This window comes from Ambystoma mexicanum, chromosome 6q (assembly GCF_040938575.1).
Source record: "Ambystoma mexicanum isolate Mex_15411 chromosome 6q, UKY_AmexF1_1, whole genome shotgun sequence".
NCBI classification, from domain to species: domain Eukaryota; kingdom Metazoa; phylum Chordata; class Amphibia; order Caudata; family Ambystomatidae; genus Ambystoma; species Ambystoma mexicanum.
Genome location: NC_090937.1, coordinates 318419122 through 318563300, shown reverse-complemented (window position 1 = coordinate 318563300; position 144179 = coordinate 318419122).

The window sequence follows — 144179 nt, the reverse complement described above, 5'->3', positions numbered from 1 at the left end:
GTTTCGCCTAAGCTCGCCCCTTTTGACAGGTGATTGGGTCAGAGTCTCCTCTCTGCCCTGATAGGAGGAGAAAAACAGTGTGTCACTTTTATGGTGTGATTTTATGAGTCTGAGAATCCATCCCTAGCCCTTAAACACAAAATCTACTTTTGGCACCATACATATTTACACATTGTGCAACCTCTATAATAATCACATATACAGATTACAGATTTTATATGGCAACAAAATGTTGCCCTTTTCATCAGGAACACAATGTCCAATTTATATATTTTGACTCCATTGCTTAGGCCCAGTGTCCCACGCTGCACTCTGCATTCCTTTTAAAACCTTGGAGATGCAGGTGAGTGGAGCCCCCCCAGAACGCTCCTGGCACCTTGTTAGCAGCATTATCCTGTAAAAATTGTGCCCCCCTGCCCTGCGTGCCTCCTCGCTTCCCCGTTCCCTTCCAGGCTTCCTGCTCTTGCTCCCGCCTCCCGAGCCCGGTAATTGGCTAGAATTGACTCCATTGCTTAGGCCCACTGGCCCACGCTGCACCGTGCATTCCTTTTAAAACCTTGGAGATGCAGGTGAGTGGAGCCCCCCAGTACCCTCCTGGGACCTGGTTAGCAGGATTTTCTTGTAAAAATTGGGGCCCCCTGCCCCACGTGCCTCCTCTCTTCCCAAGCCCTTCCAGGATTTCTGTTTCTTGCTCCCGCCTCCCAAGCCCCGTGATTGGCTAGAATTGACTCCATTGCTTAGGCCCAGTGTCCCTAGGCTGCAATGAGCATTCCTTTTAAAACCTTGGAGGTGCAGGTGAGTGGAGCCCCCCCAAGACCCTCCTGGGACCTGGTTAGCAGCATTTTCTTGTAAAAATTGTGCCCCCCTGCCCTGCGTGCCTTCTCGCTTCCTCTGCCCTTCCAGGCTTCCTACTTCTTTCTCCTGTCTCCCGAGCCGCGTGATTGGCTAGAATTGACTCCATTGCTTAGGTACAGTGGCCCACGCTGCACCGTGCATTTCTTTTAAAAACTTGGAGAGGCAGGTGAGTGGAGCCCCCCCCCAGGAGCCTCCTGGAACCTAGTTAGCAGCATTTTCTTGTAAAAATGGTGCCCTCTACCCCGCGTGCCTCCTCGCTTCCCTGGCCCTTCCAGGCTTCCTGCTCCTTACTCCCACCTCCCGAGCCCTGTGATTGGGTAGAATTGACTCCATTGCTTAGGCCCAGTGGCCCACGCTGCACCGTGCATTCCTTTTAAAACCTTGGAGATGCAGGTGAGTGGAGCCCCTCCAGGACCCTCCTGGGACCTGGTTAACAGCATGTTCTTGTAAAATTTATGCCCCCCTGCCCTGCGTGCCTCCTCGCTTCCCCGTCACTTCCAGGTTTCCTGCTCCTTGCTCCCACCTCCAGAGACCTGTGATTGGCTAGAATTGACTCCATTGCTTCGGCCCAGTGGCCCACGCTGCACCGTGCATTCCTTTTAAAACCTTGGAGATGCAGGTGAGTGGAGCCCCTCCAGGACCCTCCTGGGACCTGGTTAACAGCATGTTCTTGTAAAAATTATGCCCCCCTGCCTTGCGTGCCTCCTCGCTTCCCCGGCCCGTCCAGGCTTCCTGCTTCTTGCTCCCGCCTCCCGAGCCCCGTGATTGGCTAGAATTGAATCCATTGCTTAGGCCCAGTGGCCCACGCTGCACCGTGCATTCCTTCTAAAACCTTAGAGATGCAGGTGAGTGGAGCCTCCTGGGACCTGGTTAGCAGCATTTACTTGTAAAAATTGTGCCCCCCTGCCCTGCGTGCCTCCTCGCTTCCCCAGCCCTTCCAGGCTTCTTGCTTCTTGCTCCCGCCTCCCGAGCCCCGTGATTGGATATAATTTGACTCCATTGCTTAGGTCCAGTGGCCAACGCTGCACTGTGCATTCCTTTTAAAAGCTTGGAGATGCAGGTGAGTGGAGCCCCCAAGTACCCTCCTGGGACATAGTTAGCAGCATTTTCTTGTAAAAATTATGCCCCCCTGCCCTGCGTGCCTCCTCGCTTACCCGGCCCTTCCAGGCTTCCTGCTTCTTGCTCCCGCCTCCCGAGCCCCGTGATTGGCTAGAATTGACTCCATTGCTTAGGCCCAGTGGCCCACGCTGCACTGTGCATTCCTTTTAAAACCTTGGAGATGCAGGTGAGTGGAGCCCCCCAGAACCCACCTGGGACCTAGTTAGCAGTATATTCTTGTAAAAATTGTGCCCCGCTGCCCTGCGTGCCTCCTCGCTTCCCCGGTCCGTCCAGGCTTCCTGCTTCTTGCTCCCGCCTTCCGAGCCCCGTGATTGGCTAGAATTGACTCCATTGCTTAGGCCCAGTTGCCCACGCTGCACTGCGCATTCCTTTTAAAACCTTGGAGATGCAGGTTAGTGGAGCCCCCCCAGGACCCTCCTGGGACCTGGTTAGCAGCATTTTCTTGTAAAAATTGTGCCCCCCTGCCCTGCGTGCCTCCTCGCTTCCCCGGCCCTTCCAAGCTTCCTGTTTCTTGCTCCCGCCTCCTGAGCCCTGTAATTGGCTAGAATTTACTCCATTGCTTAGGCCCAGTGGCCCACGCTGGATTGTGCATTCCTTTTAAAACCTTGGAGATACAGGGGAGTGGAGCACCCCCAGCACCCTCCTGGGGCCTGGTTAGCAGCATTTTCTTGTAAAATTTGTGCCCCGCTGCCCTGCGTTCGTCCCCGCTTCCTCTCCCCTTCCAGGTATCCTGCTTCTTGCTCCCGAGCCCCGTGATTGGCTAGAATTGACTCCATTGCTTAGGCCCAGTGGCCCACGCTGGATCGTGCATTCCTTTTAAAACCTTTGAGATACAGAGGAGTGGAGCCCCCCCAGGACCCTCCTGGGACCTGGTTAGCAGCGTTTTCTTGTAAAAATTGTGCCCCGCTGCCCTGCGTTCCTCCTCGCTTCCTCTGCCCTTCCAGGCATCCTGCTTCTTGCTCCCGCCTCCGTAGCCTCATGATTGGCTAGAATTGACTCCATTGCTTAGGTACAGTGGCCCACGCTGCACCAGGCATTCCTTTTAAAACCTTGGAGAAGCAGGTGAGTGGAGCCCCTCCAGGAACCTCCTGGGAGCTGGTTAGCAGCATTTTCTTGTAAAAATTGTGCCCCCCTGCCGTGCATGCCTCCTCGCTTCCCTGGCCCTTCCAGGCGTCCTGCTTCTTGCTCACGCCTCCTGAGCCCCGTGATTGGCTAGAATTGACTCCATTGCTTAGGCCCAGTGGCCCACGCTGCATCGTGCATTCCTTTTAAAACCTTGGAGATGCAGGTGAGTGGAGCCCCCCAAGACCCTCCTGGGACCTGCTTAGCAGCAGGTTCTTGTAAAAATTGTGCCCTCCTGCCCTGCGTGCCTCCTTGCTTCCTGGGCCCTTCCAGGCTTCCTGCTTCTTGGTCCCACCTCCCGAACCCTGTGATTGGCTAGAATTGACTCCATTGCTTAGTCCCAGTGGCCCACGCTGCACTGTGCATTCCTTTTAAAACCTTGGAGATGCAGGTGAGTGGAGCCCCCCAGGACCCTCCTGGGACCTGGTTAGCAGCAGGTTCTTGTAAAAATGGTGCCCTCCTGCCCTGCGTGCCTCCTTGCTTCCCGGGCCCTTCCAGGCTTCCTGCTTCTCGGTCCCACCTCCTGAGCCCCGTGATTGGCTAGAATTGACTCCATTGCTTAGTCCCAGTGGCCCACGCTGCACTGTGCATTCCTTTTAAAACCTTGGAGATGCAGGTGAATGGAGCCCCCCAGGACCGTCCTGGGACCTGCTTAGCAGCATTGTCTCATCGCTTCCCTAGCCCTTCCAGGCTTCCTGCTTCTTGCTCCCGCCTCCCAAGCCCCGTGATTGGCTAGAATTGAATCCATTGCTTAGGCCCAGTTGCCCACGCTGCACCGTGTATTCCTTTAAAACTTTGGAGATGCAGGTTGCGGCTTTCCATCCCCATTTCCAACATCTTATGCTGGCCCCCAGGCCCTTTGTAGTCCCTGTTTACTGCCCGCTCCCACCCCGCACCCTCTTCTTGATTCCCTTCCCTCCCGCCTCCCACCTCCCGGCCCGCCCTCCCTGCTCTGATTGGTCCTCTGGTCCATGTTACCCAAGCCTTTACTGACCTTCCCAGGGCAGCCTCTCAAGGGCCCCGATGCAAAGGGCGGCTCCTTCAATGACGGCGCCAACATGTGTCTGCAGTTGTCAGCAGGGGAAGCCAGTAGTCAGCAGACACCAACAAAAACTGTGAGTGTGGCATGGGTGTGGTGTCGAGCAATTACTTTATTCCAGAAAGCCCCTGCCACTCTACCTTTCCTTTCCATAGACTTACATAATGCATGCTTATAGAGACTTGTGACCACTCAAATGGACTGTAAATGTTGCCCCGCAATACATACCAACTTACTTACCAATGTCAGCTAGCACAACACCTGGAGGGAACTGTGAAAATTAGCCTGCATCGCATCTAGATGGGATCAAGATTGTTTAGCTTGCACCACACTTTGATAGAATTCTTAACCTTGGCCTGTGTCGCATCTAGACATAAATGTGAATGTTATGCGTGGCGGTCCCCCGTGCCCGACTCTAGCCATTCCCCCTAATGGAGGGCTACCGCAAACAGGTACTATTAAAAACAGACCATACATTGGACATGGAACCTCTAAAGACTGGGCAACCGACATGAAACACATGAACAATGCAGAAAATAATTTGTGTGCCACAGTTAGAATTGATAACATTAGACTGTGCCGTATCTAGATGGCATTGTGAATGTTAGCATGTGCCACACCTAGATGGAACTTTGATGTTAGCATGTGCCACACTTAGAATTGAAAACATTAGCCAGCGCCATATCTAGATGGGATTGTGAATATTAGCATGTGCCACACTTAGAATTGAGAATATTAACCTGTGCCGTATCTAGATAGGATTGAGAATTTTAGCATGTGCCACACTTAGAATTGAGAACATCAGCCTGCGCTGTATATAGATATGATTGTGAATGTTATCATGTGCCACACCTAGATAGAACTCGGATGTTAGCATGTGCCACACTTAGAATTGAGAACATTAACCTATGTCGTATCTAGGTAGGATTGTGAATGTTAACATGTGCCACACCTAGATAGAACTTGGATGTTAGCATCTGCCACACTTAGAATTGAGAATATTAACCTATGTCGTATCTAGATAGGATTGTGAATGTTAGCATGTGCCGCACTTAGAATTGAGAACATCAGCCTGCGCCGTATCTAGATAGGATTGTGAATGTTAGCATGTGCCACACCTAGATGGAACTTGGATGTTAGCATGTGCCACACTTAGAATGAAGAACTTTAGCCTGTGCCATATGTAGATAGGATTGTGAATGTTAGCATGTGCCACACCTAGATCGAACTTGGACGTTAGCATGTGCCACACTTAGAATTGAGAACATTAGCCTGCGCCGTATCTAGATAGGATTGTGAATATTAGCATGTGCTACACTTAGAATTGAGAACATTAACCCTTGTCGTATGTAGATAGGATTGTGAATGTTAGCATGTGCCACACGTAGAATTGAGAACATTAACCTGCGCCATATCTAGATAGGATTGTGAATGTTAGCATGTGCCACACTTAGAATTGAGAACATTAGCCAGTGCCATATCTAGATGGGATTGTGAATGTTAGCATGTGCCACACTTAGCATTGAGAACATTAACCTGTGCCGTATCTAGATAGGATTGTGAATGTTAGCATGTGCCGCACTTAGAATTGAGAACATCAACCTGCGCCGTATCTAGATAGGATTGTGAATGTTAGCATGTGCCACACCTAGATGGAACTTGGATGTTAGCATGTGCCACACTTAGAATGAAGAACTTTAGCCTGTGCCATATGTAGATAGGATTGTGAATGTTAGCATGTGCCACACCTAGATCGAACTTGGACGTTAGCATGTGCCACACTTAGAATTGAGAACATTAGCATGCGCCGTATCTAGATAGGATTGTGAATATTAGCATGTGCTACACTTAGAATTGAGAACATTAACCCTTGTCGTATGTAGATAGGATTGTGAATGTTAGCATGTGCCACACGTAGAATTGAGAACATTAGCCAGCGCCATATCTAGATGGGATTGTGAATATTAGCATGTGCCACACTTAGCATTGAGAACATTAACCTGTGCCGTATCTAGATAGGATTGTGAATGTTAGCATGTTCCGCACTTAGAATTGAGAACATCAACCTGCGCCGTATCTAGATAGGATTGTGAATGTTAGCATGTGCCACACCTAGATGGAACTTGGATGTTAGCATGTGCCACACTTAGAATGAAGAACTTTAGCCTGTGCCATATGTAGATAGGATTGTGAATGTTAGCATGTGCCACACCTAGATCGAACTTGGACGTTAGCATGTGCCACACGTAGAATTGAGAACATTAACCTGCGCCATATCTAGATAGGATTGTGAATGTTAGCATGTGCCACACTTAGAATTGAGAACATTAGCCAGCGCCATATCTAGATGGGATTGTGAATATTAGCATGTGCCACACTTAGAATTGAGAATATTAACCTGTGCCGTATCTAGATAGGATTGAGAATTTTAGCATGTGCCACACTTAGAATTGAGAACATCAGCCTGCGCTGTATCTAGATATGATTGTGAATGTTATCATGTGCCACACCTAGATAGAACTTGGATGTTAGCATGTGCCACACTTAGAATTGAGAACATTAACCTATGTCGTATCTAGGTAGGATTGTGAATGTTAACATGTGCCACATTTAGAACTGAGAGCATTAGCCTGTGCCGTATCTAGATATGATTGTGAATTTTATCATGTGCTACACCTAGATAGAACTTGGATGTTAGCATGTGCTCACTTAGAATTCAGAACATTAACCTATGTCGTATCTAGATAGGATTGTGAATGTTAACATGTGCCATACTTAGAACTGAGAACATTAGCCAGCGCCATATCTAGATGGGATAGTGAATGTTAGCATGTGCCACACTTAGCATTGAGAACATTAACCTGTGCCGTATCTAGATAGGATTGTGAATGTTAGCATGTGCCGCACTTAGAATTGAGAACATCAGCCTGCGCCGTATCTAGATAGGATTGTGAATGTTAGCATGTGCCACACCTAGATGGAACTTGGATGTTAGCATGTGCCACACTTAGAATGAAGAACTTTAGCCTGTGCCATATGCAGATAGGATTGTGAATGTTAGCATGTGCCACACCTAGATCGAACTTGGACGTTAGCATGTGCCACACTTAGAATTGAGAACATTAGCCTGCGCCGTATCTAGATAGGATTGTGAATATTAGCATGTGCTACACTTAGAATTGAGAACATTAACCCTTGTCGTATGTAGATAGGATTGTGAATGTTAGCATGTGCCACACGTAGAATTGAGAACATTAGCCAGCGCCATATCTAGATGGGATTGTGAATATTAGCATGTGCCACACTTAGAATTGGGAATATTAAGCTGCGCCATATCTAGATAGGATTGTGAATGTTAGCATGTGCCACACTTAGAATTGAGAACATTAACCTGCGCCATATCTAGATAGGATTGTGAATGTTAGCATGTGCCACACTTAGAATTGAGAACATTAGCCAGCGCCATATCTAGATGGGATTGTGAATATTAGCATGTGCCACACTTAGAATTGAGAACATCAGCCTGCGCTGTATCTAGAAAGGATTGTGAATGTTAGCATGTGCCACACCTAGATGGAACTTGGATGTTAGCATGTGCCACACTTAGAATTGAGAACATTAGCCTGCGCTGTATCTAGATATGATTGTGAATGTTAGCATGTGCCACACCTAGATAGAACTTGGATGTTAGCATGTGTCACACTTAGAATTGAGAACAATAGCATGCACCGTATCTAGATAGGATTGTGAATATTAGCATGTGCTACACTTAGAATTGAGAACATTAACATGTGTCGTATCTAGATAGGATTGTGAATGTTAGCATGTGCCACACTTAGAATTGAGAACATTAACCTGCGCCGTATCTAGATAGGATTATCAATGTTAGCATGTGCCACACTTAGAATTGAGAACATTAACCTGCGCCGTATCTGGATAATTATTGTGAAAACTAGTGAGTGCCACACTCAGACGGAATTATGTAGATCAGCAAGTACTACACTTAGACAGAGCTGTGAATGTTAGCATGTTAAATGTAATATAACCCACTAATCGATATAAGCTGAAACTCTCTGCATACTTATTTCACAAAAAAACTCACACATCCATCTCTCGCACAACAAGCTGCACACACTTTACCACACCGCAACAACACATAAGCCGCACCAACAGCACACTCGGACTAACACCGAGCCAATATTCGCACCAAAGCTCAGCACCCAGTGACTACCGAGTTGAACCTGCCAACAGTACACCACTCCTCTCTCTATCCTACTCCTTCTTAACCTTACAAACCCATCCCACCTTCCCGTTTACAGATCCACCAGAGTGCCTGGGGACCAATTCCGTTGGTGACTGTGCACTATATAAGTACCTTTAACATAACATAACATAACATAACATAAGCAAATTTCTATAAGTGTGTGCGTTTAACATGGGCATAAGTGTATAAAGTTTCATACTTCTAGCAGAAATAGATTTTGTGTAAAATCACATTTCTTGCCATTTCTTTCCAGAACATGTCACACGATTTTGCCGCCTCTTGAAACGTGCAGCCAAAATTTAGATTCACAAATCTGTTGTTTTCATATTTTTCACAATTTTAAACAGTAAGTTATCCATCTTTTTAAAATGTGTTCTTCGTCCTTGTTAAGCAACAAATGGTTGTTTTAGCTCCACACCTTGGTCTCTCCCCGGAAGCCCAGGAGCCATCCCCCATGTTTGCTCCTTGCAGAGGCCATTTACGACTGTCCTCACACCTCGCATTTCCTTAGCAGCAGCTGTTCATTGTTCCCTTTTGCCTCTGTAGACCAGGTTCTTTCCAAACTCTATAATTATCTCATTGGTGTGATTTATTGCTGGAAGGAAAGGCCTTCCTTCTGTGGAGAAACCTGATATTCCAGTTTGGTAGCTTTTAGCCAGGCTTGATTTAATTGTTAATTATGTTGCATTTTCCCTTAGCTTAAAACAAACTTGTGATTTAAAAATAGCAGCTAGAATTTTGATTCAAGATTTTAAACCATGGGATCAAAACAATTACAATATAGGTTACTCTCAGTAACAGGCCTCTTACTTTGCAAACATTTGGTTTCAGTCTATGTACATATTTAAGTTTAATCAGGCAGGTTCTTGACAGCTGTCATCACAGCAGTCCTCTGCTGCACAGTGATTTTTTGACATCCACAGAAAGGCCACTTTTGCTGTGGAAATCCCTTATGCTTTCAGCTTTTCAGGACCCCTGCAAGTTCACAATGATTTCTTAGACTAAGTGAATTGTAGCACCCAGCAATCATTTTGGATGTTTGAGGGTGTTTTGTACTGGCATTCTGCAGTTTCAGCAACAAAGCAAAGGGATTTAAAGCAAGATTTTGGGGTTTCATTTAGCAACACACTGCCTTTTCCTTCTGCACTCCATTTTCACTTGTTGTGGAGCCTGTGACATATACAAACAATATGAGTAGATCAATCGACACACCTGATTTTTGTGTGTATATAATAAATGGATTTTATATAAGGGAATAATGCATTTTAAGGAGAAAGATGACAGCCCTGTCATATGGGCTGCAAAGACATAAAACAAAAGTCAAGTTCCCAAATCTGGGAACTCACGTCCTCTGCACTCTATGGGTGGCTCAATGATGAGTCCTATTATTAATTTTTTCTATTAAATAAAAGATTGGGTAATATATTCGATTGAGATTAACAGTAGAATGATCAATAATAATTGTTCAATTGCATATGTACAAATATACACAATGACAAAAAGTATATTAGTTTAAATCCAATGATTTATTTGGGAGCCCAACGCGTTTCGTGAATTGTTCACTTCTTCAGGGGCAATTTTCAAAATGTTCAAACTTTTCAAACAATCCCTGAAAAACATAACATTCAAATAAATCCACATTAGGACAAATCATCTCAATGCAGAATATCTTATATACTATTACAAAGGTAATCAAGTCAGTCATATCATAACGCCTAATTTTGTGGATAAACATCCAAAAAGAAACCCATATCATGCTCATTCATTTGTTCCTTACTAATAGTCATAGACACACTGTGTCCTGTCTGTACAAAAAAAGTCCATCACAAGGTGAATCACATATAATGTCTATTTGGTATGTTGTGTTAAACCAAATAGTCAATAAAGCAATTGCTGTCACAAATAGGGCATGTCAATATTCCAAGAGAACATTTACCTATGGTTTAGATTATATCAGTCATCAAAAAGATAGTTTTGCATCATAAAGAAGGTGGGAAGTAGCTCCTCTGTCAATTCGCGTCAGAATATGCTGAGGTCCTATTTGAAGAATATGCAAAAAAAAACTATTGTAAAAAATTATTGGAATTGATATATAGGTAAGAAAAAGTAAGGATAGTAAAGGCCTTGGCATAGCTGTATTTTACCAGCAAGGGTCTCAACACAGTTAACAAGTAAATACTGAGGAGGGATCCAGTTTGGTAGTGTGGTCAGCAATGAATGGGACAGGGAAAACCCCTGATCTAAAAAAGAATAAAAAAAAGGAGGGTTAAATTACCCTAGTGGGCTTAAAGTCAGACAAGTATCAAAGGTCGAAGTATACTCACGTTGGACGAAATAATGTAGAAGAAAAGAAGGGGGAGCTGTCTCCTGGCAGGATCTTCTACAAAGGAGGTGACTAAAAGCGGTCCTTAAATACTCAGAAGTATAGCGATGCAAATCAACGTACTGCATCGAGAGAACGTGTGACATCACGGTGTAAACACTGTGATGTCATCACGCGCATGCGCAGTTGCGGTTAATAGCGAAGTAGATACGAAGAAACAAGGGTTGTAAGAGTATGTCCTTTGAAAAGATCTGCTAAGTAGCGAATGAAAAAAAGGAGGGGGGGTTTGATACTGTATGTTAAAGCAGGAACATGTATATTCCGATGTAGAGTGTCTCGGTAAACACAAAAAGATAAGTAAAAGAATATTTAATGGATGCTGAAAGCAAACTCGACTGGCATAAAACATCTGAGTGATGTTTAACAAGTAAAAGCATCTAAAACAAAGTAAGAGCCAATAAAACCGGATGATGCGCATAAAAAAGTATTATGGGATCACAGTAACAGATAATAAATGTGGTCAACATTGTAAGAGTAATAAAAAAAGGAAGGAGATGGTAAAAATAGAATAATTAAGAAAGTAGTGTAAAAAAGTCATGTTGTGTGGGATACATCTCAAAATATCAGTCGTCGTCATGGTTTGAATTCACATGTCCCTAGTACTAAGTCTATCTAATTTGTGATAAACGGTAAAAATGACAATAATATAGAAATCACCACATAATCAGAACCATTCAGTTTTGTAAGGTATATACAATTGTATATAGAGAGATAGAAAGGAAGAAAAAAAAAACATTAGTAACAGTGAGACTGTCTTTACGCAAGCTCACAATCTCAGAAACATATCATGAGGAAAACATCATGAGAAAAACATCAACAGGAACAGTAAGGTTGTTTAAACTGGAGTTAAAGACTCTGAATAACGGGAACAAGAATCATAGACCTGGGGGGTTGAAAAAAAGGTCTGCTAAAAGTAATATAATTGTAAATAATATTTTGGGAGGGTAATTATCATCTAGATTTGTCTTATCTCTAGTAAGATTTATAAGAAAGGACCCATATAGAAGTCTTTGTTTAGACCCAATGGGGCTAATGCATCAAGTTTGTGGATCCAATATAATTCTCTTTGTGCAAGTCTTTTTGCATTATCTCCTCCCCTGGGTAAGTGTTTCATGATTTCCAGGACCAGCCATCGGATCTGTGAGATGTTATGTCGGTTCTCATTGAAATGCCTAAATACTGGTGACTTCTAATTGCCTGTTCTTATATTAGATTTGTCCTCGGTAAGTCTCGCCTTTATTTTTCTTGTGGTTTTGCCTACATAGTATTTGCCACAAGGGCATTTCAAGGCGTAAATTAGATTTTTGTTGTCAGAAGTTGCAAAATCTTTTAGAGGAATTTTCTTGCCACTATTGGGATGTCGGATGTGGTCTCCTTTCAAAATATTAGAACACTGTTGGCAATTAAGACAGGCAAATGTGCCATGTTTTGGTTTAGCCAGGAACATTTGCTGTTGACTTTTTTGTTTTTCAGCTCTGATCAATGAGTCTCTGAAGTTCTTGCCCCTTTTAAAGGCCAAAATTGGAGGTTCCGGAAATAGTTTGTTGAGATTGCTATCAGACTTTATGATGTCCCAATTCTTTAGAATAATCTTTTTGATCCGAAAGCTTTGACTTGAAAATTTAAGTGTGTGCATCAATCTCATGTTTTTATTTCTTGGCTTCTCTTTCAACAGTTTTTTTTTTTCTCCAAGGTTGCAGTACGTTCAATAGCCTTATTGATAGTATGTTCCGGGAATCCTCTTGTCTTGAATCTTGTTCGCATTTTTTCAAATTCGTGTGTCAATTGGGTTGCATCTGAAGTGATTCTTTTAGCCCTTAGGCATTGGATGTGAGGTAGATTCTGTTTCAAATGTGATGGGTGAAAACTTGTGTAATGTAGGGTACTATTGGCATCCGTAGGTTTTCTATAAATTTTTGTGATAAATGTGTTGTCTAGTCTGCCGATATCAACATCCAGAAAATGTATTTGTGGATTGCCTACTTCCAATGTGAACTGAATCTTTCTGTGACACCCATTAAGGTAGACAAAACATTGTTGCAATTCATCCTGTGTCCCATTCCAGATACCAAAAATGTCATCAATAAATCGTTTCCAGAAAATCAAGTTCTTGTTACAAGGTTCTTTGTTTAGAATAAATCTTTTCTTAAAATGGTACATAAAAATATTTGCATATTCAGGGGCCACTGAGGAGCCCTTTGATGTGCCCGAAATCTGGAGGTAGAATTTGTTGTTGAAGCGGAAGTAATTATTATTTTTATTGTAAAGAATAATATTGATGATTTCAATAGCATGTGTCACACTTAGAATTGAGAACAATAGCATGCACCGTATCTAGATAGGATTGTGAATATTAGCATGTGCTACACTTAGAATTGAGAACATTAACATGTGTCGTATCTAGATAGGATTGTGAATGTTAGCATGTGCCACACTTAGAATTGAGAACATTAACCTGCGCCGTATCTAGATAGGATTATCAATGTTAGCATGTGCCACACTTAGAATTGAGAACATTAACCTGCGCCGTATCTGGATAATTATTGTGAAAACTAGTGAGTGCCACACTCAGACGGAATTATGTAGATCAGCAAGTACTACACTTAGACAGAGCTGTGAATGTTAGCATGTTAAATGTAATATAACCCACTAATCGATATAAGCTGAAACTCTCTGCATACTTATTTCACAAAAAAACTCACACATCCATCTCTCGCACAACAAGCTGCACACACTTTACCACACCGCAACAACACATAAGCCGCACCAACAGCACACTCGGACTGACACCGAGCCAATATTCGCACCAAAGCTCAGCACCCAGTGACTACCGAGTTGAACCTGCCAACATTACACCACTCCTCTCTCTATCCTACTCCTTCTTAACCTTACAAACCCATCCCACCTTCCCGTTTACAGATCCACCAGAGTGCCTGGGGACCAATTCCGTTGGTGACTGTGCACTATATAAGTACCTTTAACATAACATAACATAACATAAGCAAATTTCTATAAGTGTGTGCGTTTAACATGGGCATAAGTGTATAAAGTTTCATACTTCTAGCAGAAATAGATTTTGTGTAAAATCACATTTCTTGCCATTTCTTTCCAGAACATGTCACACGATTTTGCCGCCTCTTGAAACGTGCAGCCAAAATTTAGATTCACAAATCTGTTGTTTTCATATTTTTCACAATTTTAAACAGTAAGTTATCCATCTTTTTAAAATGTGTTCTTCGTCCTTGTTAAGCAACAAATGGTTGTTTTAGCTCCACACCTTGGTCTCTCCCCGGAAGCCCAGGAGCCATCCCCCATGTTTGCTCCTTGCAGAGGCCATTTACGACTGTCCTCACACCTCGCATTTCCTTAGCAGCAGCTGTTCATTGTTCCCTTTTGCCTCTGTAGACCAGGTTCTTTCCAAACTCTATAATTATCTCATTGGTGTGATTTATTGCTGGAAGGAAAGGCCTTCCTTCTGTGGAGAAACCTGATATTCCAGTTTGGTAGCTTTTAGCCAGGCTTGATTTAATTGTTAATTATGTTGCATTTTCCCTTAGCTTAAAACAAACTTGTGATTTAAAAATAGCAGCTAGAATTTTGATTCAAGATTTTAAACCATGGGATCAAAACAATTACAATATAGGTTACTCTCAGTAACAGGCCTCTTACTTTGCAAACATTTGGTTTCAGTCTATGTACATATTTAAGTTTAATCAGGCAGGTTCTTGACAGCTGTCATCACAGCAGTCCTCTGCTGCACAGTGATTTTTTGACATCCACAGAAAGGCCACTTTTGCTGTGGAAATCCCTTATGCTTTCAGCTTTTCAGGACCCCTGCAAGTTCACAATGATTTCTTAGACTAAGTGAATTGTAGCACCCAGCAATCATTTTGGATGTTTGAGGGTGTTTTGTACTGGCATTCTGCAGTTTCAGCAACAAAGCAAAGGGATTTAAAGCAAGATTTTGGGGTTTCATTTAGCAACACACTGCCTTTTCCTTCTGCACTCCATTTTCACTTGTTGTGGAGCCTGTGACATATACAAACAATATGAGTAGATCAATCGACACACCTGATTTTTGTGTGTATATAATAAATGGATTTTATATAAGGGAATAATGCATTTTAAGGAGAAAGATGACAGCCCTGTCATATGGGCTGCAAAGACATAAAACAAAAGTCAAGTTCCCAAATCTGGGAACTCACGTCCTCTGCACTCTATGGGTGGCTCAATGATGAGTCCTATTATTAATTTTTTCTATTAAATAAAAGATTGGGTAATATATTCGATTGAGATTAACAGTAGAATGATCAATAATAATTGTTCAATTGCATATGTACAAATATACACAATGACAAAAAGTATATTAGTTTAAATCCAATGATTTATTTGGGAGCCCAACGCGTTTCGTGAATTGTTCACTTCTTCAGGGGCAATTTTCAAAATTTTCAAACTTTTCAAACAATCCCTGAAAAACATAACATTCAAATAAATCCACATTAGGACAAATCATCTCAATGCAGAATATCTTATATACTATTACAAAGGTAATCAAGTCAGTCATATCATAACGCCTAATTTTGTGGATAAACATCCAAAAAGAAACCCATATCATGCTCATTCATTTGTTCCTTACTAATAGTCATAGACACACTGTGTCCTGTCTGTACAAAAAAAGTCCATCACAAGGTGAATCACATATAATGTCTATTTGGTATGTTGTGTTAAACCAAATAGTCAATAAAGCAATTGCTGTCACAAATAGGGCATGTCAATATTCCAAGAGAACATTTACCTATGGTTTAGATTATATCAGTCATCAAAAAGATAGTTTTGCATCATAAAGAAGGTGGGAAGTAGCTCCTCTGTCAATTCGCGTCAGAATATGCTGAGGTCCTATTTGAAGAATATGCAAAAAAAACTATTGTAAAAAATTATTGGAATTGATATATAGGTAAGAAAAAGTAAGGATAGTAAAGGCCTTGGCATAGCTGTATTTTACCAGCAAGGGTCTCAACACAGTTAACAAGTAAATACTGAGGAGGGATCCAGTTTGGTAGTGTGGTCAGCAATGAATGGGACAGGGAAAACCCCTGATCTAAAAAAGAATAAAAAAAAGGAGGGTTAAATTACCCTAGTGGGCTTAAAGTCAGACAAGTATCAAAGGTCGAAGTATACTCACGTTGGACGAAATAATGTAGAAGAAAAGAAGGGGGAGCTGTCTCCTGGCAGGATCTTCTACAAAGGAGGTGACTAAAAGCGGTCCTTAAATACTCAGAAGTATAGCGATGCAAATCAACGTACTGCATCGAGAGAACGTGTGACATCACGGTGTAAACACTGTGATGTCATCACGCGCATGCGCAGTTGCGGTTAATAGCGAAGTAGATACGAAGAAACAAGGGTTGTAAGAGTATGTCCTTTGAAAAGATCTGCTAAGTAGCGAATGAAAAAAAGGAGGGGGGGTTTGATACTGTATGTTAAAGCAGGAACATGTATATTCCGATGTAGAGTGTCTCGGTAAACACAAAAAGATAAGTAAAAGAATATTTAATGGATGCTGAAAGCAAACTCGACTGGCATAAAACATCTGAGTGATGTTTAACAAGTAAAAGCATCTAAAACAAAGTAAGAGCCAATAAAACCGGATGATGCGCATAAAAAAGTATTATGGGATCACAGTAACAGATAATAAATGTGGTCAACATTGTAAGAGTAATAAAAAAAGGAAGGAGATGGTAAAAATAGAATAATTAAGAAAGTAGTGTAAAAAAGTCATGTTGTGTGGGATACATCTCAAAATATCAGTCGTCGTCATGGTTTGAATTCACATGTCCCTAGTACTAAGTCTATCTAATTTGTGATAAACGGTAAAAATGACAATAATATAGAAATCACCACATAATCAGAACCATTCAGTTTTGTAAGGTATATACAATTGTATATAGAGAGATAGAAAGGAAGAAAAAAAAAACATTAGTAACAGTGAGACTGTCTTTACGCAAGCTCACAATCTCAGAAACATATCATGAGGAAAACATCATGAGAAAAACATCAACAGGAACAGTAAGGTTGTTTAAACTGGAGTTAAAGACTCTGAATAACGGGAACAAGAATCATAGACCTGGGGGGTTGAAAAAAAGGTCTGCTAAAAGTAATATAATTGTAAATAATATTTTGGGAGGGTAATTATCATCTAGATTTGTCTTATCTCTAGTAAGATTTATAAGAAAGGACCCATATAGAAGTCTTTGTTTAGACCCAATGGGGCTAATGCATCAAGTTTGTGGATCCAATATAATTCTCTTTGTGCAAGTCTTTTTGCATTATCTCCTCCCCTGGGTAAGTGTTTCATGATTTCCAGGACCAGCCATCGGATCTGTGAGATGTTATGTCGGTTCTCATTGAAATGCCTAAATACTGGTGACTTCTAATTGCCTGTTCTTATATTAGATTTGTCCTCGGTAAGTCTCGCCTTTATTTTTCTTGTGGTTTTGCCTACATAGTATTTGCCACAAGGGCATTTCAAGGCGTAAATTAGATTTTTGTTGTCAGAAGTTGCAAAATCTTTTAGAGGAATTTTCTTGCCACTATTGGGATGTCGGATGTGGTCTCCTTTCAAAATATTAGAACACTGTTGGCAATTAAGACAGGCAAATGTGCCATGTTTTGGTTTAGCCAGGAACATTTGCTGTTGACTTTTTTGTTTTTCAGCTCTGATCAATGAGTCTCTGAAGTTCTTGCCCCTTTTAAAGGCCAAAATTGGAGGTTCCGGAAATAGTTTGTTGAGATTGCTATCAGACTTTATGATGTCCCAATTCTTTAGAATAATCTTTTTGATCCGAAAGCTTTGACTTGAAAATTTAAGTGTGTGCATCAATCTCATGTTTTTATTTCTTGGCTTCTCTTTCAACAGTTTTTTTTTTTCTCCAAGGTTGCAGTACGTTCAATAGCCTTATTGATAGTATGTTCCGGGAATCCTCTTGTCTTGAATCTTGTTCGCATTTTTTCAAATTCGTGTGTCAATTGGGTTGCATCTGAAGTGATTCTTTTAGCCCTTAGGCATTGGATGTGAGGTAGATTCTGTTTCAAATGTGATGGGTGAAAACTTGTGTAATGTAGGGTACTATTGGCATCCGTAGGTTTTCTATAAATTTTTGTGATAAATGTGTTGTCTAGTCTGCCGATATCAACATCCAGAAAATGTATTTGTGGATTGCCTACTTCCAATGTGAACTGAATCTTTCTGTGACACCCATTAAGGTAGACAAAACATTGTTGCAATTCATCCTGTGTCCCATTCCAGATACCAAAAATGTCATCAATAAATCGTTTCCAGAAAATCAAGTTCTTGTTACAAGGTTCTTTGTTTAGAATAAATCTTTTCTTAAAATGGTACATAAAAATATTTGCATATTCAGGGGCCACTGAGGAGCCCTTTGATGTGCCCGAAATCTGGAGGTAGAATTTGTTGTTGAAGCGGAAGTAATTATTATTTTTATTGTAAAGAATAATATTGATGATTTCAATCGCAAATTCTTTATGTATCAGAACGTCATCATGTTGTAACAAGAACCATTCCAATGAGGCTATACCTTCTGCGTGTGGAATTGACGTATAAAGGCTGGTAACGTCTAGTGTAAACAAAAGGACTTGGGATTCATTTAAATGTAATTCATCCAAAAAGTTCAAGAAATGCGAAGTGTCTTTTAAGTAAGTTTCTGTCTTCTGTACCAAGGGCTGGAGTGCCTTGTCCAAATATATATATTTGTACATATGCAATTGAACAAGTTGAAGTCTGCATATCGTGATGATGCTATACCTCTTTCCCTTTTAAAGGAGGCATCTGTCGATCTGATTGAGCATATTACCACTGCTGTCAATGGGGGTCATTGCGAGTTTGGAGGTAGCCTTAGCGCCATGGCTGCCTCCAAACTCGTGTCCGGGTTCCTTGAATGGGGACTTACCGGGTCATTCCAACCTTTGGGGACCCAGTAAATCCCCATTCAAAATAACCATCCCCATTCCCATTTGAGCCCCCATAGGGCTCAATGGCAATGAGGAGGGAGTTATTAACGGGCCCATTATTAGCTCCCTGTTCCCTTAGCGGCTCTCGCAAAGGGCGGCTGGTAAAACTAAGGGACCTCGTAATGCGGCGGTAAGGAGTTAACGGCATCCTTACCAGCGCCGTTAACCCCTTACTGCCGCACTCGTAATGAGACCCAATATCTCTTTCTCTAGTGGAGTAATTCCCCCTTCTCTTAAGCATGCCTTGGTGGGTCCACTTCTTAAGAAAACCTCTCTTGACCCCAATCTACTATCCAACTACCGTCCTAGTTCACTTCTTCCCTTCCTTATGAAGCTGATGGAAGCACTGGTGTCCCCCCTTCTGTCCAATTTTCTTGAATCCTCTCACTTCTTTGACTCATTTCAGTCTGGGATTCAGCCAGGTAGGGGCATTGAGTCCGTCTTGAACTCAATACTGGATGATCTGGCACATCTGGTAGACAAGGGTGGTGTCAGAGCAGTCGTTCTTTTAGATCTGTCAGCTGCTTTTGACACAGTTGATCACTCCATCTTGCTCTCTCGACTCTCAGGTGCTGGCTTCTCTGGCCGGGTTCTCGATTGGTTCACTTCTTTCCTGTTCGACCATTCTCAGTCTATTTCTCTTCGGCTCAGGAGCTGACTGGAGGATCTGGGGCGATGGATGATGAGAAACTGGCTCAAGCTCAACTGCAGTAAGACCAAGGTCCTGGTTGGGGGTACTTCATCTCCCCAACTATTCTGGACCTCGCAATTCTGGCAGTCAAGTTTGGGACCTCCCCCCCCTCTCAGTTCCATCCGTCCATAACTTGAGCGTACACATATCTTCATCTCTTGCCCTTAATGACCAGGTGGCTAGTGTAGGGAGGGCCGGGCACTTTAAACTCTGCTTTTTACAGAAAGTCCTGCCCTTCATTCCCGCCAAATGTCAGGCACCGCTGGTGGCAGCTCTGGTTTTTAGCTCCCTTGATTATTGTAACTCCCTTTATTTGGCTCTACCATGTTATCTGATTAACAGGCTTCAATTATTGCAGAATGCTGCTGCCCGTTCTATACTTGGCCCGCCGTTTGGATCCCATCTTTCTCCTCTGTAAGGGAAACTGCACTGGCTTCCTGTTGCCAGCCACATCCTGTTTAAATCCTGGTGTTTGGTGCACCGTGCCATTTACAGCATAGGCCCCAAGTACCTTCAGGCCAAATTTGTCCACTACGGCCCAACCCGCCTGCTGAGATCTCAGCATGCTCTTCTTATAGCAGTCCCCCACTACCGTCTGAAGCATAAGGGTGGTCGAGCCTTTTCCATGATGGCTGTAAGATCTTGGAATGATCTCCCCATTGCACTTCGTGCGACTGCGGATCACTTCACCTGCCGCAGACATTTGAAAACGACTCTCTTTTAGTATGGGGTCCTTGCTGCAGTTATGTTACTTGTCCTCCTACCATTCGTTAGCACCAAGATGCCTTTGGGTGTACGTGCACTTTATTAAGTTCCTTTAACATAACATAACATTACATAACATAACATAACTGTACTTTTCACAAAGAAGGACTATCCATTTGCATATCAGTCTTTGGCCCGCACACAAGGGCAGTCCATGCCTGGCAAACCTCCTTTGAACAAGAGTGCCAACAGCAACCCCAGACAAGTGTTTTGTTCTAGTCGGGCCTCATCAATGAGGTGGAGCTGTGCCTCTCTGAGCGCAGTGAGCAAGGGGTCCACGTCTGGATTCCCCCAGGTAACTTAGGGTGACCAATCCTGAGTTCCTTGCAAAAACACAAAAAAAACAGCAGACGCCCCTCTTTTGAAAGAACTTGGCATGTTAACCTGTTCTGTGGTTTTACCCACTTTAAGAGTCATGGTCAATGTTGGGTTCTGGTGCCGGTGCACAGTCTGCATGAATTGTTGTATTCCGGTTTTCTAGTTGTTAAGCTGTGGTCCGGGTTTTCATGGCTGCTCACTGTTGCATTGTGGACGATGGAGTCCTGAAATACAAAAGATAGAACTGTGTATAACTTCACTTTTGTGAGGCATTAGGAGATAAATAGTGGCACAATTGATAACATTTGTGGATCCAGAGGTTATTATTCGGGGACGGGGGACCCCCTAAATTCCCACTTTTAATGTCTTGGGCAGGGCTGGTCATGTCCTTTGTTTTAGTGAGCATTCTGCCCAAATGTAAGCAGGTCCCTGTCCTCCCCCTTGGCAGGATCATGACCTTGATCCTGTCACATTTGCCAAATTCGAAGTGGTTTTGAACGTTATCATGTTGTGGCACTGACTTCACACGTGGAAAACTATGTAAGATTCTGAAATTATTAACATTATGATCTGAAAATACAATTGAGAAAAAGTGACTCGTTGTTGCGTGAAACAAAAGAAATAGAGATACATAATATTGCGGCAAGGGTAAGGTTGATGCACACTTCTGTACTCTGTGTGTAATATTGCAACATCGCATGCGACCTTCTGAACCTGCTCACAATGACAAAGTATTTAATCTTAATGTGTTTAGACAGCGCATGAACAAATTGCAAACTGCAACGCAGCCACCTATAAATGTGACCTGCTAAGGGAATATTTTGTTCACAAGTGGCATGAGTCGAACATCATCATAGACATACTTTAATATTATGCTCAATTAGTCATGCTATGTATGACACACATTAAATTGGAAAGACCTTTGGGGACTCTGTTTAACAAACTGGAAAATGTAGGACCTAATATCGAATGTCGGTTTATCCATGATCTATGGTTTCCAAAAGTGTTTGATGACAGATCCAGAAACAGAAATAGCCAAGCCTCTATTCCATGGGGGGTCCAACCTTCTATGAAAAGAGAATGTTCTACAACTTCACGTCCAACATAAAAAAAGATGCAGAGTGAACTTATATTACTTGTATTGAAGAGCTGGTACCAGTATGAAAACAGGCTTTCCTTTTTGACACTAATTCCGAACGGTTAGCCTTGTTTTAATAAATGATGACTGGGTAGGATGCTTTTCATGTTAGAAAAACACCAAACAAAACTATTTCCCAAATATTTCGAAATGTCAATCGTTTTTGAGACAATATATTGTCTGCAGAAAATAAGTGGAGCTTGCATAAATGCAAACTGCACACTTACACCATAATGCATGTTGTAAAATAAGGTCGTTTTCTGATTTCGCTGTATTCCCTCAGTATTATAACTAAGTCAAATATTGTTTGGGGTCTGAGTATGTCAAGTTGGCATGGCCATGTGGATTGCTACCTGATGTATGTTGGTGTAATGTAGATTGTGCATGTATAAAGCACCTCTGCCAATGTGCTTGCCTTGTTGCATGTGGCTCGACAAGAAAAGAGGTGGAGGTGAGTTACTAACGGGACAGAGGTAAAGGCAAGTGTAAATCATGAGCTGCTGATATGTGCCGGTCAGATGTACCCGAGTGTCAGTATGTATGTATCTATTTAATTATTGTGCATTTGGAAGGTGCTCATTCATAAACAAATTGTGCTTCAAAACGCCCACATGACAAGGGGAGGGAACAAGGGAACACAACAAGGAAATTGGAGTAAAAAAACAATGATGAGGAAAAGGCAGAGGCGGTCCTACTAGGCCCTGTGAACATTCGGAACGTGCAAGTGGAGAAAGAGAGAAGGGACATGGAAGGAGGGTAAGTGCTAGAGTTTCCACAGAGGGGGAAGTGCAGGAGAACCAGTTGCAGGGCAACTTGTAAGTGCCAGGCAGTGGCCGCTTGGTAGGAGAGTGGTCCCCTGCAAGTACAACAAGTGCGGGCCTGTGAGACACCACAGACCAGTGGGTGCCCAAAGGTAAGTGCGGGGGAGGGTGGAGGCCGCAGGCGATTGGACAGAAGACCAGGGCCCAGGAGGAAACATAAGGGCCCAGTCTGCCAATCTCAGCGACTGGGGGTTAGCACGGGCGGGAGAGGGGGTAAGGAGGATAAGAAGAGGAGGGTCTTCAGGAGCTTGCTGAATTTGAAGATCTCCTGCTCAGAGAGGAAGGGGGAGGCTGCTCCAGCGGAGGGAGCCAGTTGAGGAAAGAGATCAACCACACTTTTGCTGCTTAGAGAAGCGCATGAGAAGCAGAGAGTTGGAGCCAGAAGATTGGAGAGATCTGGAGAGAGTATTTGGTGAAAGGAAGTTGTAGATAGCGTGGTCCTAGGCCCCAGACAGCCTTATAAATTTGATCCTTGCAGCAACTAGGAGCCAGTGGAATGATTTTAGGGCTGGAGCTATGCAGTCCCTGGGATTGAGGTCAAGGATAAACCTTGCAGCCCTATTCTGGATTAGTTGGAGAGTGCGGATAGAGGAAGAGGGTAGATTAAGGAAGAGGATGTTGCAATAGTCCAGCCTACTGGAGATGCAGTCCGTGGCAGTCTGTTCACCAATCTCACTGTATTGCGGTCTGTTTACTGTGATCTTTATTTGGTAGGAGGAGCTGTTCTACAAAAACTTGAGTTTCCGCGTAGCAGCGTGGAGTGGTGTGCCAGTGGCAGTCCATGCACCAATCTTGTTGAATTGCAGTCTGTTTCTGTGGTCTTTACTTGGAGAAGGAGCTGTTCTACAAAAACTTCAGTTTCCCCGGAGCGGCATGTGCTGTGTGGACTTGGGGAGCCTGAGCCTGGGCCTGGGCTTCCCCGCTCGTCACTGTGACAGTGACTAGCTGCTGCCTGATCGGATGGAGCAGGTGAGTGCTGTAGAAGTTCCTTCACTGTTTATATGCAATATTGACTACTAATAACTGCACCTATAACCAGTGTGCGCCTGAAAGAGAAGGAGTTTGCCCGCCCCCATGTATGGTCTGAGGAGCGTCAAACTGTTTATGCCCCTGCCTGAGAAATGTGCTCTCTTGTCAGATGAGGAGATTGTGGCCAGGGCTAACATGCTGTTACCACCCTCCCCTCAGTAGAGTGTTTTTATAATGCCTATTGATTTTCCCTGGACTGATGGGGATAGTGCTGCACCAATTTAAGGCTATCATCGGAGACGCTTGATGAGCAAGGATTGAGGGATATAAAACCTAATTCCAAAGGTTTGATTACTGCTTTTTTTCAAACACAAGCCCATAAAATCACTTTGTTACATCCTAAGCCAAGCCCTATTGTACTAACAGCTAAACCCTTACCCGTGCCTAGAGTTACATTTTCTGTGCCCTCCATTTCTATTGGAAGCAATGGGAATCCCAGTTATCTGGACTCGCCGCCTGGTTTGGGTAAGAGGTATATACCAGATTATGAGTCTACTCTTTCATCACTTGGATCTCCCCCTCCTCTGCCTCCCATTGTAACCCTGACGGCCCTTCATAAGGCAAAATGACAAATGACCCCTATGGGCTGACTCTTTGGTGGAGATTAATCAGGTTTTATGAGTTTTGGTCTCTCCTTACAAGAGTCTAAAATTACAAACTAAATATAACGCAGTACTTCTGGAATCACTCCTGTTAAAATTCGACATTATAAAATTGCATGCCACAGCGAAGGAGTTTTTGTTTACTCGTGGTCTGACTAACATCATCAAACATTCCAGAGTGCCAGAGGAAGCTGTAAAGGAACATGAAATTATTGTGACAAACAGGCCTCACTCCAGGGGGCCTGAACTGGTCTCCTCTGGTGATGAGGCGACAAACCAGAACTTGGCTCAGTTGCAAACCGGGGACAAACCAATGGACAGTGTCACTCTGTGCGATCCCGACAGTGCCTCCACTAATATGGCATGCCAAATATGTGAAACTAAGAAGCCACAGTCGGCGTCTCAGATGCCTGTTGACTTTCAGAGGGACTCGGATCACATCACTGGAATAGGTGATTCTTAAGTCCTCATTGTGACCTCGGACTCCCCCCTGAGCCTGCGGGCTTCAAACAAGGACCACTGTAAGCCCTATGGAAGGAAAATCTGGAAAAGAAGGGGGGCTTCAAAGAAGAAATCAGAAAATCGAAACAGCAGTAAATTTGAACTCTCAAGCCCTCCGGATTCTTTCTGCATCTCTGTTCCCTCAGTTGAACACGGATAAAGATTCGGAGCCCGCTAAATCTGGGGCTCCATCTGCACCTTTGCCCCTACCTATTGGCGTAGGCTCAACTGTTTTGGATGCACTTGATCCCAGTGAACCCTGAACTAGAGTGGGTGTAACGGCCCAGGAATGTATTCAGCAGCGAGCGCTCCCGACTAACCATTCGGCTCCACAGGGCCTGTGGTTCTACAAACCCTTACATTTGGCAGTGGTGAAGGAAGCGCCAGTGGGATGCCGTTGGGCTAGAAGTATTCAGCAGCATTGGAAATTGGCTGAAAGTCGGGTGAATATTGGTCGGAGGCATGGGCCGATGGGTTTGGCATACATCAGAGACACCGGATTAAAAGCCATGAGTCCATTGACAGACATGAAGAAGGGCATTGGCATTCTATTTGGAAGTGTTATCCCTGAGAACATTGTTTTCAGCTTGAATGGCATAAATGTCTTACACCTGTTATAAGAGGACTCCAACTTGAACGGCATCTCAACATCTTACATTAAGAGGGTTCACTTTTCTGTGAGACAATGAGTCAGCGTATTCATCGATCCGTGTTCTACTTCAATTCGAAGTTGGTTGCAGATTTAGTATTGCATGAAAGAGAATCTATTAGAATGTTTGGCTTTGATGTGATTGATTTTGTGGATGCCTGTAAAGCAGAGTACCACCAAGTCTGTAGGCATAGATGAAAAATTGAAAATGAATATTAAATGAAGGCTTCTGAAGCCTCAAATGACTGGTCCTGGTGAATGAGAAATATTCAGCACTAACTATCAGTCAGTGTTCCACCTATAACTGGGACGCCCAATTCATTCTCAATCCTGCCATGGAATACAAAGAGCCATTCTGGTTTATTTAACAATTAAGTGGTGGGGTCGGAATTTAAGGCACAATGGGTAGTCTGTCTACAAGAAACCTGGCTACTGTCCCCTCCTGTTCTGGACGGCTGAGTAATCACTGCCCAGCCAGCCAGGAGGGGGGGGGAGCGTGGCACACCCTATGGTGGCCTGCTATTCTTGATTCGATCAGATGATGGGCTCAACGTGATCCAGGCTGTTAATGATTTCAATGGCATCTTACCGACTCACGTGGAGTTGTTTGGGGAGGTATCTGTTCACTTGTTGGTACTCAATGTTTACTGGCATGAGAAAGTGGTGGTTTACCTGGATCACCTCACTGATTTTATTAGCGATTGATGTGCTTTGCACATTGGTGGCCAAGTAATCTTCATCAGGGACCTGAATTCTGATTGTTGATCCCAGGGGCCCTATGGGTCGATATAGAGCCCATCCAAAAACACTTAATGGGGTGCGATGGCTGAAAGGTTTGAGTGGGCTAGGTCTGCAGCATCTCAATGGTGAGCTGCAGGGAGATACCTCACACATTTTTACCTAGTCCAACCGCTCACCGCCCTGCACCATTGATTATTTTTCATCACTGATTGGCTCATTTTGGGAATGTTGTGAGTGGGGGCTAGCTAGCCTTTTTGGTTGTAACGCCTGAGCTTCTATCCGGGGCTACAACCAAAAGACCCGGGGCTATAGCCCCCTCAGCCCCCCTTATCTATGCCTCTGCAGAGAGCAAGGTGTTTGCATCCATCTTGCTGTCCCATCTGGAGGAGTGGCTTTGGCTGTTGGTAGATTGACAAAGTGGCAGACTGGCTTCCGTAGAAGCCTTAGTACCTCCTTGAATGGTTCCATCATCAATGTAATCCAGTATTGTGCCTGGGTCGGTAAATATAAGACAATGTATATGGCATCCATAGACCTAACTGCAGCATTCGATGCTGTGGATCACCAATTACAGTGGAATAAGCTTAAATGGTGGGGGATTCCATAGGGTTTGCTAAGCCTTTTGGTTGGCCTCCATGCCAACTCAGAGATCCAGGCGCTGCATTACGACAAGGGGTTAGCCAGGGTTGCGTTTTGGCACCCTGCTTTTTTAACCTCTATTTGTCAGATGTGGGCAATTATTTAGGGCCTGCGGTGTTGGTTAGTCTTGCAATTGATCAGTTTAGGCCACACTGGTTAGCCTATGCTTATTACTTTTTCTCTTTGATTTTACAACAGTGGTAATGCAGCGTTTACTAATAGCATTTAAGGCCTATATGGGGAAACATTCCCTAAAGATTAATACTTCTTAAATGAAGATGGTGTGCTGCTGCAAGAAGATAAAGAATGTCAATCCCAAATGGCTTATTGGGAAGGAGCCTACAATGAATGTCAATTTGCTGGTCTATTTGGGGTTCTACATTCAAGCCACACCTAGTCGAACAAGGCTGATGTGAGAGAGTGTACAATGTTACTCATAAATCGACTTGTGAGAGTGGTTGGCAGTTATGGCAAATACACCTTGAAATCTGCCTTCAAATGTTACGAAGGGAAGCTTGTCCCTAAAATGTTGTACGAAATGGACATTTATTTGCTATCGCTTATGGATCTCCTACCCCACCTTGAAGACTTGGTGTGGCATTGGGTGTTGAGGGTCCCCAATGTGTTCCCTAAAGAAGTGATCAGGTATGATTTGGGTATAACATCCCTACAGGCCTGTGCAAAATGGAAATACTTGTCATTGGTGAGGAAAATCCTCTGTTCTGTAGGGGGCTCCCTGTTACTATATATTTGTTTTTGATTGATAAGGGTACATTTTCCAAATAAAGAGTCTAAAAACAAATACCGGGAATACAGTGGGGAAGGCATTTGATTGTTCTACCTTATCGTATGTACATATCGTGTAAGTTATGACAAATATGCCCTTTGACAATAGAGGACAAGAGCGGTTTTAGAAGTTCCCTCTTGTTTTCCATTTTGTTAAAGGGAACTTTACAGACTATGGGCCTTATTCAGAGATTTGAGGTAGCCATGGCGCTTTTTGCGCCATGGCTGCCTCCAATACCGGGTCTGGCAACGGTCTGGTTGAATGAGGACTTACGGACCCTGGAGGACCCGGTAAGTCCCCATTCACCAAACCATTCCCCATTCCCATTGAGCCCCCAGAGGGCTCAATTGGAATGGGGAAGGCACTAATAACGGGCCCGCGAATAGCAGGCCCGTTATTAGTGCCCTGGTCCCTTAGCGGGACCCTTAAAGGACGTAAAGGACGTGTGGTTACACCACACATCCTTTACGGTTCCCGTTAAGGGACCTCGGAATTGGGCGGTAAGGGATTACCGGCACTGGTCTCCTTACCAGTGCCCGGTATCCCTTACCGCCCACCTCGGAATGAGGCCCTAAGTGTACTGAATAAAGATGGAGGTCAGGAAGATGCAGTAGAAAGGCTGCAGGTTGTAAGGTTGCTGGATTAATTGAAAGTACTTCCAGGTAAGTCAGGGACACGAGTTCTGATACAAATCTTCAGTTTTAGGCAAGAGCTTCAAGTACGTGTGGGGTTGCATCCACTGCCACATGAACTCCTCAGGAATCCCTTGTCTAACTAACTTTGGGAGAAGGCTCAACCTGGTTCCATCCAATACATTTCACATGCCATCACTCATTCAAGCATTCACATCACTCAGGCATTCTCACATACAATAGGGTGGGAAAATGGGACTCAATGGTAGGTGATGCCTTGAGTGTGATTTCCCAGAACCCCACCCTACATCAGACTTTCCAATGAGAGCCCACAAATTGTTAGAGTCAAGGCTTTTATCAGCATTGGATATGAAGGGGCACGGTTCTGCAACAGTGGGTGGAGTGTTCTACTGGGGGCCCCCTTTCCACTCCTTTAAATACAATCCACAATGGACTAAACCCCAATCTGAAGCATTTAACTAATTGCAGGTGCTACACACGCCATATTTATGATCAGCTTTCATAAGTCAACCTGTTGAAATCCTTGCCTCCCGGCCTGGGTCATGCAATATGCTTTTTTGGAGACGGGGCCCAGAGGTAGGACCTACTGCTCAAAGCCCTCAGCAGGTATATGCAAAACCCAATTATTTATTCATCTGACACCTCCTGTGTTATTATTCTCTGGCTTCATCCACAAGTTCTTTCTGATAGGACCAGTCCTCAAAAAAGAGGAGACAACGACAAACATGAGTAAAATAATATTCCTATTAGTCCAAGTTCAGTGCTCATCTGTCACGTCAGGTCAGAAGCTTGTTGGCTAATTGTGCACTAATGCACCACTATTGGTTTACTTACAGACCTGTCTATAATATCATCACATAACCTTTATCCAATGCTTGTTATCAGATTATACATACATACATACATAGCAAGAAGAATACCTACACGTTCAATAATTACTTCTTTATTAAAACCTCAGTTACCCATAAGATAATTAAGAATAGTCACAACGGAGACGGTTAGTAAAATCCACAAAGGACGATCAATCATGTAAAAACTATTCAGAGCATACAAACGTCATTCAAGGTTAAAACATAATCAAACAGCAATTCACTTGTATAAAACTAGAATTTAGTATTCTTAATGGGCCTGTTACGAGTTTGGAGGTAGCCATGCCACTTTTAGCGGCATGGCGACCCCCAAACCAGATACCGGGTCCGCGTTCCAGGAATAGGGAATTACCAGCCATTCCGACTTTGACGGGCCTGGTAATTGCCATTATCGGGACCCAGACCCGGTACATCCCCATTCCCATTGAGCCCCCATAGGGCTCAATGGGAATGGGGAGGATTCTAACAATGGGCCCGTTATTGATGGGCCCATTGTTAGCATCCTGGTCTGCTAGCGGGTCCCACTAAGGACGTCTGGTCTGGTCAGGCCAGGCGTCCTGAGTGGGATCCACTGAAGACCTCGTAATAGAGCAGCCCGGAATGAACGGTGCCGGTCCCTTACAGGCATCATTCATTCCGTGGCTGCCTTCCTCGTAATGAGGCCTAATGTCTATTATTTTGACCGTTCTGGGATACTGGCAGCCTGGCATTATGTTCTCATTACTACACAATTGCTTCGCAGGCACCCTACAACCCAACTATTTAAAACATAGATCTCTCCCCGCTAAAGCACTCCCTTGTGCACCCTCTTCTCAAGAAACCCTCCGCCGGCCCGTCTTGCCCGGCCAACTACCATCCAACCTCCATCCCTCCTTTCTTGGGCAACCTCCTGGAAAAGCTGACCATCTCCCAGCTTAATCTTCACACTGAATCTGTTGGTTGTTTCCATGACCACCAGTCTGGCTTCTGAGCTGCCAGAAGCACAGAAACTCCTCTCCTGAACATCCGTGAAGACCTGCTCTCCAACCTGGACTTCAACACCCCCTGTGTCCTTATCTTACTTGATCTCTCTTCTGCCTTTGATACAGTCAACCATGCCATCCTGCTCAATCGTCTCCATGATAACCTGGACATCACCGGTCAGTCCCTGGCGTGGCTGACTTCTTTCCTCTCTGACCGACCCTTCCCAGGTTCAACTTTGGTCCTTCCTCTCCTCTATTTATATGTCTACCTGTGGTGTGCCCCAGGGGATCTAACCTCTCACTCTGGCTGTTTAACCAATACCTGGCACTTCTTGCCCACCACATTGCAGCACCCTGCCCCAACGTCCAGTGCTATGTGGATGACATTCAGCTCATTTTCAGGCTACCCTCAGCCACCTCTTCTTCCTCTCTCATCTCTGACTGTCTCTCCGCCATCCAGGATCGGTGCGCTGCCAATGATCTCTGCCTTAATGCCAGTAAGACTGAGATTCTCCTCATCAGCACACCCGCCCCCTTCTTTGCTGTCTCTCTCTGGCCGGCCTCTCTTGGCCCTCTTCCTGCACCCACCTGTGAGGCCAAACATCTTGGTGTTATCTTTGACTCCGCGCTCTCCTCTCCTCACATCTCTGACATCTCTAAGAAGTCACACTACCAGCTACACTTCCTCAGAGGTATTCTTCCTTTCCTCACCTTCCCCCAGAAGCTCAAAGCAGAGCTCTGTTTCTCTCTAGGCTGGACTACTGCAACAGCCTCTTTCTAAATCTGCCTGCCCTCTGCAACCTATTCAGAACAGGACTGCAAGGCTTGTTCTTGGCCTCAAGCCCAGGGACCGTATCTCTCCAGGACTGAAATCCCTGCACTGGCCCCCAGTAGCTGCAAGGATTAAGTTCAAAACCCTCTGCATTGTCCACAAGGCTGTCTGGGGTCTGGGGCCTCAATACCTTCAACTCTATATTCCTAAATATCTTCCTTCTTGAGCTCTTCGCTCATCCGCCTCCAACTCCATCAGTGTCAGTCGCAGAGGCGTTGCTAGGGGGGGGCTAAGGGGGCTATAGCCCCTGGTCTTTTGTTGTAGCCCCTGATAGAATCTCAGGAGCTACAACCAAAAGGCTAGCTAGCCCCCAGTCCCAACAGTTCCGACATTAGCATAGCCCCGGTTCTTTTCCAGACCTAGCAACACCCCTGGTCATTGGGAGTAGATATCTCTTCGGGAGGGGCCTCCCTGCCTCACTGAAACTTGAGGAGAACCATCTCCTGTTCGAGAAACACCTCAAAAACGTTCTCATTGCTTCCGCTTTTTCTCCCACTCTCACCCGCTGAACCCCTGGCTGAAATTGCAGTGGCCACCTGGCCACCCACTGTTCTCGGGCCCAGGTCCAGTCTACCGCCAGTCGCACTCTTTGTACTGCCTTCCTGGCAACCCCGCTGTTACCCTTCAGTCCCGCTAACAGCACTTGACACTGGATGTCTACACTTACCCTTGCACTTGCCACGAGCTTGCTATACTTATTATGTTATTAGTCTATTATACCATGTACTGCACTCGCCCTTGCACTTCCCCCTACCACTTCCCATGCACTTGCGCGATCTGAATGACACCTGGCCTGGTAGGATCGTTGTTTGTCTTTCCTCTGTCCCCCTCCCTTGTCTCGTCGCGCCTTGAAACACTTGAGTTTAGGCGCGTTATAAATGCCATATCATATCATATCATATCATAGTGGCACTGAAACGTACACTGACATAGGGCCTCATTACGACCCAGGCGGTAAGTTACCGCCTGGGTCGTACCTTTACCACCATGGCGTAAACGTAGTATTATTCCGAGTACCATTCCGAGGTAGGCGGAGCGGTAAGTCCCCAATCCCCATTTACCCTTCCCCATTCCCATTTTTGCCCCATAGGGCATAATGGGAGTGGGGAAGGCGTTAATTACGCCACCGTAAATTACGGTGGCGTAATTAACAACAAGGTCCCTGGACCTCGGAATCAGGCGGTAAGGGTCGGCGCTGTTTACGCTGCCGTAAACCCCTTACCGCCTGGGTCGTAATGAGGCCCATAGTCTGCTGATTTGTAAGTTTCAACATTCTCAAACATATTATATGTATAAAATATGCAACAATGCATATGATGTTGATTTCATCAGAGTTCCTACATAGGGTCAAAGCATTATGTGGGTTGCTGATATGTTTTGATTTAATCATTGGTTTCACGTATCTGGCCTTAAGGCGTGAAGATCGATAAATGATCTGTAAACAATAAAAAGTGATCAATAGTTTCCTCACTCCTATTGCAGAGAGGGCAAAGGCCACTCCTCAAATGGCCCCTTGACTTTGTAAAGTGGGTTGAAGATATTGTGCCCATTCTGAGCCCCATGTATAAGGACCCGCCTAATGAAGGAGAAACATAATCCAGATAATCGTTATACCTACAATCGATTTTACACAACAAATAGTTTCTCATTCCATTGTTGGGCACACATTATCAACATTCGTGAATGTGATCGCGATGAAGAGGAATTTTGAATTAATGCCTTTGTTTTTGCATTGATGTCATTAGGGATATGCCAAAACTGTATACATTTTGCGTGTTTCGGCTAGGAACCACCTTCCTGCGACAGAATGCCGGACAGTGCTTTTCTGGATTTGTGAAGATCGAAAGTTGACCACAAGGGCAAACAGTAGAGCACAGGTTTCAGTAGAATGCCCTCTCCAATAAAATGTACAGATGTTTCTCAAGTAATTGCTATGAAGGCGTTACTCATAGGGAGGTGCAGTAGCTTATTTAGAAACCCGTTCGCAGAGGTAAATCGGCCTGCTGTCTTTGTGTGCCACCTGATCTGTGCCGCATAAACTGCTGCCGCTTTTACCAGCGTATTATAAATATCTATGCCAGGTTTTAAGGCTCCATCTCCCTGCCAATGCGAGAATCTAAAGATGGCACTACTCATTCTTTCTAGTGTGATCTTTGATTTCTGCAAATCGTGCCTCCAATAAAGACATCCTTCTTAGGTACATTTTTATGTTTCGGATGGAAATCCATGGCTTTGGTCTTGCTGGCATTTTATTCCATCCTCATCTTATTACATTGCTCACTGAAGACGTCCAGAAGCATTTCTGGACACAAAGCATTGTTGCCAGCAAAATAGCATAATAGCTAATATTAGCAGCAGGATCCTCCCTTGATCAAATATGGGGGTGTCTGCATTTAAAGGACTGAGGGCATTGATCAAACGATTGGTAGAAATACAGAAGAGGGTAGGGGCCAGCACACAGTCTATCCTGACTCCCTTCTGTACCTTAAAAGGCTGGTGTGTTTCACCCGTTGTACTCTAGCATATAACTGCCTGATTGTCAGCATATTGGCATTGCAAGATTCTAAGCAATTGGCTTTGGATGACTTTGTCTTTAAGTATCTCTCAGAAAAGCTTCCTGGGAACTCCATTGACAGCTGTATTCAAATCAATGAAGGCAGTGTATAGATAGGATTTCCTCAGCATGATATATTTTGGTATGATGACTGACAGCCTTAACTTTGGTTGATGCTGCTAAAGGCTTTTTGGAAGCCTGCCTACAGGTATCTGATCATGCTAGTGTCCTCTGCTCAAGCCTGCAGATGCCTCAGCACTACATTAGCAAATGTCTTCCTAGAGGCATCTAACAGAGAAAAAGGGCAATAGTTTGCCGCCGGGTCACCCCACAGTCTCTGCCTTAGTACTAGCAGCTGGCACGTGTTCCTTGGTCACTACAGTATTGAAGAAGCAAAATAATAGTGGGGGCAAGATATCTGGTTCTGACTTGAAGATGTCAATTGGCATTTGTCTGGGCCTGTAGCTTTCCCTCCCTTCTGTGAACGTATTGCTTCTCTTATTTCAAGTACTGTAAACTCTAGTGCCCCATCATATTTATTATATACCAGTTGGTCTCAGAAAACAGTAGGTATGTGTGATGGCTTGTAATGAAATGCCCTATGTGTATGCTGTGGTAGGTCAGAAGGACACAGACTCTAGTGTTGGGTGTCCTGACCCACGTTTAAGCTACCCTGCTACAACATTTGGTGCTGTGGGCTTAGAAAATTCAAGATGGCGGAAAACCCACATGTGCGCTGAAATCCAGGAAAGCTGCGCAGTTTGTGCGCCCACCAAAATGGTTGCCTCACTTGCCACCCACCAGTGCGAGAATGAAAGGCCGGGTTGCCATGAGGGAAATGGGTTGCCAAAGGAAAAACAGTAGCGCCGGTTAGCTTCAAAGCGCTTTAAAACCACCATTGGACTACCCGCACAGTAGTCTGAAACCATTGGGAATGGCAATGCTGATTGCCAAATGCAACCTAGAAGTGTGGGGAATTCATTTCTTAAATCCCAAAAATGAGTGCAGTACCAGTACTCACCACTATCCAAAAGCCGGCGTTTTAAAACCACTCTGTGTGTTTTTCTGAAGGCAAGCAAAATGCCTATTTCAAACCTTGCAACATGTGCAAAATATTCACTGAACACCAGCAGACATTTGGCAGAATGGAGTTTTGTGTGCCTACAAAATCTGGGAAATGAAGAGCCCAAAAACAATGCTTATAACAAAAATGCTATGGAGTCAGCAGCTTAAGCCTAACTGCAACTGGATTTAAAACCACCAAAATCGAAAATGTTAAATTAAATGAGTGACCTATGTTTGGTGTCACATGCCTTTGTAACTGTTGAAATGTCATAGTTTTGCACTTAGAATCAGCATTCTAGCTGCATGTGTAAAATTACAAGTTATTTTAAAAGCAACAAAAAGTTAGCTGAAGGTCTGGCTTAAGGAACTTGATTTTGCCTAGCAACGGATCCCATCAGCAGTGAAACTTGAGTCACCACTGTGTTCCCAGGCCAACCTTCCTTTTGCTGCCCAGGCTAAGGATATGCCATCTATCTGATAATTGAATTATCTGTGCTCTGCAAGAGAGTGAACAAAGCCCTCTTCACTCAGGCAAAGGTTTTTATTACCGCAGTCGTAAATTGTAGCTTCCTCTTGGCAGGAGCTGGGAGGAGCACTGCCTGTGAGAGCAAGCTGGCTTGGCAGAACTGGAAAGAACCAGAAATTCAACCTTGTGCTGAGGGTAAACCACACCCCTTTGGAGCCAGAACATAACTTTAAAAAGATGAATAACTCATAGAGCGGACATGTGAAAATTTTATAAATGATACCATAATTCTTGTGATTTTTCTGCCCACAGTTTAAGACGTGGTAGGAACCGGTGGTATGTTCAGGGGGGTTTTAGCGGAAAAGTGGATATTACTCTAAATGTGTGCATGTTAAAAATCTGAAACTTCATCAGTTAATGTCCCTACCCCCTGCACACATGTATGTAAAGTTGGGTCCATGTCGGAAATTGAAAAAGCAGTTAAAAAGTGAAATATGTGCCAGTTCTGAATGCAAGCTCCCAGGAAGAGCAGAGTTTGAACAGGGGATACCTCCTGTAATGCATGATGGGTGCATATGATTTTAAAACAATATGTACCTCTGCAAATATGTATTTGTTTCAAATCTAGATTTGTGTGTAAGTTGACAGGAGGAGTGGACTTTCTGCAGGCTGTAAAATGACATCAATCTGACTCACAGTTCAGTTTGCCAATCAAGCGGAGGAATGGAAGTTTGACCAATTAGAAGCTGAGAGAGAGGTAGGGTCAGTGATGCTAGAACACACCCACATTCTAAACACATAAAAGCAGACAGACAGGACAGATAGGGACCTTCAAAATCCATCTGCCGCTGGAAGCCCTGCCGGAAAAATCCATACTTACCTCCATCAACCTCCAGAGAGCCAAACTAGAGACTTCAATCTATCCAGAGCAGAGAGACCCAAAGAACCGGTGCCTAGCAGAGACCAGACCCCTGTGAGCAGTTCCAGAGGCCAGGCGCTGTGAGCAGAACCCGGAAAGACCTGACCAGACTGAAGTCCGTGACCAAGTCGCTTTCCTGTTCAAAATCTCTTGTGAGTACTTAGCAAAACTCAGAACACATCTCTTAGTTTAAATTCATCTAATTCAATCTATTTAACCTAAGTAGAACTGCCTCCTAGCTGTCACCTGTCATTCTAGCTGCAAAAATTTGTCACTTGTCATTTTGAAAAAGTGTGCGTTTAAAATTTACAAAACCAAAAACGACCTTTACTAAATTACTCATATCTCCGCAACCGTTTGGGCTAGAGACTTGCAATAACTTTCATTTGGAAGCTGAGATCCCAGGCTTTTCTAGGACCCCAAAACGGTAGAGATAGTCCTTGCGGTTCCTTTGTAATAGCGCTCGGCGCATCCGCGAATTTTACCGCGATTTGCAATTTCTTCACATGTAAAAACGGCTGCTGCTGATTTCCATTTGCCAGAAATTCGTTTAACCTGCTAACTATCCCTGCATCATTGCTAGTGTGAGCCTGGACTAATATTAACTAGATACCACTCACCCTGAACCTCTAATAGGGAATTAAAAGCGTTTCCAGCATATTTCTCATCCATTGCTAGCACAGATCAAAGAATTTGGGCCTGTGATTTCAAAAACTCCTATCTGTTTTCTGTCGTCTAAAGCTTGCTGGATTGAACTGAATTACAGTTGATTGCAGTTCTGAGAACTGTGTGTTTTCCTTCCATTTCCTTGCCTTGCATCAAGGGGGGGGAGGGGATTGCCAGAGGAAAGTGATTACATTGTTGGGTTGAAATCACATTGAGTATTTTCTGTATTGCATTCAGTGAATAGTGCATCCACCTGAGCTACATAAAGCATCCTCTACCACAGTATACTTTTGTTCCTATTTCCCAGTGTGCTACCTTATCCATTTCATGTTAACTCATTAGTCATTATAAAGAAGTGTGCTAGTGCCAGATTCTCCGTTGTTAATATTTCCCATATCAGATTAAGTGTGATATTCAATTATTAATTTATTATAAAGTGTGATATCTATATTTTAATTTATCAAATAAACCTTTTAAACTTGCAAAACAGAACTACTTCTTGGCTCAGTGGGGTCAGGGGGATTCCAAGAGAGGGGTGTCATACAAGGGTAGTCATCCAGAACGCATGAACTGGACCTAAAGATATATCAATAAGGGTTTTCATTCAGTATTATAGACTAGGTGTTAATTTGGCTGTAGTGCTGAATTGAATCCTCTTACAAAGTGGGGGCTCGTATCCGGGATTCTGGGTTAGAATACCACTTGTGCAGCTTAATACAGTGTGCTAACTGACGGGATACATACATCCGGTCGGATCACCACGCTGCATTACGCTGTGAAGCATTCCTCAAAAGGGACACTCCAAGAAAAGTTCTGTTCTGCAAAAATAAATTACTAACTTCTGTAAGTCAGGACAGAGACCAATCTCTAGAATGACGGCCTTAGTAGACATGAAAATAGCCAGAGAGCACTTCTTACATAAGTTATTTGTGAGAGGTGAGTGGACTCACCAGGACCAAACAGTCTGGTTGCAGGCCATCATGCAACAGGTCACGGAAACAGGGTCAGATATATATAGAGATCAGGGTCCATTACACGTGGCCCTGAGTGAACTATATATGGCTCCTAAGGCCAAAGATGAGCACGACAAGATTGTTAGGATAGCGGCATATTTATATTTATACATGGGAGCCATACAGAATAAATGTGCTGAAGGCCATGATCTGGCAAAAAGGCAACAGATGGCGTTAGAGAAGGCCCAATCTGATCTGGACTCTTCTGAGCAAAGGCTGCACAGAAGCCAGGAGTCAGAAAATGAGACCAGACAGTACATCACTAAAATAAAGGAGGATATGGATGTGCTGCAAAAGGAAAAGTCAGAACAGGATACCAGATTTCTGGCCTTGCAGAAGGAACACCAAGAAGGTTTGGACTCCCTACTGCAAAGCCAGAAAAAGCTGGAGCAACAGCTAGACTTCAATAGGGCATGTGCTGAGCAGGTAGTCACCCTGCAAGGCCATCTAGATAGAGTGAAGGAGGAGAGAAATAAACTGATTCTGAAAGACCTGGATACCCAGGCAGAGTTTGATCAGGAGCGCCAGAAAGCTGGTGCCTTCCAAAGGCAAAGGGACGACCTGGCGGCACAAATGCAGGCTCTTAGTCAGGAAAGAGACGCCTTAGGCCAGGAAGTCTGCCATTTAAAAAGAAAAATGGAAGAAAATCACCTGGCCCACCAGGGGCTGGGTGATCTCCAAAAAGAAAACCAGAACTTGGTAGAGCACACCAGAAGGGTGGAAGATGCTCTAGCAAGAAAGGAGCAGGCCAATAGGGACATTGCCCAGGAGATAAACCTCCTGCAGCAAAGACTGGCCCAGTTCTCCAGGACCAACCAGGAAGCACAGAGGGAGAATGAGGCCCTCTGTCAACACAATGATAGGCTCCAGCAACAGGTAGCGATGCAGGAGAAACTGATAGAGTCGAGTAAGGCCTTAACAGAGGAACTGAAAGCACAAATGCAGGCTCTTGCATTGCAACAGGGAGCAGGGGCGGATAGAGATGAGGTCCGCTGGGAAAGAGAGACTCCTGACCATAACCGCAGGAGCCCTAACACCAGGGGCCTTCATCTTCCCCAGTCCCTGGACTCTACCACCCCCATGTCCCCTGGCGCACATGAGCACAGGGCCGCAGGGATGGCAGATCACTATCCAGCTAAGAGTATGGGGCTCATAGGCCAGTACCACTCAGGAATGGAGGGGTGGGCATCCGGGTATGGGCACCCAAGTACAGTACAGTTCAATGGGGAACCCCAGGAGAGTAGGCCCATTAAGGGCATCCTGAAAACCTCTGCCCAGTTAGGTCAGTGGAGGGGGTACCCATCAAATCCTGGCAGCAAGGAGGAATCTGAAGACTCCTCTGAACTGCGCAGGACACAGGAGACCAGGTCCCCACATTCTGCCAGCCATTCCCAGGCTCGCAGAATCCGGGAAAACCTGGAAGAACAGACGGGAACCTCTGGGAGCAGTGCCTCTGAGTCCGAGGAAGAATGGACAAGGGTTACCCGAACCAAAAAGGCCAATAAGGCAAAAAGGGCCTTGCTTAAGGACCCCTTAAAGCAGATTAAGGCGATCAGGAGCGTCATCACGCCTTACCATAAGAACGCTAAGTATTCTGTTTGGGAGCACTTAGAGTTGTTTGAACAAATGATGGAGACTTTCCATTTGAAGGACAGCCAAAGCTGTATTCAATATGTAAAGTGGACATTCTCCCCGGAATACTCCAGTTTCTTTGCGGGGCTGGAGGACCAAAATCATTTAAGATGGTCCACATATAAGGCGGCCATCCTGAAACATTTTTCTGTTCACAGAAATCCTCAAGAGGCTCGCAAGGCGGCCTACAATTTGCAATGTGGGGAGGATCAGGCCCCACGAGAATTTGTGCAGGAGTTAAAGCGTGCTTTTGCGCAAACCACCAGAAGGGTGCGCACAGATAGTAGAGAGTTTGTCAATACATTTTTCCATGCCTTGCCCAAATATATAATGACCCAGCTCGTGAGAGACTTTCATGAGAAAAGATCTTTAGACTGGGTCATTGAACAGGCTACCCGGATCTATGAGGTGCAGAAGCCCATAGAAAATAAAAGCAATGCCCAGAAAAACCCCAAAGCCAACAGCACCCCTGCTGCTGCCAAGGTGGCAGAGGTAAAGGTCACCCCCGTTTTGGATTTGGAGATGGGGGGGCCTAAAAACCTACCTGCACCTAATAATGCTAGGCCCAGAAGGTCCTCGGGCCAGTCGCAGACAGGGAGCCAGGGAGGCAGCCCCACAAATGGGGTCCCTCGCTCTCCTGACTATGTAAGTCCTCGCTACAAAGGTAATCGACCCATCCTGGGTTATGTGTGGACTCCTCCAGCCCAAGGGGGGGGATCCAGACAAGCACCTAACCCAGGGAACTTCCCTCCAAACTTCCCACAGGAGGGCAGAAATTTACCAAACCCTGGGCAGAACTTTTTCCCCAGATATCCACCCGACTTCCAACCCCAAAATCATCCATCCTTCTTTCCTCAATTCCCTGAGCCCAGACCACTGAATCCGGGAGAGGGGAGGCCAAGGGTGGAGGGGTACCAAAATCTTCCCAACCAGGGGTACTACCAGAGGAGGGACAGCTACCCTTCCCGGGATCAGCCCAGGGGAGAAAACAGGGCCCCGTATCAGCCTGAGCGGGTTTCCCAGTTAGAGCGCCAGGTTCAAAACATGGCGCGGGATATGGGTCATATACTGAGGGCACAGCAGAACCCTCAGATCAGCATGCCGGCACAGAACGCACCCAACTCTGGACCTGGTGCTCCAGAACAATGACGGGGGCAGCACCCCGATAAATCACCGGTTCCCAGGGAGGAGGCACAAAGGGAAGGGGGGTGTAAAGCCTTGGAGGAAGCTTCCTTCCTCACTTGTAAACAGCCCCTGGAAACCCAGGAACCGGAAACAAAATCTCTTGCCCCTGAAAGTCTGTCTCCTAAGGAGCAGAGGGGGGGTAGGAGAAACAAAAGACCCAAACAGACTCAGTTTGAGGAGGAGGTACAGATCTTCCAATTTGAGGGAGAGGGATCCTCAGAGGATCCTGAGAAAAGGATCTTCTCCTTCAGAGAGGGGGGAACTCCCCCCAAAGAAAAATGGGTCCCTAGAGATGCAAATCCAGACTGGGGAGATGTGGAGACTGAGCTACCGCCGCCCACCATCTCATCCCAGAACCAACAGCAAGAAAATCCCCTGGTTCAAACCCATCCTGGGGACTGCCTCCAAAAAGGGGGGGGCAGCCCAGAACCGGAACCAGGGGAACCCACAATGGCTCTGATCTCCAGTTGCCAACTTTTTCTTTCAGATTCCCAAGACTCTCCACAGAATTCTGCCCAAATCTCTTCGCTATCGATGTCCAAAACCAGAAAGTTAGCCCACCAGTTGTCCAAAAATGTACATTATCTGTGCCCCCTTGAGGAGAAGGAGGGAAGATATTATGCCCCGGTACAAGTACAGGGGCAGGGTACAATCTCAGCGCTGGTGGACACTGGATCTCAAGCTACCCTGCTGTCCAGAAGGGCCTTTGACGAACTGAATGCAGGAAGGGGAGAGAATTACCAAATTCCTCTCACCTCTCTTCCTGGACAACTGCAGAACTTTGACGGGAAGGAAATTCCCGTCGAGGGGACGGCAGACTTGGACATTAAGATCGGGCGACACAAGTTGAAACACCCGGTCATAGTTGTGACCCCGGAGGGCACCCCTTGTTTACTAGGGAATGACCTCCTGAGAAGGTTGTCACCCCTAATAGATTGCGTAAACAAGGTCCTCTGGACCCAGACTAGCCGACCAATAAAATTAAAACAGAGTGTCAACCATATTAGTTTAAACGGCACCTGCCACCTGGTTGAACAAAAATCTGACCAAGTAGAATTTCACTTCCAGAACAACCAAATTCCAGACGTGACGGTAATAGCAGTAGGACAACAGACTGGTGATGGGGGGTCCTCTCTATTTCTGAAAATCAACCTTCCTTCCAGTCTAAAGTGGTATTCCACGCTGGAAGGAAACACTCTGAAATTCTATACTAATCCACAATCAGAAACCCCCACTCCTATAGTCCAGAAAGATGTGAAATCAGCTCAAAGCCTGGCTGATATTCAGCAAATTGGAGAGCAGTTGTTCATCCCTGTTCAGTTAAATGATGGGAAGGACTCTGTTCTCGCTCGAGTGTGTGTGAACAACGGTAAGAGCTTCATCAGCGAAGCCATGTTCCGCCAACTCCCAAAAGATCCAGCCATTCCCACCTTCAAACTGATAGACAAATGGGAAATGGACCTGGAAGCACCTGACTCCAAACATCTCCTGCCAAGCAGGTGTATGCTCAAAATCTCCATTGGCAACAAGAGCATAGTCCATAATTGTTGGGTCGTGCGAGACGTCACTGCCGCCTTTTACTTAGGCAGTGACATTCTCAATCGCTTTGCCATTAGTTTGGACCTAATAAACTTCAAAGCTTGGTCCCGATTAGCGGATAATCCCATGGGCTTTGATGATCCAGAAAAAGCATTTAGGTCAGCTCAATTGCTACCTTATGCAGTTGAAATTCAGGTTAAAGAGGAAGTCACCATCCCAGAAAGGACCCGACAATTCTCCCTGGAAGTGAAAGTTAAAAGGGGACAAGAGTTGAAAAACCCTGATGCTTACATACATCTAAATGCTTCTCTCCAACAGCAAGGGTTGGGGGTAAACCCGACTCCATTAGTCAACATAGAACATGACCCCATTCTAATAGAGGTGGATAACAGCGACTTAAAGAGTATTACTCTAGCCGCAGGCACCATTATTGGAATGGCGGTTGATGACCGACATTTCTCCATTGATCTTGTAAATGAACTGTTAGGACCCATCCCCAAGGACTGTTTTGACAGTGACAGTGATGACAACGCAACACCAGACAGGATTTTTACCCGACATGGGGGGAACTTCCTGGTGTACACTTCCTGCCCCTATGGTAAGGAAGATGTGACCTGTGACTTCAGGAGGGATGAGGTGATTTTCCAGGTCCATGAGGGCTGCCTTTCCCACCTGAAGCCTCCGGTCCAAATCAGCACTCTGACCAGGGACTTCTCCACCCAGCTGGAGGAGGCCGCGGAGATAGCCAAACCAGAAGTCTTTCCAGGCTTCAGGCAGATGGTGGAAGAGAGAGTCAACCTGGCTGATGCCTGTGTGACTCTGGAACAAAAGCAAAAGTTGAAACAAGTTTTCTTGGATTTCCAAGATCTCTTTGCGGTAGACTCATATGACTGTGGTCGCACCGACATCCACACCACAACAATCCCCACGGACCCTGGCATGACTCCAGTGTTTGTGAAGCAATATCGCTTGCCTCTCGCATCAATGGAGTCCCTTACTGAAATAATTAAGAACCTTGAGTCCCGGGGAATAATCCGTCCCGTCCACAGCACTTTCAATAATCCGGTGCTGGGAATATTGAAGCCAAACGGCCAGTGGAGACTCTGTGCCGACCTCAGGGAGCTCAACAAACGGGTCCATACTTCCCGATGGCCTCTGCCCTACATTGACCAAGGGCTGGCCCAGATCCAGGGGTCACAGGTATTCACTGCAATAGACCTGACCAATGGATACTGGACTGTGCCTGTCAGTAAGGAGGACCAATACAAGCTGGCTTTTACCTTTGGGGGCCAGCAGTACACCTGGACCCGGACTCCCTTCGGATACCTCAACTCCGGCAATGAATTCAACATTTTTCTACACAAGGCCATGCCTGACTTGGGTGCAAGGGGTAACTTGGCTTATGTAGATGATGTCCTCATCAAAAGTTCATCTGTGGAGGAACACATAGCAGAGATCCGTTATGTTCTGACACAGTTGAGGGCCGCCGGAGCAAAACTTTCCTTTCAGAAAGCACAGTGGTGTAGAACCCGTGTTAATTTCTTGGGGCATGAGATTACTCCTCAGGGCCTCTGTCCCCAGGAAAAGAAAGTGGAAGCACTTCAGAAACTGAAAGACCCCACAACTCTGCGGGAACTAAGGAGCCTCCTTGGACTGACTAATTACAGCAGAAAGTTCATTGAGGGCTATGCAGAGATCACCAGACCCCTGATTCATCTCCTGAAGGGGGGGGTCAAGTGGGAATGGGGTCCAGAACAAGCCGAGGCAGTAAAACAACTCAAAAGAAGCCTCTCACAAGCGCCTTGCCTAGCTTACCCTGTCAGAAACAAGGAGTTCTTCCTGGAGACGGGGTTCTCTAATACGTGCTTGACGGCAGTATTATATCAAAAGCATGACAAGATCAATAAAGTAATCTCCTATGCGAGCAAAACTTTATCCTCTGTGGAGGAAAAATTCAACGATTGTGAGAAGGCACTCCTGGCAACGGTGTGGGCATTGAAGAATTACCGCCCGTTTATCCAGGGGGAACACATCATAGTGGAGACTCCACACCAGCCTCTGCAATATCTCCAAAGTGACAGAATCCGGGCCGGAAATGTGAGTAATTCCCGAATTACTTCCTGGATTCTGTCAATGCAAGGCTTTCCTGTGGAGGTCAGATATGGCCAAAACAAGAAGAGTCCCCTCGCGCAAGGTCTGGCTGACTTGCATGATTGTGCCAGAGAAAACTGTCTCGAGGACGAAAGTCTAAAAATAAAGGACAACATGGAGGCATACCTTAATTCCCCCCACAAAGTCTTTGAAGAAGACAAGTGTGAGGGAATGCCCACTGTGTATGTGGATGGATGCTCTTACCATGTTGACAACAACGGGGAGAAAGAACCGGTGGCCGGCGTAGGGAATGCATGGGTGAATGAGTCCCCAGAACCCTCCGCTGGATACAAAATTGGTCCCCGAAGTAGTCAGGTGGCAGAATTGATGGCTGTGCATCAGGCCATCCTCACTGCTATCCAGCATCAACTCCACGAACTGGTCATGATCACAGATTCGGATTATGTACGGAACGGGTTCGTGGAGCACCTGGTTAATTGGAAAACCAGAGGCATGTTATGTGCTAACAACAAACCCTTGAAACATGGGAAGTTGATCCAAAACATTGATGATCTGGTCACCTCGAATGAGATGACCATCTATTGGAAGAAGATCAAGGGTCATTCCAAAGTAGAGGGACCAGACAAAACTGGAAATGACTTAGCTGATCAGCTGGCCAAAACCGGGGCCATCCAAGGGGATCTAATTGAGATTGAGTCCCTGTTGGGGGAAATCCAGGTCACTGCCATCACTAGGTCCCAGACAAATGCTCACAACGACCTCTCAATTGCACAATGGAGTAAGGAGACCCCTGATGCTGATTTGATTACTGCTCAGAAGGGGGATCCAATAATTGGTAAATTTTACCAGCACCTTGAGGACCCTGAGAACTTTCCCCTGACGGATACCGATTACATTGGGAAAGAGGACCTAAGAGTGTTGATGAAATGTCCCAAAATGTTCCGGATCCAAGACGGTTTGTTGGTAAGGAAATCCAAAGCTGGCCACGATCAGTGGGTGGTTCCTACCTCATTCCGAAGCCTGATGTTAAGTCACGCCCATGATGCGGCCACCGCCGGTCATAGGGGGTTTCACACAACATTGGAAATCTTAAGAGAGGTTGCATACTGGCCACACATGGGGCAGGACCTCGACCAATACTTGAAGGGGTGTCTTGTGTGTGCACAATTTCAGCCATCATCCCTCACGCACCGGGCGCCTTTACAAAAGAGGGGAATGACACTGCCATGGTCAGATTTACAAATCGACTTCGTAGGCCCCGTGATTCGCTCGGCTAGGGGGAATAAGTACATGTTGACCGTCACATGCTTGTTTACCAAGTGGGTGGAATGTCTCCCAGCCCCAAATTGCAAGGCAGAAACTGCAGCTGCCTTGATGATTAACCACATCTTTTCCCGTTTTGGTCTACCTCAAAGGATTGAGTCAGACAGAGGTAGCCACTTCACCAGTGAAGTAATGACAAAGATGTGGGAGATACTGGGGGTCAAGAGAAAGCTGCATATTGCTTATAGACCAGCTTCTTCTGGGGCAGTAGAGAGATATAACCGGACAATTGTGAGCATATTAAAGAAGTTTGTGGCAGATTCTGGGCCAAGTTGGGATATCCGATTACCTCTGGTCCTAATGGCTATCAGATCTACCCCTTCATCTGCAACCAAAATGTCACCATTTGAGTTGATGACTGGGCGCAAGATGGTGCTTCCTCAGCATTTGCTCTATAGGACCCAAGAGCAGACACTGATAAATGCCTCCACTACTCATGAGTATGTAGAGAATTTAAGGAAACACCTTCAACATGCTTTTGCTTATGCTCAGCGGAATCTAGAAAGATCGGCTGATAGCATGAAGACCCATTATGACCTGAAAACTTCCAGGAAGGAATATCAGGTGGGAGACCGGGTCTATCTATACAACTTCCAAAGGAACCAGGCCAAGCAGCGCAAATTTTTGCCTACATGGAAGGGACCCTTTGAGATCGTCGATAAGATCTCCCCTGTGGCCTACAAGATCCGCATCCCCAAAGGCGGTTCGGCAGAGGGGGAAGACAAGTGGGTCCACATAAACCAGTTGAAATGTTGCCATCCCAGGCACACTCTGCAACAACTGGAGGAATCCTCTGGAATCCTAGCAGGCACTGTCTCAGACTAATTCAGTTCCAACCATAAAACATACCACATCTAGTCTCTAAAATATTGTGATTTGCATGAAACTGTCTCTTAGTTATACTGTTTTTTTTTTCTCAAAATAAGAATGTAATGTTTCGTTATGATAAAATGCATATGCTGCCCCACTACCTCAACAGTGGTGGAAAAACGTCTATGAGTAGATATTGCCGCTTTTGCTTTATCATCCTAGGAGAGATGAAACCATGAAGGATGACCAAGAAGAACGATCCGGAGACCGGGAGCAGAGACGCAACGGGCCCGGGGTACCGCCCAATCTTCCCATCAGGACCGGCGAGGAGAACCGATCGATCAGTACCGGATGGAGAAGAAAACGCTGAACTGTGTCATCTACAGAAGAGGAAGAAGATTATGCGGACAGACCGGTGCATGGGTCAAAACCCTTGTGCACGCGACTCCCCATCGACTCAAATTCAAAGTGCAGTCGCGTGGGGGGGACTTGTTGGGTGTCCTGACCCACGTTTAAGCTACCCTGCTACAACATTTGGTGCTGTGGGCTTAGAAAATTCAAGATGGCGGAAAACCCACATGTGCGCTGAAATCCAGGAAAGCTGCGCAGTTTGTGCGCCCACCAAAATGGTTGCCTCACTTGCCACCCACCAGTGCGAGAATGAAAGGCCGGGTTGCCATGAGGGAAATGGGTTGCCAAAGGAAAAACAGTAGCGCCGGTTAGCTTCAAAGCGCTTTAAAACCACCATTGGACTACCCGCACAGTAGTCTGAAACCATTGGGAATGGCAATGCTGATTGCCAAATGCAACCTAGAAGTGTGGGGAATTCATTTCTTAAATCCCAAAAATGAGTGCAGTACCAGTACTCACCACTATCCAAAAGCCGGCGTTTTAAAACCACTCTGTGTGTTTTTCTGAAGGCAAGCAAAATGCCTATTTCAAACCTTGCAACATGTGCAAAATATTCACTGAACACCAGCAGACATTTGGCAGAATGGAGTTTTGTGTGCCTACAAAATCTGGGAAATGAAGAGCCCAAAAACAATGCTTATAACAAAAATGCTATGGAGTCAGCAGCTTAAGCCTAACTGCAACTGGATTTAAAACCACCAAAATCGAAAATGTTAAATTAAATGAGTGACCTATGTTTGGTGTCACATGCCTTTGTAACTGTTGAAATGTCATAGTTTTGCACTTAGAATCAGCATTCTAGCTGCATGTGTAAAATTACAAGTTATTTTAAAAGCAACAAAAAGTTAGCTGAAGGTCTGGCTTAAGGAACTTGATTTTGCCTAGCAACGGATCCCATCAGCAGTGAAACTTGAGTCACCACTGTGTTCCCAGGCCAACCTTCCTTTTGCTGCCCAGGCTAAGGATATGCCATCTATCTGATAATTGAATTATCTGTGCTCTGCAAGAGAGTGAACAAAGCCCTCTTCACTCAGGCAAAGGTTTTTATTACCGCAGTCGTAAATTGTAGCTTCCTCTTGGCAGGAGCTGGGAGGAGCACTGCCTGTGAGAGCAAGCTGGCTTGGCAGAACTGGAAAGAACCAGAAATTCAACCTTGTGCTGAGGGTAAACCACACCCCTTTGGAGCCAGAACATAACTTTAAAAAGATGAATAACTCATAGAGCGGACATGTGAAAATTTTATAAATGATACCATAATTCTTGTGATTTTTCTGCCCACAGTTTAAGACGTGGTAGGAACCGGTGGTATGTTCAGGGGGGTTTTAGCGGAAAAGTGGATATTACTCTAAATGTGTGCATGTTAAAAATCTGAAACTTCATCAGTTAATGTCCCTACCCCCTGCACACATGTATGTAAAGTTGGGTCCATGTCGGAAATTGAAAAAGCAGTTAAAAAGTGAAATATGTGCCAGTTCTGAATGCAAGCTCCCAGGAAGAGCAGAGTTTGAACAGGGGATACCTCCTGTAATGCATGATGGGTGCATATGATTTTAAAACAATATGTACCTCTGCAAATATGTATTTGTTTCAAATCTAGATTTGTGTGTAAGTTGACAGGAGGAGTGGACTTTCTGCAGGCTGTAAAATGACATCAATCTGACTCACAGTTCAGTTTGCCAATCAAGCGGAGGAATGGAAGTTTGACCAATTAGAAGCTGAGAGAGAGGTAGGGTCAGTGATGCTAGAACACACCCACATTCTAAACACATAAAAGCAGACAGACAGGACAGATAGGGACCTTCAAAATCCATCTGCCGCTGGAAGCCCTGCCGGAAAAATCCATACTTACCTCCATCAACCTCCAGAGAGCCAAACTAGAGACTTCAATCTATCCAGAGCAGAGAGACCCAAAGAACCGGTGCCTAGCAGAGACCAGACCCCTGTGAGCAGTTCCAGAGGCCAGGCGCTGTGAGCAGAACCCGGAAAGACCTGACCAGACTGAAGTCCGTGACCAAGTCGCTTTCCTGTTCAAAATCTCTTGTGAGTACTTAGCAAAACTCAGAACACATCTCTTAGTTTAAATTCATCTAATTCAATCTATTTAACCTAAGTAGAACTGCCTCCTAGCTGTCACCTGTCATTCTAGCTGCAAAAATTTGTCACTTGTCATTTTGAAAAAGTGTGCGTTTAAAATTTACAAAACCAAAAACGACCTTTACTAAATTACTCATATCTCCGCAACCGTTTGGGCTAGAGACTTGCAATAACTTTCATTTGGAAGCTGAGATCCCAGGCTTTTCTAGGACCCCAAAACGGTAGAGATAGTCCTTGCGGTTCCTTTGTAATAGCGCTCGGCGCATCCGCGAATTTTACCGCGATTTGCAATTTCTTCACATGTAAAAACGGCTGCTGCTGATTTCCATTTGCCAGAAATTCGTTTAACCTGCTAACTATCCCTGCATCATTGCTAGTGTGAGCCTGGACTAATATTAACTAGATACCACTCACCCTGAACCTCTAATAGGGAATTAAAAGCGTTTCCAGCATATTTCTCATCCATTGCTAGCACAGATCAAAGAATTTGGGCCTGTGATTTCAAAAACTCCTATCTGTTTTCTGTCGTCTAAAGCTTGCTGGATTGAACTGAATTACAGTTGATTGCAGTTCTGAGAACTGTGTGTTTTCCTTCCATTTCCTTGCCTTGCATCAAGGGGGGGGAGGGGATTGCCAGAGGAAAGTGATTACATTGTTGGGTTGAAATCACATTGAGTATTTTCTGTATTGCATTCAGTGAATAGTGCATCCACCTGAGCTACATAAAGCATCCTCTACCACAGTATACTTTTGTTCCTATTTCCCAGTGTGCTACCTTATCCATTTCATGTTAACTCATTAGTCATTATAAAGAAGTGTGCTAGTGCCAGATTCTCCGTTGTTAATATTTCCCATATCAGATTAAGTGTGATATTCAATTATTAATTTATTATAAAGTGTGATATCTATATTTTAATTTATCAAATAAACCTTTTAAACTTGCAAAACAGAACTACTTCTTGGCTCAGTGGGGTCAGGGGGATTCCAAGAGAGGGGTGTCATACAAGGGTAGTCATCCAGAACGCATGAACTGGACCTAAAGATATATCAATAAGGGTTTTCATTCAGTATTATAGACTAGGTGTTAATTTGGCTGTAGTGCTGAATTGAATCCTCTTACACTAGTAAGGCATTTCACTGGGTATTTATTAAAGAATATCAATAAGGCCTAGTCTACAGTGTGTCCCTACCTAACATAGCCAGCTAATGTGCTCATCAGTCGTCAGTGAAAGTCTTTCTTTAAATGATAACCATCCACTGTGTAACTATAACCTATCTTAACAACTCAAACACCAGGAAAGTCTTTCATCTCCTGGTATTTGTTGATTTATGGTTCAGCCACTTTACAATAGATAATCTTCAGATAATCTGTAGTGATCATTTTTATGAGATCGTACAGTTCACTTGTTACTGTTTTAAAGTTGTGTTTCTGATCTAATTTTCTTCTAATACAGGGAATCCTGTGCAATTATCTTTTCCTTCTGGGTTATTTCCCCCTACATAGCTCATAAATGTGATTTCCTGTTTCTCTTTGTGTGTAAATATTTTCACAAATCCCAGCGTATTCCCAGGTTTCTCCTTCATATCTTGCTCTGTTATTTTACTTAGGCCTTTATTGTATAAACCATTATTCATTGGATCCTTTTCAAAATATATTTTCTCCTCGTCTCTTTGTACTGTCTGTACAACACTTCCTTCTAAACTGAGATGATCATGAGTGTCCCAACAATAACTCTCAAATCCCTTTTGTTATATTTTCTCTCTTGTGACTCTAATGAGTATGAACATTCGAGTAATGATTCTCATTCACTCTTTTTTTTATTTTAATGATTTTATTGTTTAAATATTGAGTTTGATACAGATATCAACAAGTTACAGACTTTGAATAAATAAGAACCATAGAGAAATAACATAGTAAATGATTCAGATCACTTGTAATAGTATTTTTATATAGCTAAATCATTTGTTTAGATCATTTATGAATATAATATGAACTATAGTAAATACAAGCCGCATTAATATAACAAGTAGTATAAAATTAATACTAGCACTAGTCTGCAAAGAGTGACTTATATGTAGTGAATATAGAGATTAGGGGGGAGACGTACAGGGAGACAGACAAGAGTCATACAAGAATCAGGAGGGTAGAGGATAGGGGGGGAGAATGGGTATATTGGATTATTTCATCAAGATAAACTAATCATTTCAAACATTGTTAAGTTCTAGCATTTCAGTATGAGTATGGAAATATGGGTAATGATGCAAATATATGGGTGTAGATTCATGTACCATGAGCAGTTGCATTAAAACAGTTAAGATACCTGGTGAAATAATACCATTTAGCATTATATTTAGGAATTGTGTTATGATTATTGGCCATGCACATTTCCAGTTTATGAGTGTTACAAATAGTATTCCACCAGATTTTTGTAGAAAGCAAACTAGAGTCTTTCCAGTTAGCAGTGATGCATTTTAAAGCTATACAGATGAATAGATCATAAAGTCTAGCAGAGTCAGATGGGATATACGTTGTAATGGCTATACTTCCTAAAAATATGTTAACTAAGGAAAAGGGCACATCAACACAGAATATACACTTAAGAAGCTTCCAAATTTCCTGCCAAAATGTAACAATATATGAACATTCAAAAAACATATGCATATACGAGGCAGGAGATATGCCACATGACCAACATTTTGCATTATAATTCAGATTAGACTTAGCCAATTTGGCCGGAGTAATGAAAGCTCTATGCATGAAGAAATAATAGTGTTGTGAAATGTTTGCTGATACCGATATTTGTTTGATTTTAGAAAACAGACGAAGCCAAATATCATCTTCAAACACGTAGCCCAAATCAAGTTCCCATTTCAGACGTATAGGGCAAATCTTAAAAGTTGAGGTGAGCATATTGTATATTTTGGAGGCTTGAACTTCACTAACTGTGGTAAGGTGCATTAGTCTAAGAGCATCTGGAGTAAGAATTTCATTGGAAAATTGGGCAAGTGCATCAAGGCAGGAATTAATTAAGTTGTTATAAAATTGAAAGTCCTTCTTAGGAATATTAAATGTGATAGAGAGTTGCTGGAAGGAGAGGATATACGGGTCATCTATAATGTGTTGGATGAATCTGATACCTTTTTGAATCCATGATTTGCGGTTGATGATCTTATTATTAATTACTATGTACTTATTATGCCATAATAGTGGGGAAAGATGCTTATTGGGGGTTATAGTATGGGGAAAAAGAAAAGTTTGTAGAGCTGAGATGGAAGCTTTAATAGGGTCTAAAATCTTTTTAGACGAATGTTTAAATATGTATATATAGTCAGTGATGTCGTGTGGTAGAACTACTTGTTTTTCTAATGTACACCAGGTCGGATATCAGCGGATATAGGATCCATGAACCATTGACGAGATTGTTTTATAAGAAATGCAGAGTGATATGACTTAAAGTCAGGGAATCTAACTCCCCCCATATCATAGGGGGCTTTCAGTTTCGTCAGAGCAATTCTTTTACTATTTCTTTTTCCCCAAAGAAAATTAAGTAGTATAGAGTAAATGGATTTGAAAAAGGAAAGGGATAATGGGACGGATAGAAGTTGCAAATAGTATAGTATTATGGGAGTAAGCATCATCTTGATAGTATCTAAGCGCCCCCACCAGGAGAGGCATAGTGGAGACCATTTGGATGTTAGATCCTTGAGGGTGCCCAGTAGTGTTTCAGTATTGAGTTTGATCGTATTTGGGATAGTTGGGGCAAAACGAAGACCTAAATATTTGACAGAACTGCTGCACCATTTGAGGCCAAAAGTGACAATATCGTGTTTAAGGCAGTACGGATTTAGGGGCATAATTTCTGATTTCTGTGTATTTAATTTATATCCTGAGACCTGACCAAATTTCGATAATACACTCAAGAGGTTGGGAATGTGAAGTTTGGGGTTTTTAATTAATATAAGAATATCATCCGCATATGTGGCTATTTTATTTATTGAGGCACCGACTTGAATTCCCGGGATGTTTTTGTTAGATCTTATTAATTCTAGTAGTGGTTCAAGAGAGAGGATATATAGTAATGGTGAGAAGGGGCAACCTTGACGCGTTCCTCTTAGTAAGGGAAAAGAGGAGGAAGTTTGACCATTTAAGTAAATAGCGGATTTGGGGGTAGAATAAAGAAGTTTAACCAGTAAAAATAAATTTTTCACCACACCCATGCCAACGTAGAGTTTGAAACATAAAATTCCAGTCAACGCGATCGAAAGCTTTTTCCGCATCTAATGCAATGGCTGCATAGCCTTGAGTGTCTTTTTTGTCATTGGTTGCAAGGTTGATGGTGTTTAGTAGGAGTCTTGCGTTAGAGGATATATTACGTCCTTTTACATAACCTGTTTGGTCTGGTTTAATTAGATTTTGGAGTGAGGATTCGATTCTGTTGGCAAGTATTTTGGCAAAGATTTTGCTTTCAATATTGATAAGGGAAATGGGTTGATAGTTGCTAGGAAGAGTAGGGTCCTTCTCAGGTTTTGGAAAAATTATAAGTAAAGCTTCAGAAAAGGATCCGGAGGAGCATTTTTGTGAAATAAAATATGAAAATAGTTTTTTAAGCTTAGGTGTTAAGAATTGAGAAAATGTGTTGTAGAATTCTGTGGATAGTCCATCAGGGCCGGGTGCTTTACCTTTTCCGAGGCTATGGATGGCTTTGGTAATCTCGATAGAGGTGATGTCCTTTTCTCGATGAGATAGATCAGTTTCAGGGTAGGTGGTTCTACTTATGTTGTTCAAAAAGGAATCAATGTTTTCTCTGGGAATAGCACATTCTGGAGTATATAGATCAGTATAAAATTTTCTAAAGCATTCCAATATTTCATCAGACCTATGATGCATTTTGCCCAATTTGTCTTGAATGTGAGAGATTTTAACTTTTTCTTTTTTGGTTTTTAAATAAGAAGCAAGTATTTTACCTGCTTTGTTAGAGGTTTGATAGATCTTTGTTTTATATTTAAGAATGGTACCTGCAGCTAACTCAGTGATTTCTTTATCAATTTCAAAGCTTATCTTAATGACTTGTCGTAGGTTAGCTGAGTTAGTGTCACTATAATAGTGTTGTTCTGCAATAGTGAGTTTAGAATAAAGATCATCAAGATGTTTTTTCCTGATTTTTTTATTTTTGCCTGAGAGGGCCATTATGTGACCTCGAAGGGCCGCTTTGAATGCATCCCAATTATTGACAGTGGAAGTATCTTGATCTTGGTTTTCGTTAAAGTATTGTTGAATGAAAGTGTTGATGGATTGAATAGATTTAGGTTCATTTAAAAGAAAATTATTAAGTTTCCATCTGGAAGCACCTTTGTTCATATCTGTAAGGGAGAAGGAAGTGATGACTGGAGTGTGGTCAGAAATAATAATATTGGAGATTTTGGAGTCTATAATGGATCCAGATAGGGTCTTTGTAGTAAAAATATAGTCAATAGGTGATAATGTGTTATGTGGGGGGGATGGAAGGTATAATCCAAATGTGAAGGATGAGATATCCTCCACGAATCAATTAGTCCTGTTTCTCCTAGACACTTTATAAAGGATTTGTGAGTTTTATTGGGTTTAAACATGCAGCTGGATTTTCAATCTAAAAAAGGGTCAAGAACCTGATTGACATCACCACACATTATCAAATTGGCTAAGTCATTTTTCAAAATCATTTGTTTGATATTGTTCCAAAAGGAGGGATCTGGTAGTGTAGGTCCGTAAAAATTGAGAATTGATACTTGTGTTGTGTCAATTTGCAGTTTTACCCAAACCCATCTGCCATTTGTATCTGCATCTTGGGCAAGGATTTTGTAGGGTTGTTTTTTACTAATAAGTATTGCAACACCATTTTGCTTGGATAAAGCTGGTATACTACCCGTCAAGGAGTGATCAAACCCCTCTCTCCCCTCCCTGACCCCCAATGTTCCTTCCTTCTGTACAAATATTGGTGTAAACATAATTTCAATCAAATAACAATGATATGTGCTTTATTACTGTACGATAGCTATGAGGTGTATCATTATCAAATCTCCTCCAGCTAAATGATCTTTAAATGCATAACATGGAATATTAAGGGTTGCAAGAATCCAATGAAAAGATGTAAAGTATTAACTCACTTGAATACATTTAAACCAACAGTAGCTTGTCTACAAGAGACACACTTATCCCTCAAAGAAACAATGAAACTCAAGTACCTTTGGGTGAAGGAGGTTGTTGCTAGTCCAGCTTTATCTCATTAACTCTTATTACATTTTCTCTCTTGACTGTGACGGGTATGAGCATTCGAGTAATGATTCTCATTCACTCTTGTTAATTTTTCTCTCTCTTGACTGTGACGGTTATGAGCATTTCAGTAGCGATTCTCATTCACTCTTCTTACGTTTTCTCACTCTTGACTGTAACTAGTGTGAGTATTACAGTATTGATTCTAATATCCTTCACTGGGTCTGCTGTTATCCCCTTTACCTTTAGTGTTTAGGGTTAACATCACCAAGATTCTCGTTTGGCGACGATCAGCTTCCTTTCCTCGTGATCTGGTGTATCAGGGCATCTTGCCGACTTCGTTTGTCATGGATGGCATTCTGGTCTCCCTGGTATCAGCTTAACTTCAGTCAGCCATGGCAGAATGGTGTTGACATCGTTATGTGGACCTCACATCCACCATGGACTCTCTGCGGTCACACGACCAATCTCAGCTTCCTTCTCCGCCTTTGTCTCAGCACGCCACAGGTCTGGGATCAGCTCATCTGACCTTCTTGCCACAAATGGTAGCACCCATGTCAGCACTTGGTCTCCTCTGACTGGAAGATGCTGTGCATCTTGCTTCTGCTGCTCTACGAAGTCAGCGTGTGTCTCATGGGCTCACTGTTTATCTGACCAGGTTCCTCCACTTGCTAGGCTGATGTAGCTGTGGGGTTTCCTCTCCCCAAAGAGCTGTTCCATCTTCTGTTTTTGTTGTGAACTCTCTTCTCCTATAGATGTCCTCTTCCCCGTCCCAGTAGTATTGGAACTTGTTAGGAGGCTTTCAATTTCATGCTGGCAATAACACATATTGGCCGTCTCTTCAGATAGATTGTTATCAGGACGGTTAAACAATGGTGTTTTGGCAGGTCCTCTAGTGAGTTCCTTTTGGGAACAGGAGTACTTGTCCACAAAGGGGAGTCTTTCCCAGTGAGGTCCCACTTGCCTCTACCCCTAGGGAGGATGTTGTGGAGCAGGCTCACCTCCCTAGCCTCAAAGGGATTGGGGCCTCTCCCTTGGGGAGATAGGACAACATTCCTGCATTCTGTCACAATGCACTAATAATATCTTGCTCAAAACACCTTTTTCATCTACTTAATTATATTTTGTCTGCTTAAAAAATCATACTGAAGGAATCTTACAGGCATACAGTAGAAGGTTATGAGGGGCTTAGGTCTTTCAACATAACTATTACTCACATTTTAATTTGGGGTATCAGTTAATATTTACAAATATTGGGACAGATGTAACAGTACTGAACATAAAGTGTGATGGGCTGCAGAGGGTTGTCATTAGGAGGGTTACTCGAGTAAATTTGGGGAGTTTAAGTTAGGGGATTTGGAGAAGGTGCTCGTTAAAGATGAGAATTGTGATGTCTTTTTCTGATTTGCATGAGGGTGGAGAGAGTCTGATGCTGATGTGTATGAGGTTCCATACAGTGGGTGTGTAAAATCAGAATGTTTGTTTCCTGGTTCTTACTCATTTGCAGTTCCGTTCTAGTCGAGTTCAGATTGAGGTAGGTGGTATACCTCAAGGTCTAGATAAGGGCATGGTATTCCTTCAGTTCGATGTGGAGGATGTGGCTGGCAAATAGGAATTCTAGGGCTAGATGTAGAGTTGGAAAGGTCATGGGTGAGAAGATATATCCCTATGGGACTTAATAGGAGATTGTCACAGGTGGAGATTTAAAGGCATCGAGCTGGGAAAACTGGTATTGGACTTCTTGTAAAAGAAGAAAAGCAGAGGACGTTATACCCATGTGTGGATATAGTATATATATGTGACCTTGGTAGCTGGTCGTGTCTTAGGCTGAGGAGTGATTGAGCACGGCTGTCTGGCTTCAAAGATGCATAGTGTTTCGTCTACAATTTGGATCCTGGCTTGCTTTGTGCTTCATCTGGGTCTGAAGCCTGATGGGCCTGCTGAAGGTTTGTGGTGTTGATGTGTGCTTGAAGGTGTGTGGGCTGGGTACTTTCACGGATTTAGCCAATTCAGCATTTTTTTGATGGAAAGCTCCCACCAAATAGCTCCATATGAAAGTTGCACATTTTAAAAAAGCATAATAAAAAACAGTGCATCAGGAATTAAGAAAGCTTTGCCATAGTTTCTAGTGATTGAATTAGAAATACTATTATTTGATCTGATAGAAGATTATTATTCCTACAGACTGCGATCTCTTAAGTTTTTTTCAATGTACTGTTTTGGTATGAAGCTTTTATGGTGGTGATGTTTTCAATAAGCTATATTCAGTAGCCTATTATTAAGGAAATAATAAGCTGGGAGCAACTGTTTCTTTCTATTTCACTTTCTAATGTTGTAATACTGATTAACAGAGACACTTCCAAAAGTCTACCCATAAAACGTGCACCCAAAAAAACAAGGATCGCACCCCTTTATTGGCACCTATATTCCTAGATTTGGAAACTGAGGCGATTTACATATCGGCTCATTTCCTCCTTCAAACATTTATTATGTTGAAATAAAAATGCAAAATTATGCAGAAATCCATTCTTGGGTGCACTATAGGATGACTAACTACACAGCAAGGATGAAAAGCGGCACACAGGAAGATTGATCTACTTTTAACAGGATGTGTACGAGTAACATGACAGACTGACAATGTTCAATTTGGTGCCTCGGGCACATGAACTGTCTTATAGCCGTGAAATGCCCTTGAAGATGTAAAATTAAATAGCATGGAAAAATAGCAATTATACGCGGGATATTTGAGCTATTCTTTGGAGAAGCGGATGCAAGAGTCGCCATTTTCTACAGCTCGCTAAACTGAAAACGACTGCATTAGCAAACGGAATTACGGGTTCTCCCTGCTTCTGAAGCATGCATTATTAACTTGTATCCTGACCATTAAAACAAATGTTTACTGTGATGTGAGGCGCCCTAAAATTATGTACTGTATAAAAAATCTATATATCATCATTACGGATTTCTCAAGACAGAATTCCCAGTTGTAAGAAGAATAGGACACAAGAGCTCGACTTATTTCCCTTGAGCATACTAATGTATGCATGTATTCAAATGGCTAATAACATCCCTTGAAGAAATGTATAATCCAATCAAAATGTATGTTATAAACAAAATGCAGATTTTGAAGATTCTACGGCAATGTATCTGCCTGCTGGGTGGACCACATCATTCTGGAAGGAGCAAAAGGTGCTTAGAAGGGCTGGGAGCAAAGCTCACGGGCAAAGCACTCACCTTGGAAGCAAGACGACGCAGGCAACACAGGTTCGATCCCTGGGTCCGTGCTTAGAAACCTCTGGCTATGGATATAAATATCTAATTACAATCACAACAATCACTGGCGTTTGATACTCCAGCCCATTAAATCATGCAGATAAGAACAAGGATTCTGGGCAGCTCCTTCACTATCCCATTCTGGGCAGCTCCTTCACTATCCCATTCACTATCAGATTCAATCACCACTAACAAATTCACTCGCCCACTCAAGGCAAACCCGACGGGTCAGACTCACACTCTGCAAATTGCGAAGTCACCCGAAATCGGAGAAAGAGGTCTTAATTGCAAATGTATATGTATATTATGTTCCCCTATCTTGTATAAAACCCGAATAGCTAGCTGTCTTTCTATGTTTTGAAGTGAGTGAATGAGGGAAGAAATGTGAGGGTTAATGAATGGAGTTAGCTACCTACACAGCCCCAGGGACCCGACACAGCTGATGTACACTTCGAACATAATGGTGATGAAAGTATTTTTGGAAATGGTAATGATGATCTAATTAGTATTGTCTTCATGTCTGAACATAGAATGTTTAGTGGTAATGATAAGTACATATTTCCGTGCTGGTGATGTTGGACAGTACATATTTACGAACATTTCGGGCTTAACGGTTTTCGACTCCAACAATCCGTAGGCTTTAATTATGACAACTTTCCTAAGCTAATTGTATGAGTTATTTTGGTACAGCAATTGTATAAGCATGTGCATTCAAACAATATGTGTAGCATTGAGCAGGCCTCTGATTGGCCAGTGCGAGAGCGTGCTATCGCAAGGACTCTATCCCCTTTCTGACAAGTGACTTATAAGTGACAATAAAATCACAATCACTGGATAACAGGAACAATTGCAATTGTCATGTGTACCGGACCTAAGCTACTTTAATGAATTACGAACTAAAGAAGTCAGCCAAAGCTGTGCAAGCATGCCTGGCCACCAGGAGCAAATGGGACACTTCCATTAAGGCTTCCCTACATGCCATAAAGATGTTCCATTTGCACTATTTTCTTGCTCAGAGAGAGTATGCCATGGGAGGTGCCATCATAGACCTCAATTCTTTTTGTGACAAAATGACTATGATAGCTAGATTGGAATCATCCATCTAAAAAAAAAAAAGTTAACATCTCATTAGGATTTTACAGCATTATCACCAAATTAATCTTGCTTTTATATCACAAAATGTCTTTTCATCACCCTCATTCCAGAAAGAAGATTCATCTTCAAGGCCATATTTTCCACGTTGCTAATTTTGCAAAAAAGAAATAATGTTCAAAGAGCTAAAACAAAAGCAAACCCCGGAAACACTGAATTCTTGTATAGCTTGTGAAGTTGGTGACACCATCAAATACTTATATCTCTTGGTATCCATCTTAACCACTTGCGGAGGCAAAACACATCCACGAATGTGCGCAGTTGAAACATGAATGAGCTAATTATGGCATGCAATGCCTTGTCACTAGGAGATGCTAAGACTGTTATAGCATGTAGTGTTCCTCCCCTGAGTTGGAATAAATGAGGATGCTGCCAATATGAACAAGTAAATGTCCCTAAAGGTTCTTGTTTCAGATCAGTGAAACAACATGAGCTCCTAGACTCAATTTCTACTTGGCAACCATAATATCCAGTCTTAAAGATGCTCAGAACTCCAGCACTGTTTCTTTAAAAAGCACCCTGCAACCATATGTAACTGTATTGGTAGTAAGATGCCTGATACAGTATCACGGAAACCCACATGACAGCTGTAGTTCCTCCTGTCATCCTACTGTGCACTGCAGTAATTAAGTCATGTTTAACACATTATTGTCCAAAGAAGTTCCATAACATGTTAATGGATGTTCTTTGCATAAATGTAGATAGCTGCACAATCATGCTTATGTCACTGAGGTCACCTGAAATGGGTTTGCAGATAGACTATATATAATGAAGATTCCCCCTGCTAATAGCGCAGGGAGCTCTTGATTCTGTTAAAGGAGGCGAGCAATATGCTTCATCTTCTTATTTTATTATTCTCCAGCAGTTTCAACAAAATAATAAAAATATTCAATCTTTTCATTGAAATAACGTTTTCTTTTTTTTTCTTTGTCAAAAAACTTGATTTCCCATCAGTCCTAGGCCCCTCTCCCCAGTGTCCTGGTCATGTGACCTAGTACTTCCACTTCCTGTAAACTCCTCTTCTTTGACTGCTTTCAACTGCAACCATAACCTCGACTGAACTGTCAACTTGTTTCACAAAGTCTCTGAACTGTAGAGCTCTGCCGAGACGATCCCTTGCATTCTAACTTGCGATCTTGATCAACGTGTCCCGTCCTTCTCTCGTCTGACTTCAGCTGTTCTTCTGATCGTCTCCTAAGACGGAAACAACAGTACATGTTAGGGTGGCGGATACACACCATATTCTGAGAAGGAATTCCGTTAAATCATTCTGATACATATCACAGTACATTTCTCTATTATCATTCCATCTCTCCCATGTATCTAGGGCGGGAAAGTAATGCTCACCTCCTTGTCTGTAATAGAATCAAGAGCTCCCTGCAAATCTTAATTCTATGTAAAGACGGAGACGAGCATTATGCTTGTTCAAAGCTTCTGACCATAGCTTCTGCTAGTGAGTTAATAGCTTTGAAGTAAAATGTTCTGAACGTATTTATCACTCGCCCAATCAGTTGCTTTCAATATACCTTGCAATGTAGCTCCTTGCCTCAGTGCTTTTGATGACATTGCGCCCCGCACCGAGTGTGCTCAAAATTTTGTCATGTCTATACCTGCTAGCGACATAATCTCTCTAACCCATCTCACTATAGTGGCTGTCGCTACACTCTTATGCGGCTTCCTGCGCGCTATCAGCAATTGTGTCATCCCCATCGGTCTCAGTTCCGTTGTCTTATTTACGTATTCTTTTATACATGCAGCTACGTACCATTTCGGGTGTTCCTGCATATATGGATATGTTCTAGTGGAGGTATCTGTCTTCGTTCTCCTGGCCAGGTGGAACGTCACCCCTACTGGTCCATATACCATTCTGTCTATTTCTAGTGCTCTGACATCTGCTACTCTTCTACACAATACCATGCATAGTAGCATTGCCAATTTCCATGACAGTCTGCCTAGCAATAGGTATCTATTGCTGGGCCAGTCTGCTAATAGTTGTAGTACGACTGTTACGTCCCATAGAGACTCGTATCTAGGTTGCGGTGGCTTCCTAAATCTTATCCCTTTTAGAAGTCTAATCACCGCTAGATTATCCCCTACTGGGACTCCATCAATAGGTGTATGTCCTGCTGATATTGCAGATCTATATACTCCTATCGTCCTGTAGGCTTTCCCGTCCTGCAGAAGTTCTGCCAAGAAGTTTAATATCTCTACTAAAGGTGCAGAAACGGGATGAAAACTTCTTCTCTTGCACCACTTCGACCATCTGTTCCAAGCTGCGTCGTAGCTCCTTCTGGTCGACGAAGCCCATGATTCTGGAATGAGGCTCGCAGCTTGTGCCAAAATTCATGGGAGATTCCAGCGTCTCCTGCTATCCTGCACACCATCAGAGGCAGTGTCCCCTTCGCTCTCAGAGGGTGACATGACCCAACTGGGCCCGTGAGAAGGTTTTTTCTTTGAGGCAACATTCTCAGATAGTCTGTTATTAGCTCCATAAGTGCTGGAAACCATACTTGCGACTTCCATATCAGAACCACCATGATCAGATTCGCCGCTTCTCTGCTAACTTTCGCTAAAACTTGGCTTATCATTACGAATGGAGGAAATGCGTAAAGTGTCTCTTCTCTCCAATCTTGCAGGAAGGCATCCGTCCCTTCTGCCACTGGGTCCAGCCTCCAACTGAAATATCTGTTCTTCTGTGCGTTCAGTCTGAACGCAAACAGATCTGTGTGCACTGGCCCCCAGAGCTCCTCTATCTCCCGAAAGATTGCTCTGTCCAGCATCCAATCGCTGGAGTCTGTTAGATGTCTGGAGTTCCAGTCCGCCACTACATTCTGCGCACCTGGTAAATATTCTGCTATTACTGCAGTTCCTGATTCCAGGCAGGAGTGCCAAAAGTCCTTGGCTATCTCCGCTAATAACCTGGACTTCGTTCCACCTAAGTGATTTATGTATCTGACTGCTGAGTTGTTGTCCATCTTTAGTTGGATACATGAATTCACTTTGTCTTATGTGAAGGCTTTGATCGCAAAAGAGCCTGCTAATAGTTCTAGGCAGTTTAAGTGCAGTTTGAGTTCTTCTGAGCTCCATCTGCCTCCTGTTTGCTCTGCTGGCATCTGATTCTATTATCATGTCTGGACGGTCACCGAAAATGGCTCTGCCGTTCCATGCCTCCATGTTCTGGAGGCACCATTCCAGCTCTGTTCTGGAGCTGGTCTAGTGGCCCTAGCTGGTGGTAGCTGAGGCCCTGCTGTAGGTATCTTATTTTCAGCCTCTGTTGTGCTCGATACTGCAGGGGTCCTGGAAATATCACTTGAATAGATCCCGCTAACAGACCTAAAATCCGTGCAATCGTTCGCAGTGATGTGACTGGTCTGCTGAGGAAATTCCTTATTTCTCTTTTTATGTCTCGAACCTTCCTGTTCGGTAGCTCCAGGGTCACTGTCCTGGTGTCTATGATAAAGCCCAGGAATTCTTTCCTCTTTGCTGGTATCATCTCTGACTTCTCTCGGTTCACAAGGAAGCCTGGTGAGGCTAAGAGGTTCGCTACCCAGCTGGTCTGGAAGCAAAGTATGTCTTTGCTGCTTGCCATTAGCAGGATATCGTCTAGGTAGATGATGATACCTATTCCTTTCTCCCTGATCGCTGCTGCTACTAGTTTCATCAGTTTCGTAAACGCTCAGGGGTTGATGCTAACCCGAATGGCATTGTCGCAAACTGCCATAATTGCCCGTCCAAGTCGAATGCTAGAAATGGTCGGTATTCTCTTTGTACTGGAATCGTGAGATATGCATCTTTCAAATCTATTCTTGTGAGCCAGTCGCCCTGTCTGAGCGTGTCTCTCAATTGGTGAGTCCCTTCCATCTTGAAGTGGTTGTAGACTACCCACTTGTTCATGTCTCTCAGATTTATGACTGGTCTCACTTTGTGTTTTCTGTGGACCAGAAACATATTGCTTATGAACTTCGGAGCTTCGCAGGACTTGATAGCTCGTTTCATTGCTAGATTCAGTTGTTCTGCGTGTAATAAGTCTTTCTCCATTCGCGCTGATACTATTGGTCGGGGGGCTTTGTACTGGGTTGGGGTCTGGGTAAATTGTATGTGTAAGCCTCTGGCTGACTGCAGTACCCAACTGTTGTTGGAAAGCACACGCCAGTTTTCCCAGTACATTGCTGTCCTCCCCCCTACTGAAGGATATGTGGATGCTCTCACCAGTGGGGAAGTTTTGTCCTCTTCCTTGTCCTCTGCCTCGTCTTCCTCTGGGGAAGCGATCCCTGGGTTGGAAGAAAGTGTCTGGCTGTTTATTCTCCCAGTAATGTGCTCTGTTTGATTGAGGCATTCTGGACGTCTGATAGCGACCTCTGTACCGACCGGTCGCTCCAAAACCCTTCCAGGGAAGGTCTTTTTTATTGAGGCTTGTGCCTTTTCCAGGGAGGTGGAGGTCCCTACCAATCTCCCCATTTCCTTTCTGAACGTTTCACCGAACAGCAGCCCCTGCGCTGCTTCGCCCGCCTCGTATGAGGACAGGTCTCCTAATTTATGATCTATTTTCAGCAGTAATCCTCTTCTGCGCTCGGAGGACATCGCACAATTGGCATCCCCCAAAAGACACACTGCTCTTTGTGCCCAGTTTGCTAACACGCCTGGGTCCACTTCTTCCCCCGTATCTCACGCTCACTCCGCCAAGTCCATAATCTTGGCTAGGGGACCTGCTAGATCAAGGATCTTCTCCTGGCAACTTCTCCATGAGCGGTCAATCCCTTTTCTAGGGTCCCTGTTTGATTTAGCAATGATAGCTAACATCTTAGGGTCCAGTTCGGGTGCTTCCTTCACTTTGCCTGGAAGTTCAGGCATTGGGCATTCTGCCCTCATTCTTTGCCTCACCTCCTTCTCGAGTGCCTTGCGCAGCCTCTGAGTCATGTATCTTGTGACTCTTGGTGAGGGTACCCATTCAGAGGATTTCGGGTTTTTAATTTCCTCTGGCTGGAACATATCTGAGGTTTCCTCCTCGGTATTGTTCAATTTCTTCATCCTCTTTTTTGGCGGCAAACTCCCTTCATCTCCTTCCTTATCGCCTTCCTCTTGCAAGGAGGTTGGAGATTCTGTGGGTTCCTCTTCGTGGGGAACCTCTTCCTCTGTGTTGCCCATATTATCGTTCCCTGGGTCGGGGGTTGTGAGGCTCGGCACCCCTGACTTAGACATAAAGGCTTCTTTTAGCCTACCGAAAGCGTTGGTCGCCTCTGGGGCCTTTGGCTCTACCCCTTCTGTTTGGCCCGGGGGGTCAGAAGAGTTCTTGCTCTTCTGGGCCTTGTTACACCCCTTTGGGCCCTCTGGCGCGGCCCCTGTGGACGTGCTTGGTCGTGGTGTGGTGCTTTTGTCTCTTTGGCTCAGAAATATTTCGATTGTCTCTAGCCTTTCCTTGCAAGGGTCTGACCCCTTGAGCCACTGCCTCTACGAGTGATTCACCCAGCACTTCCTTGAAGCTGTGAGCCAGGTCTTCTGAGTATATGACTTCTTGCTCCTCTTCACTCCATTAAAATTCAGCCATGCTGTGTGCTGGTAGGTGCCTAGTAATACCTTCACCGGTGTAGTGGCACATCCACTATTCACTCTTATTTCTTGAGGCTGCATCTGGGCTGACAAGCAGCTTCTGCAAGACACAGTGCTGAGCACTGGTATAATGATAAGCTCTGCCTGAGCTGTCACGTTGTATTTGCTTTTGTTTTCTCTCCTTTTGGAGTCTCTTTGTCTCCTACGTTAATATTTATTACTGTCACTGTAAGGAGAACAGGGCGCAATGCCCGCAAAGCGTTTTGGCCTCTCCTTTCCAATGGAGGGGGCCTCGCGCTCTCTCACTTCCTTTGCCGGTTCTTTCGGCCTTAAGCCACGCCCTCGTGAGGGTGGGGGCTGCACAAGCGGCTCTCTATGAGCCTATGCTCTGCTCCCCTCACGTCTTGCATGAGCGGGGAGAAAAAGGGCTTTGCCAGGCTCACCGAGCCTTACTCCACCCCCACAATGGTGGGGGCCTCTTTGCTTACTTGCGTCGGACGTGAGTAAGCACGAACACCTAAGGCGAGCCCCTAGATTGCTAGAAATGCAGCACGGGGCCGCTGTATGATCCAAACTATTTTATCAAGTATAATTTCTGCGGTGCGCGGCCCCTGCGCCTAATGTAGCTTCAAGCCCACATTCTTATATCATGAAATCTTTGCTCACACGGTTAATTCTATGCATACCCTAAAACAAATGCTGTTAAACTACAGAGCTAAATGAAAGGGTACTTATCTCTGGAGAGCAGCAAAAGAAGAGGAGGTTACAGGAAGTGGAAGGACTAGGTCACATGATCAGGACACTGGGGAGAGGGAACTAGGACTGATGGGAAATTAAGTTTTTTGAAAAAACACGTTATTTCAATGAAAATATTGAATACTTGTATTATTTTGTTGAAACTGCTAGAGAGTAATAAAATAAGAAGATGAAGCATAATGCTCGCCTCTGTCTTGGCATAGAATCTTGACAAGGGTCATGGTAAGGTTAAGAACCTAAAACCTGCAGGAGGTGGTACTTGATGCTCCCCGTTGCCACACATAAACCTCTGAATCAGTTGATAAAGTTGGGGCATAGCAAGAGGGAGCAATGTACAGGTGGTGTAAAATGTGGGATCCTCTAGAAGGTTTGTGAAGATGCTGAAGAAGTACCTGGCAATATCATCCATAGTTTAATGAAAGATACATGCAGATTAACATGACCATCTCTCCTAATCATTTCTACTGAATATCAGATTTTCAAAACATAGGGCCCGATTCATGGAATTTGCTGCACGGCTCAAAGTGACTTTGCAATGCTGAAAAGTGACTTTGCAGGGCTGAAACAAACCCTGATTCATGGAACTGTGCAAAGTGTATTTTTGCAGTGCAAAATCAGTGCAACGTCATTTTGTACTGCAGAAATGACCACATGCACCAACTTTGCTTTACAATAATACCCTTTGCACAATTCCATGAATCAGGGTTTGTGTCGGCAGTGCAAAGTCACTTTTCGGCAGTGCAGAGTCACTTTTCAGCAGTGCAAAGTGACTTTGGACCGTGCAAACAATTCCACGAATCGAGCCCATGGTGCTTAAAGACAATTTATTGGCCACAAATAACTTAGTTTGAGGATCTTGGTGATGCATTTCAGAATTGATGATTTTGAATGACTTTTTGCTGGTCAGCTGGTCGCAGACAGGACTGAAACATCACTCTGTCTCTTTAAAAAGGCTTGGCAGATTATCACAGTTTTTGTCAGACTGTGCTGTCAAAAGACAATGGGCCTCATTAGGACTCCGGCGCTCATGGTGCTATTAGCACCATGGTCCATGCCGGAGTCCGCCATGGCGGAATGGGGAATTACCACCCCATTCCGAGGTTGGTGGGGCGGTAATTCCCCATGCCCCCATGGCCCTTCCCCATTCCCATTTTTGCCCCATAGGGCTCAATGGGAATGGGGAAGGCGCTAATGATGGTACCGCAAATTGCGGTACCGTAATTAGCACCAAGGTCCCTTTGCGGGTCCCTACTTTAACGGCTGGTAAAACCAGCCGTTAAGGTCGGGTCCCGAAAAGGGACATTAGGTGCTAGGTGTTTAACGGCGCCGCAGCCTTTTACGGCGCCGTTAAACACTTAGCGCCTGGGTCATAATGAGGCCTAATATGTACAGTACTTTTCCTAGCTGAGACCTTACTTGATATCTCCTTTCAAATTTCCTGAGATGGTTTTCTATTTGGGCTAGTAAATGTTCACATCCTCTCTGCTAGATGAAGTGGGCCACCACAGCTAACAGGCAGTCCTTTCCCAGACTTCCAGTTACTTCATGTTCAGTGTAAACATTGTATCTTTCTTGTCAGAGAGCTGAGTGGGACCCAGGAAAGAGTCCAGGTGTGAAGATTATGTGAAGATAAATTTGTATTCTACCTTCTCCAGCACCTTTCTAACTCTACTCTGCTCCTAGCCCTCACCAATTTGCCTAATGTTCAGTCATTCTCCCACAGTGGGCTCTACCACTTCAGATCAGGGCCTCACTAATAGTCCTTGACTTGGACAGGCCATGCGCTGTCATTTCTTCGGAATGTGACTGGTTCTAGACTCCATAGTTTCAGTCACTTTTTTTCCACTTTCTAGCTTCCACCTGCTGGTTACCTCTGCCACCATCTGGTGCTCTCCTGGTACCAAGCCTTAGCAACTTCTCCTGTCACCATTTTATATGTTTCACCAACCACCACCTCATATCCCTCTTCCTGACGCTGTGTCTCCTGTTCTTCTTCCACCAGCATATTTCTCTTACTACCTCCACCTGATGTTCTTCTCCTTTCAAAAACTGATGTTCCCTTCTGGCCAGTCTTATGCTGCCACGGTTTTATGTTCTAATCGAGCCACCACCTTTTCACTTTTTTCTTGCTATCACCTGATGTGCTTTCTTCTCCATCTATAGCCTGCAGTCTTCTCAACTACTTCCTTTAATCCTCCAATGACCTTCCTCTAATTCTATCTTGAACCTGCAACTTGCTTTGAACTCTGCTCATGACTTACTCCAAACACACACACTCTGTTTTTTCTCTTGTCCGTTTATATATCGTATTACTCTCTCTTCCTGGTTGGGCTTCTCTAATGTGTTTCCTACTTTGTTTATTGTAAAATTTGGTAACTGGTTGGTTCTTCCCATATAGACTCTTTTCTGGAGGTATTTTATATATTTTTTTGGATTTGCAGAGCGCCCAATCTGCATGCACCATATTAGATTGGAACCACACATTTTTCTAAGCATGCTTCTCTCTTTCAGTATGGGTTGACAGAGTACAAATTGCAAGAGTAAGGCAGTAATTATCTTGTTTTTTCTTTGCCTGTTGATGTTGTTCACAGGTCTTTTTGTAAGCTATGCTGGGGAATCCCTGACACTCCACACACAGTTCCTTGGTTTATACATGGGGCGGTTCCCTGCCCACTGACATTGACTAAGAGAGGATGAACATGGGATCTGCAGAATAATGAGCATATGATCCATTAGCTTGGAAAGGCACCCGCCCCCAAGTCATCCCAATATCAACATCTCTAATCAGGGCCATCTTAAGCTTTTATGGGGCCCTGGGCATGGACATCTTTGGGGCCCCCCTCAATCAAACCAAAGGAAATAAGTGATCAAATATATCTGGTGGCAAACTCCCCCCCACCGTGAGCAAAACCCATAGGTAGACATGACGCCTCGCAGCATTCAAAATATTCATGTTTACTCCCTTTAAGTCCCCTTACCCCCTTCATTCTTGCTCTAATCAGATTGATAAACAAGTAGTATTTGAAGGCCAACATTAGCAATCTACGAAGAGATTACTTCTCTTCTAGTATAGAAACAGGATAGTTTTTATCAATAGCATCCGGAAAGGTATGCAGCCTGCAGTATTAATGCAGGACTGTATGTAAAAGGTACATGTTACCCAGAATAGGAAGAAAACTCAATTTAGCTGCCTCAGAGAATGCAAAAGTGTTCAAGCATGGATAGAGTAGACCAATTGTAAGGAAGGAGAAAGCTACACATACCGTAGCATGGATAGTGGAGGCAGATTAGAAGCTACCAGGAGGTGCCTCTATCCAGACAGACTGAGATTAGAAGTGGGACATGGTTTTCAAATAGGTTGCCATTAGAGATCAAGGGAACAAGTGCGCAGTACATAAATGCTCACTATTATAGTGGAAGCAACCCTATAGCCAGTGAAACCATGAGTAAGGCTTTTATGAAGATCATACCCTGAGAAGGAAATCACACTGAGGGGCTGACAATTTTGAAAGGTTTAGGGACTGGCAACACAGAGGTTAGGCAATACAAGATTAAATGAGATGTCCAGGATCACATATTGCTTAAGGGGTGAAGCTGGGATTTGTGCCAACTCTGCAATTTCTTCATTTTAACACTTTATTTTCCAGCTCTTACATCTGCTAAAACAATCTCATTTTATAAAACTGACTTGCAAAGTACACAAATCACATTTCCAAACCTGACAATTTTTAAAACCAAAATATTACAGAAGGGTTTTACGCAAAATGGGAATGATTCTAGCTACATTCTCTCCATCATCAAGGGAAGTATATAAGTAACAGCATACCAATCAATGTGATTTAACAGATTTAATCCAGGTATGTCTTTTGTACTTTTAAACTTTAAATACTTCCAAAACAATGGCTTGTGAAATTGTCATTCATAAACGTGCAGAAAAACCATTCACTTTTGTACAAGAAGCAAAACGTTTTTTGTGTCAAACAAACAGACCTTAAAATATGCTTGCCCAATGCCTACAACATCTGGTCCGCTCTCTCCTGTCTACCACCCTTTCCACTCAAATGCCCTACATAAGAAGAAAGATCAAGTAATGAGCTAATCGATGCCAGCAGAATGCAAGAAGGCAAACCTCAAAGAAGACAGCACAGTTATGCAAGAGATATATGATTTGACCAGAATCACTGTATCATCTGCTGGCAAAGCCAGGATACAAGCATGAACACTTTGGTTCCACAGTCTACAAGCATGAACACTTTGGTTCACAGTCTGTTATTCACATTTTGGATTAATAGTTTATGCTCACCTTTGGAGGGGATTGCCTAGGTTTTAAAATGCCCCATCTGAACAAACCAATTTCTAGACTTCCACCATAGGAATGACATGTTCGTTTTTATAGCAACCCCTATCTGGTGCAGGAGCATTGCTGATAATAGCACCTCTTATGTTGCAAAACAAAATAATATGCAGGTAGATTTATAAACTTCAGACATAGGAAAGGTTCAGCCAGCCTTGCTGGAATGTGCTCTTCTAATCTTTCATATGAACACACATCTCTGCAATGAGTGCTTAACACACTGAGCTAACGTCGGAACCATTGTGGCACTCAATGCATCAATATGGATTTCAACTTTGGCTATTGCACATGATCAACATAATTCCCACAAAAAGGAAAGAATGCTAGAAAAATTGTGCCTTACGGAACGCACAAACTATGTATTCCACAGTGAACACAGAAAGCATTGCATGATTAATTGATCAAGGCAGAATTTACTTGTCAAAACAGACTGACAATAGGTTTAGCGCATCAGCAGCATGCCATAAAATCTCCTGGCGTGTGCTATTTAAGTCTGGTGAACAATGGAATGTTACTTTAGATAAGGCAGCCTTGTGGAGGCCCCCTCCAAGGTGGGGGCCCTGGGCAAGTGCCCCTTTTTCCCTCCCATAAAGACGTCTTTGTTTCTAATCTGGGAAAAGACCAATCCGAATCATCAAGCCATGCAAGGATCTGAGTTTCACAAATCGCGTTTGATTCAAAGAGTGCTGCATTATTTTGTGTTTGGTCTCAAGGGAATCAATCTGAAAAGTTTTTTAGAAACTAAATATGGCCCGAAGGAGACTGATATAAGTATATTTATTTTATATTTTATTTATTTGCATTTTTAAAGCACTCACACAGCCCACGGGCATTGAGGCTCTGTTACTGGATTTTTTCTTTTATTTTTTTCAGTTGCTTAATTCTTTTTTTTCTTTTTTTCTTAGTTGCGTATTTATAACAGGCTTAAATATCCAGAGGTTTCTAAGCGCGGACTAGGGATCAAACCTGTGTTGATTCGTGTTGTCTTGTTTCCAAGGGGAAGATGTTGCCACTGAGCTATCCTCCCAGGATAAAACCCATTCCTTCAGTATAAGATAGAACGACCATTATAGACTTCATTGTTGGAGTGCATGACTGTCTGCACTGCACTTTGGAAGGTTAAATGACGTTTAACTTTTCAAAGATCTTTGAAAACAAAGGCTGTTCTTTTGTCTTTTTAATTAGAATGAAGCAACACACTCCTGCGTCTTGTCCTCCAAGATCAAGCTATCTTGATGCGGTCTACTAATTTGAAACATGCATTGGAAGCACAGATAGGTATCTATAATTGTAGCTGATAAGTTGTTTATGTAAGACCCCTTGCGAAGAACTGCCATCTGGCATGGGTGGAGAAGCTTTACCTTTTTTATTGTTATTATATAATTAAATGATACAAGTAATCCATTTCAGAAAGGGTGGACTGTTAATCAGACTCCTCTTTCATTAAGGTTCATTCCAAAGTCATAGCATACACATGAGCCTTGCTGCTTCAGTCTCCTGATCTGCAGCACTTGCCTTCCATGCTACAAAGCAGGTTAAAAGGACGCATATGCCTTGTTAGACAGCTTCTGTGAAACAAAGTCACTGCACATAGAGGTTGCATTTCCCTCCTGCACCTCTGACCCCAAAACATATTATTTGTGACCCTATGCATCTCATTGCTGGGTAATGTCTAAGAATAAGCCATATCTGATGTTGGTATGGTAACTGATAGAGCACCTATTTATTATATTAAAACCATATCGAATAGGTAGGTCTCGGGAGGATAGCTCAGGGGCAACACGCTCGCCTTTGAAGCACAATGGTGCCAAGCAACACAGGTTTGATTCCCAGGTCCACGCTTAGAAACCTCTGGTTATTAAGCGCGTTATAAATAACCCTTTACAATTTACAATATCATGTCCCGGGAGGATAGCTCAGCGGCAGAGTGCGCGTCTTGTAAGCAAGACGACACGAAGCAACACAGGTTCGATCCCCAGGTCCGCGCTTAGAAACCTCTGGGTGTTTAAGCGCGTTATAAATACGTAACTAAGACAAAAAAAAACACAATTACGCAACTAAGAAAAACAAACAGCGCCTCGATGCCTGCGGGCTGTGTGAGCGCTTTATAAATGTAAAATAAATAAATACTCCTTGCAAGTCAGGGCAGCTATGGAAGGCTATGTGCTTCATGGCCAAACTGCCGTCTTAGCTTCAAGAAGCATTACAAAAGGCAGGAAGGCTCTCTCTTTTAATCCTTGTGGAAATTGGTTAAATACACTCCTCCAGCAAGGGAAAGGCACATCAAAAGAGCTCCTGGGAACCCGGCTTCAAAGAGGCACAACCATAACAAAGGCCATCCTCCCACCAGGGGGTTGCATACCAGAGAGCCTTTGAGACTGCAGGCCTGGGAAGGAGGCATGTTTAAAGTATTCAGAACAACGGAACTGAGGGAGGGTTTCACCATCCGGCGCTTCTGTGGGGCTCTCTCTCCTTCCTGTCCTCTCTATTTCCTGCAGAACAAAACACTTGCACCTAGAAACACTTGTGTTCAGGTGCATTATAAATGACATATCATATCATATCACTCTTTTTACGATGCAAGGAGGGAAGGTTCACTTGTCACAGAAACAAACACCCCTTACAGAAGATATGCTTTTGTCCGATTCTCTGTAGCTGTTAACTCTTCATATGAAAGATATCTCCCTCTCAATCCTTGATTCATTTTAGCCATAAATCGAGGGAAAAATAATTCTCTGGACCTCTATTTGGTGTGCAGTCCATTCCAAGGTCCTCCAAGTTGTGATGTGAAGGTAAAGTGGTTTCAAGGCAGAGGTGAGCTCTGTTCCCTAACCATCCCCAGAGAACATTGGGGGTTACTGCTGTTGGACTAAGGCCTGCACTTTGCCAGTTGCACCAGCCCCAGGCTCCCTATTGGAGGTGAAGGACTCCTGCAGAGGCCAGATAAAGCTCCATGGACTGGGAGTGAAGAGGAAACTGACTCACCTTGTACATGAGCTGCTGTATTGGAACTCGCGGCACCAGACGAGTCAAGATGCTGGATTCCTTTCTTCTGCTGTTTTGAACTGTCCTCGAGCCTGTGTAACCCGCGTTCAAAGCCTTTGAATGATTCAGGACCCAGGTTGCTACTTTTGGCACTCCCTCCAATCCTTCCGACCGTTGTTTGCTCGATCAAACCAGTTTGCTGCATTTTCACCCCAGCAGAGTGCATAGCTGCAGCAGCTCAAAAGAGAAGGTTATACTGTAGAAGTCTTTACATGAGAAGGTCTTGCAACTGACCCTCAAACAACCAGGATCTGTTCATTGGAACAACCCAGACCTTGACTCAAACTGCTGGAAGCATCATTTTGACCATTAACTTCACCAAGTGGTACCCATTCTTTCAAACGGGCTTGACCGTTGAACCTAACCTGGTGGACTCTTCAAACCACCCAGTTCTGACATCACATCAAACTGCACAAAGCTTCACATTGAACCTGACTAGATGCTAGCTAGCCGCCTGGATCACTGCGACTCACCACATTCAAACCCGGTTTGACCCGCAAGCACAGCACTCAGAAACCCAGTTCAATGCTGTCAAACCAAAAAGAAGACATAAAATTGCTTTGCAGTGGCCCAGGTCTCAGGATCCAGATTTAGGACAATAGTAACTGATTATCGACCCATTTTGCACCTTTTCCTTAAATAAAGATATATACTTCAGAGATAACACTGCTGCAATGCCTTGCTCTTCACCCCTGTTACAGTTCCTAGAGTGACTTTATATCCATGTTATGCATTTTTGCTGTTCTTTCCAGAGGGTAGGTTTTGCCCATGTTTTTATAGTCAGTTATTTGAATTTTGGTGTGTTTCATTAATATGGTTATATGTCATTTCATTGACACCCGGTTTCACGACAGGTGTTTTTCCTCTAAATTTCTGCCCCAAAAACTTTTCAAAATTATGTTTACATTATTTTTGGGGTGTTCCCTCTTAAAAGCCACCATCATTTACCTATTTGTTTATTGCCGACCCCCCAAATCATTAGATGCCCTTTCCCAGCCCCCAAGCAAATATCAAAGTGTTTTTCTCAGCACAAATTCTGTGGAAAAACACCCGTCGTAAAAACGGATGTCGATGAAAGGACGTTGCACCATTAATATATGCATATGTTTATAGAACATTGATTGGACATTTCTTCATTTTCTCCAGAAATCAGTCCTGTCTCATTTACATTCTGTGACAAATCTAGCAATATCGTCACTGATTCTCTGGAGGGAAGCTTCTCTTACGTGACCAGGAAAAGGCAGAACCTATCTGATTCTGACCCTGGGGTGTGACTTTCTGTGTGAGGACCACATAGGGGAGGACAAACTCCAGGCAAATAGAAAAATACTGAATAAAAATAATGTTTCAGTTACAATTCTTAATGACATCCACATGCCTTTGCAACATGCCTGCATGGCTCTTTGTGGTGTAGATTAAGAATTCCTAGGTTTTATTAGACAAAAACCTTATTTACACCCCCTGCCCTTTGTGAGGAATGAGGATAAGCAAACACCCAGTTCTAGTCTTTGTAAAACTTACACAACTGAACAGAAGGGCAGAGAGAGGAAGAGACTGCAGCTAAAAGCAGCTTGTGTGAATGCCGGTTGGGATATCAGAGGTGGGCAGACAATCGAAAGCAGCATTGAGGATGAAAAGAATGGCGTGTGGAGAGACCTGCTTAAGAGAAGCTTGATGCTTTATTGAACTGCCAGAAGCAAAGGAAGGCAAAGCAGGAGCCAGACAGCTAACAGGACACACTCCCAGTCAGCGAACCAAAAGGAAAGCAGATGGAAAGACACAAGCCAAAGCCGCCCGGTAAACGCAGTGAGAACGAATGGGTTACCGGAGCATGTGACAGTGAATACTGCATATCATTAACAGCACCAGAGAACCCGGTTAAAGTAATTGTAGGAACAGATACAAATATAAACAGTATTAAATGGGTCGGTGACCCAAAACCCGGAAAGAGGAATTGATATGAATACCAACAGTATTAAGACAGGGCTGGTGGCCCAATACTGGAAAAGAGGAATTGATAAGAATACAAACAGTTTTAAGAAAGGGTTGGTGCCCCAAAACTTGAAAAGAATAACTGATACGAATACAAGCAATTCTAAGAAAGGATTGGTATGACCCAATACCTGGAAAGAGGAGTTGATACTAATACAAACCTTGTTAAAAGATGGTCAGAGACCCAATATTGGAACAACATCATTTCATAGATGAAAAAAGAGTCAGTGGAGAAGGGCAAAGTCCTGGCAGAATAGTGTACAAGGAAAACAGTGAGTCTGACACTGACACCCATGAGAAGAGATAAAAAGCCCAGGCAGGAAAGTCAACCAGGTACTTTGCAAATCTGGGATCTGCCCCCAAAGAACAAAGGTATCATATCCTGGCAGGACGGTAAACCAGGAGTAAGAAGTGAAGTAAACTTGAATTTGTCAAGCAGTGAAAATGAATACAAAAGGGAAGAGTCATACCGCTTTTAAGGATCAGTAATACAAGTTGTAATAGCCTTGCAGGAGGCAAGGGCAGAAAGAGGCACAGTTAATGGAAAAGAGAAGAACCATACTCCTTTTAGGCTAATTGAAATTCAGAGTGTGAGGAATTGAACAGTCAGAGAAAATGTATATTTAATGCAGTGTGAGGAACTGAACATACAAAGAAATGGTATATTTAAAGAAGACTCAAGGGAAGAGCCTTCCCTCTTGAATAAACTTGAACTGTGTTAAAGTGTTGAATGGTGAACATGAAAGGAACAAACAGAAAGAGTTATGTTCCTTAAAACTGTGGCAGCATAAAAAGTGGGTGAACTCAAGGGAGAAGTTGTTCCCCTTGAAACTATGAAGTGAAACATTGTACAAAGAGAGAGACATAGGGGAAGAACCCCTTTGTAACAGTGAAACATGATTTGACCCTTTTTCTGTAGGTAACAGACAGAAGGTGAACGACCAGAAGAAACATAGGGAAAGGGAACATTCCTTCCTCTCTTGGAACTTTAAATAATTTTCTTTTCTGTACATTAAAGCTTTATGTTTGGAACTTTGAAAGAAACCTTCAAGTGCATAACTCACTGAAATCCCTTTATGCTCATTATATTGAGTTTAGTGTGTAATAGTTTAGGGTTTTGGACATAGGATGAAGGATTCTTTGGTTGAACATGCAGACATAGGGGGTAATTCATAGATTTTAGCGCAGAAGTGGCGCATGCAGCTGGCGCACAGAGGGAGCGTGCGCCAGTCTGCGCCAGCCGCGTGCGCCAAAACCCATTTTGACGCACAGCGGATTCATGGATATTAACATCCATAACCAGTCGTAGCGCAGAGTGACGCAGTGACGCTGCAGCAGCGCCAGTAATGCCCCCAACCCTGCCCCGTGCGCCAATAACATTGCAAAAATCCTGTACATGGCGCAAAGGCCAGTGGACCAGCATACAGCCCCTCAACCACGAAAATGCACTAAAAACACCACACAGCCCTCACGCGCCAGTGAAATCGTGTGTAAAACTCCCCGCGCACCCTCGGAATTCGCGTACCCCGCTCACCCCAGCGAAATCGCATGTAAAACGTCCCACGCACCCCTCGAATACGCGTACCCCACTCGTGCGAGTGAAATCACGTGTAAAACTCCCCGCACACCCCTCGGATTATGCGTACCCTGCTCGCCGTAGTGAAATCACGTGTAAATCTCCCCACGCACCCCTCGGATTATGCGTACCCCGCTCGCGGTAGCGAAATCGTGTGTAAAACTCCCCATGCACCCCCAGAATATGCATACCCCACTCGCGCCAATCATGGTAAAACTCCCCACGCACTCCTCGGAAAAAGGCGTACTGCGCTCGCATCAGCTAAATTGCATTGTAAAAGTCCCCCCTGTGGTGTGGGCTGCCTGCCGCGCATGCCAAGGGGTGAAGGGCTGCATGCGGTCATGGGGAGGGTGGATGGTCTGTTTGCGTGTATTCTGGGGGTGCGCAGGGAGTTTTACATGTGATTTGGCAGTGTGGACCCTCCCTGGTGTGGCCCTCTCCCCTCCCCATGGCCCGCAGGCAGCCCATTAACCTGGGCATGCTTCGCAGGCAGCCTACCACCCCAGGGCATGCCCCGCAGGCAGGCCACATGTCACCATGCACTTGGGAGTCCCGATTCATGTCCCCTACCCCCACCCATCCCCCCATTGACGGGCACCTGTCAGCAGGCCCCGACTCATGCCCCCCATATCCACCCACCCCCATTGAAAGGGCACCTGCCAGCAGGCCCCGACACATATCCCCCCACCCCAAATGAAAGGGCACCTGTCAGCAGGACCTGACTCATGTCCCCCACCCGCAACCACCCCCCCTTGACGGGCACCTGCCAGCAGGCCCCGACTGATGCCCCCCCATCCCCCATTTAAAGGACACCTGCCAGCAGGCCCCGTCTCATGCCCTCCCATCCCCCATTGAAAGGGCACCTGTGAGCAGGCCCTTACTCATGTCCACCACCCACCCCCATTGACGGGCACCTGCCAGCAGGCCACGACTCATGAACCCCCCCATTGAAAGGGCACCTGCCAGCAGGCCCCGACTCATGCTCCCCCGACCCCCCATTGAATGTGCATCTGTCAGCATGCCCTGACTCATGTCCCCCACACCCACCCACTCCCTATTGATGGGCACCTTCCAGCAGGCCCCAACACATGGCCCACCAAACACCATGTCATAACAAAACAGACCCATGGCCCTAATGCCAACCCAGATCCCCACCCGAAACACAGTACAAGCACGCGCCATCCACTGCACCCACTCACAAATTGCCCATGCAATGAGAGCCTTAAAAGAACCAGCATGGCCATGCATAAATGTACAACAGAGCCACACAGTGGCAACACATGACTGAGGCAATGCTCATAGAGACATGCACAAAACCAATGAGAGTACACAACACCAATAATGAAGATATATGAAATGTATTAAAAAACATAATAAATCACATAATGAAAATCACACATGCAAATTAAGAAATAATGAAAGCAATACCAAAATATAGTAAAATCCAATGAAAAACAAAAATACACGACATGAAAACTGAAAAGTGGTCCATCTCCAAAGTCCATATAAAGTAAATAAAAACCAAAAGCAAAAAAAAACATTGATCCATGGGATGATGAAATAACGAAAGTATGTACAAATCTGGAACTATTTACACTGCAAGTCAGAAGGGTCCATGATCCCCAAACAAAAGGAAACCTACCAAAACTCCTATAAAATAACCAACTATATACATAAAGTGGAGCAAAGTCCATGAACTCCAAAAAAAATCTAAAACAAATGAAACCTAAGACTAAAGAACTATGTACAAAGGCGGTGGACTAGTCCGACGCCTCACTTTTTGATGTTCCGGGCCAGGGCATCATCGAGCTCCACGTCGATATTCTGGAGGTCGCCCTCTTCCCTGGCCTTGTGGTCTCTCAGGGATGCAGCCATGGCCTTCTCCAACTCCCTGCAAATTGCCTCGAGGCACTCATGCCGCCTCAATGCCCTGTGCATGGAGTTCTCCGCCCTGACCATTGTGAGCCGTGCCCTGTCTGCCCTCCGCCGCTCTGCACCTATCTGCTGGCCCAACCGCTGCGACACGGAAGACACTCCCAATCCTGGGTCCCCCTGCCCGCCGGCGATGCCTGCTCCGATGATGTTGATGGTCCCGAGGTCACATGCCACCTACGCCGTGCCTGCTGCCGCCGCCTTTCTGCTGCCTGCCGCCGCCACCACGACTGCCTCCGGGTAGATGGCAACACCCGGGGCAGTCGTGCAGGTGCCCTGCTTGAATGTGCCTGCACATAGTCTGTTGCCAGGGGTCCAGTTGCTGGGGTGACCACCTGTGCTGGAGCTCCGACTCCCGACTGTGGCAGGGATGGGATCTCCACCAGCCTGGCTGCGTTAGTTGGGGCAGGTCCACAGGGGGCCCTGGTGGCATATGGGCCGGAAGACGGCATGGAGAACGACTGGCGTATAGTGTGCACTGAGGAGGAGATGGCCGCAAGACAGAGCGACACATGGAGGAAACCCCCGACCATGAGCCCTCTCAACTGGGCCACGTTGGCACACGTCTCTTCATGATGATGCGTGTGGTCCCCCCAGGAAGCATGCACGTCTTCACGAATTACACGTGTGCGCAACGTGACACCAATGAGGACAGACTTAATCCTATCACGGGTCCCCACGTCCGCAGGTAGAGGAGTGCCAGATGACGTGGACCTCCCTCCTACCTGCGGACGGGCCTGAAACGGGGCATCCCTGCTGGTGCATGCTGATGCAGTCACAGTCTCAGGGACAGTGACATGCACAGGCTGCTCCGTAGTGACCTGTGCTGCCTCCTGCCCGTGCCCCTGGACTGCACCACTTGCACCAGTGGTACCACCCCCACCAGGCCCTATGTGCAGCTTGGATGCAGCCTCCTCCTCCTCTGTAAACACCACCAACCTGGATGTCTCCGCACCGTCTTCCACCGTTGCAAGCCCCCAGGGGGCTCACCCACCCCTTCCGCTGCAGCCATAGTGGCGGACGCAGCACCAGTCCCCTTGCTCCCGGATGATGGAATTTCCTGGAATGGTGACTGGGCCCTGCATCACCGGCTGGTGGAGGCATCTCTGCCGTTTTGCTCCACTGCGCTGTCTCCGCCTTCTTCTGCACTTGCCGCTGTGTAAAGGGAGACATAGAACACAAGCGTCAGGGTACTGTACAATAGTCCCCTAGGCACAAAGCAGTAGCACATGAGTGGCACTGTCAAACGTCACTTCCATCATATCCCTCCACAACACATGGATCAGTGCAGGCAACACACATGCAGAAACAGGCATGGCACATGCAACAAACATTTGCATCCATGTCCAAGACACTGTAGAAACATCCATTAGTGGGTTGAAACTCACATGCATCATGGGACATGCTGATCACATGCACACACATCACCGAAGGGTCATGCATCTGGCCTTGTATACCCCCAGACACAGGGGATACAAGGATGACTAGGCTGTATCAGTGAATCAACACATCGTCACGGACATGTGTCATGCATCCATGGCATTTAACAGTCACACACACACTACTCAGACACACGGACATGTCCACCATGCATGTCCATGACAGCAGCACCCATCTCTCACACCCCAAACATGTCCAAGTAAAGAGACAGGCATGCATACATGTGTGCATTCCACATGCGGCTCTGCATGTTGCATTGTAACACATACACCATCCATGTGATTCACGCCTGAGTGGACTCACATGCAGCACCATCATGTCCCTGCACACACACATCCATACATGACCCATGTCACACATACAGCCAAGTAGCTAACTACCACCACACTGCAACATGCACTGTTTACACAGCAATGCATGGTCACTTACCGCTCGACTCCAGACGGGACTGCATCCTGAGGACCTGGTGGTGAAGCACTGGGCGAATGCACTCCAGGACCCTCATTTGCTGGTTGGTAAGCTGGCCCCAGCGCCCCACTGCATCCGCTGTGTCTAAGAGGCGCCAGGCCTTCTTGAGTGCCCTGGACTTGTAGTCCTCCCAGCACTTCTGGACGTGTTTGATATCGCGGGGTGCCACCCCCTCCGCGTTGATGGCACCCACTATTTCCATCCAGATCCTCCTCCGTCCTTCTTTGTCAGCGCGTGATGGTGAGAAGAGGGCATCATAATGCCCCAGGACTTGCTCCACCAGGATGCCAACTTCATTGGCAGTGAAGCTGGCAGCCCTCTGCCTCTCTGCTGGGGGGTTGCCACTGGTGATGGATGTTGTTGGTTCGGACATGGCAAACCCTGAGGCAGGTGTGGGTGGGCAACTGGGTCCTGGGGCTGGGCTGTGGAGCGATGGAACACCAGTCGAGAGTCCTCTGTTCCAGCAGGGGTGGTCACAGCAACTGGACCCCTGGCGATGGCTGATGTGCAGGCACCAAATGGCAGAGCACTGTTGGCAGCAGACAGGTAGGCAGGCAGCAGCAGATGGCTTGTAGGAGGCACCCCGGGGGTCTGGGGGGCAGGTAAATGGCCTTCTGGGCAGGAGCGTGATCTTCCATGTGTTGTCCTGTGGCCAGCTTGATGCAGAGTGAATTGTTTGTCAGCGTGTAATTCGAGGAAAGGGCCTTAGCATGTAAGCGCATAAGTGACGTTACGCGCGTGGGCGTTTTCCTCGGCACGGGTGCATCCGCACATGCAAAAACAGCACGTCCGCAAGTGAATGCGTGTAATTCGAGGAAAGGGCCTTAGCGCCTATATGCACACCAATGACGTGGGCGTTGCCTTGCGCACGGGCGTTGCCTTCAGCACAGGTTAAAGATGAGGGCGGCCCAGCAGTCCACTGTTCGTGCTGTTCTTGGAGACCGACGCGTATGTTTACTCTTCTGGAATCACACGCGATTACTTTCTTTTTCTTTTCCACGCAAGGCAGGTAGTGTGTCGCGCACACCCACTGTGGTTCCCCATGTGCATCGCGTACCGTTTTCGAGGTCAAAGTAGCCCGCGTGTTCCACGCGTATGTGTTTTTTGTGTCCCTGGGTGCCACACCGTACTGTTGGAAGTTAAATCCACGCATGCGGGGTACTAGGGTCGCGTGCACATTTTTCTTTTGTAAAATTACAATTTCTTGTTTTTATATTTTGTTAATTTTTTTGATTTATTTTTTTTTTCATTTTTGGGGGGGCCTGAGCATTGAGTGACCTGTCATTTTTCCCCAGGGGTCACAGACAGCCTTGCAGGAGCACTGGGGTACCTATTCCATCCAATACCCTCCCCGTTCTAGCCAATTGCCCAGGACAATTGTTGAGTGCACTTCCCATCGGCTATTTTCCATCTGTGCCATGGTTGGGAGGCCACCAAAGGCTAAGTGTTACAAAGTTGGGCGTCCTTCCAGGGCTGGGCGTGGTCGGGCACGTGGGCACAGAGACCAGGGAGGAAAGGGAGTCCAGGGTGACTACAGAGAAGGAAGAGGCAGGGGTGCCCCACTGGGGCAGGATGCCCAGCCACGTGCTGGTGCAGACATACCACCACCCCCTGTGGCTCCTGGTGATGCAGCTGTTGCATCACAACCTGGCGTCCATATGACACAACAGCAACTTAAATCTGCTGTCACGGCCCCCCGGTGGTGGTAGCTGCAGGTGCAGCTGTGGGCACCACCACCCGGGCTCTGGGTCAGGCAGCGCATGTTGCGTTGCGTGACGAGGACTCACAGGACGATTTCCATCTTGTCCGGAGGTGCGGATCACATGGGTCTAGTGTAGCTGTGACTGGGGCACACGTATCTGGGGCAGTTATGACATCTGCTGCCCCAAGCAGCCGGTTGGTGGTAACTGCATGTGCAGCCAACACCACCCCGGCAGTGAGTCAGACCCAAGCCAGACCTTCTGTCCTCATATCAACACCCACTGCCTTGGTCCAGTCCACCAGTGCCACTGCCCCCACTGATCAGGGCCACATTAGCCACTCAGGGTCAGTACCACCAGCCAAAAGGAGGAAGCGTGCTCCTGTACAAGAGGCTGGGACCCCAGACACTGCTCCAGCCTCTGGCACTTCAGGGAAGAAGCTTTTCGGCAAGCAGGAACTGGACTTCCTTGTGGACTACGTTTCGGAACACCAACACGATATGCTTGTGGGCCCACAGTGCCATACAACGCATCACCAGCATTGGGTCCACTCGCAGCATGTTGCAGATGGTGTGACAGCCATGGGACTCCAGGTATGCATAGCTCAGGACTGCTACAAGTGTTGGAATGACCTCCGACGCAGTGCCAAACAAAAGCGTGCCTCCAATTATTCCATGTCTCTGGTTACTGGTGGTGGGCCCGCACCAAAGGAGGATGAACTCACTCAGCATGAGGAGATCGCTGCAGAGTTCATCCCAGATGAACAAATCCATGGAGTGGGAGAGAGGATGGATTATGATGCATCATCTGGTGAGTATTGATGCGTGTTACTCAATGACATGTGTGTTTGGCATGTGTGACCCTCCCAGCTACAACTTGGCTCCTTCCTTTCTTCAATCTCCCTCTTTACCTGTGGTGTTCACCAGGAGTCTGACTCTCGGCCTGACTTAACAAACAGCACCTGGCAGCTCTCGCCTACTGCATTTTCATTTTCTGCTACGACTCCCAGTGCTATGCTGATGACAAAAAACTCATTTCCAGGTTGCCCTTGGCCACCTCTTCTCCCTCCCTTATTTCTGATAGCCTCATTGACATTTGCAATTGGTGTACTGCCAACGATCTCTGTCTAAATGCCAGCAAGACTAACATCCTCCTCATCAGTACACCTTCACCATCCTTTCCCCTCCTTTTACTCTCTGGCCAGCCCCCCTTGGCCCTCCTCCTAACTCCACCTGCAAGGACAAAAACCTTGGGGTCACCTTTGACTCCACACATTCCTTTTCAACACACATTTCGACGTAACTTGAGATAGATTAACTTCTTGCTTCACCTCCTCAGGGGTACTGTGCCTTTCCTATCATTCACCTACATGCTCACAGTCTCTCAAGCTCTGGGTGACTCAAGGTTGGAGTACTGTGACATGCTCTTTCAATGTTCTATCTGCCTCCACACTCCGCCCTCTACCACTAATCCAGTACAGAACTGCAAGACTTGTCCTTGGCCTCAAGCCCTGGGATCCTACCTTTCCAGCTCTGAAATCCCTTCATTGGCTACCAGTGGATGCAAGGATGATACTTCAGACCCTCTGCATTGTGCACAGGGATTTTTGTGGCCTGGGTACAAAATACCTTCAACTATCCATCTGCCAATTCCTCCACTCTTGAGTCCTTTGCTCCTCTACCTCACACTCCCTCCGGGTCAGTCGTTAATTGAATAGATAAGCTGGGGGCGGATCTTTGTGTATGGCTGGGAGCTCCCTTTGGAACAGCCAACTGGCCACACTGAAACTTGAGGAGAAACATCTCTGCTTCCGGAAGCACCTCAATACCTTCCTATTTGCTCGTGCATTAGTCCCTCTTCTCTCCAGCTGAACAGTTTTCTCTGTTGGCACTGTGTCCCTGCACACACACTGTCCTTCGGGCCAAGGTACCTGTTCACCCTGCCTCCCTGCTGCACTGCCTCCAGGCCTCCCATTGCAATGGGTCCTGTGCGTGTACCCATACAGTCACCCATTCTTCTTCTGCACTCATCAGATTTGCTCTATCCAAATTATATTGCACTTGCCACTTGCTGGCTGCACTACCACCTTTTGAATGCCTATTCTATCATTGGACTTCATTTTCCTCCTTTGGTCTCCTGATGCGTAGCCACTTGTTCTTTGCAGACACTTCCCCTTCTGCCTCCGTCCATCCGCCCCCCACCTTCACCTTTTTTAGTATTATTTTGGCACTTACTTTTATCATTGGTCTCTCCACCACTGATTACAGGTCGTCTCTTCCCCCTTTCCCTTCTTTCTTCTCCCCCTCCCCAGCACTATCTTGATTCTTTGTTGACCTTCCACAGTTTGTCACTTGTTTTGTCACTTGTTTTGTTACTCTCCTCACCTATTCCCTCCTCTACCCTCACTCCCCTCCTTATATGACACCTGCACTGCAACTATTGCCGTCAGGCAAAGCAATATCAATGCTAGTTTTGTTTTCCCACATTCCCTCCCTAGACTCTCCCTTATTGTTCCAGGCGCTTGTAATATGAACTTTGATTTGATAGTTCATTTTCACATTGTGGACTGTTTGAAGGACTTGTAAGAATGTACTGTTCTTCTCTCTTGTTTCCTCCCTCATTGAGGCGGTTTTTTGAACTTTGTGTGTAGGTCCTATAATGATTTTCAATGAACCAGTGATTGCTCACTGTCTGCCATTGTCGATGTGGGGTACTCTGTACATGATATGTTCTACTGGTCAATGGCTGATCGTATGGTGTGTTTTATTTTGGGTGTCAGGGGATGGGTGTGGTTTAACACACAGGGGGGTCCTTGAGTGCAATGTTCACATGTGCTGTGTACAGGACACTGAGGCTCACTTCATTTCACATGCATGTATTCGATGCATGTTCCTACTGACACAAACACTCAGGCAACTCCCCTCCACACCAACTACATTGACACCATGCACACACGTGCGCCCAGATTGCATTCTCAGGCATGCTGTGTCCCGACAATCCATGTTCACTTCCGAGTCATTGATCGTGTACATGCTTGACAGGGTACTATTTGGTTGATTGCACTTTTTTAAATGATGCTCAAGGGGTTTCCCCGACGCAATGCACACTCACTGTGCTGTCCAGTGAGAGGTGTGCTTCAGGGGACACACCCGCAGCACACAGTGTTTGATATGGAAATTCTCGATTGTCCAATGTTCATGCCAACAGGTATTCTGACTTTTGTTGCTTGCACCACTGGCGGCATGCACCATTTCCAGGGTGTGAGGTTTTGTTCAGTCATTTCTTCAGATGCCATGTCAGGTTTGATTGTTTGGTGCCTATTTACATTTCTCACATGGCACTTCATGACTATTGTGTTATGTGTTGTGCATATGGTTTGATGTTTTGCCATTGCATACCATCGTATGGTGTGGCAGACGGGGTCATGGGGGTTGGGAGGGTTTGGGTGGCATACCAGTACTTTCATGCCCTGTATTGCAGGGGCGGGGGGTATGCACCTTGCATGTGTTCCCTTTGGTCACATGTGATTGGTTGTGTTTAAGTAGCTAGGGATGCACACAATGTGGCACTTCCGTGACACATTCTCAGGGTGGTAAGGTTGTGACAGTTAACTGTCCCTTTCTCATCATCGATTGTGACCTGGTATGTGCCAGGCCTGTGTACACTCCGCAGGGGTTGGAGTTTAGGTGAAAAATGTGGCCACAAGTTGGGTATGGGCTGCCTCGCCACATGCTCTTTCCTCTCCCATGCGCAGTGGACGTGCATGTGGTTGGGGATGTGGGGGCACCACCATGTCCACCGGTACGCCATGCCATGTTGCAACATTGTGCAGGACACATGCTGCCACAATGATCCTGCACACTACTGGGGGTGCATATAGTAGCTGTCCACCAGAGCGGTCAAGGGAAGCGGAAGCGTGACTTGAAAATGTGCACTCCACTATGGCCCTGGTTGCAATATGGGCTGCATTGTATCTTACCTGGGGTGGTGTGGTGGGATTCCGTATTGGCGTCATCATGTAGGTGCTCAAAGGATAGGCACTGTCCCTTGGTAAGTTGATAATGGTTGTCATTAGTTGGGCTTGTGTATTTGTCTGTGTGTGACATGCATGCATGTGCACAGGCATTTGTACTCACCCATGAGCCATGTTTTGCCATGCTTCCCAGCTTCCAGGGCCCGGATCAGGGCGGACATTCTGAATATGAAACTGTCATGGGTGGACCCAGGATAGTTTGCATAGACAGAGGTGTTGATTCCCTTGGCATTTCATACCACCTGCACGTTGATGGAATGCCAGTGCTTGCGGTTTCTATAGATGTGCTCAGTGGCCCTAGGTGGATGTAGGGCCACATGGGTGCAATCTATGGCACCAAGCACTTTGGGGAAGTGTGCCACCCTGTAGAAGTCCAGGACCACGGCCTACCTTTCTGCGAGTGTTCTGGGTATTTATATGTGCCTGCGGACTGAGGGGCGCGCAATGATGATTGCCAACACCTGGTGTAGGCAATGTGACTGCGTGGGCTGTGAGACGCCCCCCACAATGGCAGTTGTCCACTGAAATGACCCAGTGGCCAAATAATGCAGTACATTGAGCACCTTCTCCAAGGGGCTCAATGCTTGGGAGCACAGGGTGGGTGATATGAGTTAATCCTCCCACTCCCTGACCAGCTGTAGGATGATATGAGGTGGAAACCTATACCTGCCATAGACCTGGTCATCAGGCATCCCAAAAAGGCTGGTTCGGGGCAAAAAAATGCGGGGCCTGGCTATTCTCCTCCTCCTGCTGTGTCCCATGATCACTGCTGCGAGGAATGAGACATTCATCATAGCTGTATATGCTTGTTTGTTGTTTGTGTGCACTTTTATGCTGCGCGGGGGCGTGTCCGCCTGCTTTCGTGTGGCGGACATATTTGTGCGTGTGCGTGTGTTTTGACGTGCGCGGGTTTTCCCTTTTCGATTCTATGAATACGTGTTGTTTACTAGCGTGTGGGCATTACATGTGTTTCCCAGCGGTACTTCCCACGTTACAACGACCTTTTCACGCGTTGTTCCCCATTCCCGGGGTTCCGCCCCCTTTTTAGTGTGTGCGCGAGAAGTTGTGCGCTTTCCCCGTAACTGTTGTCCACGCGTTTGGAAAGTCGCAGTGACGTGTAAGGTAAGCGCAGATTTGGCGCACACCCCGGAAAAAACACACGCAGGGCCTTCCATGAATAGCATGCGTGCGCCAGCTTTTACACGCTTGCGCCAGCTTGTACCACAAATTTCGGCGCACATTTATTCCATGAATTACTCCCATAGGCGTTCATTAGTTCTGTTGAGGCAAGGAAAACGCTCATATAACTAGGGACAGGTAGGATTTACCCAACCCCTCTTTATATTATTTTGACAATAAAAGCCCCTATTCATACTGCAACATATCACTGTGTCCGAATCTTACTCTTGATGCCTTACACTTTCTGTCAAGCCCTGATGCTTGGATTACACATCCCTACTCAGTGGTCGAAGTGAGCGGGAGCGGTCGGGAGCAGTGCTCCTCTACTTTTTTAAATTACGTTTTACAGCTCCTGTACTTTTATTTTAAAAAGAAACTGTTCTGTAATAGTTTCGTTTTAAAATAAAAGTGTAGGAAGACGTTGCAGCTTGCACTTTCAGTGCACTGCACTGAACGTTCCCTTAAACAGCAGGTGCAAGTGTTTTGAGGTTTGTATTGTGTGTAGGAGGGGGCGTGGCGATGGGGTTTGTGGGGAGTGGGTGCAGGCCACGAGGGAACATAGTTCCACTACTTCTTTTCATACACTTCGACCACTGCCCCTACTTTCTTTCTGTAAATCATCTTATATTTTCACATAGGATGGATTGCAAATGGATACGTTCTGAGACTTGAGCCTAGCAATGCTGACAAGGATCATGCAAATAACTACGCTATCTTGCAAAAACAGTGATCTATAGGCAAAACAGCACTCCTATAATGCAGCAATTCACTCATAATTTATCATTACATTACAGGGCACAGCCCAAAGCTGCAACACAAAAGGAATATGTAGTATTTTCCAAGATAATATAATGGTAAAATTCAGTTCCTAAAATGTCTCATTGTATGCAGAATTCAAAGATCACTGTAAATATGTCCCAATATCATATACTGAAGTGATTCATATGAAAGGAAAATGCACACTGAGATGAAACATTATCACAGATCTGACAGTTGTCATTGGCAGGAGAGTCCTTCTATTCAAGATGTGCCTGCGAAAAAGCTACTTTAGCGAAGATGTAGCTGGACAGTGCAAGTAGGCATGGCATGGTATTGTTGATTTGTCAATGCTAGGGTAACCTGCTGGCAAAATTACATGTTACCTTCGTTATCATTTTATTGAACAAACATGTGAAACTCATCTAAGGGAAGGAACATGTTGAAACAAACAGCTCCACAAAATTACAGATTCTGTAAGAAATAGCATCCACTTGAGAGTTGTTTATTCAAGCTAAGTTTTATTTATTTGCTTCGAATTTGATAGAAATTTGATAAGGTGGGTACACAAAATATATGTGCTTTGTTTGGTTCCAGATTAGAAAAAAACATCTGGTAAATGTTGTTAGGTTGCAATTGACTTTTTAACAGAGGCCATTCCATTTTAGTGCAATACATTTTATATCCGTGTTATCAATCCAACATTCTTACTCATTGAAAAAGTACAACAAATGTCAATTAGGATGCCTCTTTGCAAACCATGACTTAACTGCGAACATAAAAAAAAACATTATTTCTGTAATTTATTTCACAGAGCTTACTCTGTATTGCAGCCTTGCTTCACTACAAACAATAGATTTTTTTTTATAACTCGAATTGTGCCGCTGGTATCCAGTATCATTGGAGGAAATTAGTTTCATTAGTGACTGTGACATGCCTGTTTAAATATTAATCTCCACCTGGAGGGTGACAAGGATATTGCAATCTACATGTCTGTTGGAATCACCTCTAGTGGGAGACAGGACATTCAAGTATCAAATCCGGTTTAATTTTGGATTCTCTGTAATGTTTGCGTGCAGGTAACAATGCAGTTCATTCTCAGCACTAAGGCCTTGGCTTCTCGTCAATGACCACAAGTAGTCACCCTCTGCCTTTTTCTGACGTTGTTTGTTTAGCTTGCACCTATGGACCACAGAAGGCTGCTTATTAGATTTACTCTCAGTGGGAAGAGGGTTAGATAGTTAAAAGCTATTGTGTGTCCCTTGGGCTCAGCATCTGACATTAAGATAGCTTCCACCAGCTCTCAGCTTAGCTCAGAGTAAGGTCTAGCATTCTCCTTATGCAACAGGGAAGCTATCAGTCACTGACAATGAACACAGAGGACATCTCCCCTCATTTTGTCCAGTGAGAATATTATGCTCTTGGTATAATGATTTAAAATGGTAGTTCAGTGGCTTCAAAGTGCATTATTACCTTTCCGAACTCACTGTCACAGCTCTATCGATGTACATCCCTGAAATCTGATAACTTAGTCACAGGTTCTGCAATGTGTGCAGGTGCGCTATAAATGACTTATCATATCATATTTTATCATATCCACAACAGTTCCTTTCACTCCTAATGCACATGGATAGGGATAGAGAAATGTTGACAAAACAGAAAGACTTCAAGGACAGTGGCATAATGTATCACATAACAAAGTGTTGTCAAGTTCCATTTCACTGTACCAACGTATCCCAGAGTCTCGAATGGGCAACATTGTTTAAAATAAATACTTATTTACTCATAGAAATCCCTCATTACATTCACAGTAAATCAACAGACTGTTCCAACATATTTGTCATCTTCTAACGACCCTCAAATTGTCTTTTAATTTCACATAGAAATCAAACACATTTGTTTGGTAACAAGTTTCACATCATTCTGTCTATTTCAATACTCTAATCAAGGGCCTTGAAACACATGCCCATCACCTAAATCCATGCCCAACCCAACATGGACTTTAAAACTATTGACAAAGGCACAAAGGCCCAGTCAAATCTTATCCCTTCTGCTAAGGAAAATCATAGTCTAAATACAATGCTCAATTGACGTAGAGACCCTCTCCGTGCAGGCATTCCAACCTACTCTACGGGTTTCAAACTAAACCAAAAGCTTAAATCAATACAAAAAAACTTTTCATTTCATTATATATCATCATAATATATAATGCATAGCATACATTCAATGCATCAAACCAAAGGACCAGAATTGATGCACATTATTCAAACAAGCAAAACCCAATGCAACATGAATCTAAGGTAGAGCTAAGAGCATGCACCCCCTACAATCTGACAGGTTCTCAGCATAATATTGCCACAGCAAGTCAGCCAGATTTTATATAGGGGCTGGCAGCATATTTAAAAGGTCTCAAGATTGGAAATCCCCTTACCATAAAAATGCAGTCATCCGATGGGCAGAAGTTCAGCTTCTGATTCTAACCTGTGTAACTTGAATTTCTGCCCTTCATTTGTGTGGTGTATGTAAATAATTTGAGAGGTACCTCCCTTTAGCATCTTAGAGTGTTGTCAGCTCTTGGCAACCTGCTCTTAAGAATCTTGCAGTTTTATTAGCTCTTCGCAACTTGCTCTGAAGCATCTTGCTGAAATATCTATCTAAGACCTATGTGAAGGACTTTACTTCATGCTTGCTTTTGTCTTGACTTTTAAACATATTCTGTTCACTTCCTTAACCTGGAGAAACAAGTGGATTTGATTTCATGGCCTATAATATAGAATGTTTGCATTTGGGGTTTATGCACTGGCCTATTAAAAATGGTTCTAAGCTGATTCCTCGCAGGCCGATTTCATCATAACCCAGTTGCCCAGGTCTGATGTTGGTGCTGCAGGGAATCATTTTTATCTTTGTTGCACTCCCTTCCCTACAGTACCCTAATGCGGTGGACACCCCTGCAACCCATGTTCTATCCCCGCCCTCCTCCCCCATTCCTGAATGTCTATCGTGAGTGGACAATCCTGCCACCCTTGACCCCCGAACTCCTACTCCCCTGAGTTACAAAGGAGTGTGGGAGCCCCATCAGCAACCCCAGTCACGTGCTTTGGCCTAGTCAGGCCCTCATCAGTGAGGTGATGATGAGCCTCTCAAAGACACAGTGAGCAAGGGGTCCACGTCCTGATTACCTTGGTTTACTTAGGGTGAAAGACCACGTTTTACAAAGTTACAAAGGAGTGTGGGAGCCCCTCTACTGAGAAAGAACATGGGTCATATACTTTGTTCATGGAATTTCTTCCAGTCAAGAGGGTTAACAACCATGTTTTAGCTCACTGCAACCTTCACAGAGGAGAAATAGCCATTTGCATATCAGTCTTTGCCCCACCCACAAGGACAGTCCAGCACCAAAATGTAGGCAACTATCCTCTGATCAAGAGTACCATCAGCAAACCCAGACATGTGTTTCGGCCTAGTCAGGCCTCATCAGTGAGGTGAAGCTGAGCCTCTCGAAGACACAGTGAGCAAGGGGGCAAATTCTTGATTACTTTGTGTTACACAGGGTGAAACACCAAGTTTTACAAAGTTACAAAGGAGTGAGGGAGCCCCTCTATTGAGAACGAACATGGGTCAAATCCCCTGTTCTATGGAATTTCTTCCAGTCAGGAGAGTTTACAACCACGTTTTTAGCTCGCTGCACCCATCACAGAGGAGAAATATCCATTTGCATTTCCGTCTTTGTCCCAGCCACAAAGGCAGTCAAGCACAGAAATTCTAGGCCACCCCCATTCCTGACAACATACACAGACATGTACACCCCACACACACACATACACACACCCCTAACCCTCCCCAAACACCCTACTTGCCTCACTGTCTGCCGCCTCTTTCTGATGGCACAGAGCAGACTAAATACATGCAATGTTCCCCAACAGGTGCATTGTAAGCGGCCTGTCTGGGAATGTCTGTTGAACAACTTAGCCAGAGCACTCAAAACAATTGAACTGGGTTGCCCAGCCCTTTAATTCAATAATAGCCTGGCACTTAAGGGGTTAAGATGAGTAGCAATACCCTGGAGATGGATGGGGATGCAGATTTTATTCATACATCAATAATCAAGAGGACTCAGGTAACTTGGAAAAAGAAAGTCTGTTTTAATATCAAGTATCTAAATCAGGGAGTACAACGAACATCAGCATTCACTCGATCCTCTTACCCAACTTATCTTTAGTAAAAAATGCGGTTTTATCATGCAAAATCATCATCAATGACGTGCTGACCTGTGTCATTACAAACGTCATCCTACATGGCAAAATACAAAACCTATTGGACGGAGTGTTTGGCTCTAAGCGAATATCTGAGTATAAGTTCCATATCAATAGAGAATAGTGGAGGAGAGTGATAGGGTACTTAAAATCAGGTGGGGCAACTAAGCCCTCCCCTTAAAATGGCCACTATGAACGTCACTAAATACACATCATTCCATTGGCTACACAAACTATAGGACCCTTGATTACACGTTTCTCTACAATTGGTTAGCTTCTAACACCCGTCAGTACTTTTCTGCCTACGTCCAGCAGCATGCAGACTGAACGTCCAGGTGCTAGTGGGCTCGTTTTAACACTAGCTTACCACCAATGGATGTATCAGTCCATCATCATCTCAATGGTCCAGTGTCAATTAGTGCTTTGAAGTTTGGCCTTGAGTTTGTACTGTGCTCTGAGAAATTTAAGGAGTGCAGGCACATCCTGCCCTTGTGCCTAGGTGTGACCACCTCGATCGGCCAACTTCCTTCTTCCACGTGACTGGACACCATTAAATTGAGCCTTTTTGTATATTTTACATTATTTTCGAATAGTCCTCTGCCGTCTTTTGTTTTGCTCAAACTTTCCAAACAGGAGTCTCCGTTCTTTCACACGATTTGTATCCAATGTCAGTCAATTCCAGTTCTGATAAGACCTTGGGTTCTTGGCTCATCCATCTCCTTCTGCTGAGATTCACTTGTAAACTCAATTAGCTTTTTAACTGTGACACACTGAAGTGAGGCCTTCTTGTTAACGCTTAGCACTGCTTATAATCCGTAGTGGAAACTTCCATCTTTTACTCGTCCATATGCATCTATATATATATTGGCGCTTGCCACATTTCATTTACTATAAAGCTTGAAGCTAGCTTTTAAGATTACTTTGCTGCTTGTGTTTTTGTTGCATCTGTACACGTTTAAACTGGCTTAATATCTTCATCTGTTTCTGTGGCATAAGCTTCTTCACCTTGATCCCAAGATGGCACCTATCCTTGGTACTTTCTTGATGCCTTATAGAATATCTGCATTCTCTGGTCTCTGCATCTCTTCTATGTGTGTCATCTCTTTTTGTGTGACATCACCATTCATCTTTGCCCTTCATCTTCTCTGCTTCTTCAGGAATCTCATTTAAATGGCCATCATATTGTCTTGTATGCAGGTACAGTTTTCTCAATGGATACCTTGCCTCCCAAATCGTCTTAGGTATCAGTACTCTTATTGGTACTGCACAGAGTCCACGCTCTGCTCTTTGTTTGTTCAACTGTTCCTTGTATGTCTCATACTCTGGTTTCCACACTATAGGTAATAGAGGCGGGGCAGTTGGAGGAGGGGTTCTTGGCTCCTTCTCTACACTCCCTCCTCAGGGCAATTCATCAACCACTTTCTCATCATCCGTCATATCTAGACATCCTTGTCTGAAGAAATGTTTCTTTGGGATCCATATCCTTCTGACTCCCTTTAGGCATCCTGCTGATTTCACACGCTCATTCTTGTTCCATGTCATGAGCATGCACTGTCCACTTGGACTCCAATAGATCCATCTTCCCACATACTTCTTATGGTTCTTTGGATACAGGAACTTTGTTCCCTCAGGTGCATGAATACTGGCCTTCACAAAGTCTCTGATTTCTTCATCGGTTAAGTTTTTGGGCTTCCATCCTGGTTCGACATCAATCATAATCTTCATCCCTATGAATTTCTTTGCTGTCTTCCTGCACTGGCCTCTGTCAAGGTTCCATTCTCGTCATCATGAGAAGGTATACATGTGCAACATGATTCTCTGATCTTTGCACAAACACCTCCATCCATAGCTGTGATCATGTCTAAGACATATCTGTTCTGGAGAGTCATCAGTATTATGGCTCTCATCTCTTCTCTGATTGCATTGAATCCCTTTATAGTAGTATTGATTGTCTGCAGCAATTCCCATCTGGTTATCTGAATCCACTTGGCATTTGCTCTAACCTGGATTCTTGGCATGAAGATCAATGTGAACACTGAAGAAGTCTGGCTGAATAGTCTGTGTTCATATGGGATAGAGTCAAAAGCTTCTATTGATTTGACTGAAAAGTATTTCTCTCTCTTTATCTTTTTTATCAGCTCCTCATATCTATTCTTCCTCGGGTGAGCATCTGCTTTTGGAAAACTGTCGAGATTCAGATCACTCTTTGGATTCACTAATGCTGGAACATGGACATTCACCAATGTGCATATTCCTCCCCAGTCTTTAGGTAGCCTTATGTATGCCTTGGATCCACAAGCCCAATAATGATCCATGATTACTGCTGTTCCATGCATCGATCCAGACACATCAAATATTCAACCACAATTTAGATTCTCTCCCATTTTTCTTTGACATAATTTCTGAAACACAGTTCTGAACTTTCCAATGGCACTATCTGTAAGGGTCCTCCTCTGTCTTCGACCCAAGTCAGTAGCTTAGCAAGTCTTGGCCATAATGACTTGCAGCCATTCTGCACTATGTCAATGGCAGGTTTGTAACAACCAATGACTACCCAGGCTCTGCAGATTACCAATCCTTCATCCCATCCATCTGGTTATAATACTGAGCCCCAGATCTGAATTTGACCTCTGTTCTTCCAAATTCGAATATTGTCTACAGATTTGATTTTCCTGCGGTCTTCAGTTTTTCATTCATTTCCCATCTGATTTCAGTTCCTTTTACTCCAGGTTTCTCATATCTGATCACATGATTCCTCGTCTTGGCATTGTATCTTGTCTTTATATCGTGAATATAATTGTCTTCATCTTGATCTGTCCATTCAGTTGCCCATTTGAGAGAAGCATCACGACCCATGAACTGGCCTCTGGTTTTGCAAAGTGCTACATGTGAAAGACAATGTGCTGTTTGGACATACATTTCAATAGCTATGAAGATGCTCGACTTCTCAAAGCTGTATGGCAGGAGTGCACATATGGAGCATTCTTCCTTTGAAGTTCTTCTCCCAACTTCCTTCATGTTTTGGTACCATATGTTATTTCCCAAGTTGCTGTGCTGTCCAGGTAATCATATAATTCATAATTATATACCTGTGTGCTTCTTTTAGGTCTCATTCTTTTCATGTGAGCTTCCATAATCATATCATGAAGTGTACCAACATAGCTTCTTCTGACTGAATTATTCACAGGTACATCTTGTCGGGCTACACCTTCATGTGCTCCTTGAGTTGGAGAAAGTTCAGAACGTCTCATTTGCTCAGCAGCCCATTTAGGCAAAACAATGTCTCGCATAATCTCCGCCTGGAATCTTCTTTTCGAAACTGCTTTTGGGTCACTTGTCACTGGACCAGGTGTTTTTGCTTGTGTTACTTGTGTAGGCTCACCCTTTAATAACCCCTTATCATGCCTGTCTTGCCAAGCCTGTCTCTGGTGTCCAAAAATACATTTTGAGACACTCTGCTTGTGAACGATTGTTAATGACATCCATCTCAAGCTCAGGCAATTTGCCATCTTTCTTTGGAACAGGAATGGCTACATAGGGTCTAGGCTGTCTATTTATTTATTTATTTATTTATTCGCATTTGTTAAGCGCACATCAGACCGAAGGCATCGTGGCGCTGGTTACAGTGTTTCTTAAACTTAGTTACATACCGTTGTGCCCTTGGTTACATTGGGCAATGGTTATGGTTAAGGTACATGTAAATAGAGAGCAAGAGGGTGGGCAGGTGCGCATGATAGTTGAAGAGAGCAGTTTTGAGTTGTTTCCTGAAAGAGAGGAGGGATGTTTCTGCTCTGAGGTTAGTGGGCAGTGTGTTCCAAAGCTTTGGTGCCAGGTAGGGGAAGCCTATACCTCCTGCCTTGGATCTATTGATGCGTGGTATGATGAGACGGTTGGTGTATGTAGATCTGGTAGGTCTTATGGACTGGGATCTAGACAGGGTGTCGGATAGGTAGGATGGTGCTGTATGGTTGATACATTTATGCGTCGTGGTGAGGATTTTGAAAGCAATCCTATCCTTGACTGGGAGCCAATGGACAGCTTTCCTAGCTAGAGTGATGTGCTCTCTTTTTGGTATGCTGAGCGCTGCTCTGAGAGCGTTATTTTGGGTGGTTTGGAGCTTTGATAGGTTGTTCTTGGATGTGCCGGCTAGGAGCGCATTGCAGTAATCCAGCTTAGCTCCAATGGTGGCTCTTGCTATGGACAGGCAGTTATCTTTAGTTAAGAACGGTTTTATTGCGTTGATGAGTTTGGTGCTTAATGCCGAGGCTAAGACTATGGCGCTTACTTGTTTATCCATAGATAGGGTGGCATCTATGTGGACTCCTAATGTTTTGACTGATGATAGGACTGGGATAATGCAGTTGTCTATGTTAAAGTTAGTGTATAGTGGGTTGAGGTTGGCGAGAGTGGGCTTCTGGCCTAAGATGAGGATTACAGTTTTGTCCCCATTCAAGCAGAGGCCGTTGGTGGCCATCCAGTCTTGTATGGTGGCGTAGATTAGTTGAAGGGCGGTGGAGTCTTGATGATAGGTACCAGTCATGGGCAATAGTATCTGTGTGTCCTCAGTGTAATTTGTGTAGGTGATCCCCATAGCGTCCAGCTTGTCGAATAGGGGCTTGGTAAAGAGATTGTATAGCGTTGGGGCCGTGCACGAGCCTTGTGGGACCCCGCAGTGGATGATGGAAGTCGCTCCATGAGCTGTGTTGGAGAAGACTTTCATAGCTCTGCCTTGTAGGAATGAGGTTACCCATGAGGCAGCGTCTTTAGAAAAGTGTGCTGCATGTGTTAGATGATTGGTGAGTGTGCTGTGATCTACCAGGTCAAATGCTGCTGATAGGTCGAGGAGGAGGAGGAGAGCGGGCTTGCCTATGTCGAGAATGTTGGTGATTTCGTTTTTTAAATCTAGAAGGGCGGTTTCAGTTCCATGTCCCTTACGAAATCCAGATTGCCTTTTACCTAAGATTGTGTTAGATTCCAGGTAGTGTTGGATCTGTATATGGGCGGCTTTGTCAAGTAATTTTAGAAGGAATGGGACTGTGGTTATGGGTCGATAGTTGTTGGGGTTCGCGGGGTCAAGTGTAGGTTTTTTTAGGAGGGGGCGCACCCAGGCCTCTTTGAGGGTGTCTGGGACTATTCCTGACCTAAATGTTGCGTTGATGAACGCAGTGAGGATGGGTGCGAGCTGCTCCGCACATTCTTTGATAATTTTTGGGGGGCATACGTCACCCTTACAAAGTGATGGTTTGAGATGTTTAAGGATGTTGATGACCTCAGTATTGGAGATTTCCGTGAAGGTGAACTTGGGTATGTTGTTGGCTTTGACATTAGGTTTCATAGGTGTGTGTGAGCTTTGCTTGGGTAAGGAGTTGTAATGGTGTGATATCTTTTTTTGGAGGAGTTTTATTTTTTCTAGCATGGCTGTTTGTATGCCTGTACACCAAGCCTCATCCTTGACGATCTCGTCTGGGCATGTGGGAGGTATGGTTAGTTCTTTAAAGATGCAGAATAGCTCTTTAGTTTGAGAGTTCGCTGCAGTGATGCTTTGGTTGTAGGCTTCGGAGATAGCTAGGAAGATGGCCTCTTTGTATTTTTTGGCTATGGTTAACCTACTAGTTGCCACGCATACATTTTCCTTCTGTTCATGAACATGCACAGGAGTTTAAGCTCCATTTGCACCAATATAGAACACTGTTCGTACAGTCAATGATTATGAACACAATGCAAGTGTAAATGATACAGTGGTACGTTAAACTACAACATTTACTTCTTGGACAACGTGAGCGACTCTCTTCATGTGGTAATATTATATTGCTGCTTAGATTCCCCATCTTGAGTATCTAAGGAAGGAAAAACTCAAGCTTTAATACATCAGCATTGTGAACTGCTTCTGGAATCTGCTGTCTTGATTTGACAGCTCGTTCCTGATCAGTTGTCTGCTTACTGGATGACAAAAACAACGTTCTCGGAGTCTCGAATCAGTCTTTCACCAGCCGAACTGTAGATACCTCTTTAATATGAAGAAAAAGGAGTTCAAATATCTCCCAATCTATGCCTCCCATCTGCCTTAGCCCAGATGATAGGTTGAATTTCTTTCAGCATGAATCAAGAGTTCTTTTTTTCATCAGCAACTTTTTGATTTGTCCCTCGAAGGAAAGTTTCTACACCGACCTGTGATTTTGCTCAGAATAGACGCTCACTTGGGTAATAATGCCTTCCAAGATCACATTTAGATTTTCAATGTTTCTCGGATCCCTTAGAAAGGTGAGCACATCAGTGTGCCTTCCAACAAGATGCAGGTACTCCTTAATCAGACGAAAAAACACCACACTGACTAGTCTATGAGCTGCATCAGTTGATAGGGGCATTTGTACTCTCCTCGCTGTACTCAGGTAGTTGCAAGAATTGTTCAATGATGACTATGAACAATCTTCTTATAATTGGGCCATTCTTAGGATCTTGAAAGAAAGCTGGTATGCGATTAGTTCTCCACACCAACGAAGGGAAAGAGCACAACACCAACTCGAAATTGGTGGCCTAGAAAGGTCATCACTGGGTGACACCATAGGTAGATCCAAACAGGAACTCAGTGTCAAACGAATCTGGGTACTGCATCCTTTTCCAATTGCTGTGTCCACAATCAAAAGCTGGCATAATCCACTTCATGTCAAGGCTTAAACATGCCTCAGTCCAAAGTCAATAAGCTACTGTGGCTTCACAAATGCAGATCTTCCCTGAACCCTGCAACTGATATGCACAGAATGTTTGAATTTACTTTCCTTTACCCTATTATAAATGGCTTAAAAGGAGTGCCCTTAAACAAGCCACAGTCCAATGAATTCTTTGTCTTTCTACTTGTCAGCTTCTGCGTCCTTTTTCCTCGTCATTGGTCTTGTATGCACGTGATGTGGTTCCCCGATGCTTGTACTTGCTTCATGTAGGGGTGAGGGCAGAGGTGTTTCTCCAGCAAAGATTTTAATGTCCCCAAGAAAGATCCAAGCACTCCTGCTCTGCAATTTGACAGCAGATGCCGTGACGTCTTTCACAATGAACGAACCATTAAAACGGGTATTGTCCCACTTTTTCCTTACGTGGTTGCAGACTAGAACTGCATTTCCAGGGAATACTTGGGGAAAACAAAGTTTCTGAGAATGGTCTGTCGAACATCTCCTTCTGTGCTCTGTACTGCCCTACACCTGTGTCGATGCAGCTGTCCTAAAATGACAGAAATACTGGAAGTCATACAGTTCAAATAACCATGCAATTCCATTCCTAACAGTTCAGCAGTTGGCTGAGCATCACTTATAACTCTGGATGAAGGCATTAGGGGTGTTCTCATTCGCTCTCCGTCACTTTTTCGTGGGGCGTGAGATGGTGGTCAGAACCCGGTTGGTTCCTTAAAGCATATCATGCCAGTGGTAGGAAATGCAACTACCATTTCTTCAAGGTAATCTTCAATTTGGCTATTCTTTCTTTTAGCAGGCTGTTGAGCCTCTCACATATTCCATTTCCTTGCAGATGATAAGCCGAAGAAAACTTATGCTTTATACCAGTGGTCCTCAAACTACGGCCCGCGGGCCACATGCGGCCCACGGAGCGCATTTACCCGGCCCGCCGGGTGTTTTAGCCTCAGGACATCCTTGTGTTTCCGAAAGATGCTTTCGGAACACAAGGATGCCTCTAAGAAGTCCCTGCGGCCCGCATTTACTTTAAAAACACGGGGACCGCTGGGAGTAGGTGCACGCAGCGACGTCACTGACGTCCCATGCGTGCGCACGCCCCTGGAAACCGAGGCGGAGAAGCGGAGAAGAAAGGACGCGCGCTGGAGGTAAGTGTTTACAGCGGCGCGTCCCTTCGGTGTTCTGACCACCGGTCCTGCTATGGCCGGAGCGGTGGTCAGAAGGGATGTCCCGATACCAGTATCGGGACTGATACCAGGCATTTTTATGGTATCGGGGACACGTTTAGAGTCCCCGATACCATGCCCGGTACATAAGCCCCGCAATGTGGGGGGAACTATACTGTCAATGTAATGTGAGGGGAACTATACTGTCAACGTAATGTGGGGGAACATACTGCCAGCCTAATGTGGGGGGAACTATACTGCCAACCTAATGTGGGGGACTATACTGCCAGCCTAATGTGGGGGAACTATACTGCCAGCCTAATGTGGGGGACTATATTGCACCTAATGTGGGGGAATGTTGCTGGTATATTGTTTTTATTGGTATTTTACTAATAGCAATTTGGAATCCCTAGGAAACAATGATGTCAAGAAAGAGAAAAATTGACTCGGAGTGTAGGATATTCAAAGAACAGTGGACTTATGATTACTTTTCCATACAGTACAAGGAAAGAGCTGTGTGTCTGATATGCCAGAATATAGTGTCTGTGTTCAAAGAATACAATTTGCGTCGACACTATGAAACTCAACATAAAGATAAATATGATTGTTTGGTCGGAGAAGTGAGAAAAGATAAAATATTAAAACTGAAAAATACATTGACAGCTCAGCAAAATACTTTTGTGAAGCAGAAGCAGCTAAATATTTCATCACTGAGAGCAAGTTTTCAAGTTGCCAAGCTAATAGTGCGCACTGGCAGACCATTCGTGGAGGGAGAATTTGTTAAAGAATGCCTTCTTTCTGTTGCCAAAGAGATGTGTCCAGAGAAGGCCGATTTATTTAGTACAGTGAGTCTTTCAGGACCTACACTTACACGGAGGATTGAAGAAATGGGAGACAATCTGTATCAGCATTTGCAAAACCTGACAAAAAAACTTTCCTATTTTTCCTTGGCACTTGACGAAAGCAATGATGTTCGTGATTCTGCACAACTTTTAATTTTTATTCGTGGGACGATTTCGACAATTTCGAAGTCACAGAAGAGCTTGCTGCACTGCAAAGCATCAAAGGAACAACTACAGGAGAGGATATCTATGAAAAGGTTGGCAAACTTTGAATGGTTTGGAGCTGGACTGGGCTAAACTAGCCAGTGTGACAACTGATGGTGCTCCTAGCATGGTGGGGTCTAAGAAAGGAGTAATTGCTCGCATTAACCAAGAGATGGACAAACATAATTATTCTCATCCAATAGCCATACACTGCCTCATCCACCAACAAGCGCTGTGTAGTAAATCACTGAAGTTTGACTCTGTTATGACAATTGTGGTATCTTGTGTTAACTTCATTAGAGCTCATGCACTAAAGCACAGACAATTTCAGGAATTTCTGTCTGAGCTAAATGCTGACTATGGAGATGTTCTGTACCACACAGAAGTCCGTTGGCTGAGTCGAGGGAGAGTTTTGAAACGTTTCTATGACTTACTTCCACAGATTACAGCTTTTCTTCTTTCAAAAAACAAAGAAGTACCAGAGCTCAATGATGCAGAATGTAAATGGCACCTTGCCTTTCTAACAGATGTAACAGAGCTACTCAACAGTTTCAATGTGCAACTTCAAGGAAAAGGGAAGCTCATCTGTGATATGCAATCACATGTCAAAGCATTTGAAGTTAAATTAGGCTTCCTCATCAAACAAGTGAAGGAGGAAAACTTCTGCCATCTACCCACAACTCAAAATCTGTTAGCGGAAAAACCATTGGTTGCATTCCCAAACAAAACATGTGTGGATTCACTAGAAAAATTGCAAAAGGAGTTCCAATTTAGATTTAAAGAGCTTCATCTCCATGAACAGGACATACAGCTTTTCCGTAACCCATTTTCTATTGACATTGAAAATGTGGATACAATTTACCAAATGGAACTGGCTGAACTGCAGAATTGTGACTCTCTGAAAGACGCATTCAAGTCAAGCAGCCTTCATAGTTTCTATGCATCTCTCCCTTACGAGACATATCCTCATCTCAGGAACCATGCACTCAAAATGGCAACCATCTTTGGCAGCACTTATGTCTGTGAACAGACTTTTTCCAGAATTAAACATCTGAAATCTCCAACCAGATCTAGACTAACGGATGAACACTTGCATCACTTGTTACGACTAGCAGTGACAAATATGGAACCGGACATTGACCATCTCGTTAGCCAAAAGCAGGCCCATAGTTCCCATTGAAATACTGGTAAGTTTGTTGATTTAACTTTGCTTGTTCTTCATTTTAAATATTGTATTTATTGTATTTATTCCCGTTTTGTTTCTTCACTTCAAAATAAGATATATGCAGTGTGCATAGGTATTTGTTCATAGTTTTTTTTTTTTAACTATAGTCCGGCCCTCCAACGGTCTGAGGGACCGTTAACATGGCCCCCTGTTTAAAAAGTTTGAGGACCACTGCTTTATACCAAGCAACAAGCTGATCTGTTCAAATATCTGATTTACAAAATGTAGGCCATTATCTGACCTCATAACTTTACATACTCCCCATCTAGAAACTACTTCCCGTACTAGGAATTTAGCTGCACAAGTGGAATCTGGGTGTGTACATGGACCTGCCTCTATCCATCTTGAGAAAGGACACACCACTACGATCATGTATCTATATCCATTACATACTAGTATCATGTCGACATAGTCGATATGCAAGTGCTGAAAAGGGTCAATAGGTCTTGGAATGACTCCCCTAAATGTGCGCAGTGTATGCCCAGCCGTGAATTGTTGACACACAATACAGTTCACTACAAAAAATGTAACATGTTCTGCTAAGTTTGGCACAAACCATTCCTCAGCAATAATTGCAGCGAGATTCTCCCTAATTGTATGTGCAGGGTAGTGTAGCTGTTCCAGCACCACCCTTAATAAGGCTATAGGCATCACCGGTTTACCAGTGCTGTCCTGTTGCCACAATGCTTCAGAGAGGTATAAAGAACACCCTCTTCACGTCCACAAAAAATTCTTTTCCTCTTGAGGTGCTTCCCTCTGGACCTCTACTAACTGCGTTTTTGACAAGTGGTTATATCTTTCAGATACAGTCATTTTAACAATCATTTTTTTCATTCACATTAAGAGTTTCAACATGCATCATCTCTTTATCTATAATTGCTATGCGCTTGGCCTCAGCCTCAGCATCTGTTGCTTGATTTCCATGTGAGATAAAATCTGCCACTTTAGTATGGGCTACGCATTTAAAGACTGCTATGCCTACTCGTAGTTGTAGTGCTTTAATAAGCCTGTCCAATTAGGTGGCGTACTGCACTGGCGTTCCATCTGCTCAGAGGTATCCCCTCCTTTTCTAACGTGCTAACCCTGCGTGCACCGTTGACGTAACATAGGAGGTGTCACTGTACACTGTTACTTCCTGGTCTGCGGGATTCACGATTTCGAGTATCAAAGCCAATAAATCTGCAGCCTGTGCTGAATAATGAGACAGTAATCGAGTACTAATAAGCACCCGAAACTCTCCATTTGCCGTGTGCTTTACCACAGCGGCACCTGTATACCTCTGTCCATCATTTTCATCGATTCTTGAATAACTGTCAATAAATACAATCTCTCCTCCTGCTAATGCATTCTCCTTTACTCTAGGAGGTTCATCATAGAACTCTTCATAGTTGGGGCAATCATGTACTGGTTCTCCTTCCGTCACTGGCTTAGCTACAAACATCTCAGGATTCACTATTTTACATTAAAGTATTTTGTTCACTGGGTTTGATATGACTACCTCGTAGGCAAAAGCCCTTTGGGAAGTGAACGTGCCCTTTGGTTTTTCTAAAATGGCAAATAATGCGTGCTCAATAAATGGAGCATCCCATCACTATTCTTGCAGCTTTCTCTATGGCGAACATGGCGGCCGCTAAACTTTGTTCGCATGGAAAATGACTCTCATCACTGGGTCTAAGATTCACTGTAATATGTAAAGGGCTTGTACCCCAGTGTGGTTCTCTGCGTAAGCACTGCTGTCATAACAGTGCCATCTGTATGCAAGAACAAAAATAATTCTTCTGCATAATTAGGAATCCCTAAAACTGGAGCTGTGCAAATTGATTTTTTTCAATACATCAAACCCTTCTTCCATTTCCTCAGTCCACACATTTTTTCCTGCGTTGCCTGTGCTTTCTTTAGAGCCTGCAATAAAGGCCTTATATATGAGTTGTAGTCATAGACCCATGCTCTGACATAATTACACAAAACCAAAAATCTCTGCATGTGTTTTATCGTGTGTGGCTTTGCAGTTTTCAAAATAGCCTCAGCTCTCAGGAGTAACTTTCTTTCCTTCATGTGAAATCAATTGGCATATATACAACAATTTTGGTTGACAATATTGTAACTTTTCTTTGTCAACTTTATATGCTTTGTCAGCAAGTATAACCATCAGCTGGACAGAATCGCGTCTACACTCTTCCTGTGAGGTGCTGCAAACTAAAATGTCGTCTTCGTATTGCAACACAATGCTTTTTAAAGCAATAATGCTTAAGTCCATTTGAAGAACTCTATTCAAAATCGATGGAGACTCACAATACCCCTCTAGTAAATGAGTGCTTTTCAGCCATGTTTGTCTGAACGTAAACAATGTCAGATCCTGCAAGTGTTTGTGCGATGGGATTGAGAAAAACTCATTTTTCAAGTCAATCACCGTGAAATATTGTGCTTCAACAGGTATATTACATAGGATCGTAGACGGATTAGGAACTAGAGGGAAGTCACCCTCTACAATCTGGTTTATTGGGTGAAAGTACTGCACTAGATGCCACAACCCCCTTTACTTTTTTTCACCGGGCACACTGACGTATTACACAGTGACTCTAACGTCACTAAGATGCCCTGATCCATCATGGCAGAAATCGTCTTAAAAATACCTTCATCTACCTCTCTGGACATAGGATATTGTCGTGCTCGAGGTAAAATTGCTCCTGGTTTCAATTTAATTTTTACTTTTCCAACGCCCTTTAGTAGGCCTACGTCATAGGGGCCGGTGGTCCATAATGAAACTGGCACTTTCGCTATGTCTTCATCAAAATACTCGGGGCGTTTTTGTTCTATCATTATTTTCTGAGGAACTTCTCTTTTAATTACTCTTACCCAATAAGTGATACACATCTAAAATATTATTTCATCATGAGATGGATGATCTCCAAACAGATCTTCATCAGTGACGTCGGTCAATCTGTAACCCTCCCCAATGGCGATTACTGCACGCCTTTGTTTTCCTTCATCATCGTGTCCACAAGCAAAACCATTTCCCCTCACACTATGGCTGCTTGTATCTCTAAGGGAACAACTCGTCCCTTTTCTTCGAGCATAGTTATTCTTGGTCTAAAAAAAAATTCATCTGGAGTTCTCATTGTTCTGCCTGCTAGGCCTGGTAGCCATGACAACAGAATGCGTACTCCATATTGGAAAGCCTCTGGTTCTAATGGAATTGCTCTCATAGCTAGTTGTCCTGTGAAAGCCATAATAATTCTGCACACGTTTAAGAAATGCATTTCTTGTGTTGAACACACTATACCTTAATCAGTGAACGAGATTCTCATATTCCACTTAGTCATTAAATCTCGTCCCAATATATTGACAGGTGTTTGCCTCGAATATAGCAGTGGCACCTTCATGTCACATTCTCCTATAGAAATTGGTAATTCTTCAGCGAAAGGAACTCTGCTTTTAGCTCCTGTGAATCCCTGAGTATTCATGGCATTGCCAGACATTGAAAACTTTCCCTCACATATACATGAGTGCGTTGCACCCGTGTCTACTAAAAATTAAATCTTTTGCCCCCTATACTGACATCCACCCTTGGTTCCTCATGAGGGTTTGGCATCACAGATAGTATGGAACACATCAGGTCTCCCAGTGAGCTGTCCTATTGCGGGTACAGCCTCATCCCGTTACTTGTGAAAGGAATCCCTCCATTGGCAGTGACATCCCCTTTCCCCGTAGTCATTAACTGACCTGTGTTTGTGTTTTGCTGAAGCTGCTTGGGTGATTGCTGTGACTGTCCTTGTGGTGGATTAACTGCCACCCGCTGTGGTTGCAAGCCTTGCTGCACTCTCAGTGCTTGCTGCTGCATTGTTTGATTCTGTGCAAATCCATCTCCATTCTGCTACAAATTTGACAGAGGGGAGATTTGACATCCCCCCTCTTAAAATCTGGCCATGTTGCACCATCCCTGAAAAATATCCTGTCATTCCACAAGTCCAACATATATGTGGTGGTCTCCCAACCTGCCCATTTTGCATGCTCTGATTACCATTATGCATATGTTGAAACCCACCTTGGTTATTCTTAACGTTTCTCTGATTATTCAGCCAATTCCCTTGATTACCTTGCCAACCCCTTCCTCGAAATCCTCTTCCTTGTGGAGCATATCCACTATTTTTTTGATCGAACTGCCTTTGATTATTCACCTGCGGCATGTTCACTATCTGCTGTGAATTCGATCCGTTTACGCTAGTAAACATTGCCCCTTCAATGGCATACTTGGATATTTTTTTCTGCCCTAACTTTTCCTCCTCACCCTTGTGAGCATCGTTGTTTTTTGCGATTCTTTTCCTGCAAGAGTCTGCAGTAATGCATAATAGTCAGCTGAATCCCTGACCATGGTTTGGCTTCTATACCCACTCATTTCTTGAGCTGCTTCTGTCCTGGCTCTGGCAGCCCTTGGCATTATATATGGTAGAATACCGGTATAGATTTTCCCCAAGATTCACGCGTGTCCAAGTCCCAAGCCTCCTGGAAATTATGAATGTAAACCAATGGATCATCTCATTCCTGCATCTTTTTTGTCATTATAGCCCCCATATCAGACGTGTCCAGATACAGTACTCTAAGTGCTTTCCAGAATGTTGCCCTATAGTTATTGAATCGTGCTCCATCGTGAGTAGTGTTGACTGTAGTCACACCAGGGTACCCTGCCCTTGTCCACACGTCATCAGCTCTCTCACCGAGAATGGCAATTAAAAGACCCTTAATGTCCCCTATGGCCAATGTATTTCCTCCATTATTTTCTTTAACTCATGTATCCATTTGCGAGTGCCATAAGTTAAACTCAGGAGTTTACACCTTAGATTATCTCTATCCATTTGAAGCCATGGTATATGCTGTGGTCTCGTTCCTCCTTTCTCTAGCAAGGGAAACTGCGAAACTCCAAACTTGTTCTCCTCCCTCATCATTTATCTATCCACCTCCGGGACGATATTCCCACATCGCCTTCTACCTGGCAATGATCTTGACCTGCTTACAAAAGGCAGTGACTCCCCCCTCTCACCATGGAGTTGCCCCTTCGGTCAGTCTGACTGTGTCAATGGCTACAACGCCTTAGATACAGGTGTGTTTATATCCGTCAATCTTACTTATTTTTCCATAGAAACACATCCCTCAGGACCACATGCATCATCTCTCTTTTCCTCATGGAAGGTTTCTCTTTCCTCGTCTGACATTTCCTGTGCCCAACTCGTGCAACTTCTCTCTTCGTCATCTCTATTTAGAGTCAGTCTATTTTAAGACAGCTCCTTATGTCTCGTACTACATGAGGCTTCCCCTATGTCATACAGCTGAGTGCTCTCGAGACGGTCATCTTTTCCCTTTCCCTTTGACCCCTTCTGAGATCTCATTTCATGATATACTTTATCGATCACTTCCCCAAAGCTCCACGAGTCAAATTTGTCTTCTAGATTTGCTTCTAGACGGGCCTGGTAATGACGTCTATTCTGGAAAGAATTCCTCTGTATCCTCCCATGCTACTTGTGGATGAAGATCTCTTACTTAATTTTCCAGGCGATCAAGATTGCATGCTCTTTGCCTTCTATTAAGTTGCATATCATCGTCAAATTCTCTACATTTCCTTGCGTCCTCTCTCACTCTGTCTTCCTCTTTTTTCTTCATATCTCTTCTCTTGTCTGCCCTGCATATCTTCTCATCCCTTCATCTTTGAATTCTCTTATCCCTTAACTTCTGTTCCTCCTCTTCTATTCTTTTTCTTTCCAGCCTCTCCTGCTCATCGATCGCTCTCTGTCTGTTACCTTGTTTTCTTTGCTTTTCTGCTCTCCCTTGTTTTCTTGACTGCTCCTCTTGATATAAATGCTCTTGTCTTTGCCTATCCTTCCTTTTCGCTCCTTCGTCTTTCAATCGTTCTTCTCTTTCCTTATCTTTTTTATCTTGCTCGTTTTGATCTTCTCTTTGTCTAATGTCCTCAATGCCTTTACCATTGAGTTTAAGCAAAATCTGACCTCCCATCCATTTGTTCAGTAAGAGCGCTATCACATCAGTTTTATCTCTTTCTCCTTTCCAACTCTCTATTTCCCTTCCTATATCTAGAGAGGTACTTGCTCCATCGCTTCTTTCCTTATCGTGTCTCTCCTTGTACCTCAGGACCTTAGAGATTACATCTTTCTCAGTTTTTTTCTCTGGACCCTCATCACTACTTTGCGTAGGTGACTCATGCTGGATTGTTATACCCTGTCGCTGCTTTAAGTTCCCTTAATGAGTTTAACTCATCGTCTTTCTTACTGTTGTCTTCTATTTCAGATGGGGCGGGTGGAGCAGAGGGCTCTTCATCCTCCTCTTTGCATACATTAAGTATCCAGTCTGTAGGAGGCTCCTCATCTTTCTCTTGTTGGTACATTTTCCAGAGCTCTAAGCATGCTAGGTGCTTGTCTAGCTTCTTCCCAGTATAAGCTGCATGCAAATATGTCATCATATGCTGCAAGACTGCCTTCGATAGTGACCCTCCTTGCAGCCACGGCATAAACATTTTATCTGCGGTTCCTTTAACCCATTCTGTACTGTACTGTCTACGTTTGGGTGCTTGCAGATATGCACTAATGGAGTAACATCCTTCATTCTCGATTAATTTACTCTTAGATTATTAACAGTTGCTTGCTTTAATCACAGGTTTAAAAACACGTTTCAAGAAAACAACACAATATGTGCGAGCACCAACCGTTGCAAGCTCCAATCCCCTCAATCACAGTTTTACTTTAATCTTGCTAAAAAGCAACCATCAGATACAATTAAAAATAATATGGTTTCTTTTTCAACTTCACACTTCTCTATTTATCGTCAATATTTTCTTACCTATGACATCATCATTTTTTCAAAACCACATAGAACAAACAGACAAACGTGACTGGTCCCATCAATCTCCTACGATCTTCTGTCTAAGACTCGTCTTGCCCTCTAAAATACTTCATACGAAGTGTAAACTAACCCATTCAGATCTGCCTTTATTACATCAGTTTTCTACGTTGTTCAACTATGGGTCTCTGGGCTCAAATTTCTTCTAACATTCTTTAAAACCTAGGTATGGGTATATCCTCTTTATCGTGGCTTCTCACACAATATTCCTTATTATATTGCTTGACTACACTCAAGTCAATATCTAATTTCCCATGCATATATATTACACTCTTACTCTTACGTTATGTTTATCCCACCTCCCTCCGTTACTCTCCTTTATTTTACCATGCTTGCATCATATTGCCATACTCCTCAGTCTTTTACTCACCATTCGCATATTTTCTTCTTCAGACCCTCGGGATCGTACGCCCCCATTACCGCCTCTTCAATCTGTTTTCTGAATTTCTTCACGTAGATGTGGGAGGGGATTCTTATAGAAACTAAGGGGACCCATCACACCCTCCTTGCAAGGGCTTTTTTAATTACACTAACCGCTATCTACGGGGAGCTTCACGTCCTGTCACCCAGGTGGCAATGGTCGTGCAATATTTCCGAGATTCTAAAAATTACTTATATCGATGGTCGATGGATTTTTTAATAAACCATCATCTCTCTGCTACCAAGTGTACTGGGTTGCTCAGCCCTTTAAGATGAGTAGCAATACCCTGGAGATGGCTGGGGATGCAGATTTTATTCATACATCAATAATCAAGACAACTCAGGTATTTTGGCAAAAGGAAGTCTGTTTTAATATCAAGTATCTAAACCAGGGAGTACAACGAACATCAGCATTCGCTCAATCCTCTTACTCAACTTATCTTTAGTAAAAACAGAGGTTTTATCATGCAAAATCGTTATCAGTGACGTGCTGATCTGTGTCATTACCAAAGTCATCCTACGTGGCAAACTACAAAACCTATCGGAGGGAGTGATTGGCTCTAAGTGACTAAGTATAAGTTCCATATCAGTATAGAACCGTGAAGGAGAGTAATAGGGTACTTGACATCAGGTGGGGCAAATAAGCCCTCCCCTTAAAATGGCCACTATGAACATCTCTAAATACACAACATTCCATTGGCTACACAAACTATAGGACCCTTGATTACACAGTCTTGTACAATTGGTTAGCTTCTAACCACGTCAGTACTTTTCCACCGTCTAGCAGCATGGAGACTGAACGTCCAGGTGCTGGTGGGCTCATTTTAACACTAGCTTCCCACCAATTAATGTATCAATCCATCATCACCTCAATGGTCCAGTGTCAATTAGTGCTTTGAAATTTGGCCTTGAGTTTGTACTGTGCTCTGAGAAATGTAAGGAATGGAGGCACATCCTGTCATCGTGAGAAGGTGTGACCACCTCGATCCTCCAACTTCCTTCTTCCATGTGACTGGACACCAATAAATCAAGCCTTTTCGTGTATTTAATATTATGTTCTAATAGTCCTCTGATGTCTTTTGTTTTGCTCAAGCGTTCCGAACTGAAGTTTCTGTTCTTTCACACGATTTGTATCCAATGTCAGCCAATTCCAGTTCTGATAAGACCTTGGCTTCTTGGCTCATCCAACTCCTTCTTCTGAGATTCACTTGTAAATTCAATTTGCATTTTAACTGTGACACACTGAAGTGAGGTCTTCTTGTTAAGTTTAGCACTGCTTGGTGGAAACATCCATCGTCTACTTGTCCATATGCATCTATATATACATATTGGCGCTTGCCGCAATTCATTTACTTTAAAGCTTGAAGCTAGCTTTTAAGATTACTTTGCTGCTTGCATTTCTGTTGCATCTGTACACGTTTAAACTAGCTTAATATCTTCATCTGTTTCTGTGGCATAAGCTTCTTCACCTTTATCTCAAGATGTCACTTATCCTTGGCACTTTCTTGATGCCTTATAGAATATCTACATTCTCTGGTCTCTGCATCTCTTCTATGTGAATCATCTATTTCAGTGTGACGTCACCATTCATATTTGCCCTTCATCTTCTCTGCTTCTTCAGGAATCTCATTTAAATGGCCATCATATTTTCTTGTATGCAGGTACGGTTTTCTCAATGGGTACCTTGTCTCCCAAATCTTCTTAGGTATCAGTAATCTTATTGGTACTGCACAGAGTACACACTCTGCTCTTTGTTTGTTCAGCTGTTCCGTGTATGTCTCATACTCTGGTTTCCACTCTATAAGTAATAGAGACGGGGCAGTTGGAGAAGGGGTTCTTGGCTCCTCTACACTATGTATGAAAGTATGTTTGCATGCATTCATGTATGATATGAATAAGCTGTTCAAACTGGTTAGCGTGGTGCTACAATAAATGGTTACATGGATCAATAAATGGAAGGAAACACAGAATCACACTTTTTGCTATGTGTTTTTGACATATAGTTGAACTGTCTTTCTATATAGCTACTTTGCAATGCAAGGCAAACAGAAGACTCTAGAAGCATAGAACTCGTTAATTATACTTTTGCTGGTTTGTAGAACTACTGCTGCTTTTCAGTATAGGCATTCTTCAAGGCATTACATTCTACTCTGCCCTATCAAGCTATATCTGGTTTACTATTATGAGGGGAATTCTGACATGAAATGGTATCTCACTTGTCGCTCCTGTCCGACAGGGCAAAATGGGTGAATTACCATGACAAAGCATTACATCTGAACATGTCTAAAATATAAGGCTGGCAAGTAGTTATCTGCAAGTTCAACATCTCAATTTGGTCATTCTCAAAGCCACAGGCATCTGCCAATTGCTTTTCTGGAGGGGACAGGAGATCTCCTTCAGTTACTTATACAAAGTTTTCAATGAGTTAAAATCAAATGTTGTTTAAATGTTTGTTTTTCATACAACACTTTTAATTTATAATTTCTACATAACAAGCAATATCCACAGCGCTGAAGTGGAAAAAATCATAATTTTTGCATCAGGGTGATTTTAAAGTCAGTATCATGTTTCCATCGTTTTTTAATTAATGCAATTATGAGTTACTTGCAGGACCATTATATACTCTACTACAGGTGAATGGAGAAAGGTGCATGGAGTGGGTCGAGCCAAGTATTTTTTGCAATACAGTTAGTTTTAAGACAATACAATACATTTGGCGGAATTATTAAAATGTAATTAATGTGACACTTGATAGGCCAACAAACACGTTTTTTAATGAAGAGCTCAGAATCTGTAGCATTTGTCAAAGATCATAGGGTTATATGATCTTGGACAAATCCTAAATAATCCTTGCACCTCCCATTACTGATTCCTTTCTTTTACTCCCTATGCAACCCAGCAACCTTCCCAGTATTGTTTGCCCATGATCACAAGCCTGAACACTTGAATACATTCCTCCACCTTCCAATGCTGATTGATTCCATTTCCTTCTCATGGAGCACAAGAACTCAGAATGTATACCTCTTGCTGAGGTCCACATAGCTGCAGAAAAGTCGTTGTAGCCACCGTCTTTTACTTATTGTTTTCCTACTCATGTGCACAATAGCTCCGAATATATTATATCACCAAGACATCAAAGTGTTGCTATCTTTAAATGAGAACAACACATCCACCCTGGCACAACCAACTTAATCTTTAAGTAAAGTGCATTAGGAACCACTTCTTTAGCAGCAATTTTTGTGATAAAAAGTGGAGAGTTGCAGTGTATTGCCCTGTACTTTTACACTCTGCTGTGGAAATTGAGTAAACACTTCCTGTCATGTACAGATGGCAGGCAGCATTTACAATGGATCTCTATAGGATCCTCCTGCTTTATTTATAAGCATGAAGCCTTTGGACCCAATAGGGATACACAGCATTTGTGCCAGTGAAAAAATAACCCCTCTCTCTGCCATACAAACAATGAAACATGGGGTGTGATGTGAATGGAAGATATAAAGCCTTACGCAAGGATTGTACACCTTCCATTTATGTTACGTCCCTCATGAAAATGATCCCCATAGTTGCTTTTTGTTTGCATCTGCTAATTCAATTATTATAATTAGTATCTGTCAGTGAGGACAGTTTGATAACCATCCCGCATTTTAAATGACCCACAGTTTTTGAGGGAAGCCTGAAAATGAGCTGGGTATCATCCGCATAGCACTGGAAATTTGGGCAAAGAGCGGCGATGCGCTGGGCAAGGAGTGCCAGGTATTGGGTGAATAACCAGGGAGAGAGGTTTGATCCCTGGGGGACACCACAGGTAGAGAAAAAGGTATCAGAGAGGAAGGACCCAAGTTGGACCTGGGAGGGTCGGTCGGAGAGGAAAGAAGTCAGCCACGCTAGAGCCTGACCAGTGATTCCCAGGTTATCACAGAGACGGTTGAGCAGGATGGCATGGTTGACAGTGTCAAAGGCAGAAGAGAGATTAAGCAAGATGAGGACACAAGGGGTGTTAGAGTCAAGATTGGAGAGCAGGTATTCACGTGTAGCACATTGTTGACGTGCTACAGCACCACAAGTGAGTTGCAAAGTGTATTGTGTGTTCCTTGGTGGTGGTGATAGTTGCAACATGGTGCAGTATGTGGTGTGTGGCAGGAGATGGTGCAGTGAGAATTTGTGTAGTGTGGCCACCGGGTGCAGTGTGTACGCAATGTGAATATGGAAGAGGGTATTTTTGAAGTGCAGTTTATATGTGATTGGTTACTCTGCTGTGTGCAGATGTATTGAAGTTGGTCCAATGTTGTGAAGCTGATGTGCATAGGTTGCCAGTGACACAATACTTTGTGAATTGCAGTGCGTAGGGTAGATGCAGGCTGTGGTATGTTTGTGGATTCTGCTAAGTGTGACACATTTTCGTGAATGGGTGTTTTATGGTGTGGGAGAGTTGGGTAGAAGTGCTGCTTCGTATGTTACGTTTGTTTATAATGTTAGGTGCCCACATGGTCGCTTGCTTGGAGGTATAGTGCTGTGGTGGGTGTGGAAAGAGCTGCACTGTTGTATGCATGGCCAAAGGTGTGCTGGGTGCGCCTCAGGATCGTTGTGAATGCTCCAATTGTGCATTCTTTAGCAGAAGTTTATGGCGGAGGGGCTCTGAATTCAAACGAAATGTGTACTGAGAGTGTTTAGCTGTAAATATGGAGTGGTGTACAGAAATGACAGTGTGCAATGCACAGGTTTTGTATGTGATTGCTGCATGCGTGTTTTAAAATTTGACAGCACCCGATGGAGGAGTGCTGCAAAAATGACTGTGAAAAGGGAAAAAGTATTGTGTGTGCTTTACTGGGCCGTGGCCCTCACTGTAGGTGGGAAAGCACACGTGCCACATCCAGCCATTATGAGCAGGGTGGAAAGGGAAATGGAATTGTGGGAAATAGGCAATTAGGAGTTTTGAGTGTGGTTCACAGGAAGGGACGGTACCATTATATCCCAATACTTTGTCATGAGGGTGGTCGAGATGGAGAGATGCACAGGGCTTATCGTCGGTGATACCTTTGTGCGCCATCTGCACAGGTGTTGTGTGCAAAGAGACGTTGCTGGTAATTTCGGGTTGGAAGGAGTGAACGCTTTCTGGGCCTGTCAGGGTGACTGCAGTTTCGGTGGGATGGTTCCCCTTTGCAGATATGTGGCATTCGTCTTGAATGTTGACTTTGTCGTGGTGCACTATGGAAGTCTACATTTCAGTTAAATATCGTATGGACGATTAATCCGCCACCTCAAGAGTTTGCTGACCGCAGTGATGCAGATTTTGTCCTACTGCCAAGGTCGTTTTCACATGCATAACACCAAGAGGATTATGGGTCCATGAAGGTGTAATTTGTCCCCAGCCAGAGGTCGGAAGGTGTGCTATAAACAGAATTATGCGTGAATTTATGCAGACTGCTGCCATGTTCTCCACCCACTATGAGATCATGAGGTCGCAAAATATGCAGTGGTTCCATAGAAATGGCATTTATTTGAGCGCCATTGGGAATACCATTTTCTTTTACACTGTGCAAGAAGCATTGACCAGAGTGTGGTAAAAATGCGAGGAGAGGCAAACTGAAATGCATATAAAGAGAAAAAACAACAAAGGTTGCTTGCAGGCACGAAAAAAAAAAAACCCTTTCTACATCTACGATCGAAGACCGAATCCCCAACCCAGTTTGATATTGTTCCGTAGTCTGAGGAGATTTCTGGATGTCGTGAGGAGGCTTTTTCCCACTGCCAAGGTGCTTTTCTCATCCATAATACCACAAAGAGTATGGGCCACTGCTCATGGGTGTTGTTCCGAGCCAGGCGCAGGAAAGTGTCTCATCAACAGAAGCATGTAGACTTTTTTGTCCACTCGTGGAATGTTCTTCTGCAACAATGACCTCATTAGTTTTTTCAAGAAAATGGCATTTTGTTGTCACTTATTGGCAATGCAGTTTTGTTTGCCCGTGTATAGGATGCAGTGAAGAGTTTACTGTACTAATGTGATCACAAGAAAACATAAAAACTAATAAAAATGTTAAAAAAAATGTGTTTCTGTAGAAGCATCTAAAAAAACAAAAAACAAGATGGCTCTTTTAAGAGTCGCCCCTTACCACAAACTCCCCCTACCCTGGTTGCAAGTTATTCCCCCAGACCCGCACACAGCATGAAAGCCACATCCAGAGATTTTGCGGGTGGTGGCCACGGAATTGGAACTGTGGGGATTGTACAATTGGATGCTTAGGGTGTGCGGTAATAGGAGGAGGGACTCCTGCTTCTCTCGGGCCCGGCCCTCGACGTACTTGGGGACATGCACGTGCCACATTCAGCGCTTCTCACCATGCTGGCCTATGGAAACGGGACTGTAGAGATTGTTCTATGAGGTGGTGCTCAGGGTGTGCATCACTGTAAAGTGCTGCAATAGGAAGAAGGAGTCCTCCTGCTTTACTGGAGCACGGCCCTCGCGGTACTTGGAGAAAGGCACATGCCACATTCTGCGCTTCTCAACATGCTGGCCAATGGAAATGGGAACATGGCCTTTGGCAAATCAGGAGCTCAGGTTGTACGTCACAGGAAAGAGCACCAATAGGGAGAAGGAGTTCGCCTGCTTCACCGGGGCGCGGCCCTCGCGATCATTGGGGAAAGGCACCTGCCACATTTTGCACTTTTCACTATGGTGGCCAATGGAAATGGGAATATGGCCTTTGGCCAATCACATACTCAGGGTGTATGTCATAGGAAAGGGCAGCAATTATTTGTTCCATTACTTCGTGTAGTGCGGCTGGCAACATGGCAGGATGCACAGTTTTCCTCCTGGGTGATGCCTTTCTGGAAGATCTGGTCATGTATGCAATCCAAGAAGGCTTTTTTGGCAATTTCGGTTTGGAGGGAGTGGAGGAATTGTGGCACAGTGTAGATGTGTGCTGTTGCGGAGGAGTGCTCAGAGACGTTTTTATGGGAGGGCAAAAGGGGCACTTGCCCAGGGCCCCCACCTTGGAGGGGCCCCCCAAGGCTGCCTGATGTAAAGAAGTAAGATTCCTTTGTTCACCAGACTTAAATAGCACACATCAGGATATTGTATTGCATGGTGCTGAGGCTCTAAACCTATTGCCTGTCTGTTTTGACAAGTACATTCTGCCACAATCAATTCATCATGTAATGCTTTCTGTGTTCACTGTGGTATATATAGTTTGTGTGTTCCTTGCAGCTCAACTCCTGTAGCATTCTTTTCTTCCTGTGGGAATTATGTTGATTGTGTGCAATAGCCAAATTTGGACTGCATATTGGTAAAATGAGTGCCACAATGGTTCAGAAGTTAGCCCAGTGTGTTAATCACTCATTGCAGAGATATGTGTTCCTATGCAAGATTCGAATAGCACATTCCTGTAAGGCTGGCTGAGCCTTTCCTATGTCTGAGTTTTATAAACCTGCCTGCATATGTACTGGTCTTGCAGCACAGCAGGTGCTATTATGAGCAATGTACCTGCATCAGATGGGGGTTGATATGATATGATATGACATTTATAACGCCCTTATACACATGTGTTTCAAGGTGCGATGAGGCAAGGGAGGGGAGAAAGGGGAGGACGGACAACGATCCTACTAGGCCAGGTTTCATTCAGATTGCGCAAGTGCATGGGAAGGGGGCAGGGACAGTGCAGTACATGTGAATAGTTAATAACAATAGTAAGTAACGGCCAGCAAGTGGCAAGTGCATGGGCAGGTAAGTGCAGACATCAGGTGTCATGGTCGGGGACTGTAGGGATACAGAAAACAGTTCCCAAGTGCGGGGTTGCCAAGTGGGCAGTGCAGCAGTGTGAAGCTGGCTGGAGAGGGACCTGGCCCGAGATCAGAGGGTGTCAGGTAGCCAGTGCAGTTCCAGATACAGCTAGGTCGTCAACAGAGGAGCAGATGTTTCTATCAAAACTATCATGTCATCCTTATGGTGAAGGTCTATATATATTTGTTCAGATGGGGTGTTTCAAAACCTAGGCAATCACCTCCAACGATGAGCATAAACTGTTAGTCCAAGAGATGAAAAGGTATCTGAATTTGGAACCAAAGCATTCATGCTTGTATCCTGGTTTTGCTAGCAGACAATACAGTGATGCAGGGCAATCATCTAATATCTTGTACATTAATGCACTGTCCTCTGTGAAGTTTGCCTCCTCGCATGCTGGTGGCATTTTTAGCCCATTTCTTGATCTTACTTCTTATGTAGGCCATTTGAGTCAAAGGGGTGGTAGACAGAAGGAAGCGGTCCAGCTGGCGAAGGACTCAGGCAAGCATATTTTAAAGTCTGCTCATTTGACACAAAAAGCTTTGCATTTTTGTAAAAGTCAAAGGTTTTTCTCCATGTTTATAAATGACAATTTCACATGCCAGTGTTTTGGAAGTATGTAAAGCTTTAAAATAGAAAAGACCAACCCAGATTAAATCTGTTAAATCACACTGAGTGGCATGCTGGTACTTATAAGTTCTCTTGATTGAGCAAGAATGAAGGTAGAATCATTCTGTGCTACACCCTTCTATAATATTTAGTTTTTTAAAATGGTCATGTTTGGGAATGTGATTGTTGTACTTTCCAAGTCAGTTTTATAAAATGAGATTATTTTAGTTCATGTAAGAACTCGTAATGAAAGTATTCAAATGCAGAAATTGCAGAGTTGGCACAAATCCCGGATTCACCCCTTAACCGGTGTGTGTAATGCTGGGCACCTAATTTAATCTTGTATTGCCTAGCCTCTCGAAATTGCCAGTCCCTTAACCTTTCAAAATTGTCAGCCCTTTAGAGTGATTTCCTTCTCAGGGTATGATCTTCAAAACAGCCTCACTCATGGTTGCACTGGCTATAGTGTTGTTTTCACTGTAACAGTGAGCATTGATATATTGCACACCACAGGCAATTGTTCTTTTGTTCTCTAATGGCAACACTATTTGAAAACCATGTCCCACTTCTAATCTCAGTCTGTCTGGATACAGACACCATCCTGGTAGCTTCCAATCTGCATCCACTATCCATGCTATGGTATGTGTAGCTTTTTCCTTCCTACCAATTGGTCTCCTCTATCCATGCTTGAGCACGTTTGCGTTCTGTGAGACAGAAAATGTGAGTTCTCTGTTTGTTCTGAGTTACATGTACCTTTTACATACAGTCCTGCATTAATACTGCATGCTGCATACCTTCCTGAATTCTATTGATAAAAAGGCTCCTGCATCTATGCTAGAACAGAAGTAACCTCTTCGTAGACTGATAATGTTGGCATTGAAATGGTCATTGTTTATCATTCTAATTAGAGCAAGAATGAAGAGGGTAAGGGGACTTAGAGGGAGTAAACATCCTTATTTTTATTGCTGTGAGGCAGCATGTCAACCTATGGTTTGTGATTGCGCCGGGGGGGTGGTGGTGTGGGCGCGGTGCAGATATTCTTGATCATTTAATTCCAATGGTTTGGTGGAGGGGGCACCAAAGATGTCCGTGCCCAGGGCCCCAAAAGTGTTTAAGATGGCCCTGAGAGTGCTTGTAGAATGTCAACACATGGCCACTTCTGGACCTGTACATGTTTTGGTCATGCACTTTGGAGCCTTCTTTTTGGATTCCATGCCTTGTTCCCGTGTGTACCGTCAACTGAAGATGATGAAAGCAATACAGCACATTTTCCCACTGCCAAGGTGCTTTTCTCATGTATACCCCTGAGAATAGTGTGGAACTATTCCAATGATTCCTGTCGCCAGCCAGAGGGTTGGAAGGGGTCTCATCAACAGAAGCATGTGTGACTTCTTGAGTGCTGCTGTGATGTTCTCCTGTGAGAATGACAACATTTGTTCTCGCTATATACAGCTTTTCAAAGGAAATGGCATGTCTTTGTCGACCAGTGTCAAAGACATTTTCTTTCAAAATCTACAGGCTGCAGTGAAGACCTATTGTAAAAATATGAGCTGATGTTGAAAACACACATTTACGTATGAAAACCTCAAAACAAGTGTTTCTAGGGAAGCACCTTTAAAACATTTTTTTTTTAAAAACACAAAGGCTCTTTTAAGAGCCACCACACGTAACCACGTCCGCTCCCCTGGTTGAACGTTATTCCCCCACTCCCGCGCACGCTCAGCACAAAAAGTCCACGAATATCGCGATAGTTGCAGGGTGTCACGTGTTACATATGCCCCTTTTGCTGAAGACAGCCATAGAAATGGGCCTGCAGAGGCTACGGGATTGGGCAATATGTACGACAGACTGTGCTACACAGTGTATTTATCGACAGAATTGCAGAGGGTGTGGTTATGGCTGTGTGTTTCACGAGGCACAGCATGCAGGTTTTAGGGGATTCCGATATACATTGACTGAAAGTGACGGAAAACACTGTGAAGTGGCTGCTCATTTTGCAATCTATCAGGTGCATGTGTAGTGCTATGGAGTAGCTACAATGAAGTGACTGATTTTGGTTTCTCAGTGTGACACTTTGGTGACACCCAATCATGCCGATATTATTGTTGTTCATTGTGCAGGGAGAATTGCACAGCATGTTACACGACTTTCAGTGCCGTTTGCGATGAAGGAGGCACTTGCCCAGTTCATGCGTTTGTTTCCGATCTCTTGCATAAGTTTCTATTGCATTATGCAGCCACCGATGTGGCAGCGTCATTTTCTATTTGGTCCATGAATGCAGACAGTGTGGTACATTGCAAATAAGTGTATTTGTGCCTTTGTTCGACATGTGCCAATGGCATACTTCGCTCATGGGGATCTGACGTTTCGCAGCATAAATACTTTTCCCCAGCTAAAACTTTCATCTTACTATGCCTGGCATCCCAATTCCTGCACACCCTATCTAAATTGACTTGGTGCCTTTCTTAAAAGTAGTGACATTTTTTGTAGTAAGTTTTGTGCAGTGACACTGTTGAAAACGCTCTGCTACACGGTAAAGAAACCTCTTTGTACAGCGACTCCTTTCCTAACTGATTGAACTACAGTGTTTAGCACACTGCCACGCCTCCTGCCCTGCATGCGTGCATTGGCTATTCCGTTGTTCATATGTGAAAGGTGCTTTCTTTATTTACCTTTTTTCCTTTCTCAGTTCATTTTCATTTATTATGGTGTTGTCACACACGCCACAGAAGGACCGACAGGAAAGGTCCCGTACAGAAGGGGCAGCACCTGCATGGATACTATAGGGGACGTGCCAGGAGACAGAATTATTGGGTGGCCCTCACCTACATAGGCGCCAGTCATTGTAATGCTCCTGCAAGTACCGTTCCCACACACTTCCAAGTACCTTCCCTCTGTACAGTAGCGCTTTGCAGTACATGCAGAATACAATGCCCTTTGCCGAGTAAGGCTCTGTAGCGCAGCACATGGTTTGCAAAGGTTGTTTTACAGCTCCGCTGCCCTACAGGAGTCCCCCTCTTGTTGCCCGGAGCAGATGTGGCAAATGCTGTACATGAAATTACCTATGTAATTGTTGGAAGAGTGGTAGCCTGCTGCCCACTGGTCCCTTGTGCTTTAATTTCAGTTGTTGTCACATGAAGTACAAACACTTTATGTGACAGCATTAGTGTTAGGGGTAGCATTCACGGATATACATACATTGCGGAATACGAGAATGTTTACAACAACACGAAACAGAGCTTCATTACGTGCAGCAGGAAGCCATTTATTTTGAGTGACCCATGTAGCTACAGCGCTTTTCTAACCACAACTAAGATTGTTTGCGCTCTGCATATTCTGGTGTTTCCTTACGTGCCCTTGCATACACTACTATGTGCATTACCAAGGTGAACCAGCTTTGCCATTTTGAAGACTTACTACAAACTGTTCCACCTGCAGTTACATGTTTTCTTCAACTGTACGGCCGACAGGCGACCTCTTGATACTCTCCGACACACTGCTGAGTGCAGACACAATGGGCCTCATTATAACTCTGGCGGTAGCCGTGCCTGTAAAACAGGTACGGCTGCTGCCTGAGTTGCATTTTTTCCAGCACCAGTCAATGAGGAATTACCAGGTAATTCCGACATTGCCGGACACGGTAATTCCTGCAATGCCGGGTGCCGGTGCCTGTCAGTCCCCATTCCCATTTGAGCCCCATAGATGCCGGTGCATCCGATATGCTGCGCTCGCGGGTGCCATTCTGCCCACCAGGCCAGACCTGGCGGGCTGAAAGGTGCCTGCGAGCACAGCTCGTAGTACGGCGGTCTGGGAACTACAGTACCGGCATGCTTACCTTAATGTCCCTGTAACAATGTTTTTCCATTGAATTTCATAGGTTTTTGCTAGTGCAACTTAACCATAACGTCCCTTTAACAATGTTTTTTTAGTGAATATATATACATACATATATTACACAGCCACTGTTGTGGCTGTGTAGTTATGGTTAAGTTCCTAATCCCATAGGAAGAACACTTTTTGGGCAGTTTATACCTTTGCTCTCCCTGGACGAATCCTCACCAAAATTTGCATAAGAAGTATATGGCCCACTCTGAATTGTTCTGCAAAGTTTGGTGAGGTTTGGTCCAGGGGTGGCAAAGTTATAGGGGGAGTCCCAAAACTTATTTTTTCCCATAGACTGAATGGACGGATTTTCACTAAATTTGCGGCAGGAGAGCGGCTTGGTCCCGAAAGTGCGCTTTTGTAAATTTAGTGAAAATCCGTCCAGTATTTTTTTTTTAAAATGACCAAAAAGTAGGTCACAAAAAATGTGTGATATCTATGTCCACTCCGCGGGCACATTTCCCTGTTCGCTCCGCGGACAGTGTCCTGATTGGCTAATCGACTTGCGTCATGTCCACGGACATGTGATGTGTTCGCTGATTAGATGGTGAAGAGCGTGAAGTGCGTCAGATTTTTGGAAGCGCCCGCCATTTTGGATCAGCGGACATCCGCGGACAGCGCGCTGACAATTTGTGAAGAAATACAACTTTGGCAAATGTGTTGTTGTGTGAGAGCGTTTGGGGAGGCTAGGGGAGAAAGAGATGGGTCAAATGCTGTATTTATTTAAGTGGCAGGCACCCCCGTTGTGTTCGCCATGTCCGCGGACATCCGTGCTGTCCGGGATGTCCGTAATTGAGAAAACGGGATGTCCTAAGGACACTATTCCTGTCCGTACTGTCCGCAAGCAAGTTGAAACTATTCTAAGAACGGGTCTGGTGTCCGGAACGTCCGCACATGCAAACATGGGGGTGTCCTAAGGACAGTATTCCTGTCTGTAGTGTCCGCATGCATGTTGAAACTGTTCTAAGAACATGCAAGGCATCCGGGATGTCTGTAATTGGGCAAACGGGGTGTCCTAAAGACACTATTCCTGTCCGTACTGTCCGCAGGCAAGTTGAAACTGTTCTAAGAACGGGTCTGGTGTCCGGGATGTCCGTACATGCCAAAATGGGGGTGTCCTAAGGACAGTATTCCTGTCCGTAGGGTCCGCATGCAAGTTGAAACTGTTCTAAGAACATGCACGGTGTCCAGGATGTCTGTAATTGGGCAAACAGGGGTGTCCTAAGGGCACTGTTCCTGTCCGTACTGTTCGCAGGCAAGTTGAAACTTTTCTAAGAACGGGTCTGGTGTCCGGAACGTCCGCACATGCAAACATGGGGGTGTCCTAAGGACAGTATTCCTGTCCGTAGTGTCCGTATGCAAGTTGAAACAGTTCTAAGAACATGCGCAGTGTCCGGATGTCCGTAATTGGGCAAACGGAGGTGTCCTAAGGACACTGTTCCTGTCCGTACCTTTCGCAGGCAAGTTGAAACTGTTCTAAGAATGGGCCTGGTGTCCGGCATGTCCGCACTTACTGAAAATAGGGGTGTCCTAAGAACACTGTTCCTGTCCGTACTGTACGCTAGCAAAATAAAACTGTTCTTAGAACACCTTGGGTGTCCGTGGACATAAAAAATGCCCATGCTGCATGGTTAAAAAGTTTGATTCTATGGGAGTGATCTATGGGTGTGATATGCTACGGTGATTGTGGCAAGGGCCTAGAGTCTTGGGATCATGGCCGAAGATTGTATGTGAAGTTTTGGCTACATCATGCCATTAAGATTGTAGAGATTGGTAACAAGCACTGCAGTATAACATATCCATGGAAGTAAACATTTTGCATTGTGGTGTACAGTTACATGTTTGCTTCAATGGTTGTGTTATGGAGCAGTATTTATGAGTTTTACTTACTATAATATACTTACAGGCCGATTCATGGAATAATTAGCGCGGCGCAAGTGGGCAAAAACGTGCGAATCGCAGTGGAATAGCGAAAATCGCAGTGCAAGTGCGAAAATCGCACGAAAAGCAGCGCACGTCGATTCATGGAAGGCCGTGCGCGAGAAAACCAGCGGATGTGCGATAAAAAAGTGCGCCGCGCACGTTGGCGCACAGGCCATCTAACAGCGTGCGCCAGGTCACAGCGAAAATCGCACAGGCCACAGCGAAATTCGCACATAGCGCGGCGCACGCAACAAAAGTAGGCGGAACACGGGCGTAACACTCGGAATGGGGAACAACTTGCAAAAACGTGGGCGTCACGGGGGAAGTACAGGGCACAAGTGCGCGGAACGCCCACACGCTCGCCTACAACACGTATTCATGGAATAGAATAGGGCAAAAAAGCGCACGCTGAAACCAGCGCACAGGCACAAACACGACCGCCACAAGAAAGCAGGCGGTAGCGTCTCTGCGGCTGTAAGAAATGTGTGCCAAAAGGTGCGCCAACAAATAGCACCTATATACTGCCATGATGAATGTCCTATACTGTGGCCCTCCAGGACAAATGACGTGCAAAGGGGTACCCACAAACACGGACACCCGCTGACAAAAAATACGTGTGCGTGTATACCGGGGTGCGCGGGAAGTCTCAGACGCGATTTCAGCAGGGTACAACTTCACGCGATCGGGCCTGTGGGAGCGGGCTACGTGTATTTCAGGGGTTTGCGTGAAGTTTTTCACGCGATCGGGCCTGGGGGAGCGGGCTACGTGTATTACAGGGGTTCGCGTGAAGTTTCTCACGCGATCGGGCCTGGGGGAGCGGGCTACGTGTATTACAGGGGTTCGCGTGAAGTTTTTCACGCGATCGGGCCTGGGGGAGCGGGCTACGTGTATTACAGGGGTTCGCGTGAAGTTTCTCACGCGATCGGGCCTGGGGGAGCAGGCTACGTGTATTACAGGGGTTCGCGTGAAGTTTCTCACGCGATCGGGCCTGGGGGAGCGGGCTACGTGTATTTCAGGGGTTCGCGTGAAGTTTTTCACGCGATCGGGCCTGGGGGAGCGGGCTACGTGTACTTCAGGGGTTCGCGTGAAGTTTTTCACGCGATTACAGCAGGGTACGTGTATTTCAGGGGTGCGCGGGAAGTTCCACACGCGAATATACTGGGCGCGTGTATTTCAGGGATGCGCGTGAAGTTCCACACGTGATCGGGCCTGGGGGAGCGGGCTACGTGTATTACAGGGGTTCGCGTGAAGTTTCTCACGCGATCGGGCCTGGGGGAGCGGGCTACGTGTATTTCAGGGGTTCGCGTGAAGTTTTTCACGCGATCGGGCCTGGGGGAGCGGGCTATGTGTATTTCAGGGGTTCGCGTAAAGTTTTTCACGCGATCGGGCCTGGGGGAGCGGGCTACGTGTATTTCAGGGGTGCGGGGGAAGTTCCACACGCGAATATACTGGGCACGTGTATTTCAGGGGTGCGGGGGAAGTTCCACACGCGAATATACTGGGCACGTGTATTTCAGGGGTGCGCGTGAAGTTCCACACGCGATTCCATCAGGGTAGGTGTATTTCAGGGGTGCGCGGGAAGTTCCACACGCGATTCCATCAGGGTACGTGTATTTCAGGGGTGCGCGGGAAGTTCCACACGCGAATAGCCTGGGCGCGTGTATTTCAGGGGTGCGCGGGAAGTTCCACACGCGAATAGCCTGGGCGCGTGCATTTCAGGGGTGCGCGGGAAGTTCCACACGCGAATAGCCTGGGCGCGTGTATTTCAGGGGTGCGCGGGAAGTCCCACACGCGATTACAGCAGGGTACGTGTATTTCAGGGGTGCGCGGGAATTTCCACACGCGAATAGCCTGGGCGCGTGTATTTCAGGGGTGCGCAGGAATTATCACACGCGATTTGGCTTGGTACGTGTATTACAGGGGTGCGTGGGAAGTTACACACGCAATTAGGCTGGGTGGGTCCTCACAGGTGTTCCCTGTACACCCTCCACGGCCCCTGCAGGCAGCCCACAAAACAGGGGACTACCCTGCACACCTGCTCATGTCTCCCACCACCCCCACCCCCCACCATCCAGGGGCACCCTCCACCAGGCCCCCACTCATGTCCCCTATCACCCCCACCCCCCCAGTCACCAGGGGCACCCTCCACCAGGCCCCCACTCATGTCTCCCACCACCCCCACCCCCCCAGTCACCAGGGGCACCCTCCACCAGGCCCCCACTCATGTCTCCCACCACCCCCACCCCCCAGCAGTGCAGGGGCAGCCTCCACCAGGCCCCCACTCATGTCTCCTATCACCCCCACCCCCCCAGTCACCGGGGGCACCCTCCACCAGGCCCCCACTCATGTCTCCCACCACCCCCACCACCCAGCAGTGCAGGGGCAGCCTCCACCAGGCCCCCACTCATGTCCCCTATCACCCCCACTCCCCCAGTCACCAGGGGCACCCTCCACCAGGCCCCCACTCATGTCTCCCACCACCCCCACCCCCCCAGTCACCAGGGGCACCCTCCACCAGGCCCCCACTCATGTTTCCCACCACCCCCACCCCCCAGCAGTGCAGGGGCAGCCTCCACCAGGCCCCCACTCATGTCCCCTATCACCCCCACCCCCCCAGTCACCAGGGGCACCCTCCACCAGGCCCCCACTCATGTCTCCCACCACCCCCACCCCCCAGCAGTGCAGGGGCAGCCTCCACCAGGCCCCCACTCATGTCCCCTATCACCCCCACCCCCCCAGTCACCAGGGGCACCCTCCACCAGGCCCCCACCCATGTCTCCCACCACCCCCACCCCCCCAGTCACCAGGGGCACCCTCCACCAGGCCCCCACTCATGTCTCCCACCACCCCCACCCCCCCAGTCACCAGGGGCACCCTCCACCAGGCCCCCACCCATGTCTCCCACCACCCCCACCCCCCCAGTCACCAGGGGCACCCTCCACCAGGCCCCCACTCATGTCTCCCACCACCCCCACCCCCCAGCAGTGCAGGGGCAGCCTCCACCAGGCACCCACTCATGTCCCCTATCACCCCCACCCCCCCGCCACCAGGGGCACCCTCCACCAGGCCCCCACTCATGTCTCCCACCACCCCCACACCCCAGCAGTGCAGGGGCACCCTCCACCAGGCCCCCACTCATGTCCCCTATCACCCCCACCCCCCCAGTCACCTGGGGCACCCTCCACCAGGCCCCCACCCATGTCTCCCACCACCCCCACCCCCCCAGTCACCAGGGGCACCCTCCACCAGGCCCCCACTCATGTCTCCCACCACCCCCACCCCCCAGCAGTGCAGGGGCAGCCTCCACCAGGCACCCACTCATGTCCCCTATCACCCCCACCCCCCCGCCACCAGGGGCACCCTCCACCAGGCCCCCACTCATGTCTCCCACCACCCCCACCCCCCCAGTCACCAGGGGCACCCTCCACCAGGCCCCCACTCATGTCTCCCACCACCCCCACCCCCCAGCAGTGCAGGGGCAGCCTCCACCAGGCACCCACTCATGTCCCCTATCACCCCCACCCCCCGCCACCAGGGGCACCCTCCACCAGGCCCCCACTCATGTCTCCCACCACCCCCACCCCCCCAGTCACCAGGGGCACCCTCCACCAGGCCCCCACTCATGTCTCCCACCACCCCCACCCCCCAGCAGTGCAGGGGCACCCTCCACCAGGCCCCAACCCATGTCTCCCACCACCCCCACCCCCCCAGTCACCAGGGGCACCCTCCACCAGGCCCCCACTCATGTCTCCCACCACCCCCACCCCCCCAGTCACCAGGGGCACCCTCCACCAGGCCCCCACCCATGTCCCCCTGCCCCCAGGTCCTGACGATACACAATCATGGCAGTAATGGGCAGCATACCCAGCACAAACACCCAGGCAAGGATTGCATCCACCCACATAGTGAATGCAATTACATGACACAACCCCAATGGCAAATATGTAAATGAACACATGTCCGTCACACACACATACACAATGGCTGCAAGTGAATGTCAAAACCCATATCATGACATGTATGAAACCAAAGACAAAATAACACAAGTGGAAGTAAAAATAAAAAATGTATTAAAGATTAAAAATAAGTAAACAAATCAAACATACAACTATGTGGATAACAAAATAAATGGTCCATGTTGGAGAACCAAAGTAAAAATCAAAAAACGAAAAAGGAATACAAAAACAAATGTTGACCAAAGCAATATCAAGTAGAAGCAAAAGAATGAAAAACCATTTCCACATGGTGAACACAATAATGAAAAAAAGAAAATGTCCCTTCAAAAAACAAACTAAATACAGGAATGTACCAGGGTCCATGAGCCCAACACCATAAAGGAAACCTACTACTACTTAATGAAAAAAATATATACAAAAAAGTGGCCATTGTCCGAGCGGTCCAAAATAATAAAAACAAATAAAGGAAACCTAACACTAACTAACTATATAACTATATACAAAGGCAGCGGGCAAGTCCTGCGGCTAACTTGTTGATGTTGCTGGTCAGGGCATCATCGAACTCCATGTCGATATCCTGGAGGCGGGACTGTGTCCTGGCCCCGAGGTCTCGCAGGGATAACCCCATGTTCAGCTCAACAGCCCGCCTAAACGCCCGACGCATGGAGAACTCCGCCCTGACCATGGCGAGCCGCTCCTCTTCCGCCCGCTGCCGCTCCGCACCTATCCGCTGGACCAACTGCTCCCACACGGAAGACACCACCATCCCATGGTTGCCCCGCCCTCCGGCCGATGCCTGCCCCTCTGATCTTGATGGCCCCGAGCCATGATGCCTCCCACGTCGAGCCCGCTGCTGCCTCCGACGCCACTGCCTCTGCCAGCACGACGGCATCCAGGCTGATGGAAACCACCGACGCCGTTGTGCACGTGCCCTGCCTGATGATGCTGTCACATCTTCCATCTGCTGGGGTCCAGTTGCTGTGTTGTCCACCCCTGCTGGACCTCCGACTCCCAACTGTGGCAGGGATGGGATCCCCACCGAGCTGGCTGCATTGGTCGGGGCAGGTCCACAGGGGGCCCTGGTGGCATCTGGGCTGGAAGACGGCAAGGAGAACGACTGGTGGATAGCCTGCACAGAGGAGGAGAGGGCCGCCACATTGGCCAACACATGCAGGAAACCCCCGAACATGGCCGATCCCAATTGGGCCACGTCGGCACGGTGCACTTCGTGATGACGTGCGTGCTCCTCCCGGGAAGCACGCACGGCATCACGAATCACAGCCGTGCGCATCGCGACCCCAATCAGGACCTTCTCCGCACGGCCAGGGGTTCCCACGTCCGCAGGTGGAGGGGAGTCAGGTGACATGGACATCCCCTCTACCTGCGGACGGGCCTGGGACGGGGCATCCCTGCTGGTGCATGGTGGTGCACTCACAGGGTCAGGGACAGCGACATGCACAGGCCCCTCCACGGTGACCTGTGCTGCCTCCTGCCCCTGGCCCTGGCCCTGGACTGCACCACTTGCACCAGCAGGGATGCCCCCACCAGGCCCCATGTGTGCCCCAGTGGCGGCCTCCTCCTCCTCTGTGCAAACCACCAACCTGGATGGCTCCTCACCGTCTCCCACCGTAGCAGGCCCCTGTGGGGGCTCACCCACCCCTTCCGCTGCAGCCGTGGGGGCATCCCCGCCGCCTTGCTCCACAGCGCCGTCTCCGCCCTCTTCTTCACTAGCCGCTGCGTAGAGGGAGACAAAGAACACAAGCATCAGGGCACTGTACAATGGTCCCCTAGACAGGAAGCAATAGCAGATGAGCACCACTGTCAAAGTACACTTCCATCATGTCCCTCCACAACACATGGGTCAGTCCAGGCAAAACACACACAGTAACAGGCATGGTGCATGCCATGGACATTTCCATGCATGTCCAATGGACTCTTGAAACATTCAATGATATGTAACTCACATGCATCATGGCTCATGCCTATCACATGCACACACTTCACCTCAGTCACATCCATCTGGCCCCAAACACACCAAACACAGCGGATACAAGGGTCATTTGGCTGCTTCACTGAATCTGTGCATTGTCACACACATGTGTCATGCATCCATGGCATGCACAAGTCACAGACACGCAGGTCAGGCACACAGACATGGCTACCATATATGTACCTGGCATCAGCACCCATCCCTCACCCCCACCCATGTCCAGGTACAGAGACTGGCATGCTCTCATGTTCAAAATCTGCATAGGGCTCCCCATGCGGCATTTGAACACATGCAACAACCATGTGGGTCACACATCACTGGTCGCACATGCATTACCATGATGTCCCTGCACACATACATGCATACATGGCCTATGGCACACATACAGGCAAGTATCATAGAACCAGCACACCGCAACATGCCCTGTCTCACACAGTAATGCTTGGACACTTACCGCTCAACTCCAGACGGGCCTCCATCTCAAGGATCTGGGCGTGGAGCGCTGGGCGTACGCGTTCCAGGACCCTCATCTGGATGGAACTCATGCGGCCCCGGCCCCCCTCCACGAGGCGCCGGGCCTTCACAAGGGTCCTGGACCTCAAGTCCTCCCAGCGCTTCTTGATCTTCAGGACGTCGCGGGTTGCCACCCCCTCCGCGTTGATGGCAACCACACAGTCGGCCCAGATCCTCTGCCGTCCTTCCTTGCTGGCGCGGGACGATCCAAAGAGGGCATCATACTGCCCCAGGACATGCTCCACCAGGACACCAACTTCGGTGGCAGTGAAGCTGGTGCCCCTCTGCCCCTCTGGCCTGGGGTTGCCACTGGTGCCAGATGTGGAAGTGCCCGACATGGCAACCCCAGAGGCAGGTGTGGGTGGGCAACTGGGTCCTGGGGCTGGGCTGTGGAGCGATGTAATCCCAGTCGGGAGTCTTCAGTTCCAGCAGGGGTGGACAGAGCAACTGGACCCCTGCAGATGGCTGATGTGCAGGCACCAAATGGCAGGGCACGGTGGCAGCAGGCAGGCAGGCAGGCGGGCAGCAGCAGATGGCACGTGGGAGGCTGCTCGGGGCACTGGGGGGCAGTAACTCGGCCTTCTGGGCAGGAGCGTGGTCTTCCGTGTGTTTTCGCGTGGCCAGCTTGATACGGAGTGATTTGGCACGTGAAAATCCTGCACGTCAGCATGAAATCCGAGGAAAGGCCCTTAGCGCGTAAGCGCGTCAGCACGCATACGCGATTCTATTGGACCAGAGTCCCTCAGCGCGTAAGCGCGTCTGTGACGTGACCCGCACGGGTGTTCCCCACTCAGCACGTGATGACGGGGCACACGTGGAAATACTGCACGTCAGAGTGTCATCGCGTGTAATTGGACAAAAGTGCGCGTACACGCGATTGGCCTATGTACGTGTATTTAATGGGTGCGTGGGCACTTACACACGCAAGTACGTCAGCGAACCTGTATCCCGTGGTGCGTGTGAATTTCCACACGCTATTGGACTGGGAACTGGATTCCAGGGGTGCGCGGGTCACACGCTGTATCCCGTGGTGCGTGTGAATTTCCACACGCTATTGGACTGGGAACTGGATTCCAGGGGTGCACGGGTCACACGCTGTATCCCGTGGTGCGTGTGAATTTCCACACGCTATTGGACTGGGAACTGGATTCCAGGGGTGCGCGGGTCACACGCTCGCCTAGAACACGCGCAAAGCATAAATTTGCGCACTTTAACAATAACAAGCTCAGACGCCAGGATGAACATACCGTTCCTAGCAGCAGTGGCAGTGGGCTACCAAAGGAGGAGGAGGAGGATAGTCAGGGCCAGAATATTCACACCCAGAACCAGCCTTTTCGGGATGCCTGATGACCAGGTGTATGGGAGGTACAGGTTTCCACCACACATTATACTGGACCTGGTGAGTGAGTGGGAGGATGACCTCACATCACCCACCCTGTGCTCCCAAGCACTCAGCCCCCTGGAGAAGGTCCTCAATGTACTGCACTTCTTAGCCACTGGATCATTTCAGCGGACAAGTGCATAGTGGGTGGGGTGTCACAGGCCACCCAGTCACGCTGCCTACACCAGGTCTTGAACATCATGACTGCACGCCCATCAGTCCGCAGGCACATATACCTGCCCAGAACACCTACAGAAAGGCATGCTGCCGCCCTGGATTTTTACGGTGTGGCACGATTCCCCAAAGTGCTAGGTGCCATCGACTGCACCCATGTGGCTCTACGTCCCCCCAGGGCATCTGAGCACATCTATAGGAACCGCAAGCACTGGCATTCCATCAACGTGCAGGTAGCATGTAATGCCAAGGGAATCATCACCTCAGTATATGCCAACTATCCCGGCTCCACCCACGACAGCTTCATTTACCGAATGTCCACCCTAAGCCGGGACCTAGAAGCTGGGCGGCATGGCGATACATGGCTGCTTGGTGAGTATGTATGCCACTGCACATGCATGCATGTTGGATACTGAGCAAGGTCACAACCCCACCAATGATACCAATCACCACCTCCACAGGGGACAGTGCCTACCCTCTCAGCCCCCACATGATGACGCCAATTCGGAACCCCACCACGCCACCCCAGGTAAGATATAACACAGCCAACATTACGACCCGGGGCATAGTGGAGCGCACATTCGGAGTGCTAAAGTTACGCTTTCGCTCCCTTGACCGTTCTGGCGGGCAGCTGTTATACGCTCCCCCAGTAGTGTGCAGGATCATAGTGGCAGCATGTGTCCTGCACAACGTTGCAACACGCCGGGGCCTGGCCGTGGACATGGTGGTGGCCCCACATCCCCAACCACATGCACAGCCGCTGCGCATGGGAGGGGAAAGGGCACGGGGGGAGGCTGCCCGTACACAGCTAGTGGCTAATTACTTCACATAGAAATCACACCCCTGTGGAGTGCACACTGCCCTGGCACATTCCATCTGACAATCAATGATGACTCAACCTGACACTGATCCTGAATGTCTGGAGAATGAACCGTGAATACCATATCAGCCTGAGATTGTTCACATGGAAGTGTCACAATGTGTGCATCCCTACCCACACAGACACCACCAATGCAGTTTTGTGAAGTTACACATTCAAGCAGCTAAAATGATTACCCACTTGCAAAATGCAACAAGAGGACAGTGCCATGTCAGCCAACCCAACCCCAGCACCGCCACACGACACACCGTGCCATGTCATGCTAATTGCAGGTAAACAAAGTAATCCCCACAACATGACACTAGTCTCACTATGTACAGTGTCCCTATTAGAAACCTGCAACACCTGAAATGCTCACAGCAATGCCGGACCAACAACATACTTGAGCACGTAGTACCATTAACATGACATCACAAATGTTACATATTAGTAGTCTCACCACCTGGAAATGCCTGCACTCCCACCACTACCAACTGTGCAGTGTTGGCGCCATGGAGAGTTGTAGGTGCACTGCTGCCAACATGGACCCCATCTCCAGACTAGAGGTCCTTGTGTAGACATGAGGAAGGGACCTGCAAATTGGGAGGTAGACACAGAAGATGAGTTACACATCAATGCAACATGCAGTGTACAACACAACAGCAATATGCACTAGGAATGTATACACAGTATTGACTACAGACTGCCCACACAGCTCATGGGAGTCCAACGTCACTGTGTAATTCACTGTCACTTGGGCACACCCTTTGCAAGCCCATGGAAACGGGAAGCAGGAGGGGTGTGTGTGACTCAAACCCAAGCATCTGAACCAAATACATTACAAGCCTGCATGTGCCCAGCCACAATGCAGCGTATGCCCACAGGAACCACGGAAGCCAACAAATCGTCCCAAAAAAATTGGGAATAAAAGAAATCAAAATAAAAATAAAAATAAGAAACAATCAAAAATGGCCATTGATGGGCCCGGGGGGGTTGGAGAGGCCACCCAGGAGGTCCGAGGACAGGATGCACACCAGAACCCACCTGCGTGGATCCTGGGAAGATAAAACACCTCCATGGGCTCATGGCCCACACGGCTACCCTGTTGTGGGAGTATCACTGCTGTCGCTATTGTCACCCTGTGCAGCTGCATGCGGAGGTGGTTGCACTATGGGAGGCAGCCCACGCAAGGCCCTAGTCTGCTCCTCCATGGCTGCAAGCATGCGGGTGTGGTAGGTCTGGTTCTGGAGGATGAGTGTGCGGAGGTCCCCATGCAACAACTCACGGGATGCCCGGACCTCCGCCCTCGTTGCCTGCATCTCAGCTGAGAGCGTACGGGTGAGACGCTCCAGCTGCTGTTCTGTCCTTTGGTGTGTTGAAGCCTCAAGCTCAACAAGAGTCGTCCTGAGGTGAAGCAGCTCCTGCCTCAGGGCTTCCCTGTGGCCCTGGGACTCAATGGAGATGGCCTCCTGCAGAGTCGCCAGTGCCGCCCGCCTGTCCCTGTTGGACCCCAACATGTCCTCCCTGTGTGACTGGCAGATGGAGTCGGTTGCCTGCTCTAGTCGCTCCATCAGCCTTTCTGGGGGGACAATGGAAGTGGCCACCCTATCCATGGCCTGAGCCATCATCTCGGATGATGCAGCCTGTTGGGTTGCCATACCGTAAATGGATTGCTCCCATGCGGTATTGCCGGGTGGCGTACGGCCACCACGTCGGCGGGCACCACACCTGTCTGGGGCAAGGCGAACTGCGCCTTGCTGTGCCGGCACTGCCTGAGGCTGCAGGACTGCATTCCCCCTCTGATCTGCTGGCCCAGGAACAGGATCAGATGTCGCGGAGTGTGACCCTGCATCCGTAACCACCAAAGGCGTAGCTGCCAACACTGACATCCCCATGGAGGGTTCTGACCCTGGTGCAGGTGGGTGAGACAGAACAGAATCCCTCCCTGGAACACTCACCTGCGACGGCACGTAGGTCTCATCCGAATCAACACCTGAGTACAGCTCGGGGGAGGTGCAGCCAGAGACACCCCTTGAGAGCACGACCTGCAGCACTTGTGGGTTCTCCCCCACCACCACACCACGTCCCTCACTGGTGGTTGGTCGGCCCTCGGACCCCTCCTGGGTCTGCACCATCTCCACAACCCCAGCAGTATCAGGTGCGTCTTCCCCTGCAAAGACATGAAAACAAAGAAATGGAAACAGGCATTAGCACCATGGCACACAATGAGGGCTGAGAAGCAAGAGAACCAGTACTTGATTGACACATGTCCCACATGACTAAAACCCTCCCATGCATGCACCCTCACTGCGTATGAAGTGCAGGCAAATGGCACACACTGATGACACCAAGATGGAAAATTGACACATTTTCTGCATGCTGCCTGGCAGTGGCATCACACATTGGCCTGTGATTGCCAGGTGAAACACACATGCCATCACACAGATGGCATGTACCATTGCTATTGAGTGAAGATGGAGAGGAGGGCAGCACCTATTCATTCAGTCCAGTTCCCGCATGTAATTGCTTTTCTAATTCTAACAGGTCAGATTTTTCACCTGGAGCTGCCAGTCTGAAATGGTCCAATTGCACAGGGACATGTGTGTACAAATGATATCCAGGTAACAAAGTCACTCCACTTCACCATTGCCATGTCAGACATGTGACTAGTGGACAGCGACATGGCTAGTGAAAGTGGGGGAATGCAAACAATCTGACTGAATGAACAGTGAAAAATAAGCAACAATTTTGTGGCAAGGTGACACTTCAAGGGCAACTGGCGTGCAGTTGGGCTAGATGTCTACTGTTGGCAGAAGGGATACTGCTATGGCCAAATGCAGCTGCGCAGGAAGTATTGCATGAAGCACATGGCTGACCCATACGACTCAGGCGCACACACTCTCACCTGGCACACAAACAGAAGCCCTCACACACACACCATGCACATGGATGACACACACATGCATGTGCACTCACCGGACAATGCCTCGTAATCAGCCAGATCTCCCACGCCTTGGATCTGTTCCTCCGTGACGTAGGTCCCAGCGACTGACTCATGTGGAGTGAGTTCCATGTCTACTACTGGAGACCCACCTCCAGTCACTAGAGTTGCGGCATGACTTGAGGCCAGCTTACTCTTTGCCCTGCGCTTTAGGTCATTCCAGCGCTTATAGCAATCATTGGCTGTGCGCCTCACGATTCCAAGGGCACTTACGATGTCCGCAACGGTCTGCCAGTGTGCCTGGCGTTGTGCAGGTGTGGTCTTGGATCCTGCAACAATGACCATCTCGTTGTCATGTCCGGACACATACTCGACAAGTGCATTCAGTTCGTCATCCGTGAAGCTGGGCTTCCTGGACGGGCCGGACTGTGTAGCCGTGTCTGGGGCATCAGCCTGTGCCGGACGAGCACTCTTCCTCTTCCGCTTGGAAGGTGGTGGTGATCCTGAGTGTCCTGCGCCGCTCTGGACACTAGGGGCAGGAGCCCTGGTGGACTCTGTATTAGGAGTGTGGGATTGCACACTCAGCATGGGAGTTGGTGCAGGCATTGGCTCTAGTGTGATGGTGTCAGGGGGAATGTCAGCAGCATGGACTAGGACCGACACTGTCCTGGCTGGGTGTGTGAGGGCTGGGGTGGATGGAGCCGCAGCTGCCCCTGCAGCCTCTCCGCCCTGCCTCCTTGGTGCAGCAGATCACCTTGCTGCCCCAGATCCACGTGGCATGATGGCATCAACGTGCACCAGCGCACGTGTCGTAGCCCTGCTGACCTGGAAGTCAGCCATGGAGTCAGCCAGGTCTGGTGCCACAATGGGCTGGTCCAACAAGGGCTGAGCATGGATGGTGTCAGCCACATCAGCCTCAACGGGAGGGGGGGAGAGGGGGGGGATTATGGGTGCCCGTGACTGGTCCTCCACACATGGGGGGACAGGCTCACCCTGCAAGTTACGACCACGTCCACTACCGGATCCACCACGGCCACCACTTGTGGCTCTTCCACCTTTGCCACCCTTACGGAATCCTCGCCTCCCAGCCATGGCACTGATGTTAATGTGCGTATGGGAGTGGATGTAGACTATTGTCCTGGGCAATTGGGGGTCAAAGGGGTTGGGTACCAGATGGTAATTGTACCCTAGTGCTCTAGCAAGGCTGATTGTAACCCCTGGGGAAAGATGACGGGTCACGCAACGCACAGGAGGCCCAAAAAAGGGAGATGACGTGCACGCAACCCCTCCTAGACCACGTGTGCAGAAAGAAAAACCTGCACTACGCTGTGGCACCCAGTAACACAAGAATGAACGTATGCGTGTCACACGCAGCCTAGAATGACCTCTGAAGGGGTAGGCTACACACGGGGCAAGCACAGATGTTAGATACGTGCGTGACTCACCGTCTGCCTGGTAAACAAGCGTGTAAAAGGAGCACGTTTGGTTGGCAACACCCCCGCCAAAAGAAGATTTGTACGCTGTCTGAGGAGACAGGACAACAGTAGAAGGGAACACTGTTTGAGGGAACAGGCCCAGGTAAACCAGTAAAAGAGAAAAAAGAGAAAAAGCTGTCAGAGGTAACAGGGAATACGAACTTGAAACGCCGTGAAGTAAATCGCGTGTGAAACGACAAGAAGTACAGAATTCACCCACTCGCTCTCCACGAAAAGCACGTACAAGGAAAACGTGTTCTACACGTACCTTTTATACAGGCCCACACGTCCAGCATCACTTACGCGGCGTGTACGCGCTAGGGCCATTTCCACCAATTACATGCTTTGTCACTTCTGCGTGTAGGGCCATTTCCACCAATCACACGCGATTACACTCTGACGTGCAGTCTTTCCACGTGTGCTCTGTCATCACGTGCTGTGTGGGAAACACCTGTGCGGGTCACGTCACAGACGCGCTTACGTGCTGAGGGCCTTTCCTCAGTTTTCACGCTGACGTGCAGGATTTTCACGTGCCAAATCACTCCGTACCAAGCTGGCCACGCGTACGCACACGGAATACCACGCTCCTGCCCGGAAGGCCGAACTACTGCCCCCCAGAGCCCGAGCACGCTCCCACCTGCTGCTGCCTGACTGCCTGCTGCCCCTGCACTGCTGGGGGGTGGGGGTGGTGGGTGACATGGGTGGGTGCCTGGTGGAGGCTGCCCCTGCACTGCTGGGGGGTGGGGGTGGTGGGTGACATGGGTGGGTGCCTGGTGGAGGCTGCCCCTGCACTGCTGGGGGGTGGGGGTGGTGGGAGACATGAGTGGGGGCCTGGTGGAGGGTGCCCCTGGTGACTGGGGGGGTGGGGGTGGTGGGAGACATGGGTGGGGGCCTGGTGGAGGGTGCCCCTGGTGACTGGGGGGGTGGGGGTGGTGGGAGACATGAGTGGGGGCCTGGTGGAGGGTGCCCCTGGTGACTGGGGGGGTGGGGGTGGTGGGAGACATGAGTGGGGGCCTGGTGGAGGGTGCCCCTGGTGACTGGGGGGGTGGGGGTGGTGGGAGACATGGGTGGGGGCCTGGTGGAGGGTGCCCCTGGTGACTGGGGGGGTGGGGGTGGTGGGAGACATGAGTGGGGGCCTGGTGGAGGGTGCCCCTGGTGACTGGGGGGGTGGGGGTGGTGGGAGACATGGGTGGGGGCCTGGTGGAGGGTGCCCCTGGTGACTGGGGGGGTGGGGGTGGTGGGAGACATGAGTGGGGGCCTGGTGGAGGGTGCCCCTGGTGACTGGGGGGTGGGGGTGATAGGGGACATGAGTGGGGGCCTGGTGGAGGGTGCCCCTGCACTGCTGGGGGGTGGGGGTGGTGGGAGACATGAGTGGGGGCCTGGTGGAGGGTGCCCCTGGTGGCAGGGGGGTGGGGGTGATAGGGGACATGAGTGGGTGCCTGGTGGAGGCTGCCCCTGCACTGCTGGGGGGTGGGGGTGGTGGGAGACATGAGTGGGGGCCTGGTGGAGGGTGCCCCTGGTGACTGGGGGGGTGGGGGTGGTGGGAGACATGAGTGGGGGCCTGGTGGAGGGTGCCCCTGGTGACTGGGGGGGTGGGGGTGGTGGGAGACATGGGTGGGGGCCTGGTGGAGGGTGCCCCTGGTGACTGGGGGGTGGGGGTGGTGGGAGACATGAGTGGGGGCCTGGTGGAGGGTGCCCCTGGTGACTGGGGGGGTGGGGGTGGTGGGAGACATGAGTGGGGGCCTGGTGGAGGGTGCCCCTGGTGACTGGGGGGGTGGGGGTGGTGGGAGACATGGGTGGGGGCCTGGTGGAGGGTGCCCCTGGTGACTGGGGGGGTGGGGGTGGTGGGAGACATGAGTGGGGGCCTGGTGGAGGGTGCCCCTGGTGACTGGGGGGTGGGGGTGGTGGGAGACATGAGTGGGGGCCTGGTGGAGGGTGCCCCTGGTGACTGGGGGGGTGGGGGTGGTGGGAGACATGGGTGGGGGCCTGGTGGAGGGTGCCCCTGGTGACTGGGGGGGTGGGGGTGGTGGGAGACATGAGTGGGGGCCTGGTGGAGGGTGCCCCTGGTGACTGGGGGGGTGGGGGTGGTGGGAGACATGGGTGGGGGCCTGGTGGAGGGTGCCCCTGGTGGCGGGGGGGTGGGGGTGATAGGGGACATGAGTGGGTGCCTGGTGGAGGCTGCCCCTGCACTGATGGGGGGTGGGGGTGATGGGAGACATGAGTGGGGGCCTGGTGGAGGGTGCCCCTGGTGACTGGGGGGGTGGGGGTGGTGGGAGACATGAGTGGGGGCCTGGTGGAGGGTGCCCCTGGTGACTGGGGGGGTGGGGGTGGTGGGAGACATGAGTGGGGGCCTGGTGGAGGGTGCCCCTGGTGACTGGGGGAGTGGGGGTGGTGGGAGACATGGGTGGGGGCCTGGTGGAGGGTGCCCCTGGTGACTGGGGGGGTGGGGGTGGTGGGAGACATGAGGTTGGGCCTGGTGGAGGGTGCCCCTGGTGACTGGGGGGGTGGGGGTGGTGGGAGACCTGAGTGGGGGCCTGGTGGAGGGTGCCCCTGGTGACTGGGGGGGTGGGGGTGATAGGGGACATGAGTGGGGGCCTGGTGGAGGGTGCCCCTGCACTGCTGGGGGGTGGGGCTGGTGGGAGACATGAGTGGGGGCCTGGTGGAGGGTGCCCCTGGTGGCGGGGGGGTGGGGGTGATAGGGGACATGAGTGGGTGCCTGGTGGAGGCTGCCCCTGCACTGCTGGGGGGTGGGGGTGGTGGGAGACATGAGTGGGGGCCTGGTGGAGGGTGCCCCTGGTGACTGGGGGGGTGGGGGTGGTGGGAGACATGAGTGGGGGCCTGGTGGAGGGTGCCCCTGGTGACTGGGGGGGTGGGGGTGGTGGGAGACATGGGTGGGGGCCTGGTGGAGGGTGCCCCTGGTGACTGGGGGGGTGGGGGTGGTGGGAGACATGAGTGGGGGCCTGGTGGAGGGTGCCCCTGGTGACTGGGGGGGTGGGGGTGGTGGGAGACATGAGTGGGGGCCTGGTGGAGGGTGCCCCTGGTGACTGGGGGGGTGGGGGTGATAGGGGACATGAGCGGGGGCCTGGTGGGGGCTGCCCCTGCACTGCTGGGGGGTGGGGGTGGTAGGAGACATGGGTGGGGGCCTGGTGGTGGGTGCCCCTGGTGGCTGGGGGGTGGGGGTGCAGGGGGACATGAGCAGGTGTGCAGGGTAGTCCCCTGTTTTGTGGGCTGCCTGCAGGGGCCGTGGAGGGTGTACAGGGAACACCTGTGAGGACCCACCCAGCCTAATCGCGTGTGTAACTTCCCACGCACCCCTGTAATACACGTACCAAGCCAAATCGCGTGTGAGAATTCCCGCGCACCCCTGAAATACACGTACCCTGCTGAAATCGCGTGTAAAACTTCCCGCGCACCCCTGAAATGCATGCGGCCAGGCTATTCGCGTGTGGAACTTCCCGCGCACCCCTGAAATACACGCGCCCAGGCTATTCGCGTGTGGAACTTCCCGCGCACCCCTGAAATACACGCGCCCAGGCTATTCGCGTGTTGGACTTCCCGCGCACCCCTGAAATACACGCGCCCAGGCTATTCGCGTGTGGAACTTCCCGCGCACCCCTGAAATACACGCGCCCAGGCTATTCGCGAGTGGAACTTCCCGCGCACCCCTGGAATACACGTAGCACGCTGGGAGACATGAGTGGGGGCCTGGTGGAGGCTGCCCCTGCACTGCTGGGGGGTGGGGGTGGTAGGAGACATGGGTGGGGGCCTGGTGGTGGGTGCCCCTGGTGGCTGGGGGGTGGGGGTGCAGGGGGACATGAGCAGGTGTGCAGGGTAGTCCCCTGTTTTGTGGGCTGCCTGCAGGGGCCATGGAGGGTGTACAGGGAACACCTGTGAGGACCCACCCAGCCTAATCGCGTGTGATAATTCCCACGCACCCCTGTAATACACGTACCCAGCAAAATGGCGTGTGATAATTCCCACGCAACCCTGTAATTCACGTACCCTGCCAAATCGCGTGTGATAATTCCCACGTACCCCTGTATTACACGTGCCCTGGCTAATCGCATGTAAGACTTCCCGCGTACCCCTGTAATACACGTTCCCTGGACAATCGCGTGTTGAACTTCCCGCGTACCCCTGTAATACACGTTCCCTGGACAATCGCGTGTTGAACTTCCCGCGTACCCCTGTAATACACGTTCCCTGGACTATCGCGTGTTGAACTTCCCGCGCACCCCTGAAATACACGGACCCTGGCACCCTGGCTAATCGCGTGTATAACTTCACGCGTACCCCTGATATGCACGTTACCCGCTTTGCGTTCCTTGTTTGGCAGCCCTGTAAACTGGTCCAGGGTTAGCGCAGCCCTTTGCGATGATTTAGCGATTTTGATGGCTTTTCCTTGCGCGAGGGCGTTCTTGGGGGCGTTACTGGCGCTGCTGCAGGGTCGCTGCGATACTCTGCGCCACGGCTGGTTTGGGAGCCTAAAATCCATGAATACGCTGTGCGCGGAAATCGGTTTTAGCGCACGTGCCTGGCGCAGACAATCGCACGCGGACACTCTGCGCCAGCCGCTTGCGACACTTTTCTGCGAAATTCTATGAATTACCCTGTTAGTGTTTGGTTTGATAACTGGAGTACATATATTCTTTGTCAATTTCTGTGATAAAAGAAAATATCATGTTAGTGTTGGTAGTTTGAAAGGACTTATAACATTGCATAATAGACCTTTCAGCTTTTTTTTTACCCTCATATTTAGTAGATTACAAACCAGTGTGTTGTGCAATTTGCTCAGTTTGTTGTTAAATCATTGGGTCTGTGGAAAAAAAAAAATCCATGTTGGATTAAAAAACCCCCTTTTTTTTTCCTTTTGGTATAGTACATTTATTTTTATGTTTTCACTGTTTATTTGTTGTTTCTGGCAAATGTTGGCTTGTTGCAGATTGTTAGATACTTGTTGTTGAATTGTAACTGATTATAATTTTTATTTATATTCTCAAATTGTTAATCTATATGTTGGGTTTTTGCAAAATCTTGGGGCAGTTAGATAACTGTTGGCGTATTCTAACTGTTTATTTCTTTTTATCATTTAGTGGTATTGATGTATCTGTTTGGTTGTTATAGAATCTTAGGGCAGTTAGATACCTGTTGGCGTATTCTACTGTTTATAGTTTTTCAATTGAAGTTTTATTAATGTTTATGCACAGATTAGTTATTAGTGGTATTGATTTATTTGTTTGGTTGTTGAAAAATCTTGGAGCAGTTAGATACCTGTTGGCGTATTCTAACATTTATAGTTTTGTAATTGAAGTTTTGTTAATGTTTAAGTACAGATTAGTTATTAAATGTTGGTTTTAAGAAGATTAAATAAGCGTTTATAAGATTTGCTGGTAATCTCTGCTTTAGAATAATGGTATTATCATTACATTCAAACCATCCACAATTTTTTTTTATGTATGCAGTGTAGTGACCTGCATTGGTTGTGGCTCCTGCATGGTAGATTATACCTATTGTTGTGAATGTTTTCTTACCAATCGATGCTTGACCATGTGTGAATCCAGTCAGCTTGCAGTTGTTTTTGGTACCATCTGCATTGTAACGTAGAAGCATTAATATTACATATTTAATAAGTGTTTGTATTAGTAAGGTGGAGCGATTATCTGATTTGCAGGTAGTACATAATCTGCCATGGTTTGCATTTTGTACAAGTTGCTGAAATGGAACGGATTCACAGTTAGGTATGGATACATACACAAAATGTTCATTAGGGATTTGCTCGTATTGCATATGGTTGCACAGAGTGCATGTATGTCTCCACATGTATGAAATCTGGAAGATTTCATTTATAGGTATGTTTTTGTCTTCCAGTACTTGTAGCAAGTACATTAGACATTTTTGTGGATCTTCTTGTGTTTTTATAGTGAATTTCACCATTCCAGCACAGTAGTCCAATTCTTGTCTTATTCCATGAACACTTTAGGTGCTGTCAAGATTGTTGTTTGCATTTCTATGAAGGACTAACATTTGCAAACACAATTGTTCTGTACTGTGTAAGTAAATGTTGTCAATAATTGATGGCAATTGAAATAGAATATTGATTGCTTGTAATAAATATTACTATAAATATTTTAGCATGGCTTGAACAAAAAATAGGAAACACCTACCTGAATCCTTTCCTTAGGACTTCTCCTCTGAATAGGACGAGAGTGGGGAAATACCTAGAAGTCCCTCCGCTGACCGGAACTACAAGGTCCAGCCAGGGGTGAGCCCTCCAGGGAAAACCCCCCGTAGGGGAAAAAACCTTGTGCCGGGAAGAGCTGCTAGGGTTCGAGGTTTCCTGACAACAGCTCCCCAGGGATGATCTGGATGATACGGATGTTACTTCTCAATGTGGTAAATGATCTTCACGCAGTCAGTAAGGACTATTGGAAACGAGCAACAACATAAGAGGACATTTAAGTTTAACCCACAAACACATTCATATAAACAAGAATGGAGTAGAGGAAGGAGGAACTGGGAGGCTTACCCAGATCTAGCAAAAGAAATGCTCCGAAAGATGAAAGGCATGGCCCCCGATCTCAGACCCGGGGTGCTAGTAGGAACTGACCAACGGACTGAAAAATAAGCAGAGGAGTAAGAACCGGATGGAAGAGGGATCTAGAACTAAGTTCCTAGAGAAACTCTTGGGGAATCTTACCCTCAAAGAAGGATGGTGCAAAGAGATCTGTTCCGAACTTGGGTCGGAATAAATAGCTAAGAAAGTTGCATCCCTTGTGGACGAATTGAAGCTTTTTCCTGTAGGAAAATAGTGAAGGAGGATCAATATATGAAGCCACAAGATTCTCACCGCATTGCGAAGAGAGAGCGGGATCGGAAGAATACGAAGTGACGTACCCAATCAGCGAGCGTTTGTTGTCAAAGGATTCTGGAGCGGAGAAGGTATTCCTTTCCAGAGTG